At 37.8% G+C, this 122,760-nt stretch overlaps 5 protein-coding genes and 1 long non-coding RNA gene across 11 annotated transcripts; 4 read left to right on the forward strand and 2 right to left on the reverse strand.

Moving 5' to 3' along the window:
• Positions 1 to 35,210: 35,210 nt before the first annotated feature.
• ITP (ion transport peptide) lies at positions 35,211 to 41,500 on the forward strand. The gene is given in 3 exon segments (XM_074097150.1): positions 35,211 to 35,283; positions 35,286 to 35,433; positions 39,766 to 41,500. Coding segments are annotated over 3 exon segments (330 nt in total). The 3' UTR covers positions 39,875 to 41,500.
• A 531-nt stretch (positions 41,501 to 42,031) lies between these two features.
• Positions 42,032 to 83,628, reverse strand: key (NF-kappa-B essential modulator kenny). Of its 6 annotated transcripts, XM_074097143.1 has the most exons (16): positions 83,390 to 83,628; positions 82,861 to 83,072; positions 77,319 to 77,561; positions 75,241 to 75,435; positions 74,364 to 74,474; positions 73,673 to 73,774; positions 72,884 to 73,012; positions 71,721 to 71,822; positions 70,351 to 70,490; positions 68,776 to 68,925; positions 67,823 to 67,910; positions 66,841 to 66,989; positions 66,375 to 66,495; positions 53,330 to 53,524; positions 51,019 to 51,182; positions 45,554 to 45,624 (listed from the first exon to the last, which is right to left on the reverse strand). In XM_074097143.1, exons 2-15 carry the CDS (start codon positions 83,056 to 83,058, stop codon positions 51,033 to 51,035), a joined length of 2,073 nt encoding a protein of 690 aa, XP_073953244.1. In that variant the 5' UTR covers positions 83,059 to 83,072; positions 83,390 to 83,628; the 3' UTR covers positions 45,554 to 45,624; positions 51,019 to 51,032. The 6 variants fall into 6 exon arrangements, 5 of the variants coding, with proteins under 5 accessions (XP_073953246.1, XP_073953244.1, XP_073953245.1 ...); XM_074097145.1 differs by lacking the exon at positions 51,019 to 51,182 and having other exon boundaries at positions 42,032 to 45,624; positions 83,390 to 83,627; XM_074097144.1 differs by lacking the exons at positions 45,554 to 45,624; positions 83,390 to 83,628 and adding an exon at positions 83,139 to 83,288 and having other exon boundaries at positions 49,914 to 51,182.
• A 520-nt stretch (positions 83,629 to 84,148) lies between these two features.
• Positions 84,149 to 93,770, forward strand: LOC141434737 (ceramide-1-phosphate transfer protein). Its single transcript, XM_074097182.1, has 4 exons — positions 84,149 to 84,353; positions 84,428 to 84,639; positions 85,153 to 85,328; positions 86,559 to 93,770. Exons 1-4 carry the CDS (start codon positions 84,235 to 84,237, stop codon positions 86,685 to 86,687), a joined length of 636 nt encoding a protein of 211 aa, XP_073953283.1. The 5' UTR covers positions 84,149 to 84,234; the 3' UTR covers positions 86,688 to 93,770.
• Positions 93,771 to 101,159: 7,389 nt separating this feature from the next.
• On the reverse strand, positions 101,160 to 107,211 carry Rchy1 (Ring finger and CHY zinc finger domain containing 1). Its single transcript, XM_074097177.1, is given in 8 exon segments — positions 101,160 to 101,443; positions 101,446 to 101,507; positions 101,952 to 102,037; positions 103,012 to 103,107; positions 103,727 to 103,909; positions 104,395 to 104,553; positions 105,030 to 105,191; positions 106,741 to 107,211. Coding segments are annotated over 8 exon segments (969 nt in total). The 5' UTR covers positions 106,852 to 107,211; the 3' UTR covers positions 101,160 to 101,333.
• Positions 107,212 to 107,418: 207 nt separating this feature from the next.
• On the forward strand, positions 107,419 to 109,670 carry LOC141434738 (uncharacterized). Its single transcript, XR_012452089.1, has 3 exons — positions 107,419 to 107,578; positions 107,938 to 108,121; positions 108,396 to 109,670. It is a non-coding gene; the product is annotated as an uncharacterized lncRNA (long non-coding RNA).
• Positions 109,671 to 110,822: 1,152 nt separating this feature from the next.
• Positions 110,823 to 121,008, forward strand: LOC141434733 (L-dopachrome tautomerase yellow-f-like). The gene is made up of 8 exons (XM_074097176.1): positions 110,823 to 111,188; positions 112,598 to 112,801; positions 114,868 to 114,989; positions 117,756 to 117,979; positions 118,516 to 118,627; positions 119,421 to 119,501; positions 119,759 to 119,869; positions 120,670 to 121,008. The coding sequence occupies exons 1-8, from the start codon at positions 110,963 to 110,965 to the stop codon at positions 120,898 to 120,900; spliced, it is 1,311 nt and encodes a 436-aa protein (XP_073953277.1). The 5' UTR covers positions 110,823 to 110,962; the 3' UTR covers positions 120,901 to 121,008.
• Positions 121,009 to 122,760: the final 1,752 nt, after the last annotated feature.

Below are 122,760 nucleotides of genomic sequence, written 5' to 3' on the forward strand. Positions count from 1 at the left end.
AGCATTGATAGTCCCTGAGCAAAGCCGCGGACGGACAGACAGACAGACAGATATGGCGAAACTATAAGGGTTCCGTTTTTGACACATTGGCTCCGGAACCCTAAAAAACGGGCAAAAAAAACAAGTTTGTTGTAGGAGGAGGGAGGGGGGGGGGGAGGGGAGCCCTCTTAAATATTTATTTTATTTTAATTGAATTATTTATTTTTAAAGTGATCATACAACTAAAGAATCTGTGAATATTTAAAGCGTCCACCTGTTGCCGTTATCAATAACAAGCAAAAAAATGGCGAAACGTTTGTTGTATGAGAGCCCCCCTTAAATATTTATTTTATTGTTTTTAGTATTTGTTGTTATAGCGGCCACTGTAATACTTAATCTGTGAAAATTTAAAGTGTCTAACTATTACGACTCAAGAGCCCTGTGACAGACGAAGGGACAGACAGACAGACAGCGGAGTCTCAGCAATAGGGTTCCGTTACGGAACCCTAAAAAAGTACAAATAACATTTAAGTTGTGTGACGAACATCCGTGCAAATTTTTTGTGTTTAGACTTAGCGGTTAAGATTTTGGGATATTATTTATATCCAGTAAGGTTCAATAACCTTAGGGTGTTCAGAAATTTCTTAGTCGACTGTAGGTATCTACATTGTATAAGTAGTATATAGCACGCCACAATAACGAATCTTCATAGCAAAACGAAAGCTTACATTACTTATCTACTTTCCCTGTACACGCGACTGGGGGGGCTATTACGAAGTTCGAAAATCGAAGTTCGTATCGTACCGTCCCTCTCGCTCTCGTATTAAATGATAATTAGCGTCAGCGGGACGGCATGATACGAAGTTCGAATTTTGCACTTCGCAGTATAAGGCCAGCAGGGCTACTACGAAACTCGAAGTTCGTGTCGTGCGGTCCCTCTGACACTTATACTATTTAATACGAGAGCGAGAGGGACGGTACGATACGAACTTCGGGTTTCGAGTTTCGTAGTCGCCCTGCAGATGCCCTTGGCGTGCAGAACAGCGGTATTTGAGCTTTATACCAGCGTATTATGGTGTGACCCAAAGGTGTGGCCTTGCCTCGAACAGATCAAAATGGGACATTTGAACTTTAAAGTTTTATTATTTGATATTACAGTCATTGCATGCAACTTTGTTCGTGGAGGATTTTTCAAGTCATAAAAATGTGCTGCTTGTTGTTATAAAACATGCAGACGTATTAAGGAACTCCTAATTCAAAGTCTGTTAAAATATATTGATCAAACCAGACCACCACAGAAACCATGGAAATCAGACACAAGTGTTCGATTTAACGAACCGTGTGCCAAATAACATTAGGCTTCAAAGTGCTAATTTTTGTTCGGGGCACGTGTTTCCCTCCACGAGCTTAACCGTTGGCTTGAAAAATCTAAAAAAACCGGCCAAGAGCGTGTCGGACACGCCCAAAATAGGGTTCCGTAGCCATTACGAAAAATAGTTGTAGCGAGTACCTAATAGTTGATCAAAAATTAATATTGAATATTTGCCGCATAATAGAGCTCTAATACGGACCGTGGGCCGACGTCCTTTTGGCCGGTTTATTAAGTTATTGTCCGCAGGCACTTCAGCCACGTTTCAGCCTGTCTTAAATAATAATAACAATAATAATTTATATTAAATGATATTGACCCGGATAACTCTCGTCTTAAATCGAGTTTAGCTCGACATGTGCGCGTGTTGCAGCAGCCGCCGAGTCGCGTTGCTCCTAAGAGGGGTACGGATTAGCCCGAAACATGTCGAGCTAAACTCGATTTAAGACGTGAGTTATCCGGGTCAATAATATAATTTAATATGAGTGTCTCACGGTAGTTTCATGTTCAAAATAATAATTTATTTCATCAAATAGTTAACATAGATTCATTTATTTGTTAGTACACAGCTTGCGAACTAAGTTTAAGAGTTTTTGCGCTAGCAATGATAGTGTGAATAATAATAATAATAAAATTTATTCAATTAATTTTCGGTACAAAATAACTTTAAAATAGAACGTTACAGAGTAATAGAACGTTAAAAAATCGTCCAACTAGGCTATAGATTGCGGAGCTACCAAAGACGGTATGGTATGAGGATTATTCATATCCCGCAGTGTATTGCCACTCGCAGGTAGTGTGAAAATTCGTCGTTAAAGTTGACCGGTAACAGTTATTTGTCTTTGATTTATTTATTGCGCACTCTTTGCACCCAAAACATCAGATTGTATCATCCACATACAAAAGACTTCAACGGTGCGGTACAACAATCAGGGCCCGTAGCTTTCTCAGAATTTTTTTTATTCACGCAAATTTTTGTCGACTTTGTTTCTGGGAATTTTGTATGTGCAGATTTCATTATACATTCCGTGATCTTATTTTTGAAGCGACGTCCTTATAAATACATGGATTTATCGTTATTATCACTTAATTAAAAAAGAAGATTATATAGTTGTTGGAAAAAATATCTGGTTTTGCCTATTTAGTGGGAAGGAGTTATAATGCTTAAATATATATTTGTAACTAGTTTATGCTAGTGGCTTTGCTTCAACAGAAGAACGAAAAAGCAAGTTCTTCTTATAAAAATAATCGGGAAACCCCTTCTTGGGCCTAGCACGCTATGCGATTAAATAAGCGCGAGTGGTGTCACACGGTAGTGCGCCGTCCCTCTTCGGAGTAACACTTGAGCTACAAATAATTCTTATAATTCTTTTAATAAGGCTTCTACACCACTTAACAATACATGATATCATTTTTAAAGCATTTTAAATTTTAAGTAGCAAACAGAAATGAACATAAAAATAATCAGTCTTTTTTTGATCCAATTTCTATTAACATTTTATCATTATGCCACGCGACTCAAGTCATTTATGTCTAATAGCATAATTAATAAACAAATTAAGATTAACAAGGAATTAGACTAGCTACAATTATAGAAATCTCTTAATCTCCTAACCTGATTTCTTTTGATCAAAGCTGGTTAGGAATATAACGATTTTGCATTTATCTGCCATAAGACATACGAATGATTATCAATGAATATTAAGTTACCTATTTATGTAAATTGTCATTGATTTAAATAAAATATTTTTAATTACTGGTCCAAGGCATGGGTTGAGAACATGATTGTTAATAATTAAATATAGCTTTTTAAGTTTTTTTGGTTATTCTTGATCCGTTTTACCAAAGTTCTCATGCCTACCAACTTTAAAAAAGGAACAAATATGAAATAGTAAAGTGGTTATTAGTTATTACATTGTAATTTAGTGTCCCTTTTTGTTATGATTGAGTAAAGTTTCCCGATCAGAAAGTTCTAGATTCGCTTTAACCTGTTCTCTACATGACAGTTTGCATTATAAAAACACACTGGCACATTAGACTCTATAACGACGAAATGAAACATGTATTCGACATTTAAATTAATTAAAAACGAATAAAAATCAATATTTGAATTCGGTCGCACACCTGTGGGTAACTTGACACTGTGGTATCGAATAATCTTTTATCGATTATCCGACCGTTTCGACTAATAAAACATCGAATTAAAGTCGAGTTTGGGTTTGTTTATGGTCATCGGCGAGCTTTGACTTTCGTATAATTTGACGATTGTCTGGTGTTCTCCATCAGATGTGAATAATCATGGATGTTATAATAATTTTCGCATAATGATCGCTCCGCATAATTTGTTTAGGAGATATACAGTTTTTGACAGCATTGAGTATGTGGATGACTAAATGGAATCTAAGTTAGCCAAAATTATATACCTAATAAAGTAATATATCATTTTGTACTAAAGACATCAACTTCGTCTGCACACATTAATTAAAAAGGCTTAAAATATTTAATTCTAATCTTCTCATTCGATTTAACTTATGATCCATTGTGTGTTATTGTTAGTAAGTAAATGCGCACAGGAGGCCATCTGTGAGACGTTATTGCCAGTCTTATAATTTAAGCATAAACTATAAACAGGAGTTGTGGATATTTATCGCACAATTGTACTAAAATTAGGCGTTATAATTCGCTTAAGTGTAAGCATTTACTTTGTAATTTTTCTCTATGTTTTTTTTGTATTTGGTGGCTATAATGAAATGTCCAATAAAATTCTATTCCTTTCCCCACATTACATAAAAAAACTACGTCACTCCCAGGACTTGGAAGCAATGTAATTTTTAATAATAATTAAAACTGTTTTTTACTTTTTTTACGGTGCGTTTATTGCTCTTTCGCGCTAAAACGGCTGGGCGGATTCGGATGAAATTAGGTATACAGATAGCAGTATCTGTGAAATAACATATAAGCTACATAATATACAGTGCTTCATAGCTTCAGCAGCTAACTTGTTTGGGAGATCGCGCTTGAACAGACAGGCCGACGTACGCAGTGAAAGGCGCCATATCTATAATTATATCGGCAATGTGGATTTCCTTGGGTCCGATTAACTTTATTACGTTTAGTTTGGTATTTTATACTCGATATATAATATCGTATCCCTAACGATGCTAACTTAAATAAATCCAACTAATATAAAATGCGATAGTTTGTATGTTCTTTTGTTTGTTACCTGATCTCGTCTAAACCACTGAACCGATTTAGACAAAATTCGGTGTACAGTTTGAGTCCCGGGGGGTTTTTACGGAAAATTGCAGGAAAATTCTCGCGGGATAGCGATAAATGAATTCTACGCGGACAGAGGCGCTGGCAATGGCTACTAGGTATAATACTTAAACTAGTTTGCTAATGTCGCTCGGAACTTGAAACAAAAGATCGGTTTTCTTTTTCTTTCTCATCTTCAGGGAAACGAAGAAAGCCGACGATTCCCGAGCAACATTAACATTCTGGTTGTACTGTACCTAATGCGGGAGGTGGGCTAAGGTTTGAGATTATTTTTGCTAAAGCTGTGTACGTGAAAAATTAACTTTTAAAGGTAATCTATACCTACAAAAAGAGTAACAAGACTGACTGGCTGACTGATATTCAGCAAACAGGCTAAACCAAGAGATCGCTCTTAAGCGGTATGGTCGCCTATTGCTTACCTTGTAATTTTCTCTGTGTATCTGTTTTCTGTATCGCTTACTATTTCTGGTGTAAAAAAGTATTTGTATTGTATTGTATTGTAAACCATTGGAAACGTAAAAATTATTTGTTTTGAAAAATAAAGTTTTATCCTATTTTCACCCTCATGATTCAATACTTAGCGGTTATTATAGATAGTATGTGAGAATATCGGGATAAAATTAGCCTATGTTATATCCCAAAGATCCAGCTATCTGCATACTTAATTCCAATCAAATTCGTCTAGCCATTTTAGCGTGAAGGAATAACAAGACACGCATGCACTCAAAACCCTTGCATTTACCTACAATGTTAGTAAAATTTATTCTATAATAAAATTAATGACAGGTTACAGAATTAACCACTTTTTAATTTAATTACTGACTTTCACTATAAGTACCTTTTAACAAGTCGTTAATGTAATTTAAGTTGGCAATTAAGTTTTAAGTTAAAGATCTTTAGCGCTTGGAATCGATTTTTGAAATCTCATGGTATATCTGTGTTGAAGATCCGCTCTCAAAAGTGGTAGAAATTTGCGAATATTTACAATGATAGTATTATTTACTGGCTTTCAGAGCTGCAGACCTTGCTATTTAAAAAATACTTTATTCACCCTTTTTTGCTAGCAGTACTTCATTATTGCGTTATCACCTAACATCTAGTATGAGCATGAAATTTGAAGACAATCGATCCATAGAAAGTAAAAAAGTGGTAAAAAGCCACTTGCAAATTCTGTTTACACTAAGATAGTTGCCTGTAAAGAGAAAAAGATGTTAGATAGAACAATTGAAATATTAATTATTAAGCTTTTATAAAACCTCGTTACAAAATATTATTAGTTAAACCGAGCGCAGCTTAGGCGTCTCGAGGTCTGCGCTCACGCATCGGGTCGTTATCGACGTCGACCAACTGCTAGGGTTGCCACTTACAAAAAATATCACTTGAAGTTGGTTTCACATCCCTGTTTCATTTGTTCATAGGTACGAAGAATAAAACAATTTTTATTCTGGTAGCGATATTTTAGCTATTATTTTTAATTTAGGTAAACAAATTTAACCGCTAAATTTCGTCATTGACTGACTTTTCAATTTATATGTTACGCCTACGAGCGTGTAAAACTTATCAATATGATAATGACAGGAAAGTAATCTATTTAAAAACCTAAGTATTTATAATTCAGTGATTCATTTTTAATTACATTCGAATTTACACAGCTTTAGACTAAATAAATAATTAGCCAATGAGGGCTATCGCGTATGAATTCGCCACTAGAGGCGCTAGTGTAGCGTGAGGTCTCCGAAATGTCAAATCTCATAGTTTTTGGGAGAGCTACGCGGGCTTATTTATAATTAGAATAATTTTGTGAATATTTTGCAATATCTGAAATTAATTATGGCAAATATGCGTTCCGGGGCAATGAATGTCTGTGTTTTGAGACAGTTTTGTCTTTCGGACACCTTTTTCCTCCCTTTTTTCCGAACAAAACGGGGACTACGCAACACTGTGGCATGCTCGATATTTTTATGGTACGGTTTTAAGGTGTATTAAATATGATTTTAATCTAAACTTTGTTTTCACGCCCGTAATAACAGACTTTGAAAGCCATACTTAAAGACCTCACGCAACAGTGCGCCATCTAGTGAGACAAAAAACGATAGCCCTCATTCGGTGTTACCACACGAAATTTATGTGGAATCGCGTTTTGACATTGACAGGTCATGAATAAAATGTATGTCAATTTAAATTGCAGTGCCAAATATCTTATTAAAGTTAGTGAGTGCATAGCTCTATCCCCGTCCCTGTTTCCCGCTAGCTGCCTTCGTGTCTACCGCCGCATGCGCACCGCAACGAAACTTGATCTCACGCACATACATGCAAGGGAAATCATCAATACATGCACCCAGCAGAGCTAATACATATAAGACGTGCCTATATCTCCTGTGTATGTTAGCTTTTCGTTGCGAAGTACTGTGAAATATGACATGGACTGCTTCATTAATATTGTTCAGCAGATATAGGTAAATTATGTATGTATATCCATTGCATCGTATGAATCGACAGCTCAAGAGGCAGGTCATCTAAACCAGTTGTTGTAGCAATAACTTGAAAGTCCTAGAATAATTATTAAAAACTTTTAAGAATCTGTTAAATTCAGGATGGTATATCAAACTCTCAAGGAAAACTATAACGGCTAAGTTTGCTTGAGAATTATTAGTAGTTTATGAGTAAATAGCAGCCTAAGGTATAAAATATACCTAAACTTGGAAGATTCCGTATAAAATACGAAATCCTCAGAAAAATATTACTTAATTTTTTCGTAATGGCTACGGAACCCTATTTTGGGCGTGTCCGACACGCTCTTGGACGGTTTTTTGTTATTGAAAAACGTTTAAAAAAACACAGTAACTATTACTTGTGATACGAAAAGAATGTAAATCATATATCCTTGCTAATTGTTACATATTTGCTGTGACTTATTTTTAAAAAGTTTTATTCAATAAAAGGACACGTCAAGATCGCTTACCTTCTTTCTTATGCAAAAAAAAACGAAATATAGACACTAAATTAACAATCAAATTTTGTACTTTACCTCACAAAGTTTGAAATTTTCGAAGCTCCGTAAAAGGATTTTAAAATCCCACCAAAGAGTTTTTATAGCAATTTAAACCTCTAATTTGACAGCTCATTACTGTGTGGAATGGACCAGTGTTGCCAGGCACAAGGACCAATTCCCTTATCTCCCCCATTAGTCAACTAATGTGCCGTGTTAACTAGAATCACCTGTGGGCGTTTAATTTAACATTACACTAAATACTTGTCATAGCAAACCATCGTATGACAAGATTAGTTAAGATTAGATAGACTAGTGAAGTATGTTTAATTCCCTATGACATATGGTTAAGTTTGTTTACGTTAGAGATGCATTGGAGATTGGAGAACTTTACCTAATGAGCAATTAAGAATTATTTATTTGTGAACAAAGAATTACAGCATTACAGTTGAAACACCAATGCGCTGTAAAATTAAAATTAGATATACAAAAAAATAGGTACACAAAAAGAGATATAAAACACACAAAAATTACATAAAAAAACGAATTAGGGATTTTTGTACGTCATCTTCGTCGCTACCCTAAAACGACGGAACACCACAGCCTCCGGCCAGAAGTCGGAGCGCACTTGGAGTCTAAAAGCTGAAATTGTAAGCCCTTTGAGACTCGAGCGGGAGGAATGCTTGCTAATTAATAAGATGATTCCAGAAACTCTATTCTAGCAGATCGATTGTTCATCTGCAAAAAACCCACAAACACAGCAAATTTCATCGAAATGATTAGCCGTTCCCGAGATCCCTGGAATAAATAAATATACAAAAATCGGCCAAGAGCGTGTCAGGCACGCCGAAAATAGGGTTCCGTAGCCATTACGGAAAAAATAAGTAATAATATAAGGCTGCTATTTACTCTTAAACTACTAACAATTCTCAAGCAAACTTAGCCGTTATAGTTTTCCTTGAAAGTTTGATATATTTACTTTTTCAAATTTTTCCACCTACTGGTTAGATGGATTATACGAGGTTTATGCCATTATTGTTTCTTCCTATTCGCGATTCTGCACAAAATAAATTCCACACAGCTGAATTTGATCACATGCGTAATGCTTCACAGTCATTATTTCTACGCAATCTTGTTTCTTCTTATTCGCGATTCTGCACAATATGAATTCCACACAACTGAATTTAATCACATACGTAATGATATTCAGTCATTATTTCTACGCAATCTTGTTTCTTCCTATTCGCGATTCTGCACAATATGAATTCCACACAACTGAATTTAATCACAGGCGTTATACTTCACGATTCTGTAATTATTTTTTTTAAAATCTCATACATAACCGGGAATCGAACCCGGACAAAATTGGGGCGGAGAAAAAAAAATTTTTTTTTTTAATTTCAATCGTCCCTGTTTATTATTATTATTTTATTTAGGCTGCTGCTGCCTTCGGAAGCTTCGTCTCAAGGTGTTCCGTTCACATAACTTAAAGCTCGCGACCATGATAATTTTTACCGCGGGAAAAGCGACTCACGCAGTCTGTTTTTTTTTTATTTATAAACGCGACTAGGAAGAAACAAGATATTATAGAAAATAGATAGAATAAAAGATAAAGATAGTATCGTGAAGTATAACGCATGTGAGTAAATTAAGTTGTGTGGAATTCATATTGTGCAGAATCGCGAATAGGAAGAAACAAGATTGCGTAGAAATAATGACTGTGAATCATTACGTATGTGATTAAATTCAGTTGTGTGGAATTCATATTGTCCAGAATCGCGAATAGGAAGAAACAAGACTGCGTAGAAATAATGACTGTGAAGCATTACGCATGTGATCAAATTCAGCTGTGTGGAATTTATTTTGTGCAGAATCGCGAATAGGAAGAAACAATAATGGCATAAACCTCGTATAATCCGTTTAGATTTTAGAGGGAGGACGCTCAATTTTATTGAAAATTTGCACTTTAAAGTTGAATATTTTGCAAAAAAATCGCTGAATCGAAAATACCTATCCAACGATACCCCACACTACAAGGTTGGATGAGAAAAAAGAAATCACCCCCACTTTACGTCTATAGGAGGTACAGCAAAAAAAATTTTTAAATTTTTATTGTACCATTTTGTCGGCATAGTTTACATACATATTCGTACAAAATTACAGCTTTCTAGCATTGATAGTTTTGAGCAAAGCCGCGGACGGACAGACCGACAGACAGACATGGCGAAACTATAAGGGTTCCGTTTTTGCCATTTTGGCTCCGGAACCCTAAAAATTGCTCATTTAAAGGTACCTATAAGATTAAACTTCATTAGTAATTATAAATATTACATACTTAATTCATTTCACACTTATACCTGGGCACGTGTTGCGATTCCCGAGAACGAAGGAAGCGGTTGTCCAGTATGCCCTTTTTTTTCAGGATGCCATTGCTCCCGCGCACACGATAGGTATATCAAAGAGGCTGCCCGTTTCCGCATAATACGAGTAGAATGGGAATCATCCATTCGAGCCTCTATATCACTACACTGTAATGTGAACATATTGTACCTAGTTCATTGATATAGACCTCCGCAAAGTAACTGAATCAATGAACTGTACATTTATTTCCTAAGCCATCAACTCCGCAGCCCTGGTGGGCCGTTCTGATTATCTTATTCATACCAGATTGGCTGTCTGCCAGTTAATTATACCCTCAAGGAAGTGACATCTCAGGCCGCTAGACCGGTCTAGTAAATAAATCTTGCATGAATAAAACTGCGTATTTATAATCCCCATTTAATCCTGAAACTGGTCGCACGTTGTTTTTCGACTTTCCCGCGAATCCTTACTTATATTATAAATACGTAAGTAACTGTCCGTCTGTTAACTCTTCACGCTAAAATCGCTAATGAATTTCGGTATGGAGATAATTTGGAATCCTGGGAAGGATAACGGATTGATTTTATCCCGATAAACATGATTCCCACTGGATGACAAATTCTTTGCAGACAAATTCACGGGCAATAGCTTGTTGGTATAATTATAAATTTAAAAAGTACCTATACCTACTTAATAATTTTGAAAAAGTTCACTTTGTAAGATTGTCGCTGTGTACTCGGGAATTACGTTACATTCAACTCCTTTTCTACACGTGTATTTTTGATACTTTTTGACCATCAGAAGTCTAAAAGTCTTGGTACATAATACAGTTATTTAATCAAACAGGTAACGCCTAATTTGAAATTTCAGACAATTTCAATCATTCTAAGTTAGTCTTGTTCGGTTAAAATTACCATGGTAATTTCAACATGAGGGGACAAAATACCTAGCTTCACTAACGATCTCACCAATCTATTAGTAGGTAATAACAATTTCATTTTCTCATCAGGTATCCCTGTTATAGTAGATATTTCAGGTGTCAATAATAGACAAAAACTAAAACAAGATTTAAACCAATAATTGAAAACAATGTACGTGCGTCATACAGCGCTGAAACCGCTAAACGGATTAGTTTCTGATTGTATAAAGATCATTTCACAAACATTTGCATACGGTCACGGGACGTTAGCAAAAATGTTGATGCTTTAGACAAATTAAACAAATCAAGCGTGACTGCGTTATGTAATTTAGTGTACGAGTGATGCGGCTATTTTTCTTTTTCTTTTTCGTAGCTAAGACAAACAATATAAAGTTAAATGAACGGTTCGTCAATATTGCCGTGCTGTTGGTCAATTTCACGGTAGTACCGTAACACTAGTGCTGCCTACCCTCAATACACGCTATGGCGTCTATACTTGGTTTGGATAGGTATTTAACTAAATGTAAACAAAACATCGTCAATTGGTGTCTTAAATATTGAAATTCCCCCATTAAACTATCTAAACATTTATTTTTGTTTTCTGTATTGAAATACACTAGTCTAGTTTGTATTACAATGATAGATAAGTAAAATGTTTTAAAATCCTTGAATGTACCAAATCTGGCAGCTGAAGTTTGTTTACATTTAGTTTAAATACCTATCCAAACCAAGTATAAGTCAAGTTTGACCGACCAGCAATTAATTCATAACATACGCTCAAAAGCTATGGACGGTGCCTTGGATTCTGTTTTTTTTTTATTCTGCAATATGTTTCGTGCAAATTTTCAAAGATGTCAGTTTATATTAACTGTCGGTCAATAAAGTCGGCAGTCAGATTGACAACTGGTTTATTAAAGGCGAAAGCAGATTAGCTCCGTTCATGACTTGAAGATAGCCTGGCCCAGGGTATCAGGTATCGCTCACCCGAGCGCAGCAGGCTGACCAATATGCGCAGCTCATGTTGCAGCCACACCAGTCTGAGGGGAGACCGAGATCGTTATGATTTTTAGCAAACACAATATTTTTGGCTATACCGTTAAGATGGGTCGGTAAGAATAACATTGAGTGAGATACACAGAAAGATCAATTCTAAAAAAATCGATCGAATGTAATCGATTTTAGTGACAAGAAAAAGAGCGTTCGTAGACTTAATGAAAATCATACTTAGTTCGGAATTGGAGAATAATAAAGAATTATTATCGTATCATTTTATATCCAATGTATTCTAATGTCAATAAAAGCTTCCGGAGAATTCTGGTCATAATAAAGAAATAAAGGTTTTGTATACTTAAGTAAAATTACGACTGTCTTATAGTTTCAAAATTGCCCATACTAAACCAGCTAAATAGACCACTCAGTACAAGGTATTTTTAAATTAAGCAAAACATTTCAACAGACTGTCGGGCTAATAGTTTAACTGCAAATAGCTGCGACTATTTTGAAAATGTCATTAACAAGTGTTTCCGTGTGTTTACATTTTAAATCAAAAATTGCGATGGGAAACCTTTGCAGCGGTTTTCAGTTAAATCAAAACAACCGTTTGAAATTTTATAGAGGCTAGATCGGAACTTGTCGGGGTTAAGAAAAATAAGTAGACATTGAAGACGGCTTTAAAAAAAAGTAGGTACTGATAGTGTGTAATACTCTTTATTGAACAACAAAACGCAAAAACTTAGAGCAGCTACACTACCTAATGTCAGCTGAGTCAGTTGATATCGTGCTGTATCTCCATTTCTTTCATACATTCTCCTTCTATTTATGAATACCCGAGGGTAACTTTCTGTAAACACACAACTGATCACGTACATACAACCGTTGTATATTCGCCGTAATCAAATTCTTGCTTTCTCAATAAATGTAGGTATTATAAACATTACTCGCTTTTGCCCGCGGCTTCGCCCGCGTGGAATTCGGTTATCGCGCGCTGTTCCCTCGAGAACTGTGCGTTTTCCGGGATTATAAGTAGCCCTATGTTACTCTCTGGCCCATAAACTATCTCTATGCCTAAAATCACGTCGGTCCGTCGCTCTGTTTCAACGTGAAAGACGGACAAACATACGAACACACACATTTTCGCATTTCGAGCCTGGCCAAGCTAAGTCTGCAATGGAATAATTTGGCAACACTGTATTTTAACGTCAAATCACGTACATAATATGCGTTACATTTGCAATGCTACCATATTATCTGCAGAGTTAGCTTGGCCAAGCTCTATAATATTAGTATGGATTTTATTATTTTCACTATTCCATTATTTATTATGCTTGTTTATAACACAAAGTCTCAGTCAAGTGCTAGTTCCACAACTTAGTTCTTAATTTTCACGCAAAAGTATGTAAGTATATTTTTTGTATCTAAGAGCGCGTCGAAAAGTTATGGCTATCAATTTAGTACAACTCCCTGGGTGTATGTGAATCGTAATTCGAAACGCGGTCCTAAAAATAGAACACGACTTTACTTACTGCGAAATATTTACCGCGACATAAAGTTGTTTCAGCGGTACAAAAATAACTACCATTATTAAAGAACAAAATTTTTTAATGACTAATTAAAAAGAAAACATTAAATAATTAAACAATTTACTGCTCTACTTAGGCTCTACTACCAGTCTGCAGATTTACAGTAAAAGTAATAGACAGTGAAAAGTGCTGGTTTTTTTTTTAATAGAGCTCCAATGTGTTTACGGAGATACCTAAGTTGTCAAGAATTAACAACTAAATCAAAGAGATCCGTCCGCTCTCACGCAATAAAATTGAATAGGTAAATATCTCTTAATTAAAGGAAGAGACATTATGCTTACGCTAACGTCAGCCTGCATTGTATTATTATAACTATGATAAAATAGTAGATTATTGTCGTGGCCTGGAAGTAGGCAATTGCTGGCTGAGTATGAGTATTAAACGGACGAGCTTGCGAGTCCGTTTAACTAATACGAAGCCAGCAATTGCTATTCCAGCCGATACTAATATAAAGCTTTTCTCAAAAATGGTGAATAATTCTGAAATAGAATAAACTTTTTCTCAAAATATATTATAAAATTTAATTTTATTCCAATATTTTTCTTATGCTTTCCCGCCTTTTTTAATTAAAAATAAACTGCATTTGTATTTTTCCACCGAAAACACCACAAGCTATTTCAGACCCAATACAAAAGTCCGGTGTTCCAACAAATTATCTGATACCGGCCATTAGACTTGGCTGTATACGACTTGTGCCAACATTTCCATGGCCTTTTTAACTTTAAAATAAAAATGTGACTGATTGCAGGCGCGCTAATTCATTATTGTCGAGCTAGCGCGCCTGCAATCTTTTTAACTTTTTAATTTTTCGCTGACCATAAACTATGCACTTCACCTTCTGATATGTAAAGAATAATGTCAACTTTTACGGACATTTTTGAGAAAAAATATTAAACCTCATCCATTCAAACCAGTCTCTTTTTTCCAAAGCCGCGATTAAATACTTCCGTCCGATGTCTGCCAAATCGATTCCTCGCACCTAGTTAAATCGATTAAAAAGCTCGATATAAAATTAAATAAATGTGGCTTTCAACTTGCTGCCAGATGACGCACTCTTGATTTCCAGCCAGAAATGAAGTAAACATAGATTTTTCTTCGTTGACTTTGGATCGAAACTCCTAAGTAATCTCCAGAAGTTTATTTAATTTTACATGTTGTTCTTATTTACAAGGAAGCTAGTATACCTACTACGAGTACTTGACTTACAGATTAAGTAACATTATTATTCATACATCCATTACGCAACGTTTTTCTTAAACACAAAAAATTGGCGCCTGCTAAATTATTTTCGGCATCGGCAATAGGTATGTTATGTGCGAAATGAAAGAAAAAACGATGATCAATTTATTTGTTTATGGTAATATCATGCATAGCATGGCGCTTGGCGCCAAACATTTGTCATCAGCTGGTTTTGCTGGGTTTTGCGATGTTGTCTGTTTTTCGGGTATGACTAAGAAATTATCATCACCTTATTCGAAACATGTTAATTTTTGTTAGTTAAATGTAAATGAATGAACTTCAAATTATATGAATGAAAGGTAATAATTTTTGTTGATAATTTATTTTGGGTTCTTGCCAGTTAGAACTGGTGTGCTCCGTAAAATCAGGGTTCATTTGCCGATAAATTAAACGTTAATGCTGGCCGGCCAGACAGCGTTGACAATTTTACTTGGCGGCCAGACGGTACAAAAAAAAACTTCGCACGATTTTTTTAAAAACATACTACATCAAGTCACTCCGCGTTGACCAATCTGTCGTCAGTAAATATTTGTTTTATCCGAGTGAAAACATTAAATAAAATATTCAAAATAAAATAAAAAGACCTAATAAAAGCTACCGTTACAACTGTCGCAAAAACCTGTAGTTAAAAAGAGTCACTTGACAGCTGTGTATTAAGGTAAACAGTGGTTTATCAAGGTAAACATAATCATAATAAAACGGCTCTATGATTTATATCATGACGACGGCCATCATGATGACGTAATTTCGTCAAAAACTGTGATTCACCCTAGATATTAAAAAAAAATGTCCGCTATTTAGTTCAATTTTTTTAGAGCTATTATAATGTAAGTATATCTAATTTATTTCATAAAGTATGGTTTAGTAGCTAAACCTAGAAACATGCAAATATTGATACAGATTTAAAGATGTCAATATTTTTCTTCTTCATATTTATTACCTACCGCCGATTGTTGTTATGTATGTGATCTTTTTAACGCGATGTTTTTAAATATTTAAGTCTGGAAAGTTCGCATTGTTGTCACATTTAATTATAATTACTCGTTTAGATAATATTTAACAAATATTAAATCAACATTAGTCTTTATTATGAGTAGGTACGTACTTAGTAGTATAATATTTATATGGTACTTTTTAATTAATTTTAATTATATTATGCAGACTCTCCCATTGATGTTCAAATTCATAAAGTTTTCGTTTAAATTTTAATTAGTTAATCTAAGGGCCTGTTTCACCACTTGTTGACTAACTTTAAGTCACGGATATCAGTGATGCCGTCTCTGTTTGTTTTGTCCGAATAAACAAAGACGGCATTACTTTTATCTGACACTTAAAGTTAGTCGACAGGTGGTGAAACAAGCCCTAAGCATTGTTAATGATTGAGCCGGAAAGGAGACGGTCCAAACGGACGACAAATTGCTCTGAAAATAATTTCAGTCACATATTACATACTGAAACTGGGTCAGCATTAAACTTTGTAAATTATAATCCGTCTCAGGAAGTAGACCTGTATGTATATCCTACAGATGAACACTATTTGACTACTGCTTTAACGACTGCGATTTGAATATCTTTTCATCCGATAGCGACATAATTTTCCTTTCTATAAACCGAAAGTTAAACTTTTAGTTCTGTTATGAGGGATTTACTTTATGTACACAACCAGTATCATTTATTAAAATATCAAACAATAATTAAATATTACAATTAAATATTTAAAAACTAAGTAAAACTACGTTTGGTCATTCATCATCATCATCATCCCAGCCTAAATACGTCCCACTGCTGGGCACAGGCCTCCTCTCAGAACAAGAGGGCTTGGGCCATAGTTCCCACGCGGCCCAGTGCGGATTGGGAACTTCACACACACCATTGAATTGCTTCGCAGGTTTCCTCACGATGTTTTCCTTCACCGCAAAGCTCGTGGTAAATTTCAAATATAATTCCGCACATGAATTTCGAAAAACTCAGAGGTGCGAGCCGGGGTTTGAACCCACGACCCTCAGCTTGAGAGGCGATAGGTCAAACCACTATGCCACCACGGCTTTTTTTCATTATAAAAATTATATTAAAACTAGCTTAGCTGACAAGTAAAAAAATCAGACAGATTACCATAGACAATAAATAAATAAATATCATGGGGCGGGCACCTGACACCTATTGACCTAGCTAGTCCCAAACTAAGCAAAGCTTGTAGGTACTATGGATACTAGGCAACGGATAAACATACTTATATAGATAAATACATATTAAACATCCAAGACCAGAGAACAAACATTCGTATTATTCATACAAATATCTGCCCCGGCCGGGAATCAAACCTGGGACCTCAAGCTTCGTAGTCAGGTTCTCTAACCACTTGGCCATCCGGTCTTCAAAATATCCAACTCAAAGGATTGCTGAATTATTTATCTTGTTGAATTCCAAAATTAATTCGTTTGCCTGAAATGGCTATCAACCCTCTACAATTTTTATCTAGTTATTGTGGAAAATCCTTATACAGATATAGGTACCCACTACGTGCGATCTTACAATTAACCTTATCTTTTGCGTTTTAACTCTGTAACGGAATAACTGTTGATTTAAGCTTTATTTTGTGTGGTATTGTAAATCTGTTTTAAAAAATATATATACCTCGTTGAGTTTCTTGCCGGATTCTTCTCAGCAGAGGTTTTTCCGAACCGGTGGTAGATTTTTTTTTGACATTCATAAGTGCTTGTTATAGCCTAAATTGAATAAAGATATTTTGACTTTGACTTTGACTTTGAAACGTACACGTCACGAATCAGACACACACTTGTCTTGCTTTTATTACAATAGATAGGTTCTTAGTTATTTTTTTTCCGTTTATATTATCATAGCATTGCAATAAGGAAAATTAACGATAATTCTTGGGATTTATTTTTATTGACAAATAGGTACCTATAAATCCCTCATTCAATCAAGTAATTTTATATCCTTATGCAATAAGTTTATTATTAGTTCATTCATGTTAAGGAAAAATGTACATACATATTTTTACTACCTACACATTTAAATATATAAAAAACATCACAGATGCCAAACTGACGGAACTAGAGTCCCTCCTACTGTTACGCAAACTATCTATACTTACTTGCATTGCATGTACCTAGTGCTAAAAGTGGCAATAGCATTATTTGTTGGTTTAAACGTTACGCTATCGAACTGAAAGTCTTATTTGAATTTTAAAATATAATTTATTCAACACTTGGAGTGTCACTTTCCGACTCTGACGAACAATCTTGCAAATTAATATTAAGTTCGTTTATTTTACCGCTTTTATTTTTACCGATAACCCTCACGTCTAGCAATTGCGGCCGATTGAAATGAAACAACATTGTAAGGGCGTTCATTAAAGAAAGTAAGTTAATATAACACAGTGCCTACGCAGTAACTTAACAATTTGTTAGCAAATTTGAGTTCAAATATTCGAACAATCAGCAGTTTTAACGTGATTTCATTTTTCAAGCATTATATATCTCTGTTGGAAAAAATTTAAAAATAGTTACCGCCTCACAAAGTTAAATAATCATCATGTGTCATTTGAATCATCTTAGAAAAAATAAAGTATAACACCAAAATCGAACTTTATATAAATCAAACCTTTTGCAAATCGAACAAACTATGCGATTTATTAAGATTGTTTTTTTGTTTTTTTTTTTTTTTTGTATTTTTTATTTCAATTCCAAATTTTTACTTTTACGGTACGGAATACCGAGGACCTGGGTTCGATTCTTCGATTCCCAGTGCTGGTCTTATTTTTCTGGTTTTTCTTTGCATCTACTGCGTGTAAATTTTATACGGGCGTATACTTTATCCACCTATAGTATCCAGCAATACGACTGATATAGGATAATAATTTTGTTAATAGTGTTATTAATTAGGCGAGGGATAAATACGAGAAGTGTCAGAGAGTCTATCCACCGTCGCTGCCTCACTTGCATCGAAGTGCACGGCCATCACGTAGAAAATCGTATCTCAGGCGAAACAATCGGCGTGATTAGTTAAGATGCTTTTGTACCTACTTTATTAATAAAGTTATGAGTATAATTTTCAACTTTTATTGCATAATCATCACGTCGTTTTCCTCACGGGATGGCAGAGCATCAAATGTGCAATAATTACACCTTAACAGCACGTTTGAAATTGATTTGTTACATTAATTAATAAAGCAAACTAATTTAAATACTGACATGACATGACACATCGTACGTTAATTATTGTGGATGCAATACATTGCGTGCTTAATTATTATGTATGAAAAAAAAGAAACCTAATTTCCTAAAGAAATTAATGTAAATAGGTTACCTAGGTCTAATACTAATCGCCACTACAATATACGCCCGTATAAAATTTACACGCTGTATATTTCAGTTTGTATTTTCGATACGATTTGTTGCAATCTTTCTAGTTCAACATTAAAAACGGATAAATAGCGAAACTGTAAGTACCTAGATGAAATTAGGGTTTACCGTTTAAACGTAAAAAAGTTTCTCTATAGGTATATTATTGATGCTGCCTTAACGTTACATTTAAAAACAAACATTTATTGAAAAGTTCAGCGATTGTTAATGTATTGGGTTACTGCTATGTATTTTAGGAAAAATGCATTTCTTTCAATACTCAATATTTTATTGCTTTTCCACAATGTATGGTTACAGATGTTACAAAAAGATATGTGTTCATCATGGACTCTGTTGGGCACAGCAATATTTATACAAGAGGGCAGCTTTTACATAATTAATAATTTTATTTTTATTAATTGTTTATGTATGTAACAATATCATAATTCAAGTAATTTTCCACACTCGTACTATAAGGCGATATCCATTAGTGTTTTTAATTGCTACATTGCATCCGCTTCCTGAATGCAACGCTTCCGTTTGTGTCATAATATGTCTTTGATTGGGTGTGACTATGTCAATCTATAATCAATAAATCGTTATTTTAAATAAATAAATAAATATCATGGGACACTTGACACCAATTGACCTAGTCCCATACTAAGCAAAGCTTGTACTAGGCACGTACTAGGCAACTGATAAACATACTTATAGATAAATACATACTTAAATACATATTATATATATATATACATACCTCAAAAAAATTACATATGGTTACTTGAACTATTACTTGTTCTGTGATATGGTGTCAGTTAGGTAGTCTTCGAAGTGATGAGATTTATAATAATAATTACAAATTAAAAGGTCCCGAAAGAACATTTACAAGGATACTATTCCGAAAGAATTTGGAGACACAGTAAACGGAGGTACAATAAATGGGTTTTTAGGAACACAATTAAAATTAGACTTATTTAAAAATATTAATAAAAGTAAAACAAAATAAATACAACATACTTAGGTACCTACCTTTACGAGGTGTCTGCAAATTCTTAAAAAAATATATATAAATAATAATAGTCTATAATATATATTTTTTAATATATACATTTATGGTATATACCTATATTATCAGAAAATCAAACCAACAAACAAGCTCTCCGTATAAAGGAATGAGCGACGTTAATGTTTTCGTAATCGTTCAAATTAAAATAAATCTTTATCCATTGTAAATTTTTCTGACTCAAAAACAATTTGAAAAGAACAATTTTAAGTGTCACTGTAAATGACAAATTAAAATCACTGTAGAGTGAAAGCCGACAGTTTTTAGCAACGCTCATGTTGTTTCCCTTTCGGCGTGTCGCTGAAACTCTCGGTTTCGATGCGCCACACAGCACATCAATCGGTAAGTACTCTATTATTATGCCGTATTAAATTTATCTCGTAATCCAAGGCCCACCTGTGCGGTTCAACGGCACTAGACGCAACCAGTCCGTCTGGTTAACCGACCAATATAAATTTACACGTGTCAAATATACTCGCGGGCGAATCTCTACCTTATTACAATACGTTTTATCACCTCCGACGTCATCCGTATGTAAACCAACGGTCTGTGGTAACATGACGTTTGCCGCCAAAGCGCCATTTATGTGTTTTTTTTTTAATTTTGTTTTTTTAAACTGTATCTGCCCGGACGCTCGCGATTAATGCCAGTCGTCCGTACGTGAAGTTCGCGTCGTCGTTTTTCTGATCTTCCTTTTCAGGGTGGGCTGAGATGTTGTAATTCAAATAATACTGGCTTGTAACGAGAAAAATGAGAAAAAAACATTTTGCGGACCGATTTAAAAATAAAATCGACTGGAGCTGACTGGTATATACCTACTTTAAAGCGTTAGTGAGCGTAAGATGGAACAATCATTACATATTTTTCTACATGCCAGTTATTTTCACATGAGTTTTCATTCGCGAAGAGCGTGATTAGATCATGAATAGGTAGTCGGCTAGCGCGGGTTTATGTAAACGATAGCAGTTCTCGAACGTTCCGCGGCTTTCCTACCGAACTAGGTACCTCTGTAGCGACAATTTTCCAATACTTGGCCTCATAGGTTTTTTATAGTCACTGGCTTGCTAGTAGATCGAGTGTACCGGTTGCAAGTACTTTACACAAATAAACTTGACTCTTAACTGGTTTGTATAAACGTTTAAGTAACTGACTGAGATATAAAATGTTATCGTAAAATACAAAATAATAAATTTACAGTTACAGTGATACGGTTCACTTCAAGCAATCATACTTACAAACAAAATATAACTCAACGCTTTTCGAAATTGCAATCATTTCGATGGAAATTACACATTCTGCATTCCACTTGCGATTCTAAAATGAGATTACGTCTACTAAAATGAGCGTTTTAATTTTCTTTAGGTAACTATTTTCAAACATGATAAAACAATTTCAAGAAGAGGCCAGTGCGTATCCGATTTTGTTTGCGATACGCCAATAAATTCGTAGCTATTTAGTATCAATTGGTTACCCAACGAATTCCAGCATCGTTAGTCACTGGCTGGATGCAAATCCAACGATTTGCGTACGACTTGTCTATGGCGCTCACGTTGCACCACACAATACGATTATGAGCAATTGATGAAAACGAAACCGCTGCACTCATGCAGCACTATACCTACTGGCTTGACATACAGGTGACGTGCACGTAACAGAGACAAAAGAGCATCTAACCACAGATATAAATAAAAGTATCCTGATGTCAATCGCTGTTTGTAGGTACGTTATTTAAGAATCCAGCATAAGTATGTGCTTCGATTATGGTTGTTGACCACAAATCTTTTATCACTTTGGGAGGTAATCCCAACCGTGAAAAAAAGTCTATCCTCATATCGGGGAAAACCCGTATTTCGTAAAAAAAGTAGAGCAATGCCCGAATTCCCACCTTTTTCGTTAATATTTAGGACTCTACTTTTCATGCCAAACATTTCGTTCAGTTTCAAAAAAATAGTCTACTAAAGCATTTGCCTAATACTCGTAATATTAGGAACTGCGTCCTCTAGAACCTCTTTTTGATATATAAGGGTGTAAAAAGCTGACTATCACGAAAGAGATTGTAATCCCACTATTCCACTAATATTAAAAATGCGAAAGTTTGTAAGCCTATTTGTTTATTTATTTGTTTGTTTGTTACTTCAACACGTCTAAGCCGCTGAACCAATTTAGATAAAATTTGGTATTCAGGTAGTTTGCATGCCGGGGAAGGACTACCTAGAAGGGGTAGGGAAAACCGCATTTTACGCGGACGGAGTCGCGGGTAACGGCTAGTATGAATGACAAAATGACATGTAAAAAGAGTATGAGTATGAGTATGACATAAAGGGTCACTGTTACGCATAAGCACGATGACTAGACTGTAGGTATTTTGCATTACGTAGACATTATAATACATTACAGGTAGTATTAAACTTATTAATAAGCTGGGAGCTGGGTATGTCGGTGTAGCCGACAGATCAAGTTAAAAACGGTCTTGCTTTCTTTTTGATTTCAAACCTGACTGGTGCGAGAGTGCGAGTTAAATGTCTGCTTTATGGAATAAAAGTAGTTCTAACTAAATTATTAGTGTTGTGTTATTTTGATTTCCGTTAACTTTTTAAAACTAATAACAAGGTGAACAAAAGCAAGGAGACAGGGTTTTTGGCTCAAATGAAGTTAATATAATATACATTATCCAAGACACTAGTGGCCTAATTGCTACTGTTTTAAATATAATCAAGAATGTAGATAATTAATAATTCGCAGTAAAGCTGTGCGAAGATTCTTGATTTGTGTATTTTTTTTAATCCGTTTTGGCTCCGGTCCGAACCGGCCGACCGATAGGACAGAGGTAGGCCTAAAAGAAGGTGGCGGGACGATTTGGAGCAATTCCAGCCGGACTGGCAACATTTTGCCGAAGCCAGAGACGAGTGGAAGGAGAAAGGGGAGGCCTTTGCCCAGCAGTGGGACACTATATGGGCTATTTAAAAAAAAAGTTCACACATATTTAGCAAAAGAAAGAAAAAGTGTTTTTCATTATTTTTTATGTATTATTACTAAATTATTACAAGTTAGAAAAATAAAACAATTTTGTAAAAAACTTCGTACCTTGTTAACAATCTCAATTGACTATATCTATTCAGTTGAAAAGCAACTAAAAATCTAATTTTACAGTTAATTGATAATTAAACTGGTTCTCAGGGCTAAAGTAATAGTGATTTTATTACTATTGCATCTTAGAATTTATTATAAAAGACGTAATTAATTAATTTCTTCGTTAAAATTACAATATAATACAAATATTTCTTATTGCAATACAATACGAGTAGGCGGTCTTATCGCTTAAAAGCGATAAATAAATTATTCTCTGTATGTTGTAAAAAAACTGTCAGCTTTAAGGAAAAACGTATTAAAAATATATTTCACAAGCACAACGCGCGAGTTGCGCAAACGCCGCCGTAGACAGCGAGGCGGCGGCGACGGTTGCAACGCATGAGTTTCAATTAGTTTTAATTTCATATCGGCCTATCTGCGTCCCACTCCAGGGCCTCTCAGAATGACAGGGCTTGGGCCGTAGTTCCCACGCGGGCTCACTGCGGATTGGGAACTTCACACATACCCTTGCATTTAATTCACCGTAGGAAAAGCTAATGGTAAATTTCAAACCTAATTTCGCACGAAAATCCTGAAAAACTCAGAGGTGCAAGCCTTGTGCAAGGTCCGCCCGGATTGCTACCACCATCTTGCTCAGTAATCCTGCCGTGAAGCAGCAGTACTTGCACTGTTGTGTTTCGGCGTGGAGAGTAAGACAGCCGTGAAATTACTGGCACTTGAGGTATCCCATCTTAGGCCTCTAGGTTGGCAACGCATCTGCAATCCCCTGGTGTTGCGAGTGTCTATGGGCAGTGGTGATCTCTTACCATCAGGAGACCACTTGCTCGTTTGCCAACCAATCGAATAAAAAAAAAAAAAAAAAAAAAAAAAGGTGCAAGCCCAGACTGGAACTTACGACCCTCTGGTTGAAAGGCCAATGTCAAACAATTAGACTTTTATGTTACAGTTTTATTTTATTACAATTTATTTTATTAATAAATACATTTAAGTCCCAATTTTTCAGAAATTTTCATAGTTACAGGATTTTAATAATAACACGATCAAAAAAGTTCGTCTAATAAATAGTTCCACTGAAAATTGTATATATACCTACGACAAAATATGACCATTATAGTAATTCGACCATTTTTTCATTTAGTGCACCTCTATAATGGTATTCTACCATAGAGGTCTACCAAATTTCAATATATGCTGTGCGTTGTGTATCAGTCAGTCAGTAAAAGAACTATTTCATTGGTAAATTTAGCCTGCGAAAATTATTTGATTCTATCTTCTTCAGATCATAGATCAGATCAATTATTTGATTCTATCTTCTTCAGATTTACGGGAAAAATAAGCATACCGGTTCATACTTTAGTATTTAGATTGCTGTACAAAATTAGCTTAACTCAAAGTCTTTTCATTTTTATTAACAACAAAAGTACCTAGTCTTTTGTTTCCTGTTTCCTTGAACCTATATACCACTTTATACTAATACGTTTAATTGCCAACTTGGATGTAGAAATAAAATAAAACATGAGAGAACGTGACATTCATTAGTTGTCACTTTTGCAAACCCATTCTAAACCTTGAACTTTATATAGCATTTAAGTTAAAACAGAAATTCATACTTAACACGGTACGTACCACGTCCAAGTTGAAGTGAAAGCAATGTGCAAACTGTAGTTTGTTCCACATCGGATTTCAATACAATCCAAGCAGTACCAACATAAAACAATTACACACATCATATTTGGATAGTTGTTATTATCATGTGAATTTATTAATGCCGTAAGTGCCGTAACACCCACCTGGGCAGTCATGTACTTTGCATCAAGAATTAGCTACCTGCCTATTTATTTTTCAAAAAATAATATCACTCCAAATTTATTTCCATTTTAACTTTTTTTTTCATAGTTCCCACTTAAAAATTATTACGATGTAACCCAAAAATATAATTCAGTTCAAAAACGTACAAGTTTTTAATATCAGTCAAAGAAAAGACGGAAGAAATTTCAGAAATAAGTGAGCAAATTTCGGCATTTATTGATAATAAAATAATATTTAATTGTAAAGTAGTGGTACTTATGGAGTCAAAATAAATCTTTCTTTTTTTTCTAATTCGACAGAAATATCTTCCTTTTCTATGTCTACATATATATACTCGTACACCGTACTATCAAAGAATATTATGACGCATAACAATTAACCTTTTTACACTCGGTTTGCACTTGCTGAAATAGAGACGATTTGATTGATAAAATACTCGAATTCAAATATAGAATTGGCAACAACTTCAAACAATAAGAACGGATGATCCACACAGTATACCTACCTACCGAAGAGTAACACGATCAAACACAGATATAAAACTAAAATTAACACCAACCCTAAATGTAAGGAATATTTTTAACTAATTAAAGAGCCGATTTTTAGTATACATATAAGATCTTATGTTGATTCCACTGCAACAAAATAAACTGTGATAAGCAAGCATGGTAGCAATTTGCGCTACCTAGTTGGTGCACATGGGACATGAGATAATAAATCTTGTGTTAAGTAACCACCAGGTGACTCTTTGCTCTTTTGTCTCCCTATCTACCTACTTATACCTTCATAACAGTGACGTTACTAAATGACAGACAGACAGAAAACGCACAGTCCAAACAACGGAAGCTAGAGAATTAACATTTGGCTGAGACATAATGATCATACATAAGCTTTTCGAAAATGTAACGGGAAAAAGAGCTAGTCAATGTTTTATTCTACCATGGAAGCGTTGCCTCAGTATAAAACTAGTTTCATAAATAGAAAATACGAACGCCAAAGATTAAGCTACTTACTATTCCACACGGAAATACCTCCTGCATCCTGAGAACTAAGACGTAGGGTGATATCTGATATTATAAATGATATTTATTTATTTGTAAATATTAAATGTTCGTTTTAGTTTCTATTTTGTTAAACTCGTAGGTACTTAGTTCACGTAAAATACATAAATTTGTACGGGTTCTCAAAAATACGTAACTTCTACATAAATGTCTGTAGAGTAAAGGCTACTCCGATCATTCTTACCATAACAGTCTCATTCCGGAAACACTCCACGCAAGTCTCTGGGCTCTCGACATACACTCATACGCATACACGCAGAAAGCAGCCATCCTCAATACATGCCGCATAGTATGTAAATATTTATCCACCTCATAGTTTAACATTAAATAAAAAGCACTTGGTTTAGACCTATATCTTGCTTCCTTGGACGTTGTTAACAATAATTTGTACCATCTAAACAGTGTTGACAAACGTTTCTATCCTCAGGGAAAACGAAATTTTCCATTCACCCCATCCCGTCATAACACGCGTATTTTGATATTATTATGATGCTCATTATAACAAGCAGGCTGACGCAGACAGTTTCAGCAGCTGTAACTCCGAGTTGACCTAGTTCGCGCACGCGCAGCTAATTGCCTCTCATTGGCCGATTGGGACGCATCACGCGACGACCTAGCCACTAATTGTGCGACGCGGATTCGTTAATGGTTTGACTTCACGAGTGGAGTCACTGCACACTGCGTATGAAACATAGCACGCGCATAGGGTTGCCAGGACCACAAACACAAAATCCGGAATCTGTGTTTAATTTTGTCGGACATTTTACTCCAAAAGCCGGATCTACCTTTCGCGTTAACCTCGCGAACAGCGCCCGGAACGGTCGCAGTCGCAGCTTCACTTGCTCTCGACTTTCGACTCGCGCGGCAGCCAGACAAAAAGCCTAACGTTAGCTAGAAAGGCTGAACGACAAAATATTTGGCTGGACATGTCCGTAAAAAGACGAATATATCCGGCTAAAGCCAGACACCTGGCAACTCTGGCCACACAGTAAACACAATGGCTTCTCTATTGCTTTTTAGAACATTACGAGTATAAGTACGGGGCACCATCTCAATAACTCAGCAATCGTGATTGTGGGCAAACGCAAGCCTATACTGTATAAAAAAAAAACGTTCGTCGCTTGCATAGGGATAAATTTTCTAAATTGTCACATTACGAAAGGAAAACTTTATTTAATTGGCAATAAACTTGAGCAACCTCCTCGCACCTCTGAGATTTTCGAAATTCATATGCGGAGTTACATTTGAAATTTACCACGAGCTTTGCGGTGAAGGAAAACATCGCGAGGAAACCTGCACAAACCTGCGAAGCAATTCAATGGTGTGTGTGAAGTTCCCGATCCGCACTGGGCCCGCGTGGGAACTATGGCCCAAGCCCTCTTGTTCTGAGAGGAGGCCTGTGCCCAGCAGTGGGACGTATATAGGCTGGGATGATGATGATGATGAAACTTGAGCAAAAATGTCATTCCTAGGCTATATGTAGGTAAGCCAAATGCAAGATATGATACATTAGTTAAGACTAGAGCAGAAGCGGCAACCTCTCCAGACTCAGGATCTGTGTTTAACTGAATAAAGTCGGTGAATCTATCAATTACATAATCTATATTTTTCATGAACATAATTTCTGCATTTGGCTTTTCTGGCTTAATACCTGTATGTTTACGAGCGGCTGAACCAATAGTATTTAGCGTTCTATAACTTCTACTTAACTTACCTACCTACGAGTATCTATGCCACTGAGGTGTACCTAGACCATAGAGTTACATACGAGTATATGCTGCAAGCTAGACTCAACGAATGAGCTAAAACGTGATCTATTCTAAACGCAATTGAATTTAATTGTACTTGTTCACGAAGAAATCTGAGAACTTCGTCTAGTTTTACTTTTGGAACGGCATGTAGCTTTCGACACTCAATATAGGCACACACACAAACCAGGAGCAAGGTTCAGTGAATATGATACGATATATGACCAACGCATCGCGTGGTTGGCTTGAGCATTACGTGCACTATTTAATAGGAGGCCGATGCACGAATGCATTCAAGAACATTGACTCTATTGAGCCCTCTTAACTGCTTTGAGGACTAAAGATAATTGATCGATTCAGGCATCACTTTGTGGTGGTCCGTATCACTGAACTAAGGGCAACTGTTTCCTTTCTATTCTGCTATCACAAGCATATATAAGTCATCAAAGTAAAAGGTTCAGGTTCATTGAATGATATTCGTAATGGTTTGACGATGCTTTTGCTGACTGCTTGACGATGAACCTTCAAAAGAAATTACGACAAATATTTAGCTCTGACAGGGCAGCTGCGTTATGTGTTCAATAGTAACAGAACCTGTCAACCCAACGGTGGAAATTGGCAGTTGATAAAAGTATACATTTTGTGGCCCACAGAAAAAAAATCAGCACGGCTGCCTCCGGCACTTATTATGACTATCTTCACATAGTTTATTTTAGTTACAATTTTAAAGATTGAAGATGAAGATAGCAAGGCTGTTTGTTGCCTTGCGTCTTGTAGGACTTGGAATAAGCAGGTTCTTTTGCATTCAATAAGCACCTCGTTGATAGCAGGATGTTGAGAAATAAAAGACTAGAGAATTCACACGCTGTCATTCCCGCGCTTATCCACAGTTAAATATATAAACAGTATATTTAAACGTTAGAAATAAAAATAACATTATGAACATATCAATTTCTATTACAACATATTATATACCTAATATAAAACATTAGTCCTGTTTTTCATAATTATAGTAAAGGTAATTTTCTTTCACTTGTTTAAAATTCGGATGTACAGTCAAGTCAAGGGCATAAGTATTCTACATTACCAAAGCGTCAAAAATATCTATTGGTACACGTTTATGCCACTAACCACAAGGTAGGTAAAAATATATATGATGTTATGGCTGTATAGATATCGACTGTACATCCCTGGTAGTACAGTCGAGTTCATAAACTTGTGAGCAAAAATTTTATCAAAAAATATCTGAACACGACTCTATTGTTAACGGCGTAGAAGCGTGTTCAGATATATTTGTTTAAATTTTTGCTCACTTTTTTAAAAGCTCGACCGTACCTACTAACAGCGAAGTGGTAGTAAACTTATTTTTTGAAAAAATAAGTTTTGGAAAAAATAGCAATACGGAAATTAAATTAAAGGCAATTCCTGTCAGAATAGAACTTTCCGGCTGAGCTCCAGTTTAATTCAACAATGCAAGAAGTTAAGACGATTTCTTAGTCATTCTTAGTGAAACTAGGAAGTGAGAGCGTCGAATTGGTCTATAAGGCCAGCCGGAGGTCGCACGAAGGTTGGAGCCGCATCCGATGGCCAGCGCGATATGGCATTGTCTATGCTCTGGCAGCCATGTTGTTCCTTTTTCATGTAAATTGTGTGGCCAGTATGTTTATCTAAAATGTTTTTTTGTTTTGGTACTGGCTCAAGTTCTTTTTTTGAATGGAGGATGCTGTGAAAAATTAAAAAATATTGGTTTATTATGTACCCACAGTTGTTTTACTTGTATATTTCGAATAGGTGCCTATACATGTATGATTGTATAATAATTGATTCTAGAAAACACGTAATTTGGTCGTTAAATATAAATTGAATGGTAGTCACCAGATGTGACATTTCAACTTAGCGTAAACAAATATTTTACGGTAGGTTTTGATGTTTGTGTTAAGTTATGTTCAGCCATAACTCGCAAAATATTTCACAATTTGCTTCTCTACTTCAAATTTGTATTTCTCGTTTTACAATCATTTAAAGGAGTGTAGGTTCTTAAAGCCATTTTGTTCAAAAGCCTTACTAAATAACATTAGGCTGACGGAAAAATCCTGCATACATTGCACTGGGGTACATTATATCGAGAGTGTATGGGTGTCGAGTCGGTGCCATTTCGTCTGTCCCCGGCGGCCAGCCGCGCCAGACCCCTCCTCTGGCGCAGCCCGCCGCTTCATCACGGCCAAAGTATACTGGCCCGTCTAACATGGCAACCAAGGCGCGGCGAGATTTCGTATAAACAAAATAAACCCAATGTTTTTATTACCACCGCCAGTGACACACAAATGTAAATGCACTATAATCGGTTGTAATCGACCAACTATGAAGCTCAATTTTATATCCTACCTACTGCGTAATAACGAAAAATATATTTTTTAAAGATATCGATTCTGTAAGTACTTTTGTAAGAGCGGCTCGAAGGACCAATTATGTTTTTTTTTCTGTGAGCTATTACAGCCTGGGTGGCAGCCGGGCTGTCTAGCTCGGCTGGTGTAATTACTATTCGCGCGGAGTGCCAGTGTGTGCGTGCCCGACAAATTGTAGCGGCCGCGCAGGCCTCGGCCCGAGTGCGTTCACTCCTTATCCACTTAGAAACCGTGGAATCTGATGTTTAATTGATGAACGCAGCCTTATACGACACCGCCTTCATACTCGCAATTCTCCGTATCGATTGTAGCGATTTCAAAAATAAAGGCAAGTCAAATGTCAGATTGTACGAGTAGAGCGCGACGCTAATGGCTTGGTTCTCATGCAGACCGCGCATAATAACTTTATTACGGAGCGCATGAATCAGAAGAGCCCGAGGCGCCCGAGCCGCCCTCGTTACCGCCGCAAAGACGCCGATCTTTACGAGCGCATCCACGGAACAGGTTCCCGAATCAGGAAACGTCGACGTTAATCTCATTGTCTGAAATCCCCGTCGCGGAACGTTCCCGCACGCAGTTAAGTTATTAAATTGTGATTCCATTTAATTCGTGCCGGCGATAATCGTCCAATAAGCGCAAAAGGGGGCGAGCGGGTTAATCGGCGCACTATATTTACACTTTACGACAGTCCACTTTACTTAATCGCTGGCCACTCACTTTACACTTGCTGGTGCTTTAATCGGTCCGGTCGGGCTGGCAACACCGGTCGTTAAAACACGTGATAAATGCAAATATGGCGGCCGCTTCCCGCGCTTGACAGATGGCTGGCGATTGCGCGTAATCGCGTTGCGAAACTGAACCGATCGAATGTTCGATTTACCGTCGTAATTATTGTAAGGCATTAAATTATGCTAGGGCCTAACTAGATAGACCTTGGTTAGCTCATTCAGGGCAGCAACAGGAAATTGGAACGCATTTTGTTGAGTCGTAATAGCGTAACGAGCTAATGGGACCCTTAATTACGTGTTTAAAACATTGTAGAGATAGATCAGAAGCGGTAGCTTTACTGCCTTTAAAGCTCGCTAGGATACTTCATGTCTTATCTGAATCATATCCCATAAACAGTCTTAACTCTTCCCCACAAAAAAAAACAAGGAAAAAAAAACGTAAAGCCCCGGAAGAAAAAGAAAACGTAAAGAAAGTATAAAAGTTGTCAAAGGCGGTAACTTCACATTTTTTTCGTCCCTTTCCCTAAAACTACACCGGCACCAAGCCGAAGCGGGTCGCTAGCTACATACATACCTTCTTCTTCTTCTTCGTATTTAAACCTTCTGTGAAAATTTATCTAACTGATGATGACAACCGCAATAAAATCCGTTGCGTAGTTCAAAATGTTCGACGGAAAGTAACTTTGCTTACACGGTGTAGAGATTATTAAAGTAGCTTTTGCCGCTGACATAGTCCGGACAAAAATAAATGCCATTTGACCTCTTCTTCCTTATTTCCGAAACTACTGGTCAACATTACTCTTACATCCCTTAATTCCTACTCCACTCGGCGGTCAAAACTCGATATCCAGGCAGATAGCCTAGAGAAGAGTGTGTAGGTGGTACCTACTCGTAGGTAGATGCATGTAAGGGTTGGATTGATGAAACTGCTGCCATGACAATCATTAATCCTTTTTCCTTTTAATTACTCGTATATTGTAATGAGAACAACGCATCGAACACTTTATTTTGGCCCTGAAAAGCAGACCAATTTTCAAACTGCAAAATTAGACATTCAGTTGTTATAAAACAAATAAATAGCCGATTGAGTCTGTAAAGTGACATCATTATAAGCTATTGCCATGAGACACTAAAAATAATGTATGAGACACATTCCCAGGCTCTATTATACATCAGAGCAGAACCGATAGTAACTCAATCAGTGCTGCTGAACAAGTGGGCACTACCACAAGGCACAATTGGGATACTGCCAAAAAAGTAGTAGATCACGATAAGTTAAAGTGGGCTTTGTCCACCTTTCGCCCTTATAAAACACCAGGACCAGATGGTGTTTATCCAGTTCTACTACAAGAAGGAGCTAATGTACTTATACCACATCTTAGTAGATTGTACAGAGCATGCCTAGCCTTCGGACACGTACCGCGTGTGTGGAGACAAGTTAAGGTAATCTACCTTCCAAAACCTGGTAAGGCAGATTATAATGATGCCAAATCATATAGGCCAATAAGCCTGTCATCATTCTTCCTGAAAACATTGGAAAAATTGGTTGACAGATATATAAGGGACGGACCGCTAAAACGGCATCCACTGCATAAAATGCAATGCGCCTACCAACCGGGGAAGTCGACAGAATCAGCGATACACCTGGTAGTAAGCAAAGCGGAACAGGCAATAGAGAATAAAGAGCTCTGCCTGGCTGCGTTTCTGGACGTGGAAGGAGCATTTGATCGTACAACGTATCATGCCATCAAAACTGCTGCGGATAGACATGGCATTGAACCCACTATCTGCAGATGGATGGAAAGAATGCTCAACAGCAGACTGATAACTTCAACCTTGCTAGGAGAAGAATTATCAGCCACAGCCACAAAAGGATGCCCTCAAGGAGGGGTTTTATCGCCCACGCTATGGAGCTTGGTGATAAACTCGCTACTAGAGGATCTCAACACAGGCCCAGTACAAACAGTGGGTTATGCAGATGACCTAGTAATACTTGTCAATGGGAAATTCCCAAACACAGTATCGGGAATCATGAACGTAGCTCTAAACAAAGTAGAGAGGTGGTGCAAAGAATATCACCTCTCCATAAATCCGAGCAAAACGGTGGTAATACCATTTACCAGAAAAAGGGACCTAAAAAGCATACAGACTTTAAGAATGTATGACAGGGAACTAAGACTTTCCAATGAGGTAAAATATCTTGGAATAATCCTTGATAAAGGACTTAACTGGAAAAAACAGGTGGAATACACAGTGACCAAAGCGACGAGAGTTTTTGGCATGTGTAGATCCGCATATGGAAAAACATGGGGACTGAACCCAAAAGTACTGAGATGGATCTACACCATAATGGTGAGACCCATCATACTGTATGGGTGCCTCGCCTGGTGGCCTAGGGCACAACTAAGCACATGTAGGAATCTACTGGCAAAAATCCAGAGAATGGCCTGCATGGCTATCACAGGGGCGTTCAAAACAACGCCGACAGCAGCAATGGAAGTCTTACTGGACTTACCACCACTGCATATTGCTATAGAATCCGAAGCGCGGAAGTCGTTGCACAGAATGAAAATGTACGGCCTGTGGAACGATTCCGCTCCAAGGACAAAGCACACTAAAATGGAACAAAACGAATACCTTGATAGTATAATGGCGATGGGTTGCGACAAAATGCAACCAAAGTACATATTCCGAAGGAACTTCAAGGTTCATGTTCCCACAAGGGCTGAATGGGCAGAAGGACTGACACTGCCGGAAGGCAGTGAAAATTCATGGTACACGGATGGATCTAAAATGAAATCCGGTACAGGAGCCGGCATTCATGCCAAGGACTTTAACAGTAGCGTAAGCATGGGAAATTATGCAACTGTCTTTCAAGCAGAGACGTATGCAATTATCGCCTGTGCACAGGAGAATATAGATAGGAAGGTAAGGGAAAAAACCATCTATATACTCAGTGACAGTCAAGCAGCCCTAAAGGCGCTCACATCGCCAAAGGTTGACTCAAGACTGATCTATAATGGAGTACAAGCACTAAACAAGCTTGGCAGACGCAATAGAGTGAGACTGGTTTGGATCCCAGGACACAAAGGCTTCATCGGAAATGAAAAAGCAGATGAGCTAGCAAGGGAAGGGTCAATGAACAAAAACATAGGGCCCGAGCCGTATGTGGGACTCTCACAGGGAACCATGAAGAATGCCATAAACGACCACACCAAACTTAAACACCAACAAGAGTGGAAAACACTGGAAGGTCTAAAGCATTCAAAACGATTCATCGAAAATGTCAGCACAAGCTGGACTAAAAAACTCTGGACACTCAGTAGGAAACAACTCCGACATATCGTCGGGGCATTCACAGGTCACTTCAATACTAAACACATACTAGTAAAGATGGGACTACAGGACAATGAAGTCTGTAGAATATGTGGCGAGGAAGACGAAACAATGGAACACATTATGTGTGAATGTGACGCCCTCGCCAGATCAAGAATGAGACTCTTTGGCGACGGATACCCCGCACCAGGAGACTTTAAGGCACTACCGCTACGTCAAATCATCCAATTTATGGACGAGGTGATAAAGGCAATAGAGTAAGTGCGAAGGAGGGTAATACACAAAAGATCCCTACGGGTCGAAGTGTATCCGCAAGGACCCCTAACGATAAGATAAGATAAGAAGATAAGCTATTGCCATAGAAAATGTATGAGAATCGTGCTATGAAAGCATATAAAAAGAACGTCGGTTGATTGGTGCTGTCAGTATCCCTGTAACGTAAATTCAAAAGTAGTACGGGTACATAATGGTTTTCCATCGTACCTACCTATTTTATCGGAAACTAATATATAGGTGCTTATACTCTTTGCTAATACAATAATTGATTGACATTTCGGGTGCCGTGGTATTTCGATTGAGATCCGATCACAAAAAAAAACATTATATTAAGTTATTAACTATTATTAACCCTTAATAAGGCCCCATTTACTGGAGCATACTATCACAGAATCAAAAGCAGCTATCGAATACATACCTGACAAAATATATTTTTAAAGCTAGTAGTATTTTCTATAATTACAATGAATATTGCAATTTATAACTAAAACAATAAGGGTGAATTTCCAAGTCAATGCATGTGGTCGCTAAATCGCCTCTACCTTTTCAAGGGTTAACCAATAGATCTGTACATCTGTCATTGTGAACTCTTGATGATTATAATCTGTTTGTTCCTCAGATGCATCTAAGCTCAGTGCAACTGGCGTGCGCGGCACTCCTGACGCTGGCGTTGGGCGCCGCGGGCGCGCCGCCGCCGCGCCCGCGCACCACGTGGCTCGCCGCTCCTTCTTCAACCTCCAGTGCAAGGGTGTCTACGACGCGGCCATATTCGCGCGTCTCGATCGCATCTGCGACGACTGCTACAATCTCTTTAGGGAGGCACAGCTCTATACTTTATGCAGGTGAGCTCGGTTCGGAATAAGGATTCTCAGACAGAGCGGTCCCGATTTCATGTTCAAAGAAAGAAACAGCGACATTATAAAAGAAAACATGGAGGAAAATACGCACTAGTCAAATTAGCAAAATGCACACTGTCCGCAGAGCAAATAAATAATGACAGGAATAATAATATAATAAATGTACTTAATGTGAGCTAAAACGCGACCTCTGGAGCACTCTGTCTGTTAAGAGTCTAAGGGTTTTCTTCTCACGCCCAAATTTGTACGAGCCCGGCCAAAAAAAAGTTAGATCTCAATATATGTAGCTATACAATGTACCTATACACATTATACTATAAATAAGTGCTGGCTAGTAAACGTGAGAAGAAAATCCACCAAATTTTGAATACATTGGTCCTTGCAAAACGTTAATTACGTTGAGCATTGTTTGTTTGACGCTAAATGGCGTAAACCCTGTCAAGCTCTGTAAGTACTAAATGTTGTGAGCGTCTTTGTGATTAATTTCTCTGTAAAAATTAAATCATACAAAAACAGTTGAATGAACATCCGAAAATGGCGCTGATGCCCATCCTTTAAACTTCAGAGTTGAACTTTGCATGGTTTGAGTTAACAATGCCAGTCTGTACAAAAATTCTGCTACAAAATGACAGACATGTTAAACTTGCTAGCTAGCTCAAACCACACCAAGTTTCATCAAGCACCAACAGATGGCGCTGTTGTCAAGGCACGATACTACCCTCATTTTCTGTGATTCAAATCCGTATGCTAATGTTGTTTTACGGGAACAGGAAAGACTGTTTCACGACAGACTACTTCAAGGGCTGCGTCGAGGTGCTTCAAGAGACAGATCAACTAGAGCTCTTCAAGACGTATATAAAACAGTTACACGGGGCCGATCCAGGGATTTAGGTACCTACAGATTTTTTTTTTGTTCTATCCTTCCTTCAAAGCAGCGTCCTTTCGAGCATTCATGTGACAGCCTCAAATATAACAGCAAATATTTAACATGACCAAATCGTATGTTCAAAATTTATGCATCTTTGTCCCGTAAAGCAAGATGAAGTTCGTATTTTGGAATTAAGGACAAGTTTAAATAATCAACCCGTAACCCGTGTGGTGTCGGGTTAGAATTACACCTCTCCATTTCTCCCGTGGATGTCCTGAGAGGCGACTTAAGATAAATAGGTTAAGGTATACCGTAGGCGACAGGCTAGCAACCTGTCACTATTGTACCGTTTTTGTCAAACTTAAAACCTAAAATTGCTAAAGTAGCTCCGAAGCGGTAACGTTTCGTGTGCTCTGCCTACACCATTTGGGAATACGGGCGTGATGTTGTGTGTGCGTTATATAAATAGTCATATCAACCATGACGTTTACATTCAAGGACTATAAGCGAAAAAATATTTTGAAAATCATCGTTAATAATAATGGCATCTAAATATTATTTTGTGCTCGCCTAGCTGTATTTGCAGTTATATTTGCCTGATCGTCGATTGAATGAATGCTCGTGATGGGGACACATCTTAATGCTTCCTTTATTTTATTTTCTTCCTTGGGGTTAACTGCACGCACTCTTACAACTGTCTCCAGCACTACGCACCTACATAGTACGCTTACCATTTTCCTATTCCATTTTGCACTTATCTACTCTCATCATAAGAGCAGTGATCGATAAGCGATATCAAATTGGAAGAAGCCCTTCAAGCTTGTCGCTTAGTGTACAGTCGAGTTCTACTTGTGAGCAAAAATTTGATCAAAAATATGTGAAAATGCTTAATTGTTAATGGTGTAAGCGTTCAGCTATTTTTGATTGAATTTTTGCTCGGAAGTATAAGAACTTGACTGTATATCTTTTCTATATACTGCTAGGTAGAAAAAAACGAACGCCGTCAAAGCTACTCGTAATTTATTGAATCAGGCGTTACTTTGCGAAGGTCCATATCAATGAACTATAAGAATTTCCTTGCTCACCCGCGACCTTATGATAGTTAAGCTTATGCAAAATACTCTGGTGGTCTGGGTAGTGTTAGTGTTACTCTGAAGATGAGGCCTGGTTGAGTTCGAAACGCGTCAGTGTGGTGTGGTGGTGGTGATGGATGGGTTTGTGTGATTTGTGTGTGTTCTTACAGTGTGGAGGTGGAGGAACTGCATGAACACGCATATTTTGCATAAGCTTAACTATCATAAGGTCGCGGGTGAGCAAGGAAATTCTTTTAGTTCAAAGCTACTCGTGGTAAGGCGTGCTAGATTTACTAATCGCATGACACTTACTCTTAATTTTTAATTAAGTGATAGTTATTTGATTTTGCAGCACGTCTTAGCGGGCCAAGCCCTCCAAAGTGACACAAAAACATACAAATATCTAGTCTTATTAATCTTAAATGCTGTCGATTTATCATAACTGACTACTTAGCATAGCAATTAGGTAGAGAAAAACTAGGGCACAATCATTATCCGCATGCACAGCAAAAAAAGGAAAATCAGGGAAAACCCCCTGACTCAACGCTGATATTCAATAACGCGGCACGAAGGTAAAAATAACACCTTAACTGCACTTGGACAATAGTTTAAAAAACACTGTGTAATAATAATTACACAATGACTCTTTAAAACTTTAACGCGGTAAAATGATTTAAGTTAAAAAAAATGAAAAAATAAGATGTTTATTTAACGTACCTATCTACCGTAACGTACTTGCAATACAAAACAATGCGGACCTTGAAAATAAGACTGTCATTAAACAAAATTTGTCATCTCTCAAAATTACACTGAAAGAATTTTAACACAAAAATGTAGTTTGATTTTGCAAGCTGACATATTTTGTTTAGTGACAGTCTTATTCTCAAGGTGCGCGACTCTTTATTGTACACTAGAAATAGTAAACGATACAAAATACAGGTACTTACTACACATAAAAAAACACATACAAACACACACTTACATATACACATACATATTAAAATCTAATTTTGAATCGACAGTAAAAACTTCGACAGTGATGGATGAAGCGACGGTTTGCTTTTCGTTTATTTCAAATATTAAAATACTTTGGATTTAGAGTTAAATAAAAAAATGCTCTGAAGCCACATACTTTTAACAGCCGCGTATGAATTCCAAAAGCCACAAAAGTGGCGTTATTTTCGAAAGCAATAAATATTTTTCTGACCCACTAATGTCGTTAAAACAGATTTGCACTTCTACAGTTTACTCGTAGGTACTTGTAACATTAACTCTACTGCTGCTATAAGCCCTATATGAGAAACTGAGATAGATACTTAGTAAGTTATTCTGTCCACAAGCTTTGTCTAGAACTAAATAGCTTGATACTTCGGCTTACCAGTCTTCTCTATTAGTTAGTAAAATATAATTATAGTACTTAGTAGCTAGCTACCTACGCACACTCTTGTGTATTAGTTTTTAAGCTTATCTTTAATCTTCTGATATTTTCTAACATCTGTTTCAAGCTTGTACTACCTACTCTGATTCAGATATTTTAGATTTAAGATTAACACCTGTATTTAAATGTTTACATTAAGGGGCTGTTTCACCATCCATTGATTAGTGTTAACTGACGGTTAAATGTGATGCCGTCTCTATTTGTTTTGTTCGAATAGACGGAGACGCCATCACATTTAACCGTCAGTTATTATTGATTAGTGTTAACTGGCGGTTAGGTGTGATGCCGTCTCTATTTGTTTTGTTCGAATAGACGGAGACGGCATCACATTTAACCGTCAGTAATCCGTCCACTAATCAATGGATGGTGAAACAGCCCCTAAGTGTTACTCGCCTGATATCCCTTTCACTGTAAATTGATTTCGGTAAATATGGAAAAATAGTATAATTTGTTTCTAACTCACGTATAAATATTTGTGGGGGTTATATACCAAACAGTAGAAACAAACGCCTACTAGAGTTGTTATGATATTTTGCTTTATAAATAGGAAAAAAATCTGTTTTTATTATGGTAGAGTCATTTTACGATGATCCTTTGACACTTTACGATTATTGCTTTTATAGAGTGATGGTAAAAAGCCGATGTTATTTTGACGAAGTTTTCCATAACGCCTCCAATAAAGGAGATCTTTGCAAAATGGCTAAAACTCTACCACAAAGGCAAAGGCAAGCCAATGTATAATTAGGGGATTGTCTAAAAACTTTAATCAAATCTTTAAAATAATTGAAGCTCTCGCTTTTTTATAACGAAAATTAAAGTAAATATATAATCAAGGACACTATTTTTCTAGCGTTTTATATCTAATCTGACTCAAGGTTCCCCTCTACTTTTAGCACAGTTATGATAAAAAGCCTAATATTAATTCTGTAACGTTTCAGGGCAAAATGTTTCACCACGCCCTACTTCAAGGGTTGCATGGAGTCTTTGTACCTCTACGACGAGGAGGAACAAATAGATCAAATGGTCGACTTCGTCGGGAAACGCTAACGCACACAGCCACACCGCCGCCATTTTGTGAAGCCCGCCATCTTGACCCGCGGAGTTCGCGCACAACGGTGACTTCCACCGCTTTGCCAAAGCAGAAAACAGTCGAGTTCCTCCTAAACGACGCCTGCTTTCTTTCCTCAACGTATTCTAGTCTTCAAAGCGGCATAAATTTATTTATGTTTGCAACTAAATGTAATGTTATCATAATTTGTATTAGATAACTTGTATACAGTGTTAAGGACATTTATTACTATGTATTTTATTAAACGAAATGTATATTTTATTAAGTGTTGTGTAAGCTTGGTGCCACAGGAGTGTAGGTAGTACATTAAAGGTTTAATCAACTTCGTTCACCTCCTAGGTACTACTATCTATTGTTTAATACGAATTGACAGATTTCCAGTTCAGATGCTGGCCATCAACTGACTCAAGTATCGCGACGCATTCCAAAACCAGTATTTATATAAACTTACGCTTTTTTTATAATTTGATGTCCACTTTTTTCTAATTATTTTGATTATTTAATCGATGACTATGTACCAGTGATCTAAAATTAAATATGCTATGTTCTAGTAAGAATCACACACGTGGCTTAACTTTTGATAGGTATTTAATAGCAGCTATTTAACCCTCCGCTATTCTAAATGAATTTTAACTACATGTAAGCTACTAGATAAAGAATAATATTACCAATTAATATCAGTAACATTCTAAGAAATGTCGTCGCCAATGTTTTACCATATTTAACACATTATCATTATCATTGAGAAGTTTTACAAAAATACTGAACAGAAGAATCCATCACAATTATTTTATAGAATTTACCTTGATTACTATAAATTAAATATACAAATGAGCGTTCAGTGTATTTGTAAAATTTATTTAATCATTAGTTCACTGTAATTGGTTTTTTCGCTTAATCGTTTAGTTTTACAGGGCGCGAGGTTGAATTTATTTAGTTATTTAATTTTAGGCTTAAGTATTTATAAAGATTTATTTTTATATACTTCTAATTATTTATTGTTACGGTTTATTTATTTGCACAATGTTATATGCAGTCGCGGGTACCAATCTACGTTGAATACCTGTCCTGCGTATGTACAGCAATTGTATACACGGCCTGCATAGTATACATAGCGGTTTATACTTAGTATTATCCAACAGAAAATTGTCTCGCCTTTCTCTGTCTAGAATCTCACTTTTATAAATCTATTAGCTGAATAAATATAATAATGTATTGTTTGAATACACTTGTATACACTAAATACATTATTGACGTAGATAAACGACGGTCCTTGCGTAAAAGGTCACAAGTATCAGAAGTCGTTTTCATAAATTCGTATTTGGAATTATATTTATGAAAATGATTTTTGTAGATATGGAGTTGTACGTAAGGACCGTCGGTGTGTGAGGAGCATTTTTTGTTCATTAGTTCATTACAGTTATGTAGAAAAATGGTGCCAATATCCCAAGTTAGAGTAACTATCGATTAGAGAGATGTATCAATTTATAGGACCTGTGGTATTATTGTATAAATTTAGTAGATGTATACTCTATTTGTAAATTTTATAAAAACAGCCAAGAAACGCTACGGGTTCCGTGAAATATATTTCATTTCGAAAATCACTGATGAATTTTATTATACCCTCTTCCTTAAAATATGCGTATAAACTGTCTTGCAGTTCAATTTTAGTCGTGACACCTGGTTATTAGCTTGACAGTTGCATACATTGTGACACTAAACAGATAACCACACTTATGGTCTCAACCTACGATGACCGTAAAGAGAACGTATCAGGCACGGAATGTAACACGAAACGGACGACATGTCAAGGGCGTGTCATATCAATAAGAAGCGTATCAGCACCGTTTTTGACGCTCCGTGCATGGTACGCGACGGCGACTGTTGGTTAAGAAACGGCTACAATCTCACACTTTTCAGTACAAATATTATATTTTTGCTTGACACCCTGTTACGGTCATGGTATAATGCGATATAGTGGGTAGACCTTAAATCAAGATTTATTATTTTTCAACCAGAAGCCATTCGAGGAAGCAAACCTAGCTCAGTTAGATTAGTTTTGATATTTCCTTAAAACCAAAAGTTTTAGTTAAAAAATAGAAAGAAGTCAGCCACAAATACAAGAAAAACAATCATTTTAGTTCATTAAGTAGATATTTTATTACAAACAGTTACCTATTTATTATTACAATATTTTGACACATTAACACAAGTTGTGCGAATCACAGTAATCACGTAAATATATAATGAAATGAATAATGCCTTCCCAAGATTTTGATCACGATTATATTATAATCAACTCTCAATACATCAGTCATCGAGTAAAAATAACTAATAAGAGTAGGTACATATTTTTAATCATATCTCGATAAATACGAAATGTCATTTTATATAAAAAAGGCTTTAAATTAGTTACATTAAAACTTGGCGGTATTTGGTATGTGAACATAGATTGGGAGGCAATGCAAATGAAGTGTACGAAAAGTACCCTGAACATAAATTATTTTGCCAAAAATTACAATTGAAAGACATGAACTGCAAAAGCAATATATAATGCATTGGAAAAGGTTTAAAATAATCTAAAAATACAATGGCACTGATGAATGAAAATATATAAGTCGTACATCTATATCGCTTGCCAATTATGGCAGCCAAAAACGAACCTTAGGCGTACAAAGTAGGGTAACATTTCCAACGTATGTAACAACACTAGTTGAAAGATGATCAAACATATTATGTCTACTAACAATATAGTTCAGTTTCTTGTGTTATAACCGCACCATACCACTCTCGGTATTTAAATCAACTTCCAGGAGTTCTAGGTACGTAACTAGAAAAGAAAACAGTCTCCATAGCACTTTTGCGTACTTTAATAGCATGTCTTTAGCATAGACAGTAGCGTTACATTTCTGTCGTAGTAGCATGCGAGCATGGAGTTTGAATTTATTTTAAGAATGACCAAAAACAATCTTTTTTAAATTTGAATATTCTTACTAGCTAACAAAACAAACAAAAAGCACAATTAGCTATAATCGAATTAGTTACAAATTATAAATAGTTAAGAAAAGTGTGCTTTTCAAAAATATGGTTAAACGCTGGTCATATAGTCCCATCGATTTAGAATACCCTAATATTCTAAATCTAATAATAGCCCAGCTAAACTAACCTCGCGCTTCATATGTCGCATTAACTACGTCATTATTTTTACTAGACTAAGGCAGGAGAGACGGAATACTAATGATCTGATTATAACTCTATAAAAATAGTTTGTCCATGTTACGTATACAGAGTGCTATTATAAGTAGACAAGCACTTTATCTAAAATATGGAAAGATATGTCAATTCTACACTAAACTTTGTAATCTAAAACTATAACCTAATAATAAGTATCCATAATCACCTTTATTAAATTTCAGAGGCCTCAATAAATTCACTATCAAGATAGGAAAGTTTAATCAATAATAACTTTTTTAAGGTTTTTTAATGAAATTACTACTATCACATCAAATTGAGGTCGCAATGTCAGTATTAATCAAATTCAAATAATAGTATTTATTATAAGTCAATCAATACAGCCTTTTCTTACTCTCCCCAAAAAAGGACTTCAAAAGTGGAACTACACTTCGTTATTAATTTTCCGTACATTTCAATACTACACTATACATACAGGTTGTTGCAAAATGAATCCAGAATATGTTAGCAGAAGGTTGAGTTACTTTGACAGACCAGCCCTATAAAATTTCTCCTGTATTCATAATGAATTACTGGTTGATCTTCAAAGCATACCGCATCAAATGTATTCGATGAAGAACCAGGGATGTTCAATCTAAATAATACTTTTGCAACATCTTGTATGCGTACGAAGTGAAGTGCCACCATAAACAATCCATTTAACGCCTTAGCCTAGCACCACGTCTTTAAAAAAAAATACTTTGGATTAAGGCCGAGGCTGCACTACCGCTTAAGCGCCGCGGTTTTTAACCGCGTGATTTTGTGAATCAATTAATCTAATGCAAGCGGCCGCACTGGCAGTTTTATGTTTACTTGTATCAAAAAGTCACGCGGTTAGAAACCGCGACGGTGTGGCCTCTGCTTATCTGTTGTAGCCTAAAGAATAATACATTTTAACTATAAAAAACAGAGAATCGTCTATTTTGACAGCTTTTTAGTCTGTGTGACCAGACCACGATGGTATTAAGGTAGTCTAAGGCGTTAGAATGGTGAACTCCTTTATACCTACTTCATTTTCCCGAACAATCATAGCCATTTAGTATTTGGGTGAATCGTTTTTTTTTAATTCTGAATGCAAAAAAATGTCGGTGGAACAAGTCTGGATTAACCTTAATTATTTACAAATCTTCAATAAAAAATAATACAAATTCAAAACATATTACGCTAAAAAGGGCACGCTATGTTTATTTCCGTCTGTATGTCTGCTAACTAAATAATAAAGCAAAAAAATCAACTTTTTTTTCGTAGCTTTTCTTTTACTTACATGTATGTGACAATATAATAACAACCTTAAATTTGAATGAAATTCAGCAAATACATAAACCAAACAATTCATGGATAAATGTTATCCTATTAAAATGCAAAACTATTTTTTAACAAAATTGTTTGCTCCGTTATTAAAAATCTCATTGGAATTAAACATATATACCCAAAAATATTATACTTTAACATTTAATTGCATGAATAAAAGTATTGAACACAAGCGCTGCTATAATATGTCACTTGACCCCACTACTTCGCCGAGTAGTTAGGTAAGTTTATCCATTAGGTAGTGATCCATGAGCTAAATAAAAGCAAGCGCGACTCACTCCGCGATTTTATTTTCCGCTACAAGTACATGTCTGAGGCCCCCTAGAGTGTGCTATTCCACTACACGTGCCGCGTGCGAATCAATACGAGTTATGCGATGGACAGAGAGGCACGATTCTTACGCCTAAACGTCACTTTTGTACGGCAGTGAGGCTTCTGTACTTTACTTATTCTGCGATAAAAGCGCCGCTTGTCAGTTTTGTTATCGATTTTTACGAAATCCCATTTTCATACTCATTAAAAAAAAATCATTTAAAAATAATAATTAAAGCACCGAAAAGGAACAAACATTGATACAAATCACTTAAAAACTAATACTGTATATAATATAAGTCCACCGGTCGAATATTTGGATGCTATTATGTTTGTATTTCTACCTTACATTGATATCTAAAATTCTAAATATTCTAACTCGTAACTGCACAAATTTGAATAGTATTAGTTCAATGGTTATAACATGCAGTCTGCAAGTTCATTAAGGCAAAAATTTGTTCTTTGATTCTCTTTAAATTTAATAATTCAATCATTTTGGTTGATATAAAATTGAAATCATACTATGAACGCGCCGCGACGTTGGCTGGGCGTGAAGATGGTATGAGTTGAAACAAATGCGTGTCACCGCCAACGACGCGCCGCGGTAACAGTGTAGCAAAATCACCTATTACCAGTTTGATGGCAATTACCAAATATCCGGCTTTTAACAATTTTAATAATTCAACTATGGTTTACTTTCCTTGCACTATAAATAACTCAGTGATAAGACAGGGATAGTAGCATAGAAAGTTTTTAGGTTGGAAAGAGACTTACTGCTAAGTGCTTAAAAGTCATCCAAGCAAAAGTCGAAGTGATCCTCCATAGCCTGGTACTGCTCGCTCGAGAACCGCAAGCACTTCGGACATTTGTAAACCTGAGGGATGAAAAAAAAAAACATTCATTTTAATTTTGAAAGAACAAAACGCACACATCCATGCAAAAATAACACATATAAAAGAAACAAAAGCTTTGAGCACAGAAAAGCTTCAAGTTTGGCCTCATGAAGTATAGGTAGTGCTACGAGAGTTGTGGTGAATTAATATGAAAAATGTAAGCGATCTTTGCTTCGGCTTTACCACGGAAATATCTGACGCCACGCCACTGATATGCACACAGCTACATAAAGTACTGATTGCAAAAAAATCGAAAGAATGAAATGAATGAATTGAATGTAAATGTACTTAAATAAAAACACTTAAATATACATTTTAATAGGTATTAAAAACAGTATAATAGGTATTTCATGTTTTGTTTCAATTCGTTTTTTATAACAGAGTTATAATATACAGATTTGATATTCAAAATTAGAGAGAGAACACTAGTATTTTATACCAGCTTGTGACATCAAACGTAAGTATAACCTAAACAAAAACGATTTAGAAATAGACAGAGTACGGTTTTTTTTTTAAATCACACTTTTCACCGACTTTTTTCCTTTCCTAAACATGGGCTTTGTCTATATTTTTTAATAATATAATAGGATATCGCAAATTCAGGAGTTGTCAAATACCGTATTAACCCTTAAAAAGGTAGAGGCGATTTAGCGACCACACGCATCGACTTGGAAATTCAACCTTATTGTATTAGTTATAAGTTACAATATCCATTGAAATTATTGAAAATACTACTAGCTTTAAAAATATCCTTTGTCAGGTAAATATGTGTTCCAGCTATCGAACTTTCTGTGTGTTTCTTTTGATTCTGTGGTAGTATGACCCAATAAATGGGGCTTATTAAGGGTTAAGCGTGATCTACAAGTTGTTTTGAAATTATTTCCGAATATTTCTGCATATGATTTGCTTACTATGAACGCCCCTGTAAAGATAAAAAATCGAAAGCGTAGTCTGTCAGGCCTTAGACGTGGTACACTTTAAACATCGATCAATGTATGGAATCAATTGTCGATCACAATTAAAAATCCTACAAAACATTCACAAGGGTAAGGGTGTTCAGCCCAACATTCTGGATTAATTTTAAGACAACATGTATTAATGTGATTTTTGTTAATAAATTCAATACCAAACAAATGTTAAGTTTAAAAATATTTTTTTAGATGGTTTCAGGTAGTGATTTGTTAAGGAGGAAAACTAAAAAGATGATATCGTTTGCACAAAAGCATTTATTGAAAACTGTTAGATCGTTCGGTTATTCTACTCAAAGGTCAAACCAACAAAAAAAAAACTCACCATTATTATGCCAACTCAGAAATAAATATTACAGTATAATGAAAAATAAAGAGGAATATTTAAAATTTATTTCAAATATAAATACATAACAAATGCATCTTTTATAAATACATCAGAATTTTAAAAAAGTATAATTTTCTACAAATAAATAATTTCTAAATCTACATTTATTTTGATCTTATATTTTTATCTTTATCTTTATAGTAGGATAGCATTTAAGGCTCCGATTCCACCAGAGGTGCGAGCATATGTTGCGAGGAATGTGTTTTTTATAAACCAATAGAAACGCCTCATTACCTCGCCTCGCTCCGCTGTTTCCTCCAGAGATGTGTTCTGGTAGAAACGCAGTCTAAGACATGGTAAAGTTCCATAACAATTAAAATTGTTTTTTTGGAATCTTTTTGTATTTTTATTTCAATTCCAAATTTTTACTTTTACGGTCATCCCGTAATTAAAACCTAAGTTGAAAATACAAACTGAAATATAGATGCACAGAAAAACCAGAAAAATAAGACCAGCACTGGGAATCGAACCCAGGTCCTCGGTATTCCGTACCGCGTGCTATATCGCTACACCACTGCTGGTCACTGGTGGTGGTGGTGGGTTCGATTCCCAGTGCTGGTCTTATTTTTCTGGTTTTTCTGTGCATCTATATTTCAGTTTGTATTTTCAATAACAATGACAAGGTATACATCGGTAAAAAGGAACGGTAGATATAATATATTCATGTCTTTAACAATAGCACATAAATAAGCATGAGTGGTATTTGAACATAAAAAGCATTAGTCCAAAGCCGTAATAGCTGCAATATAAACTAGGTTTAAATTATAGTACTTATTAGTTATAAAACGTGTTGCTGTAACAGTTGCACTATCCAATGTATGGCGTATGTTGCAGAGTAAAAAAATATAGACGGTGCCCGTGGAGATTTTATAATAAATTTTAATAGTAAAATGCAAATCGACGCTTGAAAGGAAAAATTCTCAGTAAATTTTACTGATTCCATATACCTCGTGTGTTCAAAAGTTTTGAGACGAAATAAAAGTTACATAAAAAATTCAAAAATTAAGTTATATTTATAAAATTTTCAGCTAATGATAAGTTGACACTAACCAACAATTACATGCAATTTCTACTCGAAATGACCGCCTCGATTCTTTATACAAGCTCTTAGACGTTCGGGCCAGTCTTCAATCGCAGCACGAATCTTCTCCAGTGGGATTTGCTTCGCTTCTCTGATGAGGGCCCGCTTTAGAGAATCCAAGTTTGGATGGGACTTTTGGCAGGCCCTGAGTTCCAATTCAGTCCACAAAGAGTAGTCCAGTGGGTTGAGATCAGGACTGGAGGGTGGCCATTCTTCCACCGCGATGAAGTCTGGCAAATTTTCTCTTAACCAAGCTTGAGTCGTTTTAGCCTTGTGGGCCGGTGCTGAGTCTTGCTGGAAAATCCATTCTTTGCCATGAAATAAAGTATTAGACAGGGGTTTCACCACAGTTTCTAAAATGTCACTTTGATAATTTTTTGCTTTCACCTTCACGCCTTGTTGGCAAAAATGGAGTGGAGTGACACCTTCGTACGAAACCCCCCACCATACCATCACACTCGCCGGATGATGGGTACGCCAGACATTTCGTGCTGAAGCTGGAACATCTTTGCTGCTTTTGGCATAAACTTAATTGTTTTGTCGGTGGAACTTTTCTTCGACCGTGAATATTTTTTATCCGTGAAGAGTATCTTTTTAGCATCGTGTCTCTTAAGCAGCACTGGACAACGTTCGCGTCGTAATTTACGGAGGCGATCATTTAGGAAGTGAACTTTTCTACGACTGTAAGCCTTCACCTTGAGATCGTATTTCAATATTCTGTTGACTGAAATACGCGAAATGTTAGTCTGCAGAGCGAGTTTCTTCTGAGTGCGACACGGATTTCGACGAAGACGCTCTGTAATTTTTTTGATATTCGCAGTCGTTCTTACAGACCTCGGGCGGCCACTCCTTTGGCGATCTTTCAGAGAATTAGTCTCCTTGTAACGTTTTATGGTGTAATACACAAAGTTGCGGCTTATCCCAAAACATTTTATGTCACGGAAAATCTCCATTGGTTTTTTTCCAGCCATATGAAGCGAAATAACAGTCGCACGTAATTCTTTTGTTCCCTTCATCACGAGAAAAATAGTTGAAATGAATTTTAAAATGCACAAATAGAACACGAACATTCCAAATTCAAAATTAGAAAAAGAAATAAAACAGCTGCCAGTATTATTTTGTTTTATTTTTAATCTCGAAGTTTGTCTCAAAACTTATGAACACACGAGGTATGTAAAAAAATCGCTTAGGCAATTTCTCCTTTCAAGCGTCGAAATATTACAAACACCGAGCAGAATCCAGCGCACATTATATGTCATTTTTATGCCCAGGAATACTCTGTTAAAATCCCTCGGAATCCTCGCGGGCTCCCTGTATAAATATGTAAGTTCAGCAAGCAGTTGCGTAAGAGTGTATTAAAAGGCAGAATTAATTCATCACTAGCTGCACCCCGCGGTCTCATTTACACTTGTTAGGTTAAAAAGAAAAACCGGTCAAGAGCGTGTCGGACACGCCCGAAATAGGGTTCCGTAGCCATTATGAAAAAATTAAGTAATATTTTTCTAAGGATTTCGTATTTTATACGGAATCTTCCATGTTTAGGTATATTTTATACCTTAGGCTGCTAATTACTCTTAAACTACTAATAATTCTCAAGCAAACTTAGCCGTTATAGTTTTCCTTGAAAGTTTGATATACTTACTACCATCCTGAATTTTTTCAAATTTTTCCACCCACCGGTTTAGATTTTAGAAGAGGGGGGGACGCTCGATTTTAATGAAAATTTGCACTTTAAAGTTGAATATTTCGCAAACAAATCACTAAATCGAAAAATCGTCTTAGCAAACCCCTAATAGTTTTAAAACACCTATCCAACGATACCCCACACTATAGGGTTGGATGAGAAAAAAAATCACCCCCACTTTACGTCTATTTTTTGTTGTACCATTTCGTCGGCATAGTTTACATATATATTCGTGCAAAATTACAGCTTTCTAGCATTGATAGTCCCTGAGCAAAGCCGCGGACGGACGGACAGACAGACAGACAGACATGGCGAAACTATAAGGGTTCCGTTTTTGCCATTTTGGCTCCGGAACCCTAAAAAGCCCCTAATGCATTAACTTTTTTATACTCTGTTACTGACTTTTTTCTCAAAAAAATATAAGAATAATTTAATCACACTAAATTAAACAACTGATTTAATGGATCCATCAACTTTTTCTTCTTTGTTATTCTGTCCCGTTGTGCAAGAGACAACAGTGACAGAGTTTCTTTAAAAAAAACTGCTTTAGGCACTTGTCCCACCGCCGACGATGAGCGAGAAGCGAGTAACTAGAAACGAGTGGGCGAGCAGCGAGAAGCGAGTGTAGTTTTGTCGCTCGGCTGTAAGCGAGTGTTCGCGTGCGACGGGCGATTACTCGCTCCACTCGACTCGCTCGTGCGGGGCGGCCGCCAAGCTGACATCGCTGAGCGAGTATCTATAGCTCAGCGAGTTTTATAGCTCTTGTCGCTGCGACAAAAGATGTAAGAGCGAGTTCTCGCCGACAGTGTGAACAGCCAGCGATCAACTATTAATATACTTATGTGTCTCTTTTACTCACACAGGATCTTATATCTTTTGGTCGTTTCTTGAGCGAGAAAATAGTCGATAGCCAATCGTTTCCTCGCTGGCGGTGAGACAAGTGCCTTAATATACAAGACTAATGTGCTTAAGAGTTAGTCCATAAAATAATGAGCTTATAACTATGACAAAAATGTAAGCTTGATAAATTTTAACCACAGAAAACATATAGAAACTCGTGGTTTTCAAGAGTTGTCCAGGGGACGTAACCATGGCAACGAGGTACAAGAAGAAGTTGATCGACCCTAATGCATTATATTATTCAACATTAACCGCTAGAATAGAAACACTATAATTATGCATCACGCGAAAAGATTCACTCCGTTCATTAATATAAAGTATAAATTCATGTGCTCGCTCAAAAATTAGACATACATTGACAGTACAGTTCACAGTAAACAGCTGTCAACGTGGTGCTGCAACAGTGGCAGCGTCCGGAATGTTCTGTCGCACACGGGGCAGTCGAATCGCGGCGGCGGAGGCGTGCTCTCCCGCTCTGGCGGTTTGTATACTGTCCTTGTCAGTGTCTTCTTCTGCACCTTGTTATTTACAAATACGTCTTAAATAACATCATCATTATTATAATCATTATGCTGCAGCGATTCCAACCGGTCCATCCCTAACACCGGACACAGCTCTGAGTCCTTCGGAGCTCCTGAACAATTTGGCTCGTAGAGTGGTTTAAAATGGACAAATATTTTGATAAGCATCTATCCGCTTCGGTTTGCCTTATCATCATCAGCCGGAAGACGTCCACAGTAGATCAAAGGTCTCCCTCTTAGAACTAGCCACTTGCATCCACCGGTCACCCGCAACTCTCGTGATATCAGTCCACCTAGTAAGAGGCCTGCCAATTCTTTGCTTAAATAAAATGTCTACACTCAAATATATTTTTTTATGCTGGTAGGAACTTGTGTAAACGGAAATCGCATCATCTTACTCGGTAATCCTGCCGCTAAGCAGTATTGCACGCGCTGCTGTGTTCCGGGTTGGATTGAGACAACCGGTGAAATAACAGGCACGTGAGGGATTCCATTCTAGCCGTCCAGACTGGCAATGCATCTGCAATCCTCAGATGTTCCGGGTGTTTATGGGTAGTGCTCACTCACCATCAGGTGATCCCAGCACGTTTGCCACAGCATTTCTAAAAAACTATTCTAACAATTTCAGCACTTACCACAATCGAAACGGTTGGTCAAGAAATGTTGGTTACAATCCTTTACGATACACCAAAAAACTTTTTCGTTTTAATAATTCTCTGACTTCGTTGTTCTATTAATGATAAAAAATACACAAAAAACCATTTCTCATCTTCTTTTTTTAGGCTGGCTTTTTTATCAAAAGTTTTTTTTTAGGCTGCCAAGATGAAAGAACGAGACAAACTGCCTCGGTTGTAACTATCCCTCTCGTCGTGGATTACTATGTTAGGCGCAATGGAAAAAAAAAACTTTCTCTCCTTGTTATATGGTTCATTTTCGCAAATTCAAATTTTCAGTCCCGTTTAGATAGTACTAAGAGCAATAAAATATAGTAGAGCCCTTGCCCGATTAAAAATGGCTGAGATAGACGCCTTTAAAGATTGATATTTTGAAACCGTTTTTTTTTATCGTCGAAAAGAGTATCATTATGTACTTATTTTAAATGATTTTAGCGTGTAGAACACATCAAAATCATTGGTTGAAATTTTTTCTCTAAATTTAAAAATGGCTGAGACAGACGCCTTCAAAGAGTGATATTTTGAAACACTTAGTTTTTTAGTCGAAAGTCGTATCATTATGACATCCACGTGGTCTTGTCTGCCCTACCCCTAGACCAGGCGTTTTCAACCTTTTGGTTTTAACGGCACACTTTACGTTCATCAGTTTTACGGCACACCAGTAAAAAATAGCCAAGTGCGAGTCGGACTGGCGCGTAGAGGGTTCCACCCACCCCGCCATTCCTTCCGCTCGATTACCATAACAACCTGACAACTCGAATCGCACAAGCCACGCTTTAGTAGTTGTTTTAGTACTATTTTCTCATTAAAATAGCTATTCATGATTTCAATGCATCATACACACCGGTTGAAAATGTCTGCACTAGACTAGAGCCTAGAGTTTAGGTTAGGATAGAGTTGTGACCAGGCTTTAACTATGATTTTTTCCAATATTTTTCAAACAATTGATGCTTATTTTGTCGTGTTCTACATTTTTTTTTAACTAGCTTGTAATGTGTCCCACTGCAGGGCAAAAGTCTCTCCTTTCTTATTCCAATCGTCTCTACTCTTGGCCAGCTTTCTACATGTTACAATCATTTAAAATAGATGTCATAATCATAATGATACGACTTTCGACGAAAAAAAAAACTGTTTCAAAATATCAATCTTTGAAGGCGTCCATCTCAGCCATTTTTAATTTTAGAGAAATATTTTTCAATCAAAAGAAGCTTATTTTGTCGTGTTCTATACGTTACAATAATTTAAAATGGGTGTCATAATGATACGGACTTTCGACGAGAAAGTTTCAAAATATAAATGACATTTTTAATTTTAGAAAAAAGTTTTATAATAAAAAGGTGCTTGTTTCATCAAAAACTCGAATATCATTCTAAGTTTTTTGCACCCCCTATGATTTTTTAATTTTCATCAAAAAACTAACCAAGCCCCAGAAACGGCCCCCTGTTTGTATAGTCTGACCATGGCACTTACGATATTCCCAGTAGTGTTGCCCTGCGAAGCGGCCGGCGGTGACGCGGCGGTCGGCTGACGCGGTCCGGCGGTCGGTTGACGCGGTACGGTGGTCGGTTGATGCGGTACGGTGGTCGGTTGACGCGGTACGGTGGTCGGTTGACGCGGTACGGCGGACGGCGGCGATTGTGCGGCGCTGGCTGGCCCGACAGGGGACTGGCGACAATAATGCGATAAGTTATCAGTGTGGTCAAGTAATACTTTAAAAATCCTTTTTTTCCTCCACCAAAATAGGCTATACTCCTAAAAAATAATTAGTAAGTCAGTTAGATTTTCAAAAAATATCGGACACGGATTTCTCTTCACGGATTGTCAATTAAACAAAAAATATGGACATATAGTGACGTCACACCTACATCGTACACTTTTTACAATAAGTGACGTCACGGGCATCCATTCCCGAACTCTAACTGATAGACTAAATAGAATATTGTTTCCTTTTACCCAGGAATCCAGCCCCGGATCTACCATTTTTTCGAACCAGGACAAAACCTTGATGGTGGCGCCCCCTCCCTTCAGTGTTTGAGAAAACCTGTTAAAACTGCCAATGAGTAGCATTTTTCTTCTTCATTTCTTGTCTCAAGGATTTGGCGCCCCCATAAAACTGCCGCCCGGGGCAAGTGCCCCGGTTTGCCCCCCTTGGATCCGGGGCTGCAGGAATCTACTAAATTCTCGTACCAACCACATATATTTTACGATCCGTCTGTAAGTAAGTTAGTGTCCGTCCGATTACATAACCTAACCAACAAAAGTTGAAAAACCTCCGACTTTGTCACTTCAATGTTCAATCTCAAAAACGGCCGAGCCGATTTTGATATAACATGTCTAAGAACCATCGCTAGAAAACCTGCTTTCAAATAAAAAAATGCATTCAAATCGGTTCACCCTTTTAAAAGCTACGGTCAAACTTATAACACCCCTCTTTTCGCGTCGGGAGTTAATAAAATAATCGAAAACGACATCAAAATCTACAGCCAATTCTTAAAAAAAAAACGTGACCCAAAAACGTTGACCCAGAAACGTTCGAATAATGACCCAAAAACATTTATTGTAATGAGGGCTATCGTTTTTTGTCTCACTAGATGGCGCACTGTAGCGTGAGGTTTTTAAGTATGGCTTTCAAAGTCTGTTATTACGGGCGTGAAAACAAAGTTTAGATTAAAATTATATTTAATACACCTTAATACCGTGCCATAAAAATATCGATCATGCCAGTGTTGCATAGTCCTCGTTTTGTTCGGAAAAAAGGAAGGACCAAGGTTTCCGAAAGACAAAACTGTCTCAAAACACAGACATTCATTGCCCCGGAACGCATATTTGCTATAATTAATTTCAGATATTGCAAAATATTCACAAATTTATTCTAATTATAAATAAACCCGCGTAGCTCACCCAAAACTATGAGATTTGACATTTAGGAGACCTCACGCTACACTAGCGCCTCTAGTGGCGAATTCATACGCGATAGCCCTCATTCATTCAGAATGATCAAATCCCTAGTCAAAATCGGACTCTGAAGTTCAAAGCCTGGCGATCGCCCCAAAATGGGACGTGTTGCGCGTTCAAGGTTCGTGCCCTTTGAATTGTTGGCCTACAATATCATATCGGTTGACGTATTCTTGCGAATGTGAATGACCTAGCTTTACATTTGTCGCAATTCAATTTTGATTTATATTGCTGCTTGCAAGAATGAGATTTGCTGTACATTGCTCGAGACGGGACTCGCTGGGCAGACTATATAAATAAATAAATATCACGGGACACTTGACACCACTTGACCTAGTCCCCAGAGTAAGCAAAGCTTGTGGTATTACTAGACAACTGATAAACTTATTTAAATAGATATAAACATAATTAAATAAATATTAAACACCCAAAACTCGAAAACAAACATTCGTATTAGGTATTCATACAAAATTCTGCCCCGATCGAGGATCGAACCCGGAACCTCAAGCTTCATAGTCAGGTGCTCTAACCACTGGGCTATCTAGTCGTCTATACTGTCTATACTTCTCTATACAACGTCATTTGGTGTCTTAAATATTGGAAATTCCCCCATTAAACCACAAAATACAGATAGTTCAGAAGTCAATCTCCTGTATGTACTTCACTTTTCATACCTACGCTCGGCGGTCGCTCTAAGGTTGTCAACTATGGCTTATGCACCAAAAAACTATCGTGGTAGTGGCACTCTTATATAGTTGTTTGATTTATTGTTGAGAATGAAACGGGAAGAATGGAAAAATAACTAAAATATTTTAAGTTTCATGTCATTGTTATATTATAAATTTGTCACAGAAAATATCTTGCGACGATTTCGTTATTGGCTTTCGCCAATTTCACGATTATTTAATTTAAACAGCCGTCCACTGAACAGAATAACTTTTTTTTCGTTGCTCCATTATTGCACAAAAAAGTTCACAGACGCGTGTCTCAAGCGGATGGCACTCGCGCTCGCACTGGTCCCAACCGGTCCGAGATATCGTGTCCGTGAGCAGTGTCTATGTGTGCGTTGCTCGAGCGCACTTGTATGGAGATTGACTTCTGAACTATCTGTGTTTTGTGATTAAACTATCTAAATAAAATATTTACATTTCTGTATTGAAATACACTAGTCTATACTCTATTTATTAAACCGAGATACTAAAATGAAGTTTCATGTGTTACCTGTTTTTTACATCTCATAAAAAGTGATGTGCCACAACCGGTAATCACCGAAAAGTTTTTTTTTAAGCTCTATGCTAATGGAAAGTAGAATATTGAATGCTTTAATTTTATTTTTGTTTCCATACAATATTGTTTTACCGATTATTTGTAATAATGTCGAAAACCGAAATCAGAGAGCAGCCCTATTCGTATTATGCTGGTCACATTATTTTTATATTTGACATTTCAAACTGTCACTTTAGTATCTTGGTTTAATAAATAAAGTAAAGTTTGTATAACAATGATAGATAGATAAGTAATATGTTTAAAATCCTTGAATGTACTAAATCTGGCAGCTGAAAGTTTGTTTACATTTTTTTATTTATTTTGTTATTTATATTTAGTTAATTACTTATCGAAACCAAGTATAAATAAAATAAAATAGGTCGTAAGCTTTTTTTATTGAAATCTCAACGGTATGTGTTTTGGTACACATCCTTTCCATAATTCTTACACGCCATTCTTCGCAGACGAAGTCGCGGGCGACAGTTAGTAGTCACATAAATTTGGAACACTTGTAGTTGATAATATTGCTTCTATGGTGACGTTTAAGAATGTTATGTAGGTAGTACCCAGGTAGTACGAAAAATAAAAAAAACACAGTATATACATTTTATTAAACATTCAGTGCCTAAATCACAATTTTGGTAAATACAAACATTATAATTGTTTACCTATGTATGTGCGTCTAAAGCTCATCTTCACAAGAATCGCGTAAATGCTAAATCTAGATCACAAAATTGCAAGACTCAGTAAAAATAAAAATACTTGGCAATTTCGTAAATTACTTTTCTGCCAAATACAAATGCCAAATACAGATACAGAATTATTTTTTCTCTACACTAAACAAACATTTTTGTCTGTATGTATAATATTTTCATAATAGTACATGAGATACGGCAAATTCAAGAGTTATCGAATACTGCATTGCTCGCGTGTTGCGAGACCCACGTTTGACATTACAGTCAAGTCAAAAACTAAATTTCCATTTATTTGCACTAGAAACCAATGGAACAAAGTAAATCTCAACTCAGTGTTAAGCTTAGTTTAGTAGTTAGAAAATGCACGGAACCGACACACTATAATGTACTATATTGCTGTTGATGCCTGAAATAAAATAAAATAAATAAATAAAACTGTCCAGCTTAAACATAGGCCGTATTGTCTAACGCGCTGACGCTTGCTATCGCATTCATTATTTTTCTGTCAACGGTATAAGATAGTGACAGAAAGAGGCGGTGAAAAAGATGACAAGAGCTCGCTCGTTAGACAATTATATAGGCCTCAGGTTGTACGGACAAGATCAAAACCAGAGGCCGTATTGTCTAACGCGCTGACGCTTGCTATCGCATTCATTATTTCTTTCTGTCAACGGTATAAGGTAGTGACAGAAAGAGGCGGTGAAAAAGATGACAAGAGCCCGCTCGCTAGACAATTATATAGGCCTCAGGTTGTACGGACAAGATCGAAACCAGAGGCCGTATTGTCTAACGCGCTGACGCTTGCTATCGCATTAATTATTTCTTTCTGTCAACGGTATAAGGTAGTGACAGAAGGAGGCGGTGAAAAAGATGACAAGAGCCCGCTCGTTAGACAATTATATAGGCCTCAGGTTGTACGGGCAAGATCGAAACCAGAGGCCGTATTGTCTAACGCGCTGACGCTTGCTATCGCATTAATTATTTCTTTCTGTCAACGGTATAAGGTAGTGACAGAAGGAGGCGGTGAAAAAGATGACAAGAGCCCGCTCGTTAGACAATTATATAGGCCTCAGGTTGTACGGGCAAGATCGAAACCAGAGGCCGTATTGTCTAACGCGCTGACGCTTGCTATCGCATTCATTATTTCTTTCTGTCAACGGTATAAGGTAGTGACAGAAAGAGGCGGTGAAAAAGATGACAAGAGCCCGCTCGTTAGACAATTATATAGGCCTCAGGTTGTACGGACAAGATCGAAACCAGAGGCCGTATTGTCTAACGCGCTGACGCTTGCTATCGCATTCATTATTTCTTTCTGTCAACGGTATAAGGTAGTGACAGAAAGAGGCGGTGAAAAAGATGACAAGAGCCCGCTCGTTAGACAATTATATAGGCCTCAGGTTGTACAGTCAGCGTCATATAGTACGTAGCAGTCAAGATCACCAAATACTTGGAAACATACAAAATGGTCATTACCAGTGAATCAGTCAAAGCGGTCAAATTGTTCGAGACATCCATCGTGTACAAATATAGTGGAGCACGCACGTCGCCAAATACTTTATAACATTCAAGCCGACATTATACCGTAGCAGCCAAAGTATCCAAAAGTATGGGACACCGCAGGAAACTTGACTTTATTACATACCGTGTAAGGTCCAATGATCCAGTTAGCTAGTCCTCTTTAATATAATGTGAACGGTGTTCCATTTTCAGTCTCTTGGTGCAAAATGCACATGTCATTACCTTTTAATTAAATAAAAACTCTTTTATAATGTAATTATACTGGCCAATTCAAGCCATATTAAAAGGAAATCCGTTAATCCGGAATTCTGACAATGTAAATAAAAATGTGAAAAAAGCCGTCAGGCTCCAAATGAAAGAGACGGAACGATCACTGACAAGTTGGTACTCTTTTCGGTGATTGTCAAAAACAAAAAGTCGAATCTGACGTGTTAATTCGCACTCAACTCGAGATTAAACCTTAAACCTTTTATATAAAGCTCAGTTTTCTAGTGTCCCATACTTTTGTATATTATGGCTGCTACGCTACCAGTGGTGATGTGCGTGCTCCGATTTATTTGTACGCGATGGATGTCCTGAGCAATTTGATCGCCTTGATTGGGTCAATGTTAATGACTATTTGTATGTTTCCAAGTATTTGGTGATCTTGACTGCTACGTACTATATGACGCTGACTGTACGGACAAGATCAAAACCAGAGGCCGTATTGTCTAACGCGCTGACGCTTGCTATCGCATTCATTATTTCTTTCTGTCAACGGTATAAGGTAGTGACAGAAAGAGGCGGTGAAAAAGATGACAAGAGCCCGCTCGCTAGACAATTATATAGGCCTCAGGTTGTACGGACAAGATCGAAACCAGAGGCCGTATTGTCTAACGCGCTGACGCTTGCTATCGCATTAATTATTTCTTTCTGTCAACGGTATAAGGTAGTGACAGAAGGAGGCGGTGAAAAAGATGACAAGAGCCCGCTCGTTAGACAATTATATAGGCCTCAGGTTGTACGGGCAAGATCGAAACCAGAGGCCGTATTGTCTAACGCGCTGACGCTTGCTATCGCATTAATTATTTCTTTCTGTCAACGGTATAAGGTAGTGACAGAAGGAGGCGGTGAAAAAGATGACAAGAGCCCGCTCGTTAGACAATTATATAGGCCTCAGGTTGTACGGGCAAGATCGAAACCAGAGGCCGTATTGTCTAACGCGCTGACGCTTGCTATCGCATTCATTATTTCTTTCTGTCAACGGTATAAGATGGTGACAGAAAGAGGCGGTGAAAAAGATGACAAGAGCTCGCTCGTTAGACAATTATATAGGCCTCAGGTTGTACGGACAAGATCGAAACCAGAGGCCGTATTGTCTAACGCGCTGACGCTTGCTATCGCATTCATTATTTCTTTCTGTCAACGGTATAAGATGGTGACAGAAAGAGGCGGTGAAAAAGATGACAAGAGCCCGCTCGTTAGACAATTATATAGGCCTCAGGTTGAACGGACAAGATCGAAACCAGAGGCCGTACTGCCTAACGTTTCTGGCGCTCGCGATCGCAATGAAATGACAGTTGTTGTATGCGATTGCGAGCGCCAGGAACGTTAAGCAATACGGCCTCAGTAACCTATTGGTTGTTAAACCTGGTTCAAGCATGACACTCTAACATTAGACACAACTAAACCGAGCTTAACATAATGCAATAAGTGTTAGCCACGACTCGTGACGCTCATTCGATTCGGAATCTCCCGAATTTCTAGCAACACTTGAGTTCATGTAAATACAATGCCAATTAATATTAATTATAAATAAATGCTCGTAAAAAGCTCGCTCTTTAACAATAAAAATTTTAAAACAGTAGGAATCATTGTAAAGAAATCATGGTGTAACATAAAATTCTTGTTACAATATCACAAATCGAAATTTTAAATAAGGTGTGACGACAAAAATATTTTTTCATCACACTTGCTCGTAAACAGTGTTGTAACATGCAGGCTACCTTGGTTGCAACCCTCCAAATAAAACCCTCGACCTTAATACCCGTACTCATTTTCTTTTCATCAAGCCCAAGGTCGGTAAATGAGTTTGTTACCGCATGGTGTCTTCGATTTCGGGCTTCTAATAGACTCGTTCGTAATTCCTTATTTACCGCCTATAAGACACAATGTACTACCCCGTGTTTCAGCATCCAGTGATTAAATTTATCTGACGGATAAATGTGATGCCGTCTCTGTTTGTTTTGCTCGAATAGACGGAGACGGCATTATATTTATCCGTCGAATAAAATTAATCAATGGATTATGAAATAGCCCCTTTTTATTAACTAGCCATTTTCCATGTCCAATGCTGGGCAAAGGCCTCTCCCTCAGATTTCCAACTTCCCCTGTCGGCAGCTAAGTTTTGCCAGTCGTTTCTGAATGCGTCCAAGTCGTCCCTTAGTCTTTTAAAATGTATTAGTTAAATTTTGCATTTCATAATATTAGTCCAGCAACAAAAACATTGCTTCCTGTTTTTTTTTTTATTTACTTCGGCAATATCACTAATTTAGAGCCGAAATATAAATTACTTGTTTTTATCAGTAGCTGTAGTGAAAAAAGTTTTACACGTGCCAAGTAAAAATCAATCTTCAATATGACAACGTTGTAAAGACTGACATGGGAAAACTTTTCTCACTTTAACTATAGTAGATTTAGGGGCTGTTTCACCATCCATTGATTAGTGTTAACTGACGGTTAAGTGTGATGCCGTCTCTATTTCTTTTGTTCGAATAGACGGAGACGGCATCACATTTAACCGTCGGTTAACGCTAATTAATGGATGGTGAAACAGCCCCTTGTACAATTAGAAAGCTTTTTGGTGCACCTGAGGAAAACAAATAATTTAAGAAAAATAAAAATGGTAGGTAGGTACAATACATACTTTCCAATGCAATTTGGAACGCAGAAATCATACCAATCCCGCAGCTTACAGCAGCGGCGTTCGAACGCTATTTGCGTCAATACAAAATAACGTGTGTAATAGTGAAATAAAACGAATAACTCACGTATTAAATCGAGTTTAGCTCGACATGTCTCGGATTAATTCGTAGTCCTTCATCTAGAAGCGCACACCACGGCGGCTGCTGCAAGACGCGCACTGCGTGTAAGGAATACGAATTGCTAAACCTCTCGAGCTAAACTCGATTTAAGACGTGTTTTATCCGTTTTATTTCACTAAGTGTTTCACGGTAGACATTAACTTGGAAAAATATGTGTTACTAAAACTTCTTCATTCTTCATAATTTTGTTGAACTGTCCATATAATTCGTTGAGTAGACGTGTGTACGTTGGTCCTTCCCATCACTGCATTAGACACGGGTCGGAGTCTTCGCCGCGTCGACGCCGGAACTGGATAAAACACTTCAGTGAGTCACCTCAGTCCAAGCTATCCCACTGTTATTAATGTAACACTGTGACACTAAGTTTAAAAACTTGCGCGATAGAGTTTTTCACATTGGAAAATGAAACGCCTTGTTTTTTTATTAAAGAGTGAATGATACAAATACAGAAGCCGTGGTGGCCGAGTGGTTTGACCTATGGCCTCTCAAGCAGCTCTGAGTTTTTCGAAATTCATGTGCGGAATTACATTTGAAATTTACCACGAGCTTTACGGTAAAGGAAAACATCGTGAGTAAACCTGCACAAATCTGCGAAGCAATTCAATGATGTGTGTGAAGTTCCCAATCCGCACTGGGCCCGCGTGGGAACTACTGCCCAAGCCCTCTCATTCTGAGGGGAGGCCTGTGCCCTGCAGTGGGACGTATATAGGCTGGGATGATGATGAATGATACAAATATGGGGGCGAAACGAGAAAAAGCTTATAAAAGTAAAGCTCGCTTGCAACCATGCTCGAGGCCCGCAGTTGAACCATGACGAACGGTTTGATAGAACCTCTGTTTACTGTAGGCGACACAAAGTATTTGCAATTTAATTGCCTACAAATAAAGCTGTATTAAATGATATTGTAACGGATAACTCACGTCTTAAACCGAGTTTAGCTCGACATGTTTCGGGCTATTTCGTAGCCCTTCTTCTCAGGAGCACGCGACTCGGCGGCTGCCGCAACACGCACACTACGCGCCACCGCTCTGCGTTCTGCTCGGGGGAGGGGGGGGGGTTTCGTCGGGCAGTCGCGCGAGCAGAGCGGTGGCGCGTAGTGTGCGTGTTGCGGCAGCCGCCGAGTCGCGTGCTCCTGAGAAGAAGGGCTACGAAATAGCCCGAAACATGTCGAGCTAAACTCGGTTTGAGACGTGAGTTATCCGTTACAATATCATTTAATATGAGTGAGTACCACGGTAGTTTCATGTTCAAAATAAAGCTGTATTTACTTTGAAATCGCGATCGGATTCCGTCTCACTCTTACTCGTAAAAAATAACGCAATAGTGTGAAAGAAATCTAACTCGCGTTTTGCATTGTGATATAACCACATTTGCTATCGCCGCATATATTTTTTTTTAATTGGTTTTTGAAATCACCACCGCAAATGGCTTTCGCAAAAAAAATAACCAGAGCCTATACTACGAAGTACGCTTATATTATTTAATACGAGTGAAAGGGATGGTACGACACGAAATTCGATTTTTGAATTTCGTAGTAGCCCCTCATAAAATTTCCTCACGGGACAATGAAAAACATCCAGTCCGCATGAAATTAAGGCGTTGGGTCGTGTTGTGCCAAATCTTAAGATATCGGGTATGTTGTACGGTATCTAAGCTATCCATTGTATCGTATCGTGTCACCAGCATTAATATATGCCACAGCGGAGCGTGCAAAAATATCTGACACGTCCTTCCGGCTCTAGAAATTTGTATCAGATATTTATGCACGCTTGTTGTGTCAGATATTGGTGCTGGTGACTGTACCCACCGTATTGTCGTATCCTCGTAAGGCCCAATCTGTTATATTTAGGACATACGCCAATGCTAATGTCAACTGCACTAATTGACATTAAGGGTCTATTTTATTTATTTATTCCTCTTAATGGCGGCCATAAGGCTTGGGCCAATGTCAGTTAAATTAAAGATAAATAATATTCTTCTTATGCATGTTGTACGGTGATTGTAGTTTTTGCAACTTGATAGCAAAATTCCAGAAACCACGCCGAGACCACTTGCGCATTAAAAAATGTCAGACACGAGAGCAATATAGAATTTTGTGATCACTGTTCACTGTTAAGGTTAATCGTCGCATAAAACACTATCAAAATTATACTTCAACTAGCCAAAGAAGCAGAAATACCAAAATTAGATATCGTCTACATCCGCCATGTTCGAATGCTACAAATCGAATCCATTAAGGGTCTTTAAGTGATGGATATCAATGATGCCGTCTCTATTTGTTTTGTCCGAATAAACAAAGATGGCATTACTTTGATCTGACACTTAAAGTTAGTCGACAAGTGGTAAAACAGGCCCTAAGTTTCAAATTCTAATGATCAAAATTTGATGTGGGTTTCGTGTCGTAGTGTGTATTGTAAGTGCAAAGTGCAACTGACAGATATAAGCCGAAACGCGATAATAGCCGAGACTTTAACAAGGAGGCTAGTGATTAAACTATGGCTTTCCGACAAACTCGTATGAAAATTAAGTCATCATCATCATCATCTCAGCCCGAAAGACGTCCACTGCTGGACATAGGCCTCCCCCAAGGCTCTCCACTCAGACCGGTCTTGTGCTTTCCGCATCCACCGCGATCTAAGTAAGAGTATCACAAAATAATGGAGACTGAATCTGCCTGTCAAGCGACGTATAGTTTGCGGCTGATCGGTTCGAAGCATGTTGTGCATACCTCGGCCACCTAGTTATTTTTTCGCAAATAAAACAGTAAAATTTATTTACTGTTAAATAACAAAATCAGTTCTTCTCTTTGATCAAAGTCAAAATCAAAATATCCTTATTCAATTTAGGCTATAACAAGCACTTATGAATGTAAAAAAAAGTGTACCACCGGTTCTGAAAAACCTCTGTTGAGAAGAATCCGGCAAGAAACTTAACGAGGTATATTTTAATTTTGTCGCAGAAAGAAGTTTAGATAAATGAGTTTAGATAAATATCTCTTGTTGTCCTGGACCCAGCCCAGGGCCCAGGTCATGGCCCCACTCCTGGATCCGCCCTTGTTCCAGAGGCCCATGGTCAGCGACTACAGAATGGTACATACCCATTACATAGTAATACGACAACGAATTATGAATTAATTAATGAATATTATTTGGAACTTTTTAGGTTCACATTTTGTTAGTAACCCGTGACCTTAAATATAATATGATAGGTACTGTTATGTAAGAAATGTGTGTTCATACAGTTCCTCTACTGTAAGAACACACACAAACCCAACTAACACCACCACCACCACACTACACTGACGGGTTTTAAACTCAACCAGAGCTCAGAGCAACACAACCGTTCACCATGCTACCAGATGTTAGACTAAGAGGCTGTTTCACCATCCATTGATTAGTGTTAACTGGCGGTTAGGTGTGATGCCGTCTCTATTTGTTTTGTTCGAATAGACGGAGACGGCATCACATTTAACCGTCGGTTAACGCTAATCAATGGATGGTGAAACAGCCCCTAAACAACACATGTTGTTAAAAACTAGTTTTTTTTATTAAATTTGATTATAATTTATAAATTTAACATGTCACCGTGACTTACGCACAACTGCCGATCGAAACGGATAACAGCCCTTACACTACAAAGTGCAAAATTCGAATTTCGTATCTCTCCCGCTGACGCTTATTAATACGAGTGAGTGGGACGGTACGATACGAACTTCGATTTTCGAATTTCGTAGTAGCCGGTCAGTGACGTGTGGAGAACATAGAGCCGTCCGAGTCAACTGTGCAAACAGGAATCACTTCGACAAATCGCTGTCGTGTATGGCTGGCTTAGAGTGATACTACTAGTGTTCGAGCGAGACTAGAATCTGCAACCGAAACCGAAAATGAATTTTATCAGTTAACGGGTTAAAAAAATATGTATGCACGACCTTGATATTGAGTCAATGAAGTCATGTTCAGGCGTTAGGCGGAGGTCCCTATTAATGGACTAAATAAGACAATGAGATGTTGTGGTGGTTGAGTGCCTCTGTTAGGGATGAGTATGGGCATGTGAAATAATATTTAGCGACGTAGCGACAGATGAGCCAGCTATGGTTTTTGTTCGCTTCTTTTTTGTATAATTTTCTTTGTAACAATTTATGATTGAAAATGATGATGAAAAAATGTTGTATTTATTAGATACATAGACTTTACATAATAGTAGCCGGGACCTCCTTGTAAGCTTGACAAAGCCTGTCAGGAGGCACCGCTCCTCCAACCTCTCGATATCTACATTTTGTCTATTTCTTAACTGATAAACTAAACTAAACTTACTAACTAAACTATTTTTGTGCATGGGATCTAGATAGCGAGCGAATGACTCTGAATAAATAAATAAATAAATTACTTCGCTCACCCGCGACCTTATGATAGCTACGTTTATGCAGGAAATAACATCTGGTAACACCTGGTGGTTTAGTCTAATTTCTGGTAGCATGGTAACCGGTTGTTGCTCTGAAGATGAGCTCTGCTTGAGTTCGAAACGCGTCAGTGTAGTGTGGTGGTGGTGATAGTTAGGTTTGTATAATTTGTGCGTGTTTTGGAATGGAAGAATAAACACATGTTTCTAGCATAAACGTGACTATCATAAGGTCGCGGTTCTTTCATAATTTTGTAACTTTGGCCGTATCGATATAATATATATGTATTTGCTTATACATACAACTGACCGTGATTGACCCCTATCTCACCTGATGTAAAGAGCAGATGAGGCCAAAGGTGTATCTCACTGGTACAGTAACAGCCTACTCACCTTGAAGAGTCCTAGGAAGTATTTATCCGGAAATACAGACGACGGGAGCGAATTCCATTCCTTAGCGGTTCGCATTATGAAAGATGAAGCAAACCGCTTCGTGCGGGCCAATAGAACACTAACTAAATGAGGGTGAAGACGCTCCCCCCGCCTGGAAGTCCGTTGGCAAAATGGAGATGGATATCTTCGTAGTTGCCTGTACGTACCTGCTGTATATGCTGTATCAATTCCTGGTTGCGGCGCTGCGTTGTCCGAAGGTCCGTCAGAATATTCTCCTTCTCGGCGGCCATTTTCTCGCGGGCTTCCCGCTCCGCCTCAAAATCGCTCCTGAGGACAAAACAGACTTTAGAAATTCAGACCAAGTTTTACGGTTCGACGTATTAGGCTGACCATAGTCGGTTCAATAACTGATTCAGAAGGGCGCGGGGCTTTGTCAAAATTAAACAGAAGTAGGTACCTACATTTTCAGCGCTCCACAAGTCTTAGGGTATATTTAAAATAGTATGATGATAGAGCAGTTGGGCAGTTATTATTAAAGCATTATTTTTAACTATTCAATCTTCCAGCGCATATGCTGTATTTTTTATTGATAACTACCTACTGACCGCAAAGAATTCGATTATCTCTATAAATTAAAATTTTATGCGACCCAATATGGACCAGTTCACTTACTTGTAAAGGTCTAGCTGTGCCTTCAACACGTCGACTTCCTCCTGCTGGACGCGCAGCTGCCTCATCTCCAGGGTCAAGGCAGAGACCTCCTGCCCACGAGCCAGCAGCGCAGCCGTCAGAGCCTCCACGTTGGCGCCTTGCGTTGGCTTCTAGAAACAGGAGCACCAAAGTTCGCATACTTTTCGCTAGTCATACCGTGCAGAAAATGCGACTTGCCCCCCTGGGCCATTCGTATACAAGTAATGAGGGCTATCGTTTTTTTTCTCACTAGATGGCGCACTGTTGCGTGAGGTTTTTAAGTATGGCTTTCAAAGTCTGTTATTAAGGGCGTGAAAACAAAGTTTAGATTAAAATCATATTTAATACACCTTAAAACCGTACCATAAAAATATCGAGCATGCCACAGTATTGCATAGTCCCCGTTTTGTTCGGAAAAAAGGGAGGACAAAGGTTTCCGAAAGACAAAACTGTCTCAAAACACAGACATTCATTGCCCCGGAACGCATATTTGCCATAATTAATTTCAGATATTGCAAAATATTCACAAAATTATTCTAATTTTAAATAAACCCGCGTAGCTCACCCAAAAACTATGAGATTTGACATTTCGGAGACCTCACGCTACACTAGCGCCTCTAGTGGCGAATTCATACGCGATAGCCCTCATTCAACTAGCCCTTACCCGCGGCATGGCTTGCGTAAACCATAAGATTTGGCAGTCGAATTGAAAATTCAAAAAAACTACATCTTCGCATTATGGCGGAACCAGGGGCATTTTTCGCCGAAATTATAGATTCAAAATTTACTCAGATTCACAAATCCCTCAACTGTGAAACATAGTTAATGAGGAAGAGAGCTGTCAATGGACTTCTCATTCCAAACGCCGCGTAGTATGCTACACGCAATAGATTCGCTTATGGTTTAATGTACCGATTGCAGATGTTACTAAAACAAAAAAAAAAAGATTTACAAATGCACTTACAGATTGCAATGTCACGGCTTTCTTCAGTAACTCGTTGTAGTCCTTGAATATTCCTTCGAATATTGTCATTGTGCTTCTAACTTGCCCTCTGAAATTGGAATAAAAAATAAAAAAATAATATAAATTACAAATACATAATATTCGCGCACTAAATCCTCTTTTGGCTGTATGCAGTGCAGGGGCGCGGCTTGTTAATATAAACACAAAGATATTTTAATATTAACGCCCTCCTCAAAAAAAATACACCATTGGTTACGCGGTATTTTGCAGTATCATCGACGATGCTTTGACTGTTATTGCCCACAGCTCAAATACGAAGATCTAATACAATTTAAAAGACCTTATCTATATTTTTTTCTTTGTGGTTGTTATTTGTCCAGCCCTTTCTTTATAACTGTATGTTGGACATAAGAGTCAAGTCAAGTCAAGATCAATCATTTATTTGCTAAAATTACTACTTTAGGCGTATAGTAGGATTTTTTTGAGATGTCCTGATCTTGTTAACAGCCAACCTTACGAACAAAACCATTGTATTATATTCCTCAGATTAAAATTAACTAATTAATTAATTATAAAATAAAATAGTTCATTAAAATAACGACTTTATTCTCTAGCGCAGAAAGTGCATTTAAAAAAATACACGTTCGCAGATAATACTTTTCCATTCCATTTTGAAAAATAGTATCTGCCAACAAAGTTTTATTTAAAATCGTTATTTCAATGAGCTATTTCGCCTTATATTTTCGTTAATTTTTAAACTGAGCATTATGCAATTGAGTACATAATAGAATACAATAGCTTTGTTCGTCAGGTGGGATGTTAACGAGATCGGGACATCTCAAAAAAACACCTACTATACGCCTATAGTAGTAATTTTAGCAAATAAATGATTGATTGACTCTTATGTCCAACAGTGACCGTCCTACGGTTAATATCATGATGACATGACTCACATGTTGTTCAAAGCCGATTTGTACTGTGCCTCTAGCTGTTGCTTCACGTCAGCCAAGCCGGCCTTGACTTGGTCGGCCGACGCTCGCTCCAGCTTGTAGTCGTGCAGACTCGCCACCACGCCCAGGATCTGCACCAAGTTGTCTGAAGTGCTGTTAGAAAAAAGTTCATTCATAATGATGAAGAAAGAGAGAAGAGAAAAGCATCATCAAGGTGCCCCCACATGCTCGATTGCAGCGATAAATCTGGTCACGTGACCCCTTTTTGAAGGTGATTTTAAATTTCCCGCGATTCAAAAAAGTAGCGTCAAGTCGCCGCGTCAAGCAGCAGCGACAAGATGGCTTCTTGCAGGATTGATCTTGGCCTTGGAAGCTGATTTCTTAATCTAATTTAGTGCCAGTCGTGGCAGTGGTACAAACAAAATAAATTGGAGTGAATGAAAAAAAAATAACAGTGTTTTTGCCGAAATTGAAGAGGTTTTTTTTTTCAGCGATAAAGCTCAACATTTTTCAGCTTTATCGCTATATGTCACGTGACCAGATTTGACACTGGAAACGAGCGTCGAGCGATTTCGTATGGCCGCGGCCTCAGAAGCTGATAACGAAATAGGCTGTTGCACACTGCGCCTCAATCCGTGAAATGTCAGCGGAAAGATGCTGTTACGCCGTATTTTCCGCGGTTCACGGCGTTTTAGTGTGCCAACAATGTATACATCGAGAAATACAATAATACACCGAGATTTTTTACACCGTCTAAAACACGATTATCACTTATGAATCAATCTGTATTAAATCATTTTGTGATGCACGAAGACTTGATTCGTGCTATTCGATGACTAAATAAAAGCTTGTAAAAACCCAGTTCATGTCGGGTTACTGGCAGTGTAGGGATCCATATTCATATGCGGCAAATACCATTAATGCCTATGGCTCTTATATGCCACTGCTGTCTCTTGGGCAACAGGACATAACAGCATACAAGAAAAAGTTGATAGACCCAGAGACAAACCGAAGCGGATAGACGCCTATGAAAATATTTGTCCACGAAGATTTAATTCACTCTTTTTGTATTTTTTATTTCAACTCCAAATTTGTTACTTTTACGGGTATCTATATCGAAAATACAAACTGAGACATGGATGCACAGAAAAACCAGAAAAAGAGACCAGCGCTGGGAATCGAACCCAGGTCCTCAGCAATCCGTGCTGCGTGCTATAACCCCTACACCACCGCTGGACAGGAATCTAGACACGAATTTTTCCTATGCATACATATCTCAGGTTGCTTATTTCTACTACGCTACTTATGCAGCATCACTAGCGACATTTATGTTCCGCTCTCATCGAGAGACGTCACACTCTTTCGGAACCAACCGCTCACCCAGACAAGAGATGTCGCTACTAAGCAATCAAATTATGATTGGTTTTTTGGAGTCTTTTTGTATTTTTTATTTCAACCCCAAATTTGTTACTTTTACGGGTATCCCGTGAAACCATATCGAAAATACAAACTGAGTCTTTTTCTGGTTTTTTTATGCATCCATGTCTCAGTTTGTATTTTCGATATTAATTCACTCACCTATGAGCCAAATTGTTCAGGAGCTCCGCGAGGTGCTTCAGCGTCCTGTCATACAATTTGACATTTGCGAGGTAGCTGGAGAACTCGGAGCTCTGTGTCTCTGTGTCCGGCGTTAGGGATAGGCGGACTGGTTGGAACAGCTGGAACATCATTATTGAATCCGACGTTAACCTTGAGGTCTTGAGGTCCATATCAATGAACTAATAGTTATTTATGTGGCTGGTGCATAATGAGAGGCATTAAAGCACGAGTGCGGTTTTATGAAACGAGCCGAAGGCGAGTTTCATAATAAGATCACACGAGTGTTTTAATGCCTAATTATGTATAGCCGCATACATAACTTTATCTACATGCATGTCATAAGTTTTCTACAATATGTACAGATATGCATTGTTAAAAAAAGTATTAACGATACTTTAATGTAAACATTAAGATGCACTGTACTTTAATGTGAACATTAAGATGCACCCGCAGATACCAGGTTTCTTAATAAAGGCCATTTGATAGTCGTTTCTGAACATATAATAGGGAAGTTATGATATGAATGTAGATAAAACAATTTACTTTGCTCGCCCGCGGTCTTACGATAGCTACGTCTATGCAACAACTGTGTGTTTATGCATCTCCTCCACCTGCACACTGTGGTACAGTCACCAGCGTTAATATCTGCCACAGCGGAGCGTGCAAAAATATCTGACACGTCCTTCCGGCCCTAGAAATAGAGTCGTATCAGATGTTTATGCACACTTGTTGTGTCAGATATTGGTGCTGGTGACTGTACCACACACACACACAAACCCATCTATCATCACCATCACACTACACTGATGCGTTTCGAACTCAACCAGAGTTCCTCCTCAGAACCACACAACTGTTCACCATGCTACCAGATGTCAGACCGTCTTAGATGTTGTGTGTTGTTTTGATTCGTTATTCTTCGTAATAAATTCCTAAAAACGTAAGAGTTCGAGCTCGGGCTCGAACCCACGACCCTCACAATTCATTTTTCTAACTAGCTACAAATCAGAAATGAGGAGATACGTAGAAGAACAACGGTCACCGACATAGCCAAGCGAATTAGCTCGTTGAAGTGGCAATGGGCCATATAGCACGGAGAACAGATGGCCGTTGGGGCCGAAAGGTTCTCTAGAGGAGACCGCGGATCGGCAAGCGCAGCGTAGGACGTCCACCAACGAGATGGACGGATGACCTGGTTAAAGCCGCGGGTTCACGGTGGATGCAGGCCGCTTCCAACCGAGGCAACTGGAGGTATAGACCTCCATATATAGATGGAGGCTTATGTCCAACAATGGACGTCCTATGGCTGATATGATGATGATGATGATAATGACCTAGCTACAACTAGTTACCGTAATCTGTGCGTCCTTTAGTCTGTTTTGCAAATCCTGGATCTGGTCCTTGTATATCCTAATGATCTCAGCGGTGCCGGACTTATGTTTCGTAAACTCCAACTGCAACATTAAAAGATATAAAACGCCATTTAGTCCATTCAAGAACTTGCATGCAAGTTCCACTACATTGCGGTATTTGTTTGATCGACTTAATACATTGTCCATCGATAGTATGCGATGTAAAGCCCAGTTTAGATCTGCAAGAAATATCATGCAAGTTGCATTACATTGCGGCGCTCGATTGACCACTACGAGCTCGTTGGCTTTACGGCCTCGCAATGTAACGCAACTTGCACGATTTTTCTTGCAGATGTAAACCGAGCTTTATGCAACTTGTAAGCAAGTTCTTGAATGGTCTAAATGGACTTTACTCAGATTTGTCGTGCCGTGCCCAGTTTTAGAGTAGGACGGACCCACCTACTCCCGTGGGTAGGAAGCTTTGCTAATATTTTTTATCAGTCATATCTTCAAGGTTCTTATACATTATACAGGGTGTCCCACGGCTATGCCACATGGGGGAAAAGTATCTCAAATAATGTAAATAGACAATTTTACTGAAAGAAGACCTCATTTTTATTTTTAAAACAATCTTGAATAATCCCTTAAGTATCTGAAACGGGAATCGAACGGCTACCGATCAAACTACTCAAACTACGGCGGTACCAATCAAAAGACTCCATCATAAAGATTTTTTTTCCTTGGTATCATAGCATCTTTATAAAAAAGTGAAGACCTTGTAATTTGACATTTTTAATTTTAGGAAAATTAATACGATTGCATTTTTAAGTATATGGTGGGATCTATTTCCGGTTTAGACAGGGTATTTTTCAAAAAACTATGAATGCAGTTTGAACTGTTTTTAAAATCAAAACGAACTCTTCTTTCAATAAAATTGACTATTTCCAACATTGAAGATACTTTCCCTCGATGTGGCATAGCCGTGGGACATCCTGTATATTTGGCGCATGTTGCGCAATCGTTATTGTTCATAAGAAGCTTTGCTTAGAAATTTGTTTTCAGAAAATTCTTTGCAAAGTATATTTTTTGTCAGGCATCTATTCAAACATAGTTCTACGACTGATATGATGAAGATTACGGTAAAAAAATGTCTATCAACTAACCTTGACACTCTCGAGCTCCAGGACTTTGAGCTGCGATGTCTTGTAGTCATTCTGCAACGCCGACAGTTTGCCTTCTAGCTGCTGTATCGACGCATCGCGCTTGCGGATCTCTTCAGTCGATAGGCTCGTCTGAAAAATGAATAAAACCAGCACTCTTAGGGTCTCCCCGAACCTATCGAAGCGGAATCGCTTTTAGCCGTGTCCACGCAGTAAGAGCGAAAAAGACGTCGATCGGCTCGGCCGACGCGAAACTACGTTTATCGACGGGAAGACGTCTTTTTCGCTCTTATTGGACAGATCGTTTTTTGGTCGGCTTAAGCCGTTTCCGCATCGATAAATGTGGGGAGACCCTTACAAGAAAAGGTACCTAGCTGTCCGGCTCCGAATTGATTTATTTTTATTTATTTATATTAGAGAGTAGTCTAAAATAACGGACACGTATTTTTATTAGCTGCCCAAACTCAACCATTTCGGAGAAATTGTCCTCCAATGTACTAAAAAGTGTCCAAACCCTCTAACTTCTGTAATTTTGCTAAAGCGAATTGCTGGTTAAGAGCTAGCTTGATTATATTTTGGAGAACATGAAAAATAATGGACCGGTGCTTTGTTATTTCGGCTCAAACTCATATTTTACATAACAAAACACCTTTTAAAGTTTCATAGTTTTCATATAGGTAGTGCCACGTGAGTTGGAAGTGAATAATTACACAGCTGCATGAGAGTTCTTGTGTGCGTGACCTCAACTACTTTCTTTCGAGTCACTAGAGCAAAATTTAGTGATATACTTACGATACTGCTAGAAGACTGCAGTTTGCTCTGCAAACTCTGAATGGTAGATTTCAGTCTATTTATCTCGACGGCATAGTCGCTGTCTTTGCAGGAGAGCTGAAGCTAAAAAGAAAATCAAATTCAAAATATTTTGTATGGTACCCGTGTGGTGTCGGGTTAGAATTACACCTCTCCATTTCTTCCGTGGATGTCGTAAGAGGCGACTGAGGATATAGGTTTAGGTATACCGTAGCCGACATGCTAGCAACCTGTCACTATTGTACCGTTTTTGTCAAACTTAAAACCTAAAATTGCTAAAAGTGGCTCCGAAGCGGTAACGTTTCGTGTGCTCTGCCTACCCCATTTGGGAATACAGGCGTGATGTTTGTGTGTGTGTGTGTGTGTGTGTGTGTGTGTGTGTGTGTGTGTGTGGTATTCTGAATTTCGATGTGTTCTGCGTCGATATTTCAACTGTAGGTAATAATGATTTTTCGGTATTATAATACAATACCCCTTTTCGGGATTTTATACTTTCGGTCATTTGAAAATAGACATTTCGAGCTTCGGTGTATCGGTTATCGGTGTTTTGTACATTCGGTATTCTGAATTTCGATGTGTTAAGCGTCGACATTTCAACTGTAGGTATTATGATTTTTCGGTATTACAATACATACCCGCCCCTTAGTAGGATAATATTAGTAGGATTAATTACCTCGACATTTTTCAGTTTCTCCTTCAAGTCGTCCCGTTCCTTGGAGGTCGCGTCGACGATGTGCTCCAACGACTCCTTCTGCCACGTCAACTTCTCATTGTCTACTATCACCTAAAAGAAAACACCAAAAATGTATATTAGTGACAAACTTATGGCTTGTGGCCCAAACAGATAGCTATAGATTATGGGAACGGAAGCGATACATGCCCTCGGTACCGCTCTGCTTTCAGAGCATGACATGAGTGCGTGTGAGCTAATATTGTGGGCAGCAGGCGGAATCCAAAAGCTTAATGTCCCACTGTTGGGCACAGGCCTTCTCTCAGAATGAGAGGGCTTGGGCCGGAGTTCCCACGCGGGCCCAGTGCGGATTGGGAACTTCACACAAACCATTGAATTGCTTCGCAGGTTTGTGCAGGTTTCCTCGAGATATTTTCCTTCACCGTAAAGCTCGTGGTAAATTTAAAATGCAATTCCGCACATGAATTTCGAAAAACTCAAGAGGCGCGAGCCGGGGTTTGAACCCACGATCCTCTGCTTGAAAGGCCATAGGTCAAACCACTCGGCCACCACGGCTTCCCAAATTATAACCCTTCAAATGTATAATTTCAGAATATATTTTTTTTTATTTATGACGGTGGAAGCATTCTACACTTCCACTGAACGTAGACGTAGATATAGTTACATGTTTACTTTTAGTTTTGTAACTAAGGGGCCCCATACATCCCTTTATTATTATTGTTCTTTTCATGTTCTTTTAAAGTACCCACTTCCCTATGCAACTGGCATGAAAAAGTGGATACATAAGATAGGGAACCGACCGGACCGTACATGAATCAGTTTGTTCGACTGTACACCAAGTGCGTTGTATGGCATTTACCTGTCTCCTTTGCTTCTCCACCAACTCGAGCTGCGCTGTCAGCTTATTGACAGTGTCATCATCCGGGGACGTGACGAATTCCACGGCGGAGGGCGGGCCTGACGCGGCCTCCCCCGTCTCCGTGTTGACGCCGTTGACGCTGCTTTCCGAAAGCCGCACTATGTCCTGCTTCAGCTTTTTGTTCTCTTGACGAAGCTGGAAAGAAAAGACTTGAATCACCACATAGAGCTAGGCCTCCAACAAGATGGAGCGACGACTTGGTTAAGATCGCGGGATCGCGGTGGATGCGGAAAGCACAAGACCGGTCTGAGTGGAGAGCCTTGGGGGAGGCCTATGTCCAGCAGTGGACGTCTTTCGGCTGACATGATGATGATGATGATGACCACATAGAGAAACGATTACAGGTACATAAGCAACGTGAACGTGTTTTATAGTAGGGAATGTGCAGGCACTATTTTTATTTGTTCATATATCTTAACTAGCTGTTGCGGCGACTCTGTCTGTGAATAACTAATAATTTAATTATTAGGTTTTAACTGGGCCTTTCTCTTAAAAGTTGTACCCCTAACTTTTTTCTGGGATTTTGAATTTTTTATGTTACATCTACTCAGAATCACGAGTACTATCGATTTTAATAGGTAAAAAAAAGTGTCCCAAAATTTTGTATTCCATTCCGTTACCTTTCCTATATACACTTATATGAGAGTAACGGAACGGAAGTACAAAAAATATATGCAAATTTTGGAACACTTTTTTTCACCTATTAAAATCGATAGTACTCGTGATTCTGAGTAGATGTATCATAAAAATTTAAAAATCCCAGAAAATAGGGGTAGGTACAACTTTTAAGAGAAAGACCCAATTATATTAAAGCCGTAGGCTCACGGTGGGAGGCAGGGCGGACGCTTCCAGCTAAAGCAACTGGAGTTCTATGGGGTAGATCTATGTCCAATAGCGACTGATATGATGATCATCATCATCATCTCAGCCTATATACGTCCCACTGCTGGGCACAGGCCTCCTCTCAGAACAAGAGGGCTTGGGCCATAGTTCCCACGCGGGCCCAGTGCGGATTGGGAACTTCACACGCACCATTGAATTGCTTTATATGATGATGATATGAAGATATTCATAGTATAAAAATCATTGGGAACCTCTGTGTTAGCTAAATTTATCTGTCTGTAGTACAAAGAATGGAAAACTGCGCACAACTTATTGGCATCAGCAATACGTTGCCCTCAAACTTATCCAACTTTAAGCCATATTGTCTAACATTTCCATTACAATCATTTTCACTATTTCTTTGTGTCACACGGTTATGTAAGACGAAGGTAGAAAGAGACGGTAAATGCGATCGGGATCGTCAGCGCGTTAGACAATACAATACAATAAAATACAAATATTCTTTATTGCACACCATAAATCAGTACAAAAAACTTATAATATAAACACTTAGATTCAGGGTAGACAATAGGCGGTCTTATCGCTTAAAAGCGATCTCTTCCAGACAACCATTTGGGTACAAGAACTTATGGTTATGTCAAACAAAAATAGGTGGCGGAAACAGAAACAGAAAACAAGAGCAAACAAAAAAACAATAATATTAAAATAAATCTGATTCTGAAGTCGGGGCACATAACGTCACGCCGTGCTAAGTGTCGCACGACGTGGCATCAAGCAGAATTTTAACTGGTGAAAAGCTCATCACTTTTTGTTTAATTGACAAAAGAATAACCTAACCAACAAAAATTTGGAAAACCCCCGACATTGTCACTTCAAAGTTCAATATCTCAAAAACGGCTGAGCCGATTTTGATGAAACATGTCTAAGAACCATCGCTAGAAAATCTGCTTTCAAATAAAAAAACCCGCAATCAAATCGGTTCACCCGTTTAAGCGCTACGGTTCCACAGACACACATAGCGGTCAAACTTATAACACCCCTCTTTTTGCTAGGCTTTTTTAACGTGCCCAATATTTTCTAATAATCTAAGACCGACTAAAATAGATGTTTTTAAGACACTAGTCTATTCATTGGTTAATTCTGCACTCCTCCACATTCGAAGGGCATGGACTCACCCTTTCCACTAGCTCTTTGGTCTCCTCAAACTTCTCCTTGTGCAGCGAATGGGTCTTCATCATATCCTCCTGGCAGGAGGCGATCAGCAAGAACTGATCCTTCATGGAATCGTTATTCTGTTTCAGAGTTTCCTTGAGAAGCACATTCTCATCCAGTATTTCCCCGAAACGCTTCTGCAGTTCCTCTGTGCTTTTGTCCTCGGAAATTATGTTGCTGGCTACCATCAGGGATGCTGGTGAAGGCTGGAAAAAAAATGAAGTATTTTAGCTATGGACTTCCCTCTGGAAGGAAAGGGGAACGAGATCTGTGTATGAAAAAACTGTCCGGCGAAAGGTTTTAAATAGGTAGCAAAGGAGTAAATTCTAAAGAAAACCTTACATATCGACAAACAAGTCTGGCTAATTTTTGTGGTAAGGTACCTCTGAAAGCAGCGGCCAGGCCTCGTGACTTAAAAAAAAATTGCCCACCTGGAAAATCTTTTGGTCAGCCTTGCTTTGAACAGACCGCGAAAATTCAATCATCATCGACGTTTTAAATATATTTACTAAATTATTTAAGACATTCTTGCTACTCTTGTGCAATTTTGAGGGATTTGAAACTTCAGGGCTACTACGAAATTCGAAAGCCGAAGTTCGTGTCGTTCGGTCCCTCTGACACTTACTATATTTAATACGAGAGCGAGAGGGACGGTACGATACAAACTTCGATTTCGAACTTCGGTGTAGGCCCTCTGTTATGTAGCGCTTAAAGGTCTACCCGGCCGAATTCAATGTCTTTGGTTGTTTTTTTTTAATTTGGTTTACTTACTGGTATTTCAAAAAAGATACAAACAAATAAATTATTTTTCCCTGAACCCTTTTCTCGAGGTAACATCCGCATAGACGCTTATTGTGCAACGCTTAGACATGAAACTTTAACCAATAGTGCATAATGATGTATTCTTCAGTTATGTCAGCCAATTTTTAAATGATATAGTTTTTGAGAAATCGATATTCGGACGGGATCGCTTAGGGTCTTCCCACACCTATCGACGCGGAATCGGCAAAAGCCGTCAATTTGTTACTATAATTGTCACGCGGCGTAAACTGAATCCGACTTATAATAGAGATCTACTTGAGGTATAGTATTGTTTAAAATAATCTTGCCTACGACTGAAAGCGCGATGGTCTTATTTTGTAATGTCATAACCGCCAATCGCGCGCACTCGAAATAACACCTTAATTTTCGTGACATAACGCTGCATGTAACGAAAATTGAAATGTTCTTAAGTACATTATGTGTTTTTTTTTCCTTACTAGACGCACGCACTCGTAACTTAGCGATGGGACATTTTTGCGACTTGAATTTGTAGGTGATGTGCATCTAAGGTATTCTAAACCGATGTTCGGCTCATATCGGCTCGGCCGACGCCTGCCGACGCGTCGACGTCTGTTTCGCTCTTATGCGATTCCGCGTTCGATGTGGGTAGGCCCTAAGTCTAGAGACATGAAATTTGGCATGGATTTTTTCAAAACAAAATAGTAAGCCATCCATTTCCAACCAACCATATCCAATTAAGTTGCATTACTTTAAAACTTTAACAAATATTTCTTTACGTGTGTAAGGAATTCTGAACAACTGTCTTGATAAAACATAATACATGAACAACATAGTTCAGCGTCGCATCACATTAACATATCAAAAAGAAGCAGCACATTGTTCAAACAATTATGTTTCACTTCACGCCGTCTGTCCATCTCTATATGTATTTATATGTATGCATGCGCTTAGATTTTTTTAACACTATCGGCCCCAGTGACACAACGTTTGTGACTTTTTAGTTCTTACTCCTATGCCAGTGACACGTATTTGTGACTGACTAGCGTAAGAGTTTAGTGGATCTCATTCGGCTCCGGCAACGTTCCTAAGCCCTTACGCTATACCAAGCCTTTAAACGGTACGAATTATTATGACACGACATGCGTGTCACTGGCATAGGAGTAAGAACTAAAAAGTCACAGACGTTGTGTCACTGGCACCGGAATGTATTACGTCTGTGACACGTATACGTGTCACTGGCATAGAAGTGACTGCTGTGGCATAGCGTAAGAGCTTAGTGGATCGTAGCCGGGGCCGAACGTGTTAAATTACGAAATGGTTTTTAATGCGGTTTTCATCCATTGTGATTCAAGAGAAAGGTTTTTGCTATAACATATACAAACTAGCGACGCGCCCCACCTCTGCGCGGGTGTAATTTTCAGGTAAGGTAAGTAACATTTAAAGTTACCCGCTTTGATTATGGACTTTCATTTTCTGCCTCTTTTACCTCCTTTACCACCCATACAAATCCGGGGCAGGTTGCTAGTAAATAACAAGTTTCACAATAAGTATACCTAAACATAACAAAACACGTCATCTTACTAGGAGTATATGAAATATAAGCTCAATTCTGCTGCTAAATGAGTATTGGGTAAAAAATATAAATAAATAAATATCATGGGACACTTGACACCAATTGACCTGGTCCCAAACTAAGCAAAGCTTGTACTATGGATACTAGGCAACGGATAAACATACTTATATAGATAAATACATACTTAAATACATATTAAACACCCAAGACCCGAGAACAAACATTCGTATTATTCATACAAATATCTGCCCCGGCCGGGAATCGAACCCGGGACCTCAAGCTTCGTAGTCAGGTTCTCTAACCACTTGGCCATCCGGTCGTCTACACATACACATACACATATACATAGGTATTATTTACTAGCTTTTGAATTGGTATGTAGCTTAAACCTTATTTGATCCCACAGGAACCATTATTTCGGTATAAAAAGTAGGCTAGTGTTAATGCAGGGCAAATATTACCTGTATGCCATTTTCCATGCAAATCCGTTTTTGCGTGAAAGAGTAACAAACATCCATCCATACAAACTTTCGCGTTTATAATATTAGTACGAAAGATTCTGTTCAGTCAGTCAGCTAGATTACCATAAAATATTGGACACATTTTTTCTATTGTCAATAAAACAGAAAATTACAAAAATGAAGCGCGTCAAAGTTCGGGAGTGGGGGGGGGGGGCGTGACGTCACGCCCTGCTAAACGTGGATCATTAATTGTCTATATCTTCACCATTTTTGTTTAATTAACAAAAGAAAAAACACGTGTCGAATATTTTCTGGTAATCGACGAACCGATTGTTTTTTTTAGTTCTTTTTTAATGAAAAGTTAATTGATCAATTCAATGGTTCCAATGCTCTAGTCTAGTCGAGTGTTTTTCAATCTGTTACTTGTGACTCTTCTGGTGTTGCATGTGTCCATGGGCGACGGTAATCGCTTACCATCAGGCGATCCGTTTAAAAAAAACTGTGGGTCGCGACCCTCCGGGGGTCGCGGATGCTCCTCGCAGTATCTTTAAAATACTGTCACCGTTATTGTGTATGACTATTTAATGTTATGATTATCAACGTAATACTATACAAATAACTGTGATTGAAGGTAAGCAGGGGGCCGCCAAATATTTATCAAACAAAGCGGGGCCGCGTCCTGAAAAAGTTTGAAAACACTTCTCTAGTCAAAGTCTTTCAATTAAGTAAAAGTAGTACTTACTCATACTACAGACATTTTTCAAAGGTTAATTAGTCACCTAGTACTTCACGTTTGATAGATTGCCGAATTTATCTTATCTGATGATGATGACTAAAGTATGGAATCAACAATAAAGTAAGTTGTGAAATTTTCATAAAAACAATAAAACGTATCAAAATGGAAAACATATCTGACTGAAGTTCAAGACAAGTCAGGTCAAAATATCTTTATTCAATTTAGGCCTGTCTGTCTGTCCGTCCGCGCAAAATATTTAACTTTACAGTGCAAATTTTCATTAAAATCGAGCGAGCGAGAGTATATCAAACTTACAAGGAAATCTATAAGGGTTAAGTTTTCTTGAGAATTATTAGTAGTTTACGAGTTAATAGCAGCCTAAGGTATAAAATATACCTAAACTTGGAATATTCCGTACAAAATACAAAATATTTGGAAAAATATTACTTTATTTTTTCGTAATGGCTACGGAACCCTATTTCGGGCGTGTCCGACACGCTCTTGGCCGGTTTTTTAATTTTACTCTAACACTGAAGGTATATTATTATTTTAAAAAAATCAAAATAAAAACAATGAACTCAATGAATTCAGCACTGAATGTGAACCAATTTAAGAACCGGCTCGACCAACACATTAATAGTACAAAGAATACTTAACCAAGGAACAGCTAGATACAGGCACCTATCAGTTGCTTGCAACTGCCTGCCTGATAATTTATATAATAATAATAATAATAATGACCAATGCAGTTTTAATATTACGTTTTTATCTCAAATATTAGTTTTTATCTAAAATTGCTAAAAGTGGCTCCGGAGCGGTAATGTTTCGTGTGCTCTGCCTACCCCATTTGGGAATACAGGCGTGATGTTTGAGTGTGTGTGTTATCTCAAATACGATATCTGCTGTTTAATTGAGTTGATGTTATATTATAAAAAGAAACATTATGATTGCAATTAAATCATAATGTCTCAAAATGTGGTTATTGGTCAAATCGTCATACCCTTCATTGATAATTAATTTAATTAACAACATGTAGAATTGATTAAGCAATAACAGAATGAATAAAACTGTAGGAAAAATAAGCTGGTAACATACTAATATAATATAAGTCACAAAAAAGCCAAACAGATTTGGACAAAATTTCACAGCTAAAGTTGCAAGTTAAAAATGTAAAAAATTTACAACAGAGTTCTTACAATATCAACATAGTAGTAGGTAAATTACGTAATTAACAAAAATGACAACTCGATAACACACCAACTAGCAAAAAACATAAACAAACATTATTTACATAACATTGTCATGTCACATTTAAAATATGACAACAGTATAAATACCTAATACCTAAGTACTTTTCATTTCATCACACCATACATGTGTTGTAGTATTAGTACCAGAATGGCATGAATGCATTTTATTAAATTTTTTACTCCTACTGTATAACTCCTGTTTTTCAAGTTTTTTTTAACACTAGCTGTTGCCGCATAGAATTTGGTTATCGCTATCCTACAGGAACTATGCAATTCTCCAGGATAAAAACTATCCTATATCCTTCCCTAGGCCTCAAACAATCTGTATACCAAATTTCATCTAAATCGGTTCAGCGGTTTAGATGTAAAGAGGTAACAAGCAAACAAACAAACAGACTTACAAACTTTTGCATTTATAATATTAGTGGAATATAATGCTGCCCTCTCAAGGCAAAAGGCAGATTCTCAAAAACAACACTTTAGTTATTTATACTTGTAGTGTGTTTTGAGGGTAGGCAGCAGCAATGCTGTCTACCCCGTTGTGGGTGGCGCACTCCTACAGGCACAAAACAGGGTTAAATTTTAACAAAAGCTTTATAAACCAGGTTTCACACACACTAAACTAACACTAATTTTAGAACTAATTTTTTTACTGAAGCTATGAATAAAAAGCAGAATACAAAAATTAGTTTTGTTACTTACACAGTCTCCGAGTTTAAAATGGGCCTTGAAAGCCATACTGGCTTCAGCAGATAGGTCCTTCATTGCATCCTCTAGCTGAGCCTTATCCAGTGGGCCATCACTAACTAAGCCATTGCACTTTAAATCCAAACTTGTGCCCGGGGAAGTACCTAAGATGATGAATGACTCTTCCTCAATCACATCAGAATTGTGTGCCATTTTGAAACATTAAACTGAAAAAGAAAAATCTTTAAAAGACCGAATTTTCGAGAGCAAAAAAATCAACTGATCGAGATTACCTCCAATTTAAGAAAAATAAACAAAGCTACAATTGCGACTCATTTATTACGCTCATTTGAAACACCGTTGCCGCTGACACGGTGTATTTGGACACCCAAGATAGTAGCGAAAAGAATGATGATAGTGTTATTAAAATACTTTAGCATGCGTGAGTATTTCTACGAACGAAACCTATAAATAAATTGCGAAATCGCCACTTGACATTTTTAAGTACTTTCGAAGGTTGTTTGACCATGGTTTGACCACTTACCGGAGAAGCCTTCAAATAAATGCAGACAGTAAATATTTTATGTGGTTCAGCACTTGTTTACTGAAGACATGGAATGTACTTGTACTAAACGATATTTTTGTTATCGCCACAAGATGAAAACTATAGTGCCGTAAGTGCCGAATTCGGAACGGAAATCCTACGCGTGACGTATAACCAAGCAAGAGGAAAAACCACAGACTGTTGAAAAAAACAACATAAACAAACACGTATGAGATGGGCCTTTCCGTGGGCCATTAACAATCAGTCATCATAAAAAATAGAGAAATAGAAATAACAGTAATCGATGGAAATCGTTTGAAAATCGATTACAATCAAAAATCGCTTGTTAGAATCGACAGGTGATGTTTACACGACAGCCTATTATTAGCGATTTATTCTCAAAAATGTAAATTATAAACCACGAATAAAAAATACAAACAGCGATATTTTCGGTCCGGTGAACTGTAGTGACTGTAAAAAAAATCAAGTTTTCGCAGTTTTTTGCCACGTTCATTCGTGGATTCGTTGTTGAGTCGGGTCGTACAATAAATAAAAAATAAAAAAACAACCAACCTGCAGGGCTACTACGCAACTCGAAACTCGAAGTTCTTGTCATACCGTCCCTCTCGCTCTCGTATTAATTAGTTTAAGTGTCAGAGACCGCACGACAGGAACTTCGAGTTTCGCGGTTCGTAGTAGCCCTGCTGACATGACAGCTGGTTGACTGACAGTGACAGCTCTAGCCAGACAGCTCCGAAAAAAAGAAAGAAAGGTGGGTGAAGGGAACCCAGCTGGTTCGATTCAAAGTACAAGAAAACATTTGGAATAATCTTATTCTGAGAGAAATGTCTAATCAAAATACTTTGGATTTGCACTACGTACAGCAGAGCTTCCTTCGAAGCCTCAAAGAAGAGGATGATGTTGTCGTGGAAGCTTATATTGACGGTTATAACGAACTCGTCAAGTAAGTAAAAATTCATTATTGTGAAACGTCCCAGTAGTTTTGTTGATAAAATATTAATGATAGTAATTGTTTAGGTTCTTAAACCTCATCGGATCGGTGTTCTCGTTCGTGAGTAGTGACGTAAAAAGTAAAATTAAGGTAATGGAGAAACACAAGGATGGCGACGACGCTATTTATTACGAATCCTTTAAAAAAATGATGAAGTATGAGAAGGAAACAAGTTTGCATGAGAAAAATGGGTTCGTTTCTGGCTCAAGGACGATGCTGCGGCTGCACAGAGGCCTAGGTCAGTTGTTTACCGCTTTATTTTATCCGTTAACATGGGACTGGTAAGTGTGTATCTTGTCAAATTAACGCTGATGAGACGATAATTTCTCACGTCATTGTTTCTGCATAGATACATGGTTACAGGCTTTGAAAACTCTTAAACATGGTGAAACTTTGAATGTGATACTTTAAATTAGTGTTTCAAGCTTGGTTAATACTGGACAATTATAATATAGTCTTTTGTTCAACTTAGTTAAAATTAACCTAAATAAAATTTGTGGCTGCTGTACATTCTTCAGTAGCTGCAGATAAATTTTATTTCACCTTACTATACCTTGTTCATACTAAATTAAGAAACTGACAGATTAATTTTTGTTAAAAAAAAAGTATTTGATTTATTTTAAGATGATTTAATCAATAATCAACAAACAAAACTTATATGTTTGATAACACTAAACAAAGAAACCAAGTACTAACAATGAGTAGGTATGAGTAGTTATTTCTAAACAAGCTTTATTTTACTTTTTTCCAGATTTTATAAGACTATTCCTAAGAAGACTAAGTGAGGCAGACGATACTGTAAACACATGCACTGTGTGTCAGAACTCATACAATGAAACATTGGCAGAGTTCCATCCGTGGTACATTAGAAAAGCAGCTACTTTGGCTATGCATGCATTGCCGACTAGACCTGATTTACTAAAAAAAGTAAGTGAATTTAAGTAAATAAAATAAATATATAAATATCATGGGACACTTGACACCAATTGACCTAGTCTCAAACTAAGCAAAGCTTGTACTTGGCAACTAATAAACATACTTAAATACATATTAATTGCACTCTTTTTTGCCCCAAGGCCTCTCTCCGCAGCTTTAAATCCGGCCCTGACAAAGTGAAATAAGCAGTTAGCGACTATGAGCTGCACCAATGCATTCAAAGGCGATTTTGTCATTTTTGTACTAACTTTTTGAGGATTTTTGGCGCCTTAACCACGCAGCGTGCGACGTCTGTGCATAAAAAATACGCCGTTTTCACTTATGAGCGTCAAAAAATATACCACTTGTTTGGTTTAGAAAACCTCTTGTGACAAGAAACTGCATTCATAAACCGCAACTGATTTTTTTATATGAATTTCACATCATTCATTGTTTTTTGGTAGCGTCATAGTAGCCAAGAACTACCTTCCTTATATTTGCTTTTAAAATATCTTTGCCTGATAAGGACAATGAATTGGCATAATATTGAAACTATTATAACTATGTGCTTGAAACCGCACATTACTGATAAGGAGTTAATACTTTTTGATAAGAAATTGCCAGTGAGTTTAGTTCTAATTGCCTGAGATAGTGAAAGATAAAAATACTTACGCAATATCAGACTGACTGCAGACAATTAAAAATGTGTTGTTGTTGTTTTATTTTTTCTTTTCACAGGGATATATGCTCTATTGACTTAAGTACAGTAGCCATATAAACACTGGAGCTGTCTAGGTGCTCAAAAATATCTGAACACTCACAAAGATTGATAAGGTTGTGTTCAGATATTTTAATGCACCGCTTGACTAGGCAGCTCCAGTGTTTATGGTGAAGAAGTTTGGTAGTTGAAATAAAATAACAGATAAACAATTTATGATATTAGTTAGCTATACTTACGTAACTAGCTGTTGTCTTCGACTTCATCTGGGAAGAATTCGTTTAACGCGCGCCCGCGAGCACGATCCCGATAAATCATAAAAACACCTGTCCCCTATTGTATATCATTCTCAGGATTTCATACTATTACCATACCAAATTTTATCAGTTCATCACAATCGATTCGGTTCGATTTTGCACTTAGTGTTAAAGCATAACAGACAAGCAAACAAACTCCCATCCGCGTACAATATAATATTAGCTAGGATTATGATGTCATTAATAGTGTAAACCTATCCATTCTAGATCTTTGGAACAGACGACAGTTTGACAGCCGCCCTTGTTGTCCTGCCCGAGACCTTATCTTCCTGCGACGAGGTGTACCAACGTGTGAACCAACTTTACACGGACTTTGACTTCCATGGACTGCCCTAAAGTGTTGCCAGGTAGAAAATAATCTCAAAACATTGCCACAATGTGATAGTTAAAAATAAGCTTTTTTTAAATGATAATCTTAATTACTAGCACACAACATCGGCAAGTCACAAAGGATATCATTAATTTTCTTCTGCTGCTTAACATGAGGCATTTTTGTCGAAAATCCCAGTTCAGGGCGGTTCTTTTCACTATCACCCCCTTCCCCGGCAATATGAATAACGAGACAATATGAATAACGAAACACCGTGGAAAAGGAGACCTGTATAAATTTATATTTGTAATTTTTTTAATTCTGGCAATACAACAAAACCCTCACAATTTTGGCATGAAAGGGAAGGGATAGCGAAGAATCTTACTAAGTACCCCTGGAGGGGATGTTGGTTAAACATACCTTCAATAATCTAATTTATTTATTGATGCCCCAAAATAATCAATTGCCATGTTAATGTATGCAAACTCAATAGGGAATGAAATACGTAAGTACATTATTTAATAATTAATCAATTTGATACAGTATATTTACCTGTAAGTGCAATTTTTTTTTTCTTCTTTCTGCAATGTGGCGTTCTGTGAGCTCAACACAATAAGCCACTTCTTTGTCTTTGATAGATAGATAGATAGAAGATTTATTTGCAGAGAATAAGTAGCTACATCAACTGTTATTAGATGGTAATGAGACAAAAGGTTTCTTATCTTATTAAGGTTTGTAAGTGCAATAATCAGTATTTTGTTATGTTCTACTTTTATTCATCAACAGTGTCAGTGCAACTGGTACATTTAGTTTTTTTGTGCAACCTTAAATAATCAAATGTGTATGACACTTTTTATAAAAATAAAATAAAAACAAAAAGATGAACACCATATTTGGTTCCTTCTACAGGAATGTACCGTGGTACAGTCGAGTTCATAAACTTGTGAGCAAAAATTTGATCAAAAATATCTGAACACGCTTTAGAAGCGCGCTACTACGCCGTTAACAATAGTCATGTTGAGATATTTTTGATCAAATTTTTGCTCACAAGTATATGAAGTCGACTTTACAAGTCTATTTATTTTCTACTCTCTTTATTTGTTACTGTTTTTGTCCATGTGTTAGGCGCCTATGTGATAAGAAAGATATTATAATTGGCCATGGAATGCGAAAATTATTTATTTTTGAAATATACAGAGTGGGTCGGGAGACGTAAGCAGGACCAACACTACAACGTCATTAATTGATAATGGATCGATCACAATCATATTTTAGTAAAACCCCCACATCCTTAATTGCAAAGTGAACATGAAGGGTCCACGGAAAGAACGTGTCTAATCACCTAAGCAACTTTTTGAGTTATAGCAGTTTGAAAGTTAGTCATCACAAACAATTACTATGGTTACCATTTATTTAAAAGATAAAAAAATAGATTTTATATTGTTTTCAGATTATTTAATTCAGTGGTAAGTCATAGTACTTTGTGAGCTCTACATTTTGAGATTAAAATCTCAATTTTAAAAAAAGGTGACTAGGCATGTTCTTCCCGTGGACCCTTCACATGCACTTTGCCATGCAGTCATTTAATACATTTTATTTCCGACAAAAATAAAGTTTATCTAATTTATTATTTATTATTATTAAATCAGGTGTTACTTTGCACAGGTCCATATCAATTTACTGAAACAATTAATTTGCTCACCCGCGACGTTATGATTATGATAGCTAAGCTTATGGAAGAAATGAATGTTCATCCACCTCCACACTGTAGGAACACACACAAACCCATCTATCAATGTTTGAGGTTCTGCGAGAAGATGGATGTACGGCCTTCTTCTGTGAAATACTAACTAAGTAGGTAATCTAACTTTTATTTCGTTTTTATGTGTATTATTTGTGTAAATTGTATCTGAATTTCACAGTGCTTTGGTTTAACTGTTATGCTGTGAAATGTAATAAATAATAAATAAATAAATAAAAATCACCACCACCACACTGGCGCGTTTCGAACTCAACCAGAGCTCATCTTCAGAGCAACACAACCATTCACCATGCTACCAGATGTTAGACTCGAGTCGATTTGAGAGGTCGCGGGTGAGCAAAGTAATTGTTTTAGTTCATTAAAAGTATATCTCACTAACGCTACGCTATAGTAGCCTTAACCAACTGAATCCGATAGTACCCCAGTCTTGTTCACATCTCCCGAATCACCTGTAGTAGTTTACTAGTTCTTTTGTACATAATACAATTTCAAAAATCGTGCCCAGTTACCACAAAACTGCAAGTGGTACAGTCAAGGGCAAAGATATCGACACGGCCAAAGTTACAAAAATAATTATGTACACGACTTTATGCACTTAACATTAAGGCCGTGTATAGGTACATCCTCACGATGTTTTCCTTCACCGCAAAGCTCGTGGTAAATTTCAAATGTAATTCCGCACATGAATTTCGAAAAACTCAGAGGTGCGAGCCGGAAACATCGTGAGGAAACCTGCACAAGTGCGTGTGAAGTTCCCAATCCGCACTGGGCCCGCGTGGGAACTATGGCCCAAGCCCTCTTGTTCTGAGAGGAGGCCTGTGCCCAGCAGTGGGACGTATATAGGCTGGGATGATGATGATGATAGGTACATATTTTTGCAACTTTGGCCGTGTCGATATATTTGCCCTTGACTGTACAACTACAACTCAACATAACAGTCACGTTTTTGTATGAGATACCTACTTAACAAATATGTAGAATGCACTTGTAACTTTTGTGGTAAAGGTGGCCGGACAAGAGTCGACCAAAAATTATTTTAGTAAGCTTCCAAAACAATCTGTGTAATTTTTTTATCATTGATATTTTAATGGTTACCTAAAATCTAGTACCTATAGCTAATTTTGTACTGCAGAAGTACAACAGTGCACCAATTTGATTCTTGCTGCACCACCATGGAACTTCATCAACGTAAATAATTTTATTTACCTATTGATTATGAAATGATGTAAATGACTATTTCTCAAAAAGTTGACCACTTATTTTGAAAAAAAAAAACCTGACGCTATTTCACATATTGTTTTTAAATATATACAAAACCTTATGGTAAAAGTGATAAAAAATCAGATAATCTTTGTTGTTGCATCCAATAGAAAGTTTTGATGTAGTTACAAAATTACGATTTTTTCGTCACAAGATCTCGTAACGTTTTCCTGATGTCAAGAAATTTTGGATGTTTTATGTAGTTTTATGTTTTATGATCTCGTCTGTAGGGTTAATAATTTCTTGACAAAACTGATTTCTTGTCAATTTCATGACGGGACAACTCTTTGAGAAATACTTAAATGTCATGGTGACACGGTTCCATGGGGGTCTAGAATTAAAATTAGTTCACTGTACACATTGGCTTTGGTGCATAAGAAAATAGGTAGGTAATATATTTTACGGGCTATGACCGTTCTGCGTCATACTTTTATTATTATTTTATTATAAGTGAATACGCTTTTTCGTATAATCAGCGGGAAAAATATATAAAAATATTTACATGAAATCGGTGCAGTTAAGCAGATATACTAATGTAAGATATAAGTAATGCAATGATATAGGAAAATGTTTTTGATAAATGTATGTGGGTAGTCAAATTCAATTGTTTTTAAAACTAGCTAAGTTACTATGATAGTTGACGCCATCATTCTAAACTATCATTTTACGGCACAACTCTACTAAAAATCACATTATTTTAGCCCTGCCATTAATTGTTGGTGTCAACTTCTAATTTGCTTCTAAAATGGTACTTTCGGGCAATCCAAAAATAAGCATGCTTTTCTATAATAACACCGCTTCTTTACAACAACAATACAGCTTCATTATAACAACAATACAGCTTCTTTATAACAACAATACAGCTTCTTTATAACAGCAATACAGCTTCTTTATAACAACAATACAGCTTCTTTATAACAACAATACAGCTTCTTTATAACAACAATTCAACTTCCTTGTAACAACAATGCAGCTTCTTTCCTCCGAATCTTGTTAGTGTTTTTGGTTTCGGATTGTGATCTCGTAGTATAGTAAGTACTACAACTGATTGACAAAAATCAGCCAGTTCATGTGTAATTTTATATAGCTGTCCCTAAAATAAAGTGTGCCCTGTATCTAAAGCCTTCGTTTACCGTTTTAAACCATGGCACCTCTCCAAAATCTACCAAACATGGTCGAAAAAGTTATACAATTTAATTTGAATTAGGTACATTCAGTGAATAGGTAGTAAATGAAAACGACTACCAATAACTAAAGTAAATAAATTATAGCATGACAAAGAAAAGGAGAGATATACTAACAGTGACGTATCAGACAAGGATAAAGTATGTCTAGTCAAAGCTGCTTTATAAAATGTACGAAATATTTATTGACTATGATTTGCTATTCCTTGCTATGCTCTCGTGCCATGTTTTTAGGCGAAAGGTTCTAAACAGAGGCTTTCACCACAAGGTCCTTTTTGCCTCGGACTGGTGTACTTAAAAAAATTGTTGTAAGAGTGTGTGCATAGCATAATAAACAGTTTAGTCGAATGCCTCTTGTGATTTGACAGACGTTTTAGCTCAATTTGTAACTATTGCTCACTTTGCACGTGAACAGTAGATTTTGTACTACATATTAGAATCACGAAGGCTTGCGTAGGATGTGTAGCTTTGTGTAGAAATTATTTGTTAAGATAATAATTTTTGCTTACAACCTATAATGAAATGAGATAAGAATGTAAAATAAGATAAAATACATTATGATTGTTAGGGTTCCGTAGCCAAAATGGCAAAAACGGAACCCTTATAGTTTCGCCATGCCTGTCTGTCCGTCCGCGGCTTTGCTCAGGGACTATCAATGCTAGAAAGCTGTAATTTTGCACGAATATATATGTAAACTATGCCGACAAATTAAAAAAAAATTTTTTTAGAGTACCTCCCATAGACGTTAAGTGTGCGTGTTTTTTTTTTCTTATCCAACCTTGTAGTGTGGGGTATCTTTGGATAGATCTTTTAAAACCATTAGGGGGTTGCTAAAACGATTTTTCGATTCAGAGATTTTTTTGCAAAATATTCAACTTTAAACTGCAAATTTTCGAAAATATTCAAAGAAATAATCAACTGATCAATAAGGATGGATTTAATTTTGGATGGATGGAAACTGGCTTACCTATCCATTTCATATGTTGAGTTTAAGTTTGATATCAATTTCTAAACCTGTGTATTCCAGAATAATCCGTTAATTATATCTTTGATTTTATTAAGAGTTCAGGCTTGGTCGTAAATGTGTTAATCAACGAAATATAATATTTAGTCAATTTACTGTTAAAATAAACGCTAAATGTACATATTATAAATAATATTAGGAAAGAAAAAATGTTTCGTGATCATTTACCTAAACTGCTATTTTATGAAAAATATATAATACCTTATCTAATTATCTAGTTTTAAGAGCTGGCTATGATTGTAAAGTCCATAAATTATGATTGTTTTTTTGGAATCTTTTTGTATTTTTTATTTCAATTCCAAATTTTTTGTTACTTTTACGGTCATCCCGTAAAACCTATATCGAAAATAGAAACTGAAATATAGATGCACAGAAAAATAAGACCAGCGCTGGTAATCGAACCCAGGTCCTCGGCATTCCGTGCCGTGTGCTATACCGCTACACCACCGCTGGACAACGATACAGACACGAAATTCTCCTATGCACCTCATATCTCAGCTTGTGTTGTTTCTTATTTAGCCACTTAAGCAGCGACACTAGCGACATCTATGCCGTAGCCCTCATCGAGAAACTTTTCCATAAATTATGTCCTGTATTTTTGGGGTCAAGCGATTTGTGGCATAAAAACAAAATAACTGCAATTTTCATAGCAATATGTGTGACAAGGGGAGAGGGGCTAAAAATGGTCAAAATTGGTGTGACGTACTTTATGGCCCCTAATTTGTGAATAAGGAAAATTTTACATGCGTGCTAGCATGCTATGTAAACTAATATGAAAAAAGTGACGCTTGAACTGGCCAAGTCAGGCCCTTATACTACGAAGTATAAAATTCTAACTTTGTATCTTGCCGTCCCGCTCACGCTTACATTATTTAATACGAGAGTGAGAGGGGCGGTACGATACGAGCTTAGATTTCCGAATTTCGTGGTAGCTCCCTAGAATATTGTCTGCCGAGCACAACGACTTTGCAGACGAGGTTCGTTTCACTAAAGCAGCTACTCAACCTGCGGTAGATACTTACGTATCGAAAATAAAGGTATCTATCCATTACACCGTATGATACCGTGACCGTAATATAGGGTTGCCATACGTTCCGGCACGCCGGGACATGTCCCGGTTTGAAGCATGGTGTCCCGGTTTAAGAATCATAGTTATTTAGTAGGGGGCTGGACTTGGTAAATAATAATATACTTACCTACAATAAACACGGCTAACTAGCTAGGCTATCTAGGCATTTTCCGCTTTGTAGCGAAAAGCGCCTACGAACAGAGAACCTGACTGGCGGATTGCTGCCATTAAATGAATGTGTCAAAAGTTGTCCTTTTTTCTACCTTTACTACTTTTTCGTAAAATGTCCCGGTCTGAGTCCCCACACTTATGGCAACCCTACTAATAGCAACGTGTCAGCAAGTCACTAGCAAGTTTCCTAGCCAACCATCGCCGTCGCTCGTCATGTATGCGCTTGACATTACGTTCCTGACACGTTCCTTTTACTGTCATGGCATATGATACGTTCAGTGGCGTAGCTAGATGGACAAACAAAAATAATTGGGCCACACCCCTCTTTCCACGTAAAATAGCTTTAACTTCTATTGGCCTTCAAAATCATTTTTAAAAAAAGGTTAGAGCCTGCTCACAAGTTTTTTTCTCTCTTTTTCTTTTATGCTCCTCTCTTTTCAAAGCTTAGGTTAGAGGGCCCCCTGAGGTCCGGGGCCCTGGTGCACTGCACCACCTGGCCATACGATAGCTACGCCACTGGTTACGTTGTAGTGGGTAGAGACCTTAAAGACCAATACAGCGTTGATTTTACCTTTACACATTCCAAAGGCATTCCTTTTAACGCTTAGCTTCTTTGTAAAAGTTTAATGCAAAATGAAAGAAACATATATTCAGTAATCATTGTAATGAATGTGGGAAAAAGTCCAACAACGTAGTTCCATATCAATTCAGCAGTATTTAGTTCATCGATATACAAAGATGGCAATATAAATATACTATATGAATATGAGGCATGATATCAAAATGTATAACTATGGTAAAAATGTTAATTGCTATTTTTATAAAGCTATCTAAGTAATATAATTATAATGTCGCTAATTTCCATTGTTTGTGAGGCGGTAAAGTTTCGTATTTATTACATTATGTGCGGAAATAAATTGTTTTATTTAGTCCCAATTCTACCACGTAGCATTATAGGTATTAGGTAGGTATGTAGAATCTTTCAACTTTATTTTAACCCACTTTGTAATGTTGTTGGGTGGTGTCGAATAGTCTATTCGTTATGAAATTGCTGATCCAAAAGAAAAAAAAATCAAAATAAAATCCTTTCGTTTATCGGATAAAAGAAAACAACACTTCACTGAAAGTCTCATATTTATTCAATGCCTAAAAATAATTACATTAATATCAATTAAATTGTTATATACAGAGAAAATAACAAAATAAACACTTTAAACGTTACAACGGTTTAGTCACACGGCTTAGTCGTAACAGTGCCATGAGTTGCCAGCTATACAGACGACTGATTTCGTTTATTTGCTATAATTATGCTTGGTTTGGATAGGTATTTAACTAAATGTAAACAAAACAACGTCAATTGGTGTCTTAAATATTGAAATTCCCCGATTAAACTATCTAAACAGTTTAGTAGTTTGTATTACAATGATAAAATATTAAGGGGCTGTTTCACCATCCATTGATTAGTGTTAACTGGCGGTTAGGTGTGATGCCGTCTCTATTTGTTTTGTTCGAATAGACGGAGGCAGCATCACATCTAACCGACAGTTAACACTAATCAATGGATGGTGAAACAGCCCCTAAAAATCCTTGAATGTACCAGATCTGGCAGCTGAAGTTTGTTTACATTTAGCTAAATACCTATCCAAACCAAGTATAGGTACAGTCAACGTCATAAAAAAGGTCATCATTTCTGTACCTTGTCGCTTTCAGTCGTTACGTTACACAATTTCGTATGGCTTTTCAAACATGACGTTAAAGTGACAAGGTACAAAAGTGACCACTTATTTATGACGTTGACTACGTATTTGTGAAACAAACCACAGTTTTGTTTTTACACAGGCCAAGTAAAAATCAGTCTTATATCAATGTAATAAGGACTGATATGGAAATACTTTTCTCACTTTAACTGGTAAATGTGTCTAAATAATAATAATAGGTATGTGTGTTATATATATTCACCATACCTATTTTTAATTATTAAAAAGCCTGTATCGTTCCACAAATGCCTCGTCATATTGCATCCTTTATTGAATTCATTACTGAAGTTCGAAAGTAAAAAAAATATTAGAAATTGACTAACGTCTCTCATTGAATAGTTGGTAGGTACTCACGGGCAGTGGTGATCATATCCAATCAGTAGGGCTACTACGAAATTCGAAAATCGATGTTCTTATCTTACCGTCCCTCTCACTCTCGTATGAAATAATATTAGCGTCAGCGGGACTGTACGATACGAACTTCGATTTTCGAATTTCGTAGTATCCTCCCTTTAATAAAAAAAACACTGGCAACATTACACATAGGCTACGAGTGAAGTCCACCTTTTACTGCGAAGTTCGATATTCAAAATTCGCATCGTGTTCGTGCCGTCCCGCTCACGATAATAGTAATTTAAAACCCTTAATAGGAAAGCAACACGACGGACGGACGATATGATACGATTGGTTTTTTGGAATCTTTTTGTATTTTTTATTTCAATTCCAAATTTTTACTTTTACGGTCATCCCGTAAAACCGAAATTGAAAATACAAACTGAAATATAGATGCACAGAAAAAACAGAAAAATAAGACCATCACTGGGAATCGAGCCCAGGTCCTCGTAATCCGTACCGCGTGCTATACCGCTACACCACTGATGGTCAACGGTACCGACACGAATTTCCCTATGCACCTCATATCTCAGCTTGTGTTCTTACTTAGTCACTTAAGCAGCGACGCTAGCGACATCTATGCCGTAAGCCCTCAAACTTTTTCGGCATTCCCTAACCGCTCACCCGGACAAGAGATATCGTTTCTAAGCAATCAATTAAGATTGGTTTTTAGGAATCTTTTTGTATTTTTTATTTCAATTCCAAATTTTTACTTTTACGGTCATCCCGTAAAACCGAAATTGAAAATACAAACTGAAATATAGATGCACAGAAAAAACAGAAAAATAAGACCATCACTGGGAATCGAACCCAGGTCCTCGGTAATAACAGCCAGCAGCAGTCGGTCAGTGGTGTAGCGGTATAGCACGCGGTACGGATTACCGAGGACCTGGGTTCGATTCCCAGTGATGGTCTTATTTTTCTGTTTTTTCTGTGCATCTATATTTCAGTTTGTATTTTCAATTTCGGTTTTAAGGGATGACCGTAAAAGTAAAAATTTGGAATTGAAATAAAAAATACAAAAAGATTCCAAAAAACCAATCTTAATTTGATTGCTTAGAAACGATATCTCTTGTCCGGGTGAGCGGTTAGTTCCAAAGGAATGCCGAAAAAGTTTGAGGGCTTACGGCATAGATGTCGCTAGCGTCGCTGCTTAAGTGACTAAGTAAGAAACACAAGCTGAGATATGAGGTGCATAGGGAAATTCGTGTCGGTACCGTTGACCATCAGTGGTGTAGCGGTATAGCACGCGGTACGGATTACCGAGGACCTGGGTTCGATTCCCAGTGATGGTCTTATTTTTCTGTTTTTCCTGTGCATCTATATTTCAGTTTGTATTTTCGATATGATACGAGCTTTGAATTTCGAAGCAAGGGACCTCCAGATTTCATTACAAGTTGTCGAGAGTTAATAATAATTATGATTACAATGAGTCGTCGAGTTTATTACAGTGATTGATAAATCGCACCTTTGCGACAAAACTGTGCTTGCTGCGACAAAGTTGCGCTATTATCAGATGTCACAGTTTTGTCGCAAAGTGAAATGATAATGGAAAATTCATAATCTTAATACACATTCACTTTCATGTTCGGATATTCGTTAATTTTTGCTGCAAAATGCCAACTATCAATGAGCTATAAACCATTTTCGCATGATTCCCCTTCCTTTGTTCGTTTTTTGATTATATGAGAGAAAAAAACATGTAATACTGGACACAAACAGCAAAGAGAAAGCAAACAAGGAAGTGAAAAAAAACTTTTCAAAAGTGGATTTTGGCATTACGTTTCACATTTATATCATTGAAAATATCGACTTATTACTTACCTAAATAGGTACATCACTAGCGTAACGAGGGAGGTTAGCACTTCTTTTGCCAAATTTCCAGAATAGGGAACGCCTAATCAGCTCCACCCCCCCTCCTCTCTCTCTTGGCAGAAGTTCACACTTCATCATGATCGAACGCAACAAACGTATCATATTAATATATATTAAGCTAACTTTAACTTATACAAAACGGCATCATAACAAAAAAATAATACATTGTATTTGATTTCTAACTTATAATTATATTCAGAAAAAACGAATAGAGATTATATTAATGGACAGACGTCAGCTTACCCGAATATTAGTAAGTAAGTAGTTATATTACAAGGAACATTATTTGGATTCAAAATCCACATTCGGCTCAGAGAAACAGTAATAAATATAAATAAAATGGTAAAATTTTATATTATTTATATAATATCCTCATTATCTCTTCCATGTTTTAGTTTTCTTCCTATTGGACGCTATTATCATAGTATTCATAAAGACGAGCAAATGCGACAGCGCACATCATGTTCTCTCTCGCACTCACATACACTGGTTACGGGAGACGTCACAAAGACTTAGAGATGCGCATTGTTTTGTTTGTACTATTATCTATTCTGTGGCATTGTTTGGCTACGTATGTTTATCGATAACAATGGGTTTTAAGAGGGCTATTTTAAATGTAACAAAATTAAATATGCAGTTCAGTAAATTTGAGCTTGCCCAACCCTAGTACGAAATCGATTTACGGCACCGTCTGCCGCGAGTCTTTGCGAATACTAGTTGTCTATTGCGGTGCATACACGTTTTACTGACGCCATTTCTATCATTTATAGTCTTTCATTGGCGGCACCGCTGTTGGAAGAAACGTCAGCTCATCGCTCGGGAGAAAAAGAGATTAAATTAAAACTCCAATAAATAATCGTAATAATATGATGAAATATAACATTTAAATATAACAGTTTCATTCGCATTCTTAAGCTACCTTGCTCACAATATTGAAAGAGACACTGGCAAAAAACTAATGGCTCCTAAATCACAAGTACTCATAGCTAAACACCGCCGACTGTACTGCAATCTACAGTCATCAGCATTTTATAAAAACTTACAAGCTAACTTTATTTTTAATTAATCACAATACTATTAGCTATTGGTTTCAGAAACTGAAGAACAATAACGTTCTATGATACATTGTGCACGTAGACGAGCGTATATTTCGCAGACACAGGTTTTGAGTAAGTTCAATCTAACCGTATTCAAATCAAGAGTGAATGTATATTTACGAGGCAACCGTGGCCCACATTAGGGTCTTCCCACATCTATTGACGCGTCGGCAATACCCGATAGAAAAAAGCTTTATTGTCTACGCAATAAAAAAAGTCGCGAAAAAGACGTCGACGCGTCGGCAGCCGTCGGCCGGAGCCGAATCATGCCTTTTTAGCTGTTATTGCGTGGACATAAAAGCTTTTTCCTATCGGCTTTTGCCGATTCCATGTCGTTTACTAAATTTATTTGATTTCCTTTACAAATTACGCATAGCCAAAACTGTATTTCAGCACTTTTAAATCAGTGCATCTCTGTAAACACGTTTGTGAGAAAGGGATGCACGAGACGTAACACCACGGCTTTTCATCAAGAGCAAGTGTGGTTAACAACTGTTTCGTCGATTCAATTTCAACAAAATCTAGTTAAGAGTTGAGCAATTTATTACTAAATCCTCTAAAACACGTCACAGAATACATATTCTAAATAACTTTATTTTACTCCTAAATATTTAAACCATTAACTATTCTATTAGCAATTGTATAGACAACTCAAACATCTATATGATCATTCATCATTCATGGATTTTGTGACAGGGGATATATCGCTAGATGGCGTTAGTATTGCAATGTTCTTTTTTACGTTACAGTACGTCTGGCTTGTGATTGGCTCATGTAGTTATTTCAATTAAATTTTCGGGATAATATGGCCCAATTCCGTCAATGTCGAGGTTAGATAAGGCACGGGCAGAAGACTTTAGTGGTGTTATTCGGTAATAGTGCCAGTTTCGGCGGGGTATAAGCCAGAACCCATCTACAACAAACACAAACAAAATGCCTTCACCACAACCATACAACAACCACTAATACCACTACAGTCTCAAAATATAGTTACTATTGTCAATTCAATCCGCACTGTATAGTAGCTTCCACTATTTTAACTCACTCTTTGTCGAACCCTAAAGTATTGCTCCTCTCATCCACTCAAAGGTTGACTGGTAGAGATCCCTTAAAGGGATAAGTCCCCCTTTGTACAAGTATCTCAAAGTTTGTCAATTGTATTTTGTTAATTTTCTTTTGTAAAATAAAGTTTACATACGGGTGAAGACCAAAAAGTTGCACAGCGTTAAAGCTGCCTTAGCACGTAGTTTTGTGACACGAAAATTATCCATACAAATGTATGTATACATACATAAGTCAACTATGAAAATTAAAAGGGGGCGACAAAGGTAAGGGGGAACAGGGGTTTACATTATTATCTAGTTTTAAAGTTTTATGTTGTCTTTAGTCAGGAATCTATCCAATATTTCAGAGGAACGAATACACTAAAGTTAGTAAGAAAGTAATATTTAACCAATCATAAAAGTGACGCATATGTCAAAGTTGGCAAGCGGATCTCAAGATACTAGCGCCAAGTAGTCGTCACAAAATCCCTGAAACAATTTCGCTGCCCAATAATGGGACATTTGGACGAACTGTAGAATTGACAGCATCTTTTTAAATTGCACATTAACATATATCACTCGTTCAGACAGGACATAGCGACTGAGGTCAATTGGTGATATAATATATATACATACTAGTTCCATAGATAAGTATCTAGTCTTAGGCTGCGTTTCCACCAGACATGTGCGAGGAGGCGTTGCGAGAAACGCGTTTGTCATGAACCAATAGAAGCGCTTCATTTATTTAACTATCCTCGCCCAGCACAGCTCTTGTGGAAACTTAGCAGAGCGAGGATAACTATCTGGTAGAAACACAGCCTTACATACATTTGCTCACCTAGAAAGCGCATGTGCGCATAATTGAACAACTTAACTTTTCTGGGATGATGCATATTATATTTTTAATCGATAGTAGACTTATAATGTAATTCACTAACTGTAGGTAGATATTTATTTTAACTTTCCTTTTTTTGTCGTACGTGTTTTTAGGTGTGCGTGTACGTATGTGTCGTTGTATGGCGACATTTGACAACTGACAGCTGTCAAAACGAATTCTTTTTTTTTTAATGAAACAGACCAAGGCACAAAACCGATTAATCCCACGAAACGTGTGGTTTGCCGAAATAAAGTTTCAATTTATTTTTACAAAAAAAGGGCAAGTGAAAGAAAATATCTATCTACAGGAGTGAGCTTCATTATAAGTCTACTATCGATAAAAAATATAATATGGATCATCCCAGAAAACAAAATTGTTCATTTATAGTTCGTTCATATGGACCGCCGCAAAGTAACGTCTGATTCAATAAATTAGGTATTATAATAGTTTAGTAGGCTGTCCGGTTTCAATTAATTAATAGTATATCTAAAAGATATAGGCTAGATTCAATAAAATATATAATTAGATCGTCAGTTGGATTTTCAATTTAATAAATATCGGACACGTATTTTATCTTTTGTCAATTAAACGAAAAATTATGAAGATATAGCCAGTTAAAGGTACACGTGTCGTCATTCCTTAGAGCACTTCTTATTAAGGACTGACGTCTCGAGCCTCCACTCCCGACTTTGGACGCGCTGTAGTGTGTATCTCCACACCACACACACATACTCTCCACCCATATAATATAAAGCATAAGCTCTAGAATAAAGACAGAGGTTGAAGTCAAAGGTTGTCTCCTTTACGCTCATCCTCACAGTAGCGCTTCATCTTTGTCATTTTCGGCACAAAACAGATAGGTCACAGAATTCAATCTACATACAAATTCCGCTCGAGCAACGCCCACATAGACACTTCTCACGGACACGATATCTCGGACCGGTTGGGACCAGTGCGAGCGCGAGTGCCATCCGCTTGAAATGAGATTGGCTTCTGTACCTATCTGTTTTGTGTTTTCGGTTTAATTGAAAAATGAAAAAATACTCAATATTTTGTGACAATCTAACAGACGGAATACTTACAACATTATTTTTTTCACCCAAGAATCTACCCAATTCTGAAGATGAGGTATCCTAGTTACTTAGTTAGTTGGGGGTCGGTCAGGCCTGCGGGGGTTCGTCGAGAGGGTTGGCGCGCGGCAGCTCCAGGTGGGGGTCCGCGGCGCTGGCGCGCGGGGGGGACGCGCGGGAGCCCCCGCCCCCACCCCCACTCGCGCCCCCGCCGCCCCGCGGGACGAAGACGACGTGTCCGCAGACTCCGAGCTAGAAGACTCCCTGAAAAATATAAGATGACGAAAATGTCCTGGCGACATTTCAATTTTGTATGGAGCAAAAAAGTAACGTATTTTTAAGCTACTAAAATCTTGTGTAAAAAAATATTAACGAGTTTAAATCACAACCATTTATTTAAGTACTTTATACTTTAATAAAATCAATTTAATATGGTTTAAAAAAATAAACGAAAGATTTTATTTTGTGTGGTAATCAAAAATCCGCGTATTTTTTTTCAAAATGTACATTTTTTATGAGCTGCACCCGACTACTAGATTATTGTATTGACACCAGATTTACATAAGCATACCAAATTTCAAGCCAATCCGACCACTAGAACTAATTTAGCTTCCGAAATTTTAATAAATAAATAAACAGGGCAAGCTAAATAAAAACTTGTAAAAACATGTCATGCTTAACTGTCATACATAATACAAGGTCGCTTACTTGTGGAAGCCGTTAGTTTGGCAAGTGTTGTAGGCTCCGCAGTGCTGGCATTTGAGACCGACCACATGGAACTTTACTGTTGATAACTGAAAAAAAGTAGTTCCATTATACTAACAGTACCAATGAAAGCTACCGTTTTCGCGCTCACCAGTTGCCTGAAGTATAGTGGTTACTTTGTTATTACGGGCGTGAAAACAAAATTTACATTTAAATCATATTTAATACCTTAAAACCTGTTGCGTAGTCAAAAGTTTCCAAAAGACAAAACTGTCTCAAAACAAGACATTCACTGCCCGTAACGCATATATATAAACCCGCGTAGCTCACCCAAAAACAGTGAGATTTGACATTTCCGAGACCTCTCGCTACTCGAGCGGCGAATTCATACGCGATAGCCCTCGTGTTGTTTGGGCAAAAGCGCAGCTCTTATAGGTAGTGCCACCAGAGCTGAGGTCGTGAGGTCGTGGACACAAGAACACGACGTGTAATGACAGCAGGATTTTGACATTTACTCCTTCATTTCATTCATTCTCCTTTTGTGCGACCAGTTCTTTTTGTAGCTGTGTGTGTAACGTGTAATCATTCACTTCATCTCGTGTGTATACAATATTATCTGACTTGTGTAAAATCTGCCAATCATTAAAGCCACTTTTAGACTATGCGACAACTAGCGCATGCCCCATTTGTTGTTGGAATGTGCTCGGAACTCAGACTTGAGGAGAAGGGTACTTGGGGGTTTGGGCCCCATTCACAATGGCCAGGTCAATTGTTGGCTCTCAGAGCCAACATCTGACAAAGCCAGTTGCATTTACCAATTTCTTAATATGTCCCTTGCGTAGGAAAAATGAGCGAGCACCCATGAGGCTGACATGATCACCTGGAGTGTTCAAAGCCTCAAAAAAAAGAGAGAAAAAAAAAACAAAACTAGCGCATGCAAGTTTCACTACATTGCAGTAATATGTTTGATCAACTGAATTAATTGTCCCTCAATAGTCCGCGATGTAATACAACTTGTATGCAAGGTCTAAATGGGACTCTAATCGTTTCATTAGATATTTACCTTATGACAATCCTTGCAGAGTATGGTAGCTTTGTAGTCGGCATATTCGGGAGGCATTGGTGTGGCGGCCACTTCTGAGTCCAAATAGCTCCATAACTATAAATAAGCATAAAAAATAAGCATTTATTTAATACTCATACTGAAAGACAAAATAATAGGGCCCACAGACGCTACGAAAAATCATACGATGAGACTGCACCGTTCGAACGGTCCGATTTATCGTAAATTCTTACGCCACACACACGGTGCAGTGTATCGTGAGATCGTGACGATCTTCATTTCAGTTTCGATGGCTACCGATGACGTAATAGCAATAATAAGGCCCACAGATGCTACGAAAAATCCTAACGATCAGACTGTACCGTTCGACTGGTACCGTTTTCCATATCGTGTGTGCGAAAAATATACACTTTTGTAGGATTTAGGGGGTAGGCGTCAGGTGGTATGTGACACAAGTACCAAAAAATTGCAAATTTCATGGCAATACGTGTCAAAAAATTACAAAAGGTGTGACATACAATCAACAGTAGAAGTAGATGAGCAGTTGCGGTGCTCAAAATGATCTAAACACTCCCTTACTCGTATTACTGTGGGAGTAGAGTCGTATGTAGATCATTTTGAACACTGTAATTGCTCATCCACTTCTGCTGCTGTCTGTACCTACTTTATGTATGGCCCCTAAATTGTATCAAGATATTTTGACTTTGACACTCACGTTGGACATGTCAATCATGCTGGTCTGGCAGGTGGGGCAAGCGTAGTGTCCAGAGTGCAGCAGCTGCTCGAAGCAGGGCCGGTGCAGCAGGTGGCCGCAGTCCGGGATGTGGCACGGGATGCGGGACGTGTGGATGTCCTCCAGGCACACGGGGCAGTTCGAGCGGGACACGTTCTCCACGCACTGGGGGATTTTTAACACGCTCAAATTATATTTTTTTCCAGTTTACACATATTTAGCAAAATTATATATTACTAGTGTTTACCCGCGGCTTTGCATGCGTAAATCATTAATACAGCAGTTGAATTGAAATTCCGGCATATTACAAAATTCGTGTGGGAATTCCCGAAAATTACATCATGGTTCTCATTAACATTTAATCAAAAACAAACACGAAAAATTTACTACAGACTACCGCACTGAGTACTGACAACCGCACTGATTACTGACTACCGCACTGACTACTGAACTGACTACCACACTGATTACTGACTACCTTACTGAGTACTGACTACCGCACTGACTACATACTACCGCACTGACTACTGACTACCGCACTGACTACTGACTACCACACTGACTACTGACTACCACACTGACTACTGACTACCACACTGCGTACTGACTACCGCACTGACTACATACTACCGCACTGGCTACATGCTCACCCGGTGTCCGACGCGTTGCAGCTGCATCGGCAGGCACATGTTGCAGCGCTCGCAGTGGAAGAAGCGGTCGCGGCCGCCGACGCGACAGATGCCACAGCCCTCGCAGTGGTACTGCCGCTTGTCTTCGTCGTCAAACAAGTTGCATATCAGACATGTGTACTGGAACAATCAGGCGTCAACTTAGCACATCATCAGCCAGACGGCCAGTGTCAAACAAAGGCAGTGGGATTAGAACGCTATAAATGACCGACAACATTTGCATTCACCCGCTGCCCCCAACTCTTACGATGTCGCCAGTCCACCAAGTGGGGAGCCTGCCAAAGTTTTGCAGGAGATTTTACTAGAGTAGAGACATTACAATTTTACCATGAGACAAGATTTTATTATTGATGATATTCAGGATGGGGTATTATTTTCAAAATAGCATTTTTCTGCTTGGGCATATAATTTTGAGCATAGACAGGCGTGCATTGGAGTAATTCCAGGGTAGGCAGTGCTATTTTGAGCCATACTGCCATCCTCCACATTACCTACCCTGCTCTGCCAGCCCCCTACAAAGTGCACGCCATTGATGCAAGTTAAAGATGTACCTTTTGTACTCAATACTGTAAACTTAAGCTACTCTGTTCACATACCTTGCCGAAGCGAACGCCGCAATTCTCACATTCCGCCTGCACCTTCTGCCGCGTGTCGCACTCAGTGCAGATGAGTTCAGTGACAGACTTGCGGTTGAAGTAGTGTTGCTCATTCTCGTCGTGGCAGTACCGGCACATATACAGCTTGTTGCAGCAAGGAGTCTGTGTACACATTAGATGGCATTAGCTGCTGGAAGAAACTTGGAAGAAAGAATTTTTTTTACAGTCATATGAATATATTATATTCTAGGGGGGATTCACGTTTCTTTGTAGCTGACTCTAAATTGTGTTGCAAAAATACCCATAAAGTGGAAAGTGGGTTAAATGGTCCTGCAGTATCACTGTATGACTTACCAGTATTCTAATTCAGTAAAGCAAAAGAGTAAACTATGCAGAATGTTTATGTACATTTTTACCTAATATTCACAGAATGACAAAGAAGCCCCACTGTTAAACAATCTATGCCAGGGATTCTCAAAGTGGGGTATGCAAACCTCTAGGGGCTCGCCATTAGACGGTAGGGGGATCGCTACAAAATAAATAATAGTGGCTGCAAGACTAGCGAGATGTTTTTTCCATTTTTTTTATTTTTTAATCTTATATTTTAATGAGGCTTTAGTACACTAAATGTGACTATGCCAGCCTCATGGGGAGCCTCAGATACATGATACACTCTCCCTTGTGCCGAAACCTAGTCTCTGGATGCAAAGGCCTGTCTAATGAACTTGTAAAACCGCATCGCTTCTTCTGAAAGTGGTTGACTCAGAGCCACATTTACACTTCCATTCAACTGATCCATACCATCCAGATTCTGTTGTCAGTTTCTGGTGTCCTTATTGTACAAATCTCATCAAATTTAGGAAATAATTTAGTGGAATGTGACCAGACCACACACGAAATGCAAGCACAAGTAGTGCCCTGGGAAGGCTGGCACAATCAAACCAGGGTACCTTTTGTACACTTTGTTCTGAATAGTACTATACCAAATGCCCTTTGTTTCAGATACTTTGTTAAATACTATTTGCCATTGTCACTTTGCCTTGGCTAAATACATCAATTCTGTACCAAAAAATGCAGCACCAACGCCCTTGCCTTTGGACCCATCCATATTCAATTTATAAAATCGTGCATATTTTTCCTCCAACATTTTAATAACACCACACACACTTTTTGTTACCTTTTATTGAAATAAATAATATATTATATTGTATTTCGATCGAATTTATGAAAAGTGTAAACAAAGACGCCATTTATCCAACCACAGACATTCAAGGATGTGAAAACCTAGAACCTATTGCAAAATAATTAATCTGTTCAGTAAATCGATTAATTTATTAATGTATATATTATGATGAGATGATGATTGAAATTAAAAAAAAAACCTTTGTTTCTCCAACAAGCTTGCTTCAATAATTCTGAATTTATTGACATGCTGAAACAATTAATAGACTAATAACCTAGATGTACCCATGACAAATGTGCTGCTTCTGTGCCCCAAACCAGCTCAAGAGTAAATTATAGTTTCACAAGTTCATTGACATTTCTTTGTTTTTAAAATCTCCTTCTCATATCATACACATATAGGAAGCTTCTACGCCGCTAATCTTTATATTTAGATGTGAATGACTGAAGGCTTTCGAACCTGGGTCATTGTACAGGTAGTTTATAACTACATACAACTTGCATGGGGCTTGTAACTGCCTAGACTTACCACGAATTTAGCTCTACGCTTGTAATGAGCACAGCCAATGCGCTTTTCTGGTGTCAGTTCACTCACTCCCGCAGAATCTCCATTAATTGTCTCTTCTTTGTCCTTCGACATTATCACTATATTTTCTATCCACAGTACACGAAGATTGCTACTATCGCCAGAGATCAGTCATCAAAGACAATTTAAATTACCTGCTCCAATAAATTAATGGAAAGAAGAAAACAATACGCGACATCTGCTTGCTTGTTTTTTTACGTGATTGATTTGACATTTGAATTGGACGAAATGATTACACTCAAGTCATCGTCATGTTCTCTATTTCAAGTACTGTTCACAACATGATGATTTTACAGAAACACAAAATTAGACTTTATCACTTTGTAGTAACGTACTCTATCAGCTATTCTATTCATAAGTACAGTAAAATTAGTTAGTGAAAAAAGTGTCTAGTCTACTCTACTGTTTTAAGCAAATAACGTTACGTTCTACTCATGCTGCGTTTAGTTCCAATGATGTAAATTTACAGTTGAAATTAAATTGATACTTGAACTTTTCGAAAAACCTGTATAGTATATTACAATGATATTACATATGAACAAAGAGTAGATATGTTACTTTATCGCGCCCGAGTTGAAGATTCGTAAATTACCCAATAGTCTCATGTCGCACACAGTGCGAGTAGTCCGTGACCATTCCGTCATTCCGTGTCTTCCGTGACAGTCAATCAATGTGACAGTTCAACAACAACAAATCAATGTAAAATGCCGTCATGTGTGTTTCGTAAGTGCACAAATTATGGTGCTAAAGTAAATAAAGCTCAAGGGATCACATATCACTTGTAAGTACACAAAAATATTTGTTTTTTTTTACAATGTATTTGTGGTATTTTTAGTTAATTTCTAAGTTTTTCGTAAAAAATACATAACATAGATTAAAAAATGAGATGCGACAACATAGGTATCAACATGGCCGGGTGAATCATGAATATCATAGTTCACATAGTGGTATTAATTTGAATAATAATATTATTTATTACCATTGAACAAAATAGTCCCAAAGTTTCTAAAGTCGTCTAAAAATATTATTAATAATGTTATTACTATTGACACAAAGTGTAGGTCTAACTTTGGGCATTCTCCTTTTATACAGAGATGGTACCCCATCAGTGTTCAAATGAACTATTCACAACTTTTTTAGATTTCCTTCTGATGAGGTCAGAAAAGAAGAGTGGATCGCAATTGTGCGAAGGCAACGCAGTGAATTAGACTGGATGCCCTCGAATAGCAGCGGAATCTGCAGTATCCACTTTAAGGATGGTGATATATACACTTCCAATAAAGGCAGAACACTGATAAAAAAAAATGCTCTGCCTATAATTGAGGTACTTATCTAAAACATTCGAATATAATACTAAAACATACAGGGCAGGTGTAACAAAATCCCCCAAACCCTGAAATACGTAATAAAATCAAGCATAAATAAAATAACTTTTATAGATTCTATTTGATAATTATGAGGACTAGGCATGTCCAGCAGTACACCACGCCAGGCTGATGATGTTAATGAGTATGATCACCGTCTTAATAAGTATAACGTTATGAGATTTTTGTTACAATGTGTATATTTCATTACATTATACATATCTTATTTTTTAGGAAAATGGAACACAAAATATTCCCAATTCCCCCTCGAGTCTCGACAACGTCAGTATATCTGATATAGAAGAAATTCTGGAGTCACCTAGAAAGGCAGCGCTTAAGAAATGTGTAAAAAAATTGACCCTTGAGAAGAAAACATTACAAAAAAAGAACAAAGTGTTAATTCAACAAAATAAAAGACTGAAAAAAAAGGTTGCCAGAATGGCAGACATACTAAAAATATTAAAAAAACTTAATTACATTTCAAGAGAGCAATTTTCGGAACTGAACTTGAAGTCTTAGATTTGATTGATAAAATATATCTCGAGAAAAAAATTAAAGAAGTTGTATTGCAAGAAGTACCTAGAACTAAGTAGAACTTCTATTCTTGTGCTGCATACAAATATGTAAGAAGCGTGTTTCATACTGCTTTGCCACATCCGCGGGTATTAGCAAAGTGGTATGAAAACAGTTCTATCTCACCTGGGTTCACTAAGCAAGCCTTTGATATTTTGAAAATAGAGCTCTTTATCGAAAATACAAACTGAAACATGGATGCGCAGAAAAACCAGAAAGAGACCAGCGCTGGGAATCGTACCCAGGTCCTCAGCATTCCTTGCTGCGTCTGTACCCCTACACCACCACTGGACAGAAGTACAGGCACAAATCTCTCATACACCACATATCTCAGCTTGTTTGTTTCTTATTTAGCCACTTGAGCAGCGACACTCCAGCACTGGTCTATCCATGTTTCAGTTGGTATTTTCGATATGGATTTCACGGGATGACCGTTAATGTAACAAATTAGAGGTTGAAATAAAAAATACAAAGACTCCAAAAACCAATCTTAATTTGATTGCTCGTGTCGCGGTTAGTTCCGAAGGAGTGTTGACGTTTCTCGATTCTACTCGTGACCAGGCCACTGTAATGTTGCCGAAACGTCGAGGTAAATATTACTCGTACGTTTTAGCGTGATAAGTCCCGTTGGTGGTATTTTTACTATTAAAAAACCTGTCAATAAGACAGACAAGAAACAAACTAAGTCTTTTTGAAGGTGTGTAGTTGTAAATAGAACTCGCTCTTTTGATTCCCACGATGTTGCGGTGCCTTATAAATACCGTGTTTATTATTTTTAAGCAGTTATTTTATTAATCGAAATAAATTCTTAAGCTACAGATAGAATTAGGTAACTTCCAAAGTTGTTTAATATACTTTTGTGAAAAATGTACATAAATATTTCTGCTCGAAATTGTGACTTGTGTAAATCACTTAATTCAAATGTATATACAAAATTAAAACACTGTTTAACACAAACACAACCTGTTTTATTTCTGTCTGTTTTCTACCTCCTTTCCAATATCCGCTCTGTCTGATTTCAGTTACAATTCTTAATCTATGTCCCTATCGGTCGTCACACTCGAAGCGCAATGGCTTAGAGATAGCTATCTCTTGTACCCTCGCGCTCACCGTACGTATTTTGTTCGTTATTCATTAGTAAATCACAAAGGTGAATCACGAGACCATAATGTAGTTTTAAAGTTTTAAGGTGCGACCAAACCTTAACTGCTTAAAAAACCGGCCAAGAGAGTGTCGGACACGCCCGAAATAGGGTTCCGTAGCCATTAGGAAAAAATTAAGTACTTAATATTTTTCTAAGGATTTCGTATTTTGTACGAAATATACCAAGTTGAGGTATATTTTATACCTTAGGCTGCTATTTACTCTTAAACTAGTAATAGTTCTCAAGAAAACTAAATCGTTATAGGTTTCCTTGTAAGTGATTCCTTGTATACTTACTAACCATCCTGATTTTTTTCAAATTTTTCCACCCACCGGTTTAGATTTTAGAGGGGGAGCGGGGGACGCTCGATTTTAATGAAAATTTGCACTTTAAAGTTGAATATTTCGCAAACAAATCACTGAATCGAAAAATTGTCTTAGCAAACCCCTAATGGTTTTAAAAGACCTATCCAACGATACCCCACACTATAGGATTGGATGAGAAAAAAAATCACCCCCACTTTACGACTATGCGAGGTAACCTAAAAAAAAATTTTTTTAGGTTTTTATTGTACCACTTTATCGGCATAGTTTACATATATATCCGTGCAAAATTACAGCTTTCTAGCATTGATAGTCCCTGAGCAAAGCCGCGGACGGACGGACAGACAGACAGACATGGCGAAACTATAAGGGTTCCGTTTTTGCCATTTTGGCTACGGAACCCTAAAAACGGTGACGTACGGAATCGCAGTGATGCACCGTATGCGCACTGTTTTTATCGCATGCTCTCCACACCGCTTCTTAAATACGCAAACCCATGATGCAGCGCAAACGTTTTATTTTGCAACCGTAATTTACTAGGAACGTATATAACATACGTATATATCTATACTTACCATAGATAAAATATCATTGGTATATTATAAAACTTTAGCGGAAAAACGTAATGTCAACGTCAAATTCGTATAATTCAAAATCAAATTCTTGTAAAAATCATGCATAAATTAACATAATTTATATTAAAAATACAAAAAAATTGCAAATAACAAAAAACTACCAAACATTACATAAAAAAGGGAACTATGTTTGAAAATCCGGCAACTGCTTTAATTTTCTTGATGACCATCCACTGGACGACTTGCCTAGTACCTCCCAAGTTTCAATGGAAGACCATTGACTTTACTTGGGAAGGTGGAACTAAAGAAAAGGCAATAGCAGACGAGTCCTACATACCCCAGAACATAATGCCGACGGGATTGGCAAGGTGGCAAGACAAACTATTTATTACCATTCCAAGGTGGAAAAAAGGTAATTTATTGATAAACCTACAGTACAATTCAATAGAATCTGTAAATTTTCTACATATTTAAGACACCCTATCGTGGGCACACTTGATTATATATGTCCCTGTTGTTGCAATTATCATCTAAAAGGAATCAAAAAAGAATAATAGTCACATAACAAAGCCTTAGGCAGCCCGGTGTTTATATTAGTAGGCTGGAAGTGTCTACAGGATTGTCAGATTCTATTGAATTGGAGTTTAGGTGCTACTTTACTAGATGTTAGTCAATGTTTACCAATCCTTGGCTTTTACGTAATAAATAATCGGAAGATGCGGAATTTAAATCTGTCCAACCAGTCGAAAAACGTAACCGTTTGCATAGTATAATAGAACAAGTATGCACACTCCGACCCTTTAGGAGACTTCACTGCCTACTCCGGTGCGGACGCTTAGGGTTGTCGATGTCTATTTTAGATTAATTAATTACCTACCGGCAAATAATTTTAGTATGAAAGTCTAGTCTAGAGAAGATTCTTTGCCGCTCTATTGTTATTATTATACTAATTTAAAAATATTATTTATAAATTCGCCGAAGTGGTGATGGCTACTGTGTACGTACATACTACTCATGTTTCCTACACATAATACTTTAACTATATTGTTTATAGGTAGGTAGGTATCTGTTATTTTTTATGTGTCCTTGTACGAAACTATCACACTACACTTATATACTACTAATTTACAACTATGCCTAATACAAAAAATACGTAAGCACGAGTACGCGAACGTAAAAAGTGATCATCTCGCGAAGCGAGCGCAAGAAGAGCGAGCTAAAATCGAAACGTACGGCAGCAACGGCAGCGCAGCCTTTGATTAAAAAAAAACTTAATCCTCATTCCTCCTTAAATTATCAGTGTGTACGTGCGGCGGGTGCGTGCGTGCGTACCGGCGCCAACCGGCGCGCACAGATTTAAGCCGCGCGATGTACTTTTGTTCGTAGTGAACCTACTTATTCTATTTTACTATGCCGTTTGCTTATAGTGGTGCGTGGTGGCATCTATCGCATCCTTCAAACATCACGACGTCACGACTCCTACTTTCCATCACCTTCAAGAGAAAAACAGCTACGTCTGTGCGACACAATGTATTTCATAATAATATAGCTTCATTAGATTAACTGAGTGCTTAAAGTATCATCAAAAACCGCCCATAATCGAAATTAACGTCGCTATACTCGCTATACCCAGTGCCGGCTTTATGTGCCTAACAAATGCAAACCTTTATTTTTTTCGCTTGTGTCTAAATGGGCGCCGACACGAATCTACAGGCGTACGTGCTTTCCCACTAACTGACTCCAGGTTACAATTAATGCCTTCACACTACTACCAGACTTAATTTTCTCTCTCATATTTTTATTTAATCGTCACTCCTCCAGGTGTCCCAGCCTCCTTGAACTACATCCCGCTGAACGGCACGCAGCAGCAGCCCCTGACGCCGTACCCGTCGTGGCACGACGCCTTCGTATCAAGCAAGGCCTGCTGCGCCGCCACCAACAACACGGTCGTCTCTGCCTTCCGCGTCACGGTGGACAAGAGCGATCGGCTCTGGGTCGTCGATAATGGCGTCGCGGACATGGCGAGTAAGGGTCTCTCCACATCTCTTGACGCGGAATCGGCTTGAGCCGACCAAAAAACGCTAGGGTGCCCCCACATGCAGTCGCTGTCGCTCGTTTGCAGCGATAAATCTGATCACGTGACCTCATTTTGAAGGTGATTTTGAATTTCCCGCGACTCAAAGTTGCGTCAAGTCGCCGCGTCGAGCAGCAGCGACAAGGTGGCTTCTTGCAGGGAATGGTCTTGATCTTGGAAGCTGATTTCTTAATCTCATTGAGTAGCAGTCGTGGCAGCGCAGCGGTACAAATTTAAGAAATTGCAGTGAATGAAAAAATAAATAACACTTTTTTTTTTCAAGCGATAAAGCTCAACATTTTCAGCTTTATCGCTATATGTCACTAGACCAGATTTGACGTTGGAAACGGCGTCGAGCGACTGCATGTGGCCCCACCTTTATGTCCACGCAATAAGAGCGAAAAAGACGTCTTCCCGTAGTTCCCGTCTGTAAACATCTTTTCTCGTCGGCCGAGCGAGCCGTATGCTCAGTGTATGTTCCCGTTCACAAAATACGTCACGTACGTCTCAATTTGTATGGAATGGAAACACGTACAGCGCCTCTAGCGGAAAGTTTGCGCAATAACTTTTGTGAGTGTAGGTTTGCTGCATAAACTATTTCCTCCGCGTATCGTAACGAAAACGGGTGACGACGCCGCACCGTGGACATGTGGCGGCGACGTATCGATGATCGATCCATAGTAAAATAGAACAAGTAGGTTCACTACGAACAAAAGTACATCGCGCGACTTAATGTGTGCGCGCCGGTTGGCGCCGGTACGCACGCACCCGCCGCACGCACACACTGATAATTTAAGGAGGATTAAGTTTTCTTTATTCTTTAGTCAAAGTTGCGCTTAGGGCTGTAAAAGTAACGAAAACCTTGGTACCCGTATGTATTCGTTACTTTATTAACCAGTACTCGTTACTATCGTATCGTTTCGTTACTCGTATCGTATCGTTACTTTTGATGCGAACATGAAGCAGAAACACCGCATCCCATCACCGTGCGGTATGAACGAACGTACTTTATTTTATACAAAGCAAAACCGAACTGCATCGTTATCGTATCGCCGGTCTAGATGTGACGCACCGTAACTGTTTTTTTTTAATGCGGTTCTTAATGTTCTGATGTATATTTTTAAGTAATTATTGTAATAAATCTAAACTAATTTTGTAATTATAATAATTAATTTTAATTTATGTCAGTGTTATAAAGCTGAAGAGTTGTTTAATTTGGTTGAACGCGCTACTCTCAGTAAAATGATTAAAGAATGACAGTTGAACCAGAACAGTGTACGACAGATAAGGGTTATACGGGTAACGAGACGTATTCGTGAGTAACGATTCGTTACTTCAAATCAGATGAAGTACTCGTTACTCAGTAGAGAATACATACGGTTTGCTACTTGCGCTGCCGTCGTTGCCGTACGTTTCAATTTTAGCTCACTCGTCTTGCGCTCGCATCGCAAGATGATAACCTTTTACGTTCGCGTACTCGTGCTTACGTATTTTTTGTATTAGGTATAATTGTAAATTAGTAGTATATAAGTGTTGTGTGAATGTTTCGTGCAAGGACACATAAAAAAAATAGATACCTACATATAAATAATATAGTTATAGTATTATGTGTAGGAAACATGAGTAGTATGTACACAGTCGCCATCACTACTTCGGCGAATTTATAACTAGTATTTTTAAATTAGTATAATAATAATAATAGAGCGGCAAAGAATCTTGTTTCTCTAGACACATATATTAGACAATTTTAAGTTAACTTTCATACTAAAATGATTTGCCGGTAGGTAATTAATTAATCTAAAATAGACATCGACAACCCTAAACGTCCGCGCCGAGAAGTAGGCCAGGCCAGAAAGGTCTGAGTGTGCATACTTGTTCTATTTTACTATGATCGAGCAAAATCCCGCTGTCATTACACCTCGTGTTCTTGTGTGCGTGACCAGGCGTGACCTCAACTCTGGTGGCACTACCTATACGTATGAAACGTCATAATGTTTTTTTTCCATTCTTTTTCAAGGTCAAGTCAGGCAGATAGCGGATCCCGCCATATTCGTTTTCGATCTCACAAATGACAAACTGATCCACAAATATGTATTCAGGGACGATGAACTAAAGGACTGCTCTGTACTCACTAGCATTGTAAGTACAATTTACATACGTCTCACTGCAGGGCACACGCCTTTGTTGTGATTCCCTCGCGGCCCCAGCCCAGTGCCTCACTATGTTTATTGAATTAGGCGTTACTTTGCGGTGGTCCATATCAATGAACTAAAATAATTTCCTTGCTCACCCTCGCTTGTATGTGGGTACTTGGGGAGTTACAGTGACAAGTTAAAACGGTGGTTGTGGTTCGCTAGTCTAACAACTGGTAGCATGGTGTACGGTTGTGTCACTCTGAAGATGAGCTCTGGTTGAGTTCGAAACGCGTCAGTGTAGTGTGGTGGTGGTGATAGATGGGTTTGTGTGATTTGTGTGTGTTCTTACAGTGTGGAGGTGGAGGAACTGCATGAACACGCATATTTTGCATAAGCTTAGCTATCGTAAGGTCGCGGGTGAGCAAGGAAATTCTTTTAGTTCAGTATGTTTTCCTTCGTTGTAAATTTCAGCGGCGTCTTTAGCCCATGTAGCGCCCGTGTGCAATTATTACTTTAGCGCCATCTAGGAAGCGCGCGGAATGCTACGGCCGGCGCCCCTAACACCGCTGCGCCCGTGTGCAACGCACACCCTGCACTATAGGTAAAGACGCCTCTGGTAAATTTCATATGTTATTTCGCAAATAAATTTCGAATAACTCAGAGGTGCAAGCGTGGGTTCGGAGCCACGACACGACCCTCTGCTTGAGAGGCTGGTAGATTCCTAACCTAGGTAAAAAAAGTGTTCTATACAATACAATACAGTTATATAACTCTTAATGAGGGCTATCGTTTTTTGTCTCACGAGATGGCGCACTGTTGCGTGAGGTTTTTAAGTATGGCTTTCAAAGTCTGTTATTACGGGCGTGAAAACAAACTTTAGATTAAAATCATATTTAATACACCTTAAAACCGTACCATAAAAATATCGAGCAACCACAGTGTTGCATAGTCCCCGTTTTGTTCGGAAAAAAAGGAGGACAAAAGTTTCCGAAAGACGAAACTGTCTCAAAACACAGACATTCATAGCTCCGTAACGCATAATTACCATAATTAATTTCAGATATTGCAGAATATTTCACAAAATTATTCTAATTACAAATAAACCCGCGTAGCTCACCCAAAAACTATGAGATTTGACATTACCGAGACCTCACGCTACACTAGCGCCTCTAGCGGCGAATTTATACGCGATAGCCCTCATTGCACACCGTCACATAGCAAGGGTAAGCAAGGCGGCCATCGCTTCAGAGCGATCTCTTCCAAGCAACCTTTACAAACACGCTATCGCTTCTATTTAGGTAGTTCGTCTGTTGGATTATTAGAAAATAACCTAACCAACGAAAAGTAGGAAAACCCCCGTTCAATATCTCAAAAACGGCTAAACGGATTTTGATGAAACATGTCTAAGAACCCTCGCTAGATAACCTGGTTTCAAATAAAAAAATGCATTCAAATCGGTTCACCCGTTTAAGAACTACGGTGCCACAGACAGACAGACACACAGACACACATAGCGGTCAAACTTATAATACTCCTCTTTTTGCGTCGGAGGTTAAAAATATACCATCGCGGTCCGTTTGTACTTGAGTTGAGTTTATTAAATAAGCAAATGTTATTTACCTACTTCAAAAGGTAACAAGGATTTTTTTAACATATCAATGTGGATTATTAATTAAATATTTACTCAATAATACAAGTTACTGTTTACTTAGAGTCCGCACAAAATAGGCTGGCCCTATAGTCATTACGATTTTCATTGTTAATAATACAATGTCACTATAAGTAAGGTAGAGTCCTTCACGATGACGCGTGCCGTGGTTCTTATTACAATGTCATTAATGGCTAATTTTGACAAAATCACGCGTCTTCGTGGATGGCACTAGGTTTATGAGGTTAAGTGTGAAATGGTTTCATGGTGGCTCATAAATTAAAGTCCTTGATCGCAAGGAGTGACGTCACGCGGAACTTTAACTGGCTGTATTTTCATAATTTTTTGTTGATGATTGACAAAAGAAATAAATAATAATTGTCCGATATTTTTTGAAAATGTAATGACGGACTACTTCATTATATTTTTAGGAATTGTTACAAATGGTGTTATTTCATAGTTCAAGTTTGTGCACCTAGATAAGTACTATTATACTAATTTTATGGCACGTGTGGGTGTTGAATTTGATCTGATAAGTAAAGTTATAAAAACAAAGTGCTCACTTAGGGGCTGTTTCACCATCCATTGATTAATGTTATGCCGTCTCTATTTGTTTTGTTCGAATAGACGGAGACGGCATCACATTTGACCGTCAGCTAACACTAATCAATGGATGGAGCCCCTCTGTTACTGTTATTTACTGTTGGTTATTGTATGAGTTCCGTTCCGAGTATTAATTCCACTTGAGTGGTACCTATTGTTCGTTTTAAGTACTTAAGCTATGAATGCGATATGAATTCCTCGAAACGGATAAGAGTTATATTTCGTCGGCTACCTGAAGGCAAAAATTGGTCAATTGTCATCATCATCATCCTAGCCTATATACTATCTAAGCGATACCTACATAATTTACCTTTAAATGTCATTGGTAGCACTTATTAGGGTTTTGCGATAGTCAGCCCTGTGTATCTTACGCACACATTGACGCGTGTACAGACATCGCCGGGCCTATGTAGATTCAAGAACGCGTATTTTGTATGTCAATAAACACATTCCTCGCAATGCAGCCTCGCACATCTCTGGTGGAAACGCAGCCTTATATTGTGATTTGTTTACGTGAAGGTGGTGGACGAGTCCGGCGGACGCAACAACACGTTCGCTTACATCACGGACATGGGCGCGAGCGCATTGGTTGTGTACAGCCTGGCGGAGAACTGCGCGTGGCGCGTGGAGCACCCGCTCTTCAAGTTTGACCCCGACGCCGGCGTGTACCGCGTCGGCGGGGTCGACTTCTATTGGAGCGACGGCGTGTCGTCTGCCACGCTCGCCCCGCCACTGCGCGACGGGTAGGTGTACCACAGCCACAGTGTTGGGTAGGGGCAGCGCAGCCAGCGCAGCGCAGTTCGACTGGATGGAAAACGAGCAAGTGGGTCTCCTGATGGCAAGAGATCACCACCGCCCGGCCACCAGGGGAATTGCAAATGCGTTGCCAACCTAAAGGCCTAAGATGGGATACCTCGCAAGTGCCAGTAATAGTAAAAAATTTAAAAAAAGACTGAAAAACTGGCTTGTCGAGCACACATTCTACAATTTTGATGAGTTCCTTAAATTTCAGCCAACGGCTATTATTTACTGAAATTATTTAATTAATTAGTTCTTAGAATATATTAGATTAATTTAACAAAATGACATGTAATAATGATATTACCAATAAAAAGAGTATGAGTATGAGTATGAGTAATAACAGTTCTCACTTACAGTAGTTTAACACAAACATTTTTTTTTTTTCTCAACCAATAATGTGCATGCATGGACATTAGTTACGCAGCTATCTCCCTCGCCGAAACATTGTTTGCGATTATTTTTTTCTCACTTTTTTAAGGACGAGTGATTTTTACTTCCACCCGACTTCGAGCACAAAGCTGTTCAGAATATCGACTAGAGCTCTGAAGAACAAGTATGCAACACGGGATGAAATAAACAAGGCAATGGAAGTACGATATATTTATTTTATATATTTGATAATTGCATTTACGGTACGAAATTGATTTTACGGTACGAAGATGAGTATTAAGAAAACTTATCTTATTGGTAAGAAAACTCCTATCTTGCAGATGTAGACAGTTATATTTTGTTCCGCGTACCTTTGTATTTTAGAGGAGCTCTATATTTCGACACAGTTGCATGCGCCATGATCACGAGACGATGATCAAGGTGCGCGGAGCAAAGCCCGAATTTAAATCATAAAATTAGTAACCGCGACAGTCTAAAACATTGTGTTGTAGACAGTTAGGACGGTCGCGCTCCATATAGGCAACTTCTCAATGAGGGCTATCGTTTTTTGCCTTTATAGCTGGCGCCACTGTTGTGTGAGGTTTTTAGTGTGGCTTTCAAAGTCTGTTATTACGGGCGTGATAACAAAGTTTAGATTAAAATCATATTTAATACACCTTAAAACCGTACCATAAAAATATCGAGCAACCACAGAGTTGCGTAGTCCCGTTTTGTTCGGAAAAAAAGGGAGGACAAAAGTTTCCGAAAGACAAAACTGTCTCAAAACAACAGACATTCATTGCCCCGTAACGCATAATTGCCATAATTAATTTCAGGTAATGCAAAATATTCACAAAATTATTCTAATTATAAATAAACCCGCGTAGCTCACCCAAAAACTATGAGATTTGACATTTCGGAGACCTCACGCTACACTAGCGCCTCTAGCGGCGAATTCATACGCATTAGACAAGTTGACGTTTTATATTAGTATAGAAACTTCACTTTTTCTAGATTGTTGGAGATAGAGGACCTAATTCCCAAGCTACAGCATGTGACATGGATCAGAAGAGAAATGTGATCTTTTATACTCAGGTAGGCGAGACCGTTGAGTGAGATGAAAATAAATTGTTGATAGTTGGGTTTGTGTGATTTAGTGTGCGTTCTTATATTGTGGAGGTTGAGGAGCTGAATGAACACACATTGCTTGCATAAACGTAGCTATCATACTCGTAATTCAAAGCAAAGCAAAAAATAATCGAGAAAAACTAACAAAAATGCAACGTTGCCAGCTCAGCAGGAATAAACCGTTCCGCTCGCGGTGTAAATTGGGCTTATCTGTTGTTGTTCAGCTGAGCAAGAACGGCGTGGGCTGCTGGAAGGTCGGCGCGGCGTTCTGCGAGGAAAATACGCCGCTCGTCATCAGCGACTGCAACCTGCTGGAGTTCCCCAACGATCTCAAGGTACAGAACTCTCGGGACTCGAATCCCACCTTATCTCCCATATCTAAGCTTGGGGCCTACGAAATTCGAAAATCAAAATTCGTACCGTACCGTGATCTCACTCGTATTAAAGAATATTAGTGTTAGCATAGTGTTTAAGATACGAAGTTCTTTGCACTTCTTAGTTTAGGGCCAGAGCCAGGTTTAAAGGTATTGGAGGCCTAGGGCTACGAAAGAGTGGGCCTCTAAAGCTAGAAATTTAAATAAAAAATGACGAACGAAAACCTTCATAATCACTAAAACTTTTGCAGGTGGTAGGACCTTGTGCAAGGTCCGCCCGGATTGCTACCACCATCTTGCTCGCTAATCCTGCCGTGAAGCAGCGGTGCTTGCACTGTTGTGTTTCGGTGTGGTGAGTAAGACAGACGGTGAAATTACTGGCACTTGAGGTATTCCATCTTAGGCCTCTAGGTTGGCTACGCATCTGCAATCCCCCTGGTGTTGCAGGTGACTATGGGCGGTGGTGATCTCTTACCATCAGGAGACTCACTTGCTGGTTTGCCATCCAGTGCAATAAAAAAAAAGTAGCGCTAAAATGCCGTTGTCTGCTCAATTACTGAGTTAAAAGATAGTTTTTATCCCGCAAAATTGCATAGTTCCCGCGGGATAACCATAAACGAATACTACGCGGGCGGAGTCGCGGCCAACGCCTGTTGGCCTGTTGGCTGTTGGTGTTGTGTGACTAGCCTTAGTTTATAACATTAGGTAGTGGGATTTAAACTGCTTAGGTACCTGTTCCTTACTATAATTTATACCAACAGGTAGACCCGGAAGGTAACCTTTGGATCCTGAGCGACAGGCAGTCCCGCTTCCTGTACGACGCCATGGATTTCGAACAATTTAACTTCCGGATCCTGACGGCTCCGGTCGCCAAGGTCATCGAGGGCTCTACCTGCGAGAAGCCCGTCAAGCCCGGCAGCGCCAAGTCCAAGTCCAAGGACGACAAACAGAAAGGAGGGTTCTTCAAACGAAACAAGTCCGCCGGGAAGTAACGCGAAGAACAAACTATTACAATATATGCAATACAGAAGAAGCCAAACAAAACGTCAATTGGTGTCTTGTCACATTGAAATTCCTCCAATAAACTATCCAAACATTTACATTTCTGTATTAAAGCATTAGTCTAGTTTGTATTGATAAATACCTAGATAAGTAAAATGTTTAACCCGTCGCGCGACCAACGACTTTATTGGGTAATTTTGGACAAGTATCTTATGTTAAAGGATGATGGAAACTAGTAACAAAAATTGATTAATCACGAGAACTTAGATATCTACGCACCACTGTGGCGCGCAGGGCGTTCGACGGGTTCAAATCCTTGAATGTGCCAAATCTGGCAGCTGTTGTTTGTTTTTATTTAGCTAGTTACCTATCTACCTAACTAAACTTTTCAAGAACAGAGCATAGAGACACGCATATACCTACCCTATGGCGTGCGTTGAGTAGGCATCACAGGGTAGGCAGGGCACAAATTTATATACACGAACACAACGCAAACCACTACTTCAACCAAAATGACCCCTCGTGTAGGGGCCACAAACTGAAAATCAGCGCTGGTCACGTCATGTGATCAGCATTATGCCGAGTTTGGTACCCAGTGCCAACATGACTATAATATTTGTAAACATTATCAATAAAATAAATTAAAATGAATAAATGTAACTTATCAATGTATGTTAGGCATTAAAGTTTCATTTCATTTCATTTCAAATGCTTACGAACTTTTCCGATAAAATACAGTGGGAAACCAATATGCACTACAACTGTACCACAGAATAACTATTATATTACCCAGCATTAACTGAGCACGAAACACTAAATATGTATTGCGTCCTAGATTTCACCCTGTATCTTACGGGAATGTAGACCGGATTACCTTTAATGTAATCATACGAACGAACGAAATATCGGGAGTTCATTAAAGGTACAATCGCCATCAGATATTCCGGAGCAGCACTTGCCGCATGCACTGTTTCGATATTTTTGATCACCTTGGCCGCTCCGAATATCTGATGGCAAATGTATCACGGCCTGCTAAATCTCGTTTCGTAATATAATGTAGTAATCAATCAATCGAAGCTGTTATGGTAACTTTAGTTCTAAAAAATAAAACAACAGTATCTATATTTTTACATAGATTTTAATTATTAAGAAATGCTTAATCGATTTTTAATGGAACGTTAGGTACATCTTTACCCATTTTAAATAATTTTAATTGAATTAAATTAAGCGATAAGATAATACAACCAAATTAAATGATTAAGTAGATTAGACGCTACACCGTCATAGTCAGACCAAAGCAACTAGAATATGATATAGTCTGTCTTGATTGTTCATTATACATGGCTTTTCCAGATGGTCGTGGCGAGGGTAACAGTGTGTAGGTACCTTTTTGTACCTACTAACTTAATAAAAACAATAATTAATAGTTATCTAGATCACCCTAGATTAAAACTTAGAATACAATAACACAATAAAATAAAATTTTGGTACCTCTTCATGTAGGTACCACATCTAAAGAAAGGAACAAACATATTTTAGCTGCCTATTTTATAGGTACAGTCAAGTGCAGAGATATCGACACGGCAAAGTTACAAAAATATTTATGTATATATTTATGTAACATTAAGGTCGTGTATTTTTGTAACTTTGGCCGTGTCTGATATCTTTGCACTTGACTGTACTTAAGGACACTATGCCGAAAATGGGGACTGAAGTTCCACGGCTGGTATTACGTCTCGACGTATTTGGCCGATATGAGTGATATGACACGCAAGGGCGGAAATTACGTGACTGGGTGCTGTGCAGCGAGCAACAAATGCACCAAATTTACCTATAATAGGTACCTATAT

Source organism: Choristoneura fumiferana, chromosome 14, assembly GCF_025370935.1.
Source record: "Choristoneura fumiferana chromosome 14, NRCan_CFum_1, whole genome shotgun sequence".
In the NCBI taxonomy this organism is placed as follows: Eukaryota; Metazoa; Arthropoda; class Insecta; order Lepidoptera; family Tortricidae; genus Choristoneura; species Choristoneura fumiferana.

Coding starts and splice junctions, on each gene's coding strand:
- LOC141434733 (XM_074097176.1), top strand. CDS start 110,963: ATGTTTGAAAATCCGGCAACTGCTTTAATTTTCTTGATGACCATCCAC. Junction 118,628..119,420: donor AAATAAACAAGGCAATGGAA/GTACGATATATT, acceptor CACTTTTTCTAG/ATTGTTGGAGATAGAGGACC. Junction 119,502..119,758: donor ATGTGATCTTTTATACTCAG/GTAGGCGAGACC, acceptor GTTGTTGTTCAG/CTGAGCAAGAACGGCGTGGG.
- key (XM_074097143.1), bottom strand. CDS start 83,058: ATGGCACACAATTCTGATGTGATTGAGGAAGAGTCATTCATCATCTTA. Junction 73,775..74,363: donor AGAAACTGAAAAATGTCGAG/GTAATTAATCCT, acceptor TTTTCTTTTTAG/CTTCAGCTCTCCTGCAAAGA. Junction 71,823..72,883: donor TGGAGCTCGAGAGTGTCAAG/GTTAGTTGATAG, acceptor TTAATGTTGCAG/TTGGAGTTTACGAAACATAA.
- LOC141434737 (XM_074097182.1), top strand. CDS start 84,235: ATGTCTAATCAAAATACTTTGGATTTGCACTACGTACAGCAGAGCTTC. Junction 84,354..84,427: donor GGTTATAACGAACTCGTCAA/GTAAGTAAAAAT, acceptor GTAATTGTTTAG/GTTCTTAAACCTCATCGGAT. Junction 84,640..85,152: donor GCGGCTGCACAGAGGCCTAG/GTCAGTTGTTTA, acceptor ACTTTTTTCCAG/ATTTTATAAGACTATTCCTA.